This window comes from Chelonia mydas, chromosome 11, assembly GCF_015237465.2.
Source record: "Chelonia mydas isolate rCheMyd1 chromosome 11, rCheMyd1.pri.v2, whole genome shotgun sequence".
Taxonomy (NCBI): Eukaryota; Metazoa; Chordata; order Testudines; family Cheloniidae; genus Chelonia; species Chelonia mydas.
The window spans coordinates 808,281-947,509 of NC_051251.2; the positions used below are offsets into that span (position 1 = coordinate 808,281).

General features: G+C 63.4%; 1 protein-coding gene and 1 long non-coding RNA gene across 2 annotated transcripts; both read right to left on the reverse strand.

Annotated features, from left to right (window-relative positions):
• Positions 1 to 21,170: 21,170 nt before the first annotated feature.
• LOC122462276 lies at positions 21,171 to 23,506 on the reverse strand. The gene is made up of 2 exons (XR_006284746.1): positions 22,319 to 23,506; positions 21,171 to 21,994 (listed from the first exon to the last, which is right to left on the reverse strand). It is a non-coding gene; the product is annotated as an uncharacterized LOC122462276 (long non-coding RNA).
• Positions 23,507 to 24,017: 511 nt separating this feature from the next.
• On the reverse strand, positions 24,018 to 89,334 carry ASIC4 (acid sensing ion channel subunit family member 4). Its single transcript, XM_037912509.2, has 10 exons — positions 87,838 to 89,334; positions 35,516 to 35,660; positions 35,263 to 35,390; positions 34,385 to 34,544; positions 32,593 to 32,649; positions 31,963 to 32,116; positions 30,337 to 30,428; positions 29,202 to 29,281; positions 27,336 to 27,440; positions 24,018 to 25,377 (listed from the first exon to the last, which is right to left on the reverse strand). Exons 1-10 carry the CDS (start codon positions 88,411 to 88,413, stop codon positions 25,264 to 25,266), a joined length of 1,611 nt encoding a protein of 536 aa, XP_037768437.1. The 5' UTR covers positions 88,414 to 89,334; the 3' UTR covers positions 24,018 to 25,263.
• Between the last annotated feature and the right edge of the window lie 49,895 nt (positions 89,335 to 139,229).

Here is a 139,229-nt window from a genome sequence, read left to right on the forward strand (position 1 = left end):
AAATGAATCGTTCAATGTTTTGGTTTGAAATGAATTCTCATTTAGAAAACTCCTTTAATTTTATTTTTTTCAAAAGGCTTGAAATCAAAATGAAACTCATCAAAAATATTTCTGGTTGAAACAAATTTTGTTTAGTTTTTGATTTGCTGAAAAATCAAATCACGAAAGCTTATGCTCAAATAAATTGGTTAGTCTCTAAGGTGCCACAAGTACTCCTTTTCTTTTTGCAAATACAGACTAACACGGCTGTTACTCTGAAAGCTGAAAACTTTGAAATTTTTCAATTTCTGTCCAGTTCAGATTGAATTTTCTTTTTATATTTCAAAATTTCCAACACATTGATAAATCTGTTTGGGTTTTTATTGCCCAGTTCTCGTGAACTCACGTTATAGCTCAAGTGGTTGCTCTTACGTCAGATCCCATCCGCACACAAAACTTCCCTCTTCACGCGCAGTGCTGCTGTTAACTCAAGCTGGCTGGTCCATCGGGGTACAGACTAAAGCTTGAGTGAGCACAATTCATGAGCTGCTAACTTGGCCACTGTGTAATGTGGATGCAATTTTAAGAGGAACCCCTAGATACTGATCCTGGCTCTTCTTGCTGCTGGCACAAGCTGGCAGCAGGGTTGCAAATGCAAGACAACTGTCTCCTCTTGTTTATTTCTACTGTGTTCACGTAAACAGGGCGAAGATAAGAATGGCCAGACTAGGTCAGACTAATGGGCCATGTGTGATGTTATTAATATGAACTGGGACTGTATAGAACACGGTTGCAACCAAGGTCCTGTAGTACCACCAAATCTTGTATAAAGGGGGTCAAATAAGGTGCCTAAAACAAGGTTATGGTTTGCTGGTTAGGATGATGCTGTCTGGGTGCATGTATCATTTCTGTATTTAAAGTTTTATAAGTATTGGCTCTGTACTGTCTGTATTTCAAACTTGTGCTCTGCTTCTGGGGGACACCCCAGACACGTTGGTGTCAGCTCTGCCTAGCCTGCTGGACGGCCATTAAGGACCATCAGCAACACAACTGACCCTCTGAGAGAAGGCAGACACTCCTGGGGACTCAGCCACGTGTTCAGGGACCTGCCTATGGACAGGACTCTGAGGTGTTTCCAGGCCATGGGATGGGCAGCTTGTCCTTGGGACACAGAAAGCAGAGACCACATGGCAAGAGACTCTACAAAGCTGCTGCAGCTCCTCCATCTTGTCTTCAATCCTGCTTCCGACCTCTGGAGGGACTTGGCTAAAAACTGAAGCTTTGAACCAAGGACTGAAGGACCCATCCCAGCTGGGGATGTTCTCCAGAGACTGGATTTGACCCTGCCGTTTATTCCATCGCTGCTAAAAGCCTGAACCAAGAACTTGGCCATCCCTGGATGTCATTGATTCCATTTCACCAATTCTAGCTCTCGTCTGTATCTTTTTCCTTTTCTGAATAAACCTTTAGATTTTAGATGCTAAAGGATTGGCAACAGCATGATTTGTGGGTAAGAGCTGACTTGTATATTGACCTGGGTCTGGGGCTTGGTCCTTTGGGATCGAGAGAACCTTTGTTCTTTTACTGGGGTATCGGTTTTCATAACTGTTTGTCCCCATACCGAGTGGCGCTGGTGGTGATACTGGGAACCTGGAGTGTCTAAGGGAATTGCTTGTGTGACTTGTGGTTAGCCCGTGGGGTAAAACCAAAGTCTTCTCTGTTGGGCTGGTTGGGTTTGCCTTAATAGTAAAAGAACCAAGCCTTGGACTGTAACCGCCCTGCTTTAAGCAATTTGTCCTGAATTGGCACTCACAGTTGCATCCCACCAAGGGCAGCATCGTTACACCAAGGAGCCTAGTATCCTGTTTTCAGACAGTAGCCAGTGCCTGATGCTTCTAAGGGAATGAACAGAACAGGGCAATTGAGCGATCCATCCCCCGTCATCCCATCCTAGCTTCTGGAGAGAAGGAAGATCAAATGGAGTCTAAGACCCTTAGGCAGCACCCACACCCCCGAGGTACAAACCCCCATCCCCACATTCTCTCATCGCCACTGGGCTTTGGCACCCCTGCCTAGCGAATGCAGTTCAGGGGAGGGTGAGTCCCTCGATCAGAACAGCTCTGCTGCCTGTTACTCGCTCACCCAGGGTAACAACACATTATTACCCCTCACCCCAATAGCAAAGTGATTGTGATCCAGCACCAGCCACAAGTAATCATTTGGGCAAAGCAGCCCCATCATTCGGCGCACCTAGGCCAAGTGGGTGTGTCCATGCAAACAAGGTCAGTTCCGGAAGTCTCCTCGCCTAGCTCATGGCTAGATGTCAGAGGAGAGCTCGTTCAGACCCTGCTTACACCAACCCCCTCTGCCTTTTCCCCCTCCCCCCATTATCAGTTCACTGTGGGGGACACACTCTGCACAGAGTTTCACAAACAGCACCCCCCTTACACGCTGGCCCTTAGTGTCTGGACACCCTTCACTTCAGAGCCCTCCCCTTTTAAGGGTTTGCAATTCTTTTTCCTTTCTCTCAGAGGAAGGTGATTCCTGGTTACACAGAGCAGGGGCACTTTCCTCCTTTCTTAGATTTCCAAGACTGGGGTTTTCTTCTCAGTTTCAAGGTCTATCCATTAACTTCCAGGGCCCACCCCGTTGCCTCTTCCTTATGGAACCATGGATGGGAACTTGAAGTTAGTTTTCTCTAAACAGCTAGTCTGGGGGGAGCCCCTCCCTGCTGGGAGGTGCACTTGGAAAGGTGGTACAGGTGATAGAATCACAGAAGATTAGGATTGGAAGAGATCTCAGGAGGTCATCTAGTCCAACCCCCTGCTCAAAGCAGGACCAATCCTCAGCTAAATCATCCCAGCCAGGGCTTTGTGAAGCCTGGCCTTAAAAACCTCTAAGGAAGGAGATTCCACCACCTCCTTAGGGAGCCCATTCCAGAGCTTCACCACCCTCCTAGTGAAATAGTTTATCCTAATATCCAACCTAGATCTCCCTGTGACATTATTAACATGAACCGTGACTGTATCGATCATTGTTGCAACCAGGGTCCTGTGGTTGCACCAGGTCTTGTACAGAGGAGGTCCAGTGGGGTGTCTGTGGAAAGGTTGTAGTTTGCTGGTTATGCTGTCTATATGTGTGTATCATTTTTGTAGTTGAAGTTATGAATATTGGCTATGTACTTGTATCTCAATGTGTTTGATTCTAAGTAGCCTCAGTGAAGCATTTGGTCAGCTTCTTGAGCAAGGACTATTCTCAGTAAGTGCCAAATCAAGAAACACTTAACTGACAATGGACTTTGCGAGATGCCAATCCACATCTGAGCCTTCCTGGGAATGTTCAAACTAACATGTAAACAATGGCGTCGGCCTGCAAAAAGTTGAATCATTCATAGACATGTGACTTGCCCAGGTGGCTGCAAACTCCATCTTGTTGCTGTGACTTTGCACAGAAGAACAAAGGGGTTTCGGCTCACAAGAGAGAGAATATAAAAGGCCCTGGAAGCCTCTCCATTTTGTCTTCAGCTGCCTTAAGAGATGGCCTCTCCACCCCAAAGAGATGCCTGAAAGAAACTGGAACAAAGGACAGAAACTACGGGGGTGTGAGTGATTGCTGGACCCAGACTAGGAAGGAGTCCAGTCTATGAAAGAAGCTTATTGGAACATCTCAGGGGGTGAGATTTCATCTGTAATCAGTTTCTTAATGTATTAGGCTTAGACTTGCGCGGTTTGTTTTATTTTGCTTGGTAAGTTACTTTGTTCTGTCTGTTATTACTTGAAACCACTTAAATCCTACTTTTTATACTTAATAAAATCACTTTTGTTTATTAATTAACCCAGGTGGCACTATTAATACCTGGGGGAGCAAACAGCTGTGCATACCTCTCTATCAGCGTTATAGAGGGTGGACAATTTATGAGTTTACCCTGTATAAGCTTTATACAGGGTAAAACGGATTTATTTGGGGTTTGGACCCCACTGGGAGTTGGGTATCTGGGTGTTAGAGACAGGAGCACTTCTTAAGCTGTTTTCAGTGAAGCCTGCAGCTTTTGGGGGATGTGGTTCAGATCTGGGTCTGGGTTTGCAGCAGGCAACCGTGGCTGGCTCAATGAGGCAAGGCACAGAAGTCCCAAGCTGGCAGGGAAAACGGCCTCAGAGGTAGTCTCAGCACTTCAGGTGGCAGTCCCAAGGGGGTCTCTGTGACCGAACCCGTCACACTCCCCCACTGCAACTTGAGACCATTGCTCCTTGTTCTGTCATCCGCCACCAGTGAGGACAGCCGAGCTCTGTCCTCTTTGGAGGCTACTATCAAATCCCCCCTGTGATGTTATTGATATGAACTGTGATCGTATAGATCATTGTTGCAACCAAGGTACTATAGTTGCACCAAATCTTGCACAAAGGAGGTCAAGTAAGGTGTCCATGAAAAGGTTATGATTTGCTGGTTATGATTATGCTATCTCTATGCGTGTATCATTTTTATAGTTAAAGTTATAAGTATTGGCTCTCTACCTGTTTCAGATGTTGGCTCCTGGGATAACGCCCATGAAGTAATCAGCCAGATATGCTGTCACGGAGTCCCCGGGCGATGCTCTGGAACTACTCCATACGAAGCCAGGCAGGATTCTGGGGGACTCAGGCAGGACTCTGTCCCCATAACGAGTGGCACTGGTGGTGATACTGGGAAACTGGAGTGTCTAAGGGAATTGCTGTGTGACTTCTGGTTAGCCAGTGTGGTGAAACCGAAGTCCTCTCTGTCTGTGTGGTTTGGTGCCTTACTAGTAAAGGACCCCCAGCCTTGGGCTGTGACTGCCGTGCTCCAAGCAATTTGTCCTGAATTGATACTCTTAGTAGTATCCCACCAAAGCCCGCTTTGTTACACCTCCTCTCTCTTCTCTTCTGCAGACGAAATAGGCCCAGTTCCCTCAGCCTCTCCTCATAAGTCATGTGCCCCAGCCCCCTAATCCTTTTCGTTGCTCTCCGCTGGACTTAGATTTCCAAGTCTGGGGTTTTCTTCTCAGTTTCAAGGTCTTTCCATTAACTTCCAGGGGCCCCCGTTGCCTCTTCCTGGCTGGACAATGGATGGGACTTGGTGTTAGTTTTGTCTAAACAGCTGGTCTGGGGGGAGCCCCTGCCTGCTGGGAGGTGCACTGGGAATGGTGGTACAGGTCAGGAACGTAGCAGTCTCTGTACAGGGATAGACAGACTCAGCACCACCGTCCGTACAGAGCTCCTAAGGACCACCCAGCTCAGAGCATTACAAGTGTTCATAACAGACCTCACCAGACATATTTTATACCCACTAACGTTGCAGACACCAGTCAAGCCAACTGCTCCCTCCTGGGGGTTCAGAGCCCCCCTGTTCGCCCCTTGGGGTGGCTGGACCCTGCGTGTCACAGCAGGAGAACAGGGATATGTTCAGGCTGAGTTGGGCTCAGCGATGGATTTGGAAAAGTGCATTGCCTGGCATGCAGCCCATAGGCGCTGACTCCGTGGCTGGAGCACCCATGGGGAAAAATTGGTGGGTGCTCTGAACCCGCTGCAGCTCCCCGCCCCTCTGCCTCCCCTCACCTCCCCTCCGCTCCGCCTCCTCCGTGAGCACGCCACATGCCCACTTCCCCCCTCGCTCCCAGCGCTTGCCGCCATGGAACAGCTGTTTCACGTGGCTGGAAGGGAGGGGGGAAGGAGGGGGAACGCGGCGCGCTCAGGGGAGGAGGCGGGGCTGGGGCAGGGGATTTGAAGAAGGGGTCCAATGAGGCAGGGAGCGGGCAGACTTGGGGCGGGGACTTTGGGGAAGGGGTTGAAATGGGGGTGGGGCCGAGGGGGTGGGGGATGGGTGGAGTGGGGGCACGAGCCCCCACAGGCGCCGACAAAAGTTGGCGCCTATGATTCAGCCGTGAACGTGTCAGCAGCCCGAGTGGGGCACAAGCCAGCTGTGGTGTTGAGTGGCTCTTGTGGTGGCTTCCTCATGGTGAGAACAAAATAACCCCCCCACTGTGACTTACAGGAACCCCAATTGCAAGGGTGTTGCAAAGTGAGGTTACTTAGTCCCGGTCTGAAGTCTGCCTAGCAACAGGACTCAGTTTGTCCCGTGATAGTCATGGTTAAAAGTTGGTGTATACACCTAGGTTCTTCTTTTAGTTTACTTAGGGGTCTGTGACACATGGCCAGAAAGGGTTAAGCAGCTTGCAGGCTAAATGACCCAGATTCAACCCGTAGAGACATGTTAGAAAAGTATGTAAATGGTAATTAGGGCCATTCCATGCTGGATAGGCTAGAACTTTGAAATGCAAACCTGTATTGTTAGAGAATTGGAGGTGATACTAATTGTGTGTGTTTACTTCTATCTTGTTAGAGGTTAGCATGTAAACAGACAGTTCCTGTCTGTCACTGTAGCTATTGATTCAGAGATCGAAAGGGAATATTAACATTTTGATGAATCTTGGGTGAAGTAATGTCATTGTCTATATGACTCTTTAAAGTTTGTGATAAACTGCTTAATGGGTAAATTACCTTATGTTAATCCGTGGAGTTAATTACTGCTGAGGTTTGGGAAACAGAAGGTTACATTAAAGGCCTATTGTTGAGTCAAAAATTCTGCGCTGCCCAGGAACTGTATAAAGGACTCTTGGGACCTGATCCTTTCATCTCAGATCTGCTTATGCTTTATCAGGGAAGGCACTGAGCTGCAAGAAGGAGATCTCCAGTCTCATCTAGATCACCCTGGGTATGAAACACTGGACTGAATCTTTGGACTAATTCTAAGAACTCTTGGAACTGCAAAGCTCACCATCTCTACCATGAAACTGATCTCAGAACTGTACTCATGTCTGTGTGTATATTGATCTTTTAACCAATACTCACTCTCTTTTCTTTTCTTTTCTTAAAAATCATTTTTAGTTTATTAATAAGGATTGTCTGTAAGCATGTATTTGGATAAGATCTGAAATATTCCTTAACCTGGGAGGTAATGTGTCCGATTCTTTGGGATTGGTAGAACTTTTTTATATGATGAATAAGATTTTCAGTATCCTCCTCATATTTGACTGGGTTGTCTGGGTGGAAGCCCAAAGGCCGGGTTGCTTTCAAGGGAACTGTGTTTTGGCTTCTGTGTAACCAGTAAGGTATTGTGGAAGTTGTTCTGTTGTTAGCTGGGTAGATCTCAGTATTAGAATAACCACCAGCTTTGGGGACTGTCTGCCCCATTCTTTGCAGTTTGCCTAAATTGGGTAACCTCAGTGTGGTCCCCCTGGTGCACCAGTCACAGGGTCTAAAGGGAAAGGGCGCGAAGGAAGAGATTTCGTCCCAGTGAGTTCCACAGTTATCTACACGCCCCAGCTGAATCATAGAATCATAGGACTGGAAGGGACCTTGAGAGGTCGTCTAGTCCAGTGCCCTGCACTCGTGGCAGGACTAAGGATTATCTGGACCATCCCTGGCAGGTGTTTGTCAGGAAAGGAAAGGAACGCCCTAGTCCTGCAGTTGGGAGGGCCCCCAGACTCGGCAATCAGCTAGGAAGGAGGGTGAACTGTGTATCTTGCTGTTAAGTCGGATCTCACGGCCAGTCTGCCAGTAAGACTCCTGGTGCTCTGAAGGAACGGGTTTCCTAGTCCGTCAGCTACATAACTTCCGTCTCAGCCTTACGCCATTTTTGGCAACAGTGGGATAGGAAAAGCAAAACCTTCCTGCCCAGAAGTCAGCTGGTTTATTTGAAAGGGTGGGTCTGCCTGGCAGGGATGGACTCAGATCAGGGTCCATGTTTGTCTGCTGTTCATGGCACCTGGAGCCAAACACAGGAGGTTTATAATTAACAAACAAATCTTTATGTGCAGGTTGGCAAATCACATGACCACTGTGTATTCGTTCGTGCTGTGGGGCATCCGTGGAGGCCCACTCAGCCTCCTGCCGGGTGTTGCACAGACCCCGGGAGACCCGGTCCCTGTACGGGCGGTGGGTATCATAGGCCAGGGGAGGCTCAGCCTCTCCCAGAGCTTGCCACTGCCGCCGGAGCCCCGGTTGCGGGGAAGTTTTTGCTTTATTATGCCCCATGCAGGTTCCGGGGCGGCTGAGGAGGTGGTATGTGCTGCTCAGCTTCCTGGGTTCCTCAGTCACCTCCCTGGACTCCAGTCTCATGGTTGTTAGTGAGCCTGACTCACGATTTTGAGCATTTGGAGTTGGCCGTGCTGCATCCTCCGTACTAAGGTCAATGGGGCTAATTTCTAATAAATGTGAAAGGGTATAAAATACGTTACGTATCCATTTCTCTTATTCCATTTCCTTAAAGCTTAGCGGTAACTTTCATGAGGGTCCTTCTACCATTTTTAAAGACAGCAACTAAAGGATTTCTGTAAAAAGAGGTAACACAATTCCCGGTACAAAACTGAAAACAAAGAAGGCTGTCTGCTAAACATACCTAAATTTTGCAAATACAGCAATCTACGTGCATGCTCCTTTGGACTGGCCTTTTAAAAGTTTATTTGTTAAAACAGTCCTTGTTTTAACAGCGTTTAGATTTTTAAAATCTTAGGAAAGAAAAAGGGTGTAGGGGAGAAATAGCATTCTTGTCTCTGCTAACAAGTGCCCTCCACTGTTCTGCGTAAGCTGTTCTTTCTCTACAGTTAGCCTGTGTGTGGTCTGTACGAAGGGTGTCCATCTAAAGCTTTCTTTACGGTTTACAAGTAAAAGTTTTAGAGCAGTTTTCCTTTAGGCAAAACGTCAAAATCCAGCGAAGGCTGTTTTTAAAGGCTGCCGCAGTTGCGTACAAGCTGGCGTTCCGTAGCGCGCTGGTCTGTCCACTCACTGGTTTAAAGAGCTGCTGCACTTTTAAACAGGCCCACGGTCAATAGCCACGCCGCTTGGCCCGTTGTGATTGGTTCAGGAAAATGCAATTTTATGATGTGTCTACAGAACAGCTTCTGATTGGCTCAGCCAAGAGGCGTGGCTTGTCCAAGACTGGCCGTCCCGGAATTCTTGCCGTCTGACTCGTGGCCAGTGCAGGGCTGAGCTGCTGTTCTCGTCTCTCTGCCCCGTGGCCAGCGAGACAGGCCTGCTGTCCTTCCTGCTGGTTTCCAGCGCTCTCTGCAACCTCTCGCGTTATTGTCTCTCTCGTTCTGTGATGGGCTGAAAGGCTTTTGCTTTTCTCCGCTGTTCGGCAGCCTCCCTCCCTTCGTGTCGTGGCCAGCCCCAACCCCCTTTGTTATTGCTCAGACTTCACTGCTGAACTACCTACAGCCATAAAACATTTCTTTCTAAGGACCTGTTAGCCTGTGCTCGCCTGAACGCTTTATTCCTCAGTTTACTAAACATTGAGATGTGTAAAAAGCAAGTGTTCTTCTGAAAAATCTCTTGTCTTCTAACCTTTAAAATGGCTTCAACTATGACACCCCCCCGACCCCCAGCACAACTCACGTGCCCCATAAATTTTTTTTTTCAATTTTCAGTGGCTGATGGTGTCAAATTGCACCCATCCAGTATGAGTTTGGAGTGCGGGACATCAAACAAAAAGGGGGCATGGAAACCAGTCACTTGCGATGGTGCTGAATGCTACAAACATCTTAACTCCTGGTGTGTCCATGCCTAGATTCCCACCTTCTTGGGGGAAGGAGCATGGCCTGCCCCTTACACTCTCCCTCCTGCAGCCACTCACCCGTGGGCCCGTGCTCTCTGTAGGGTATGGGAGGTGGGGGGCTCTCCTGGCCCCAGAGCGGCTGCTTCTGGCCATACTCCAAGGAGCCAGGCCGTTGCTCTGCTGGGGAGCTCAGGTCTGTGCTGCCATGAGGGCTCCAGGCCCACGGGGCTGGTTTCTTCTGCTCTGTTAATTGAATTGGCTGCAGCGGGAATCCTCAGTCCAGGTGCCCGGATCCTGCACCGTGTCCATGTCCAGCAGTGGTGGAGTGTAACCATGCCTTTGTGGGGCACAACTGAGAACACCAAATTCAGGACAAACTTCTGAGAAATAGGGCAGAGACACCCCAAACCGGAGGTTACTCTCCCATGAGATATACAAAACCAGCAACGAAAGTAAGCTAGGCTGGGGGGAGCGGCAGAATCATAGAACTGGAAGGGTCGTCAAGAGGTCATCTAGTCCAGTCACCTGCACTCCTGGCAGCTAGATACGCTGGAGGGTAGGGATAGGGTCCAGAGGGACATAGACTAATTAGAGGATTGGGCCAAAAGAAATCCGATGAGGTTCAACAAGGACAAATGCAGAGTCCTGCCCTTAGGATGGAAGAATCCCATGCACCGCGACAGACTAGGGACCGAATGGCTGAGCCACAGTTCTTCAGAAAAGGACCTAAAGGTTACAGTGGATGAGAAGCTGGATATGAGTCAGCAGTGTGCCCTTGTTGCCAAGAAGGCTAACGGCATATTGGGCTGTATAAGTAGGGGCATTGCCAGCAGATCGAGGGAAGTGATTATTCCCCTCTATTCGGCACTGGTTAGGCCACATCTGGAGTATTGCGCCCAGTTTTGTTCCCCCCACTACAGAAAGGACGTGGACATACTGGAGAGAGTCCAGCAGAGGCAACGAAAACGATCAGGGGACTGGGGCACATGACTTATGAGGAGAGGCTAAGGGAACTGGGATTGTTTAGTCTGCGGAAGAGAAGAGTGTGTGTGTGTGTGGGATTTGATAGCAGCCTTCAACTACCTTAAGGAGGGTTCTAAAGAGGATGGAGCTCGGCTGTTCTCAGTGGTGGCAGAGGAGAGAACAAGGAAAAATGGTCTCAAGTTGCAGTGGGGGAGGTCTAGGTTGGATGTTAGGAAACAGTATTTCACTAGGAGGGTGGTGAAGCACTGCAATGGGTTACCTAGGGAGGTGGTAGAATCTCCTTCCTTAGAGGTTTTTAAAGCCTGGCTTGACAAAGCCCTGGCTGGGATGATTTAGTTGGGGATTGGCCCTGCTTTGAGCAGGGGGTTGGACTAGATGACCTCCTGAGGTCCCTTCCCACCCTAATCTTCTATGATTCTATGACTCTTTTTCACCACACTGGCTAACAAGAAGTCATAAAAGCAGTTTTCTCGGGTATTCCAGTCCTTGTATTACCACCAAAAACACTAGACTTAGAGATGAGTGGTTCTTTAAAACCAGTCTCTTCAAACAAAAGGTTCTTCTGATCCCAAAGGACCAGCCACACACCCAGGTCAATATACAACTCAGATCTTACCCAAAAATCACACTAAAAGAAAAGGAGTACTTGTGGCACCTTAGAGACTAACCAATTTATTTGAGCATGAGCTTTCGTGAGCTACAGCTCACTTCATCGGATGCATACTGTGGAAATTGCAGAAGACATTATTATATACACAGACACCATGAAACAATACCTCCTCCCACCCCACTCTCCTGCTGGTAATAGCTTATCTAAAGTGATCATCAAGATGGGCCATTTCCAGCACAAATCCCACTGTTGCCAATCCTTTAGTATCTAAAATCTAATGGTTTATTTGTAAGAAAGAAAGAAAGGTAAGAGTTAAAATTTGTTAAAGGAATTAAATATATACAATAAATGCAAAGTTCTTGGTTCAGGCTGTGATGTGGCACCCCACAATTCTTTATGAAAATATGCTTATGAATGTATACATGACTTAACTGGAGTATATTTTATGCTATATATGCCATGTACCATATCTCTGTAAAGGTTATGATCTACTGAATCTATTCATCCTATTTGTATGCATGTCTCATTTTGGTATTCGAAGTTATGAATATTGGCTGTGTACTTGTTTAATTTTAAGTAGTCTCAGTGAAGCAGTTGGTCAGCTTCCTGAGAAAAGACTATTCTCAGTAAGTGCCCAATCAAGAAACACTTAAGCCAACAATGAACTTGGAGATGCCAATCCACAACTGAGTTTTCCCAGGAATGTGGCCTGGCAGGTAAGGAACTCAGTCATGCATGGACATATGACTTGCCCATGTGACTCCAAAACTCCATCTTGGAGCTGAATTCTGGATAGGAGAGAGGAGGGGGCCTACACCTACAAGAGAAAGTCAATTTAAGCCCTTGGAAGACCCCTCCATTTTGTCTTCAGCTGGCTCAAGAGATAGCCTCTCCACCCCCAAAGGATACCTGAAAGAAACTGGGACAAAGGACAGTAACCACAGGGGTGTGAGTGATTGCTGGACCCAGGCTAGAAGGAGGCTAGTCTGTAAAAGAAGCTTACTGGAACATCTCTGAGGATGAGATTTCATCTGAACTCACTTTCTTACTGTATTAGGCATAAACTTGCATGTTTTATTTTATTTTGCCTGGTAATTCACTTTCTTCTGTCTGTTACTACTTGGAACCACTTAAATTCTACTTTTTGTATTTAATAAAATCACTTTTTACTTATTAATTAACGCAGAGTATGTATTAATACCGGGGGGGGGGGGAGCAAACAGCTGTGCATCTCTCTCTATCAGTGTTATAGAGGGCGGACAATTTATGAGTTTACTCTGCATAAGCTTTATACAGGGTAAAACAGATTTATTTGGGGTTTGGACCCATTGGGAGTTGGGCATCTGAGTGTTGGAGACAGGAACATTTCTTAAGCTGTTTTCAGTTAAGCCTGCAACGTTTAGGGGACATGGTTCAGACCTGGCTCTGTGTTTGCAGCAGGCAAGCGTGTCTGGCTCAAACCAGGCAGGACACTTAAATCCCAAACAGACTCAGGGCTAGTCTCAGCACATCAGGTGGCAGTTCCCCAAGGCGGTTTCTGTGACCCAACCCGACAAACAGGCTTGTAGCAGTGATGGAATAAACTGCTGGCGTGTTAAGTCTCTGGTTGCTTCCAAATCACTGGAAGGACCTCAGTCCCTTGGTTAGATGCTCCCATTAGTAGAAGTTCATAGTCTAGAGATTTGAGCAGGAAAGAGTCTGGAACAGGATAGAGGCACAGTGAAGATGTTTCCAGGGCCTTTTATATCTTCTACCATGTGGAGGAAATCCATTGTTTCAAACAAAGCCCTCAGCACAGCTAGTGGAAAATCACAGGTGAAAGATGGGAGTTTAGAATCACATGGGCAAGTCACATGTCCATGCCCGATTTCACTTAATCATTGCAGGAAGCCATTACCTACACTCCAGGCAGCATGTTTACAGGACAATCCACGCAGTGTAGATGGGCGTCTCCCATGGTCCATTGTGAGTTGTGTCCTTTCGATGGGCCACTCAATTTGAACAGTCCCTCCAAGATGTGGCTAATTACTTCATGGGCGTTACCCCAGGAGCAAACATTTGAAATCCAGGGATAGAGCCAACACTTATAACTTCAGATACAAAAATGATACATGCATCCAGATAGCATAATCATAACCAGAAAATCATAACCTTGTCATAGACATCTTACATGCGACATCTTGTACAAGATTTGTTGCAAATATATAACAATGGTTGCAACAATGATCTATATGACCATATTTTAATCAGGTAACATCAAATGGACGTCTTGTGCCAGCGCACGGCCCAGGCCTGCCCAGGCCCCAGGTAGCAGCTGTTTCATGTAGCGAACCCTGGGTGCAATGCATGGCTCACTCACAGATGGGGTGACCCTGGCAGATGAGGTGCCAGCTCTTGCCAAGGCTTTAGGCCTCAGCTGAGCACTGACAAAGTCATTGCTGGAAGCCAGACTGTGTGTTAGCATGGTTCTATGGGTATGGACTTTCTAACTATGTGTTTCGTGCTTATGAAATGCTTGTACGTGGCTGCCGGTGTCAATCTCCCGGAGAATAGCTGTATCACGGGCTGTAAGGGAAGAGTGAAGGTTTGTTTTATGACTGTCATTAATATCTGCTTTGAAACCGTGAACCCAGTCAGGAGGGATCGTCTCCTGCCCAAAGCTCAATGGGCCGTTGTGGGACACCAGGAGGCAACGACTTTGTTAATTGTCCCTTTGCACTTGTAGGCTCCAAGGAGATTACCTAGATTCCTGGGGCTCTGTCTGCTGGCAGCTCAGGGGGAGCCAAGGCAGACTCCGAGTCTGCCCGGCAACCACTAGGGAGTGAGCGGCCCTTCCCAGGGAGCTCAGGAAAGGGGAGAAGCCATTTCTGAGTGAGTCTGGAGCCAGGCAGGGCAAGGGCAGGCCTGGCTGTGTGGGGAGCTGGGGGGTCCCAGGCCTGCATGCAGGGTTCCCCCGAACACTAGCCTCTAGGGACCTGACAGCAGATCCCGCCGCTGGGCTTTTCCTTCCCCACTGATGACTCCCAGTTTGTAGAGTTTTTTGCTTGGAAACTTCCCCAGCCAGGCTGAGTTTGCCCCCAGCTCCCTAGGTGAGACCTGTCACCACGTGGCCGGCTCTGCTGTGGCGGCTAGTCCAGGGCTGGCCTGCTGGGAGTGTGTCTGGACGCTGGACTAGGAGACGACAGTTTGGAGTTTAGTCCAGTTCTGTAATCTGCACCTTGAGCCCTGCACCCCTGTGTGGTGAGGGGAAATCCTGGGCCCGACACCTCCTGATTCCTGCCTGAAGAGGCTCCCTGCCAGCAGAGATCAGCCCCTCTGCCGTGACCGAGGGGTCCAGAGTCATCTCTGAACCCGAGGATCATTCATGGAGTTTGTGAGTGCACCATCTTTCAGTTCGTCAGTCTGGGAGTTTGTTTTGGGGACCCCCTGCTCCCTGAACTGTGTCCTCAAGCCAGGGAGGAAGGGTTTGGGGATTTTATAACCTGCTGCATATTAAACCTGTGGAGGGACTGACCACCTCCTCCCACTTGTGAGTCCTTTGGGCTGTACTGAGCACAGTCAGCCACCCTGCTAAACCCCTGCAGAGAAGATATTGTGGTCATAGGTCATCAAGAGCCCCAGCAAAGTACGTGTACCAACGGGACACTGATCTTACATTTGCTACCTCAAGCTACGTGACTGGGGAAAGTCATGGGTATTAGCAGCATGGGCACTGGTGACCCTAAGAATCATGTTTGACCCTGTTATGTGTATTTGTCTCCTGTTTAATATAATTATTGTGTTGAATACATTGTGTGTGTTTGTGTTATTTCTTGGAAGTCTCCAACTATCTGGCAAGTAAGTGGGGGTTACCCTATGGTTAGAGTTTTCCTCCCAAGCTGCCCTGGTGACCCTGCCAGGAAGGAGCGAGGGGGGTGAAGGTACGGCCAAATAAATTCATAGGGAAACATAAAGAAGATACACCCTGCTGAGTGGGTGGCGGGATCCAGAAGAACCCAGCCCTGTCCATCAAAACCTGTCAGCAGATTGGCATTAAAGAAGGTAGAGAGGGGGGCGCTACACACCCTTGACGAGGCTGCATGAAAAGGCTCCTTCCTCACCTTGAATTCTGGAGGAAGGAAATAAAAACAGCTGACAAGAAAATGTTTCCTCTCTCTTCTGCCCTTTGGAGTCTCACAGGGCGGAGCTACCAAACCGAAGCAGAGCTCCCCGGGGTCAGCCTGGGTTAGCACTAAAGGACAGTCAGCGCTGACCGAGTGTCACCTTTTGGACCCACAGACTGTCACTCAGTTGTGTGTAGACGCGCCCTGCTTTGACCTGGAACAAACTCTCTCACGTCTGTTTCCTAGTTAGTAAATCCTTGGTCAGTTTCTATAGGGCTGGCTACAGGCCCTGTCTCTGGTGTGTGACCTAAGGTACAAACTGACCTGGGGCAAGTGGCTGATCGCTGAGACGGGGAGTAACCGGAAACTTTTGTGATCTTTGGTGCGTGGCACCCGGCGATCCCGAAGTCAGCTTGCTGGGTGCCGGCTGGACGGAGAGCCCACGGGACTGTCTGTGACGCTGGTCAGACTGTTGCAGGGCTTCGGGTGTTCACACCTGTTACTGGGCAGGTGAAATCTGATAGCACACACCCAGTTCGGGGCGTCTGCCCTGCTTCTTGACGCTCTGCTCTGCGGCTGCCACTCACGGTCCGGCGCCACTCCAGACAGGTGACAGTGGGCTCCCCCCGCCGCCCGTCCAGTGCCTCCTGGGTGTGTGTGGGGGTGGGGGCTGCCCCTCGTCAGGGCCGGATGCGTGGGGTGTGTGTGTGTGACGGCAGCATGTTCACGTGGCAGGAGGGCAATGGGGCTCGCTCCTCCCTGCACGCGCTCGGGGCCCACACTGAGCTCAGCACAAGGAGGGGCCCTGGCAGCTTCCCCCCCCCATTTCTTTGTCCAGACAAACCTGGCCTGGCAGCCTGGGGTCCACCGGGGCACCACCCAGGAGCCTGGCACCCACCCACATGCCCCAGGCTGGGCAGGGGCTGCTCTCCCAGTGTGGGGGGGGGGCGCTTTCTCTCCCACACAGCTGGAGCCGGCTGCCCAGGGGTGGAGCGTGGGGCGGGGAACGGGCAGGGAGCTGCTGGCTCTGGGTGGGAGCGGCTGCAGCAGCAGGTGGCTGGCACATGGGCTAAGGCGCTGATGGGCGCTGGGGCATCGGTCTCCCCCTCGCCCCATGCTCTGTGGGCACCTGGATCACACCCTGGTGCCATCGGGGTGCGGCCCTCGCGGCCGGCCCAGGTCCTTGGCAGGACACCACGCGGCACGCCCGGCTCGGGGTCTATTTGTGCCTCTTTATTACGGAGCCATTTGTACATTTATAAAACGGGGACTCACGTCTCTCACATTCAGCAGAACAATGGGGTGACTGCGCCCCTCCCCCAGGACATCGCCCCTCACAGGCTCCAGGGTTGTGTGCGTCTGTCTGTCTGTCCATCTCCCCCAGTGACAGCATGGCCGTGTGCATCTGTCTGTCCATCCCCACGGACTGCGTGACTCTATGTGTGTGTCTGTCTGTCCATCTGCCCCAGGGACTGCATGGCTGTGTACGTCTGTCTGTCCATCCCCCACAGTCCACAAGGCCGCATGCTTCTGTCTGTCCATCCCCAGGGACCACATGGCTGTGTGCTTCTGTCTGTCCACCCGTCCCCCCAGGGATCGCATGCATCTTTCTGTCTGTTTGTCCCCCAGGGGGTGCATGCCTGTTGGCATGTGTCTGTCCATCCCCAAGGACTGCGTGGCCGTGTGCGTCTGTCTGTCCATCCCCAGGGACCACGTGGCTGTGGTGTTTAGATGCTGCTTGTAATTATTAGAATTGGGAGCACTGGCTGTTGGGAGTGTGAAAGGACAGGAAACAGGAAGAACTGGGAGGAGTTGTGAGGCTGGGAGAGAGCTACAGAGGGTGCAGCAGCAGCTTGGTAAAGAGGTTTCCACTTTTTAAAATAAAGTCCTGTTGAAGCTTGTTCATACCTTGTCTGGTTGATACATTTTGGCAATGAGGATGGATCTTCTGCCTCTGAACCCACCTGCACCCTTTCTGCAAACCCCAGGTGAGCCTCCAGTTGTTTTGACTACCTGGATCCATCTGTCTGAGACTTATCTGCTTACAATCAGTGCTACAGAGATTTCTGAAGTAAGAAAGCGTGCTCTGCTAATCCACTGCCTTGGAGCAGAAGGGCAGCGTATATTTTACACTTTTTCCCTTGCAGATGATAAATATGAGACTGCACACACTGCATTAAAGAATTTTTTGATGCCAAAAGTGAATGTAGTAGCTAATCGCTACAGATTTCCCCAGCGTAAGCAGCAACCAGGGGAAACCATAATGTAGTATATTGCTTCCCTGAGGAGTCTGATTGTAATTTGTGACTTTGGGAATACGGCAGATGAGATGATTGGAGACCAGCTCATTGAGAAAACAACCATGCTTCATGTAAGAGAACACTTCTAGAACCACAACTTACACTAGAAAATGCAATAACCATTGCTTCTCAGGTTGAGTCAGCTACAGCTGAAGCCAAAATAATGAGCATGGATACAGGAGGCACAGTCCAGGCTGTGACTCCTTTGCAGAAAAGTTCACTACCACTGCAGACGCACAATTGCAAGAGGAAAACTAATGAAAAACCACCGAATTAGCAAATTCAAAATACAGTAAAAGCATGTTTTCGCTGTGGATCCCCACAACACCTTGCAAGCTACACAGGATGTCCAGCAAAAGTAGCTCAGTGCAATCATTGCAAAAAGATTAGACATTTTGCTACAGTATGTCGCAGCAGCCAGTTCAATCAACAGGTGCATGCAGTTACAATACCAGATGTTACTGTGCTGAGCATGGACAAAATCACTACTGCACGTTCCAGAACAAATAAAGTGCACGGTAAACGTTTCCGCCATACCCTCAGGCAAACCACACTCTATTCAGCTAACGTTGGACACTGGCTCAGCAGTATCTATACTACCTGATTCCCGCTATCTGCATTACTTTAGAGATGTGCCTCTTACTCAACCCAAGCTTCCCTTGGTGTGCTATTTGAAAAACCATGTTCCAGTACGTGGCTGCCTGCCAGCAATAGTTACTTTTGGCGATTGCTGTGTAACTGCAGAGTTCTACATTGTCCACAAAGGCACTGCTGTCCTTGGCAGAGATTTATTGGCTGCTTTAAATCTCAGGGTGGTTAATGGACGAATTGATCTTCCTCAGCAAAGCACTCCTGCGGAACACACACCAGTTTCAGCTGGGACCCAACACCAGGTTGAGGAGAAACTCGGCTGTGCTTATGGGTTTCTGCAAAAAGTTAAAATGCGGAGTAATGTGATGCCTGTACGACAGAAGTTGTGGCGCTTACCATTTTCAGTCAGGGAAGCTGTTTCAGAGGAACTGAGAAAACTTGTTCAAAAGGAGATTATTGAGGAGATTGACTCCTCGGAATGGGTTTCACCTGTCGTAGTGACACAGAAGAAGGGTGGAGGCATTCGCCTTTGTGTGGATTTAAGGGAACCAAATAAAGCTATTGTGATTGACAGCCACACTCTTCCTCACATAGAAAAGTATTTGCAGAACTCCGTGGAGGAAAGATGTTTTCTACTCTTGATTTGCAGAGCGCATACTACCAGGTTATGTTGCATGAAGATAGCAGAGACCTCACAGCATTTATTACACGAGGGACTATTTCATTTTAAACGTGTTCCATACGGTCTCGCTCAAGTGCCTTCCAAAAAATGATGTCATTGATTCTGAAGAATCAACATGGAGTTCAGTGCTATCTGGATGATGTTATCGTGTTTGGAAATACTTCTGAGGAGCATGACAATAACCTGCCGTTTGTACTAAACTGCATCAGCACAGCAGGCCTCCAGTTCAGTCGGTCCAAATGCAAATTTAGACAAACTGAACTCTCCTTTCTGGGGCATACAATTTCACAGACTGGACTAAAACCTGATCCAGATCATATCCTGACAATTTCAAATGCTCCTCCTCCAAGAGATTTGCAAACCTTACTTTCCTTCTTGGGTCTTACCTCCTGGTGTGCAAAATTCATTCCCAATTATACTTCTGTCATTGAATCATTACGGGAATTACTAAGGAGAAGTTCGACCTTAGCGTGGACAACGGAGGCACAAGCTAGTTTCGAAACGGTGAAAGACTTGATTATACATAGTCCATCCTGCATTGCCCACAATTGTCTGATGCTTCTGATTATGGACTTGGGGCTGTTTTCACACAACTGCGTGAGGACAACACAGAGAGGACGATTGCGTTTGCTTCAAGGACACTAAGTAATGCTGGGAGGAAATATTCTACAGTCCAAAAAGAAGCACTTGCTTGTGTCTGGGCTACTGAAAAATGAAGAACTTACCTGTGGGGCCGCACATTCAAGCTGCGCACAGACCACAGCCCTTTGACGACGTTGCTCACCACGAAAGAACTGGGAAGAGCAGGATACCGTATTGCTCGAGGGTCTGCAAGACTACTCTCTTTCAATTATGAACTGGAATATAAGCCTGGAAACCAAAATGTGGTCACTGATTGCCTTTCTCGCCTGCCTTTGCCTTCACCAGAGGGTCCACCAGAGGATGAGGATGTTGTGGTTGCACTTATTACAAGCACTCTCACTGCAGTTACAAGAGAACAATTTCAAGCTGCTTGTTCAGCGTGTCCAATTCAACAAAAACTACGGGGAATTTCTGACAAAGAGATGGCCCGGTCACCCTAAAAACCTTGACCCAGTTTTGCTGCCTTATTTTAGAGTTTCTTTGTTTGATGGCTGTGTGCTACGAGGTACACACCGGCTCCTTGGGCCAGAAGAATTACAGTCAAAACTCATACACCTGGCACACAATACTCATCAAGGAATTGTCCGAACCAAACACCGACTATGGGATCTGTATTGGTGGCCAGGGATGGACTCTCAAACTGAAGCACTCATAAAATCCTGTGTCACTTGCCAAATGCATGATAAGAGAGCAGTGACATGTACCCCTCCATTACAGCCTGTTCCTCTTCCTGAAGCTGCATGGGAAAAAGTGGCGATTGACATTGTAGGATCCTTTGATACTGCTCCAAGTGACTGTCATTATGCCATCACTTTAATAGACTGTTTCAGTAAATGGCCGGAGGTAGCGTTTACATCGCAAATCTCTTCTGCTACAGTAATTAAGTTCCTCTCTTCAGTTTTTAGCAGGGAAGGTAACCCCAAAGAACTGGTTTCAGATAATGGTAGTCAATTTACTTCCCTGGAGCTTGAAACTTTTCTAGCAGAGAGGAACATTTTACGCAGAAGGTCATCCCTATACTACCCGCAAGCCAATGGGGAAATCGAACGGTTTAACAGAAGTTTGAAAGAGAGTTTGCAAACGGCTAAACTGGAAGGGCAATTGTGGATACCCTTCACTACTGATTTCTTGCAAGCATACCAGGCTACACAACATGCCACAACGCAAAGATCACCCGCAGAGTTACTGCGTGGGAAACAGATGAATACCAAACTGAACATTGCTGGATTGTTAAAGGCACGACCTGATGTCCCAACCGAGGATGATGTGAGAAAAACAGTTGAACAGAACCAAGCAAAGTCTAAGGCTTTCACAGACAAGCGGCGGGGTGCTAAGGAACCAAAGGTTGAGTGTGGTTCCTTCGTTAGAATACGAAAACCCTGAATTTTACGCAAAGGGGACCATAAATTCACAGCTCCTCTTAAAATCATAGAGAAGAAGGGACCTTACACCTATCGACTTTCTGATGGGCGGGTATGGAATGCTTCTTATCTTGCATCTGCCTTTGCACCAAGAGGAGATTATGCCAACACCCAGTCTGCATTGGATGACTTCACTGTCGTATCCGCAGAACAAGACATTGCCCCAGAACCGGGGCTTGAGAGACGGCCTGTCAGACCCAGACGACCACCTGTCTGGACTATGTGGTATCTACAGTGTTTTCAGTGTAATATTTCTGCCAACAGTAGTGTCTTGTATCATACTTGTTCCTGTGGTTAGAACAACAGTGTTTATTGTAATTGGGAGAGTTTCTTAAGAGAGGAGGGAATGTGGAGTTTAGATGCTGCTTGTAAGGACTGGAATTGGGCGCACTGGCCGTTGGGAGTGCGAAAGGACAGGAAACAGGAAGGAGAGGGGAGGAGTTGAGAGGCTGGGAGAGAGCTACAGAGGGTGCAGCAGCAGCTTGGTAAAGAGGTTTCCACTTTGAAAATAAAGTGCTGTTGAAGCTTGTTCGTACCTTGCCTGGTTGATTCAACAGCGGCCGTGTGCGTCTGTCTGTCCATCCCCAGGGACCGTGTGGCTGTGTGTGTGGTGGGGGACACGTGTCATGCACACACCGGGGCTGTGGCATGGGGGTGTTGGGATGCTCCCGGGAGCTCAGCCTCCTGCCCTGCTTGCAGGCCTGTTGTTCCCATGCGGGGGTCTTTCCCCCGTATCCAGACACCCCCTTGCCGGGCCTGTGCTGGCAGCTCAGCTCGGACACAGCCAAATGTGTGAGCCCTGGGGGCAGCCAGGGGCACAGCACGGGCAGCCTGTGGCTGCAGGGCCCCGGGGCCTGGGCCGGCCAGGTGCCCACGTGGGCACGTGGCTGTGTCTGAGTGCGCACCCCTTTCTGGGCGCTCCTGTGAGGCCGTTCCCAGGGGTGCCCCGGGGCACATTCCCCGAGCCCCGGGACTGCGCCATGCGCGGGTTCATGGCACCGTGGGCCCACGAATCCAGGCCTCATGCAGGTCTGTCAGCGTGGCCCTGCACACAGCCGGGTGCTCTGTGTGTGCGTCCCGGGGCGCCTGTCGCCCTGTGTCTGTCTGTCCAGCCCCTCAGGGAGCGTGTGGCCATGTGTGTCTGTCTGTCCGGCCCTCCAGGGAGCATGTGGCCGAGTGTGTCTGTCTGTCCGGCCCTCCAGGGAGCATGTGGCTCCTTGTCTGTCTGTCCAGCCCCCCAGGGAGCGTGTGGCCATGTGTGTCTGTCTGTCCAGCCCCTCAGGGAGCATGTGGCCGAGTGTGTCTGTCTGTCCGGCCCTCCAGGGAGCATGTGGCTCCTTGTCTGTCTGTCCAGCCCCCCAGGGAGCGCGTGGCCGTGTGTGTCTGTCTGTCCAGCCCCCCAGGGAGCGCGTGGCCGTGTCTGTCTGTCTGTCCAGCACCCCAAGGAGCGTGTGGCCATGTCTGTCTGTCTGTCCAGCCCCTCAGGGAGCACGTGGCCCCGTGTCCATCTGTCCAGCCCCCCAGGGAGCGCGTGGCCGTGGATACGCCGGGACGGTGGCCTGAAGTTGTCGGGATGCTCCCAGGAGCTCAGTCTGTGCCCAGCCTGTGGGCTGCTCTGAGCCATGGGGGGTGGGGGGAGGAGGAGTCTACTCGGGGGAGGGGGGGCACTTCCCCCATCACGCCCCTCCCCTCCCCACTCCCTGCAGCTGGGGGTGGGGAAGGGAGCACAGGGCACCAAGCCCAATGGCTAGGCCTGGGGCTGAAAGCGAAGGGGCCGCAGGGCTAAGAGCCCCTGCAGGGGTAGGAAGGGGGCGTCCCTCCCTTGCCCAATGTTCACACGGTGACACCCCTGCCCCCCTCCCCTGCAGCCACGTCCTGGTGCCGGCCCCTTACCCCGGGAGCAGAGTCTGTAACTACAGTGCAAGGTGCTGCCCCCCCGGCCAGGACCCTGCTGCCACGGTGACCCCTCGGGGCTGGGTTCTGCCCCCCCCCCACACACCTGGTGCCCCCGAGGGGCTGTGCCCTGCCTCACCCCACCCACCCAGCAGCACCCCAGGGCCCAGCTAGCGCAGGGCAGTGGGAGCTCTGGGGTGGGAGGTTTGTCGGATGACACAGGGAGTGCGGAGACCTGAGCCCTGGGAGGGGCGAGCGGGGAAGGGCGCAGGGCTCGGGGCACAAACACCCAGGGATGGGGTGGGGATGGGCTGCGAGGGGCGCAGGGCTCAGGGCAGGGCCCAGGTCTCTGGGCACAAACACCCAGGGATGGGGTGGGGGGCGGATGGGCTGGAAGGGGCGCAGGGCTCGGGGCAGGGTGCAGGGCTCGGGTCACAAACACCCAAGGATGGGGTGAGGGGGGTGGGCTGGAAGGGGTGCAGGGCTCAGGGCAGGGCCCAGGTCTTGGGGCACAAACACCCAGGGATGAGGTACGGGGGGATGGGCTGCGAGGGGCGCAGGGCTCGGGGCACAAACACACAGTCTGGGGGGGGACAGCAGGCGCTCAGCACCCAGGAATGAGGGAGTGAGATGAAGTGGGACTGTTCTTAATGTTTCCTCTGAATATTGTGGGGGTGCCTCACTTTCCCCTAGGCAGTTCTTAAGTATCTAGGGGGTGGGGTAAGGGTGTAGGATCATTGCAGAGTCCTAGAGGGCAGGTGTGTGCAGGGGTCTGGACACAGAGAATGGCCGACACCCTGTTTCCTGGCCACTGATGGCCTGGGTCCTTCCCCCCTGCATGGTGAGAGCTAAAGGATTGGAGAACAAAGGAATCCGGTGACCTCCTGGCCCGGGAAAGGGACAAAGCCCAGAGGAGGAGGGACTGGAGGGAGTTTCAGTTTGGGGCTGGCTGGGACATGGAGTGAAGGGCAGACGTGGTTGTCTGGCTCACTGCTCCCCAAAATGGACCCAGCTGAGGGGTCCTGTTCTCTGCACCTGCAAGCTCTGTGTTAGACCATGTCCCTGTCGTCGAATAAACCTTCTGTTTTCCCGGCTGGCTGAGAGTCACGTCTGACTGCAGAGTTGGGGGGCAGGACCCTCTGGCCCCCCCCAGGACCCCGCCTGAGCGGACTCGCTGTGGGAAGCGCACGGAGGGGCAGAGGAGGCTGAATGCTCCGAGGTCAGAGCCAGGAAGGTGGAGCCGGGGGAGCTGTGTGTCCTGCAGACAGGCTGCTCCCCGAGAGGAGACTTCCCCAGAGTCCTGCCCGGCTTCACGGGGAGCAGATCCAGAGCATCGCCCGGGGACTCCGTGACAGGGGGGAAATGGGCCGGGAGGGACTGTGGGGAGCTCTGGGGGGCTGTGCCCACAGGCGGTGGCAGTGCCCAGCGAAGGGAAAAGGGGAAGTAGGTCAGGCTGTGCCCTGCCCCCCCCCCCGCACTATGGGCACTGGACCAGGGCCCGAGACCCAGCTTGCCCCCCCACCAGGGCTCAAGGTGTTTTGGGCCCCCTTCCCAGACAGCGTCAGAGCCTCTGACGGGGACCGGCCCGTGACTCCCCCGCACCCCGGTGGGCACTGCAGGAGCCAGGCGGCCCGGGGTGGCCACAGGCCCAGGAGACGTGTGTTACGGGCAGCAGTGGTAGGGGGCAGGTGCAGAGGGGCTGGGCGGGACACACCAATCCCTGGGGTGGGGCTACGTGGGGCACAGGAAGGAATGGAGATGGGGGGGCAGCAATGCCGGGGGGGGACAGAAGTGGGGTCTGTGCGTGGACTGGGCTGCATCGGGGTGGGGGTGTGGGGAGTTCGGGGGGGTGCACTGGGATGGGGGTGCAGGACGGGGCATGCGTGGGGGTAGTTGGCGCGGGGGGGGGGGTCATGCAGCCGGCTGGTGCAGCCACAGGGGACGCTTGCTGGGCGGGAGGCTCTAGGGCGGCCCAAGGCTGTTCTGAGCGAGGCCCCTTCCCCGTGGGGTGGGAGCCACTGGGCTGCAGCCCCCCCGCCCCGGGGGTGTGTGGGGGGGAGGCGTTCATCCACACTGGGGGGGGGGTTCACCTCCACAGCCAAATGCAGCATTTACACGCGGTCCCTGCCCCCCCCTCCCCCGCATGTCCCCCGGTCCCCGTGCTGGGCCCGATCCTCGGGCCGGGCTGTTTTCCGGCCGTGCCGCGTCTGTCCAGGCCGGCTGCTCCCTGGGGCAGGGCTGCGCGGCTCTGTTCTGCGCCGGGTGCTTCGTGCTGGGCCGACCCCGGCGCTGGCTGGGCGTGGGGCTGCCGTGCTGGGCCGGTCCTGGGGCCGGGCGGGAGGGGAGCGGGCAGGGGTGGCTGACGGGCTGGGGCGGGGGGGCCGGCTGGGGAGGGGATGGGCCCGGTGCCCGCCGTGCCAGGCGCTGGCGCCGTTCTTGGTGCAGCCTGTGGGGCTGGGGGGCCCTTCGCGCCCGCAGAGCTGAGCCCGGCCTAGCAGGCGAAGTCCTCGAAGACGCCTTGGTGGGCGTCGCGGTGGCGGTGGTTGGGCAGGATGCTGGTGCTGTAGGCGCCCTCGGCGTGTCGGCCCAGCGTCCCGCAGGGGCTCTGCAGGGGAAGGCACTGTCAGCACCGCAGCCGGGGTCCCCCTGCCCCCCAGGGAGCTAGGCCTGGTGCCCCCCACCCGCGAGACCCCTACCGGCTCACGAGGCCCATGGGCCGGCTCTGCTGGGCCGTACGTTCCCCCTCCCCCAGCTGACACCCTCCCCCAGGTGTTTCTGCGCCTCCTGCTGGCGAGGCCCTGCCCGTCCCTGAGAGCCCAGGGCAGGGCGAGGAGCCCGGTGCCATCCAGCCGCGGTACAGGCCCCAGGGGGCTGTCTCCGGCCCTGCCTTCGCCACACCGGCCACGTGTGTGTGGGGACGTGGTTACAGCCCAGGGCAGGGTCCGACCAGGCCCCATCAATGAGACAGGCCTCGTCGATGCAGGGGAGAAACACCCCTTGCCGTTAGCCTGGGCCTGGCTCCCCCCTCACTCCACCGGCTGGTGATTAAACGACCCCCCAGGGTCCCTGGCTGCAGCCGGGCACCGGGGCACTGGACACACCAGCCCCGTACAGAGCGACTCCGCTGGAGTTGTTTGTATCATCCATTTGCACCCAGGGCGGGGACCCCTCCCCCCAGCCCCCAGCCCCCAGCCCCCAGCCCCCAGGGCCGGGAGCCCTCTCCCCAGCCCCCTCCATCTCCCCTTGCTCGGAGGAACAGTGACGCTGTAACGCCCGTCCCAGAGCAATCGCAGCGGGATCACGATGCGGGCATCACAAGGGCACCTGCCGGACACCGGCCCTACCTGCCCAGCAGGGGGCAGCGCGGCCTGGCCACCGTGCTCCTGCGGTGACGGGGCAGCCACGGGCATCCCCCAGGGACAGTCAGCACCGGGCCTGGCACGTGCCGCTCACTAGGGGCCGGGTCCTGGTCTCCCCCACTCCCTGGGACCTGGCGTCACTCCGCGGCCGTGCACAGAGCTACCCCTGACTGACCCCAGAGCGACAGCACCGTCGGCCCCAGACCCGCCTGTCGCTCGGGCTGGGGGCCGCCGGACGAGTCGATCGCCAGCTACGGCCGCCAGCCCCTGCAGCCAGCAGAGCCCCAGGCCCCTGGGCAGGCAGCCGGCCCCTGGGCTGGTTTCCCTGGGGCCTGGGAGGGGTCCCTGGTCCCTGCTGCTGGTCGCTCAGACGCGAGCAATGAGCCTTTCCAAGGAGTCTTAATGACTTTGATTTTTGCACTAGGAGGAAATTAAACTAAATCCAGCCGGTGCTGACAGCCACAGCGGCCGAGTTCGCGACACTGGGCGAGCGATTACCAGCATCATTGCACAGTGGGTCACTCCGCGCCCGTGGCACGGCCCCGGGGCCTGGGCTCCAGCCTAGCGCCGCTAATGCACCCCAAATACAGAGGCGGGGGCTGACGCCGTGGGCCAGTCTTGGGGCCGCAGGGCCCCCTTGTAACAAGCAGCACTAGCGGGCACCAGCCCAGACAGCCAGGGCGACGGGCCGCAGCAAAGGGCAGCCGGTGGAGCCCCCGACCCGGGAGGGTCTTAGGAACGGGTGGGCCAAGGCCCTGGCGGGGACAGACTGGGGTTACCTGGTCTCGGCCCAGCGCGGGGGCAGGACTAGCTGGGCCTTTCCTTCCGAAATCCCCATGGTCTGAGATGGGGTAAAACCCAGCGTGTCTGGGGAGCGCCATGCCCAGCCCGATGGGGCCCCGGGAGGGGGGTGCCCAGCCCGATGGTGGGTCCGGGGCCATGCCCAGCCTGGCAGGGAGCCTCCTCCGTGCAGGGACCCAGCAGCGTTGATCTCAGCCCCGCGGCGCGGGGACAAGGGATGAGAACCCTCAGCGCCGCACTTACAAAATCCCCCCCTTTGTGCTTAGACTCCCCCCACCCCGCCCCGGGGGTCTCACTGGCCAGACCCCTTCCCCCCCCCAAAAGCCCCCCCCCCGCCTCACCCACCCTCCTCCCGCCCGGTGTCGCTGGCTGGGCCCGTTCACCACGCCCGGGGGCCGCGTACCTGATCGTTGTGCTCCTCCAGCCCCAGCGTGGCGATGCTGCCCGCCGGCTTCCTCAGGGGCGGCTTGGAGCGGCCCAGAGCCCGGCTCACCTTGTCCCGGATCACCTGGGCGGGCGAGAGCGTGGGGGGGGCTGCTCAGCGCACACGTGTACAGACCGCCCAGACACACGTGTACAAACACGCCCAGACACACGTGTACAGACCGCCCAGAGACACACACACACACACCCAGACACACGTGTACAGACACGCCCAGACACACGTGTACAGACCGCCCAGAGACACACCCAGACACGTGTACAGACACGCCCAGACACACGTGTACAGACATGCCCAGAGACACGTGTACAGACCACCCAGACACACGTGTACAGACCGCCCAGAGACACACCCAGACACATGTGTACAGACACGTCCAGACAGACGTGTACAGACATGCCCAGACACACGTGTACAGACCGCCCAGAGACACACCCAGACACGTGTACAGACACGCCCAGACACACGTGTACAGACCGCCCAGAGACACACACACAACCCAGACACACGTGTACAGACCGCCCAGAGACACACCCAGACACATGTGTACAGACACGTCCAGACAGACGTGTACAGACACGCCCAGACACACGTGTACAGACCGCCCAGAGACACACCCAGACACGTGTACAGACATGCCCAGACACACGTGTACAGACCGCCCAGAGACACACACACACACCCAGACACATGTGTACAGACACGCCCAGACAGACGTGTACAGCCCAGACACAAATGTACAGACACGCCCCTACACAAGCCCAGACACGCACATTCACACATACTCACTCAGGGTGGCGGGTTAGCCCCTCCTTTGCCCATCTCGGCGCTCCCCCCCCCGGCCGCCTGCTCCTTCGCCAGGCGTGACGGGGCAGGGGGGATGTGAGCCATGGGGAGATCAGTCCCCGCACCCCAGCTCAAAGAAGACTAGGGGCCTGCAGGGGGCTGTGACGAAGCGGGACTGTTCTTAATGTTTCCTCTGAATCGTGTGGGGGTGCCTCAGTTTCCCCTAGGCAGTTCTTAAGTATCTAGGGGGTGGGGTAAGGGTGTATGATCCTTGCAGAGCCCTAGAGGGCAGGTGTGTGCAGGGGTCTGGACACAGAGAATGGCCGACACCCTGTTTCCTGGCCACTGATGGCCTGGGCCCTTCCCCCCTGCAAGGTGAGAGCTAAAGGGTTGGAGAACAAAGGAATCAGGTGACCTCCTGGCCCGGGAAAGGGACAAAGCCCAGAGGAGGAGGGGCTGGAGGGGGACGCAGTTTGGGGCTGGCTGGGACATGGAGTGAAGTGCAGACGGGGTTGTCTGGCTCACTGCCCCCCCAAAACGGACCTGAGGGGTCCTGTTCTCTGCACCTACAAGCTCTGTGTTAGACCATGTTCCTGTCGTCTAATAAACCTTCTGTGTTACTGACTGGCTGAGAGTCCCGTCTGACTGTGGAGTTGGGGGGCAGGACCCTCTGGCTTCCCCAGGGCCCCCCGAGCGGACTCGCTGGGGGAAGCGCACGGAGGGGCAGAGGATGCTGAATGCTCCGAGGTCAGACCCAGGAAGGGGGAGCCGGGGGAGCTGTGTGTCCTGCAGACAGGCTGCTCCCCGAGAGGAGACTCCCCCAGAGTCCTGCCTGGCTTCATGGGGAGCAGATCCAGAGCATCGCCCGGGGACGCCGTGACAGGGGCGGTGTGGAGCCGACACCCCGGGCGGAGCCGTCCAGCCCCACCGGTGCCCAGGGCGGACACTCAGCCCCGCGCCGCAATGGGGGGCGAGAGATGGGTGCCCAGGCTCTGCTGTGCCTCCCGCAGCACCCGCACCCAGGCCCGCGCTGGCGCTCACCTCATAGACGTAGTCCAGGATCTCCAGGATGGTCAGGACACTGGCGCCGATGAACAGCCCCATCTGCCCCCCGATGTCCCCTGGCAGCAGAGAGGGAGCTGGTCACGGGGGATTGGGGGGCACGGGGGGAAGGGGCTGCCAGAGCCAGCCCGGCTCAGCCCTTCGGCCGGGACAGGACCTGGGGGCAGGGCACTGCCAGGGCGGGCACCTGACTGACTCCCCAGAGCCACTGGTGCCGGGGGGAGGAGGGGAGAGGCATGGGGGCGGGATAGTGAGAGTGGAAGGGGGCAGGAGGAGGGGGCAGTGGGGGGACCAGGGGGAGGAGGGGGGAGCCATGGTGTTGGGGAGGAGTATGGGGGGAGGGAGGAGCCGTGGGGGGGCTAGTGAGAGTGGGAGGGGCAGGAGGAGGGGGCAGTGGGAGGGTGTTGGCGGGCAGTGGGGGGGAGGAGGGGACAGTGGGAGGAGTGGGGTGGGGGGTTATTACAGCCAGTCAAATGCTGCCCCATGGCCCTGCCAGGCATCTGCCCCACGCAGGGCACCCCAGGGCCAAGCGCCCCCGTCCCTCCGTTACCGGCCGTGGGGACCCGCTGTGGCTGGGGGCTGCGGGTGTGCGGGGAACGGGACCCGTCAGCGCCCGCCCGGGGGGAGGTGAGAGGTTCCCTCGGGCTGTGTCCTGGGGCGGCTGGGGGTAGGGGCGAGGGGATGGGGAGGGGGCACCACAAACTGGGTGGGACAGCGCAGGGGGTGCCTGGGGATGGGGGCTCACGGGGTTGCGGGATGGGATGGGGGCACCCCGGGTGGGCGGGGTGGCATGGGGTGCCCGGGGATGGGGGCGCGAGGGGTGGGGGGATGGGGCGGGGCAGCACGGGAGGTGCCCGGGGACGGGGGTGCGAGGGATGGGATGGGGGCACCCCGGGTGGGCGGGGTGGCATGGGGTGCCCGGGGATGGGGGTGCGAGGGGTGGGGGGATGGGGCGGGGCAGCACGGGGGTGGTGCCCGGGGACGGGGTTGCGGGATGGGATGGGGGCACCCCGGGTGGGCGGGGTGGCATGGGGGTGCCCGGGGATGGGGGTGCGAGGGGTGGGGCAGCACGGGGGGTGCCCGGGGCCGGGGCGCGGGGGCTCCAGCGACTCACCCAGCAGCCCCGCCAGCTCGTAGGCCTTCTTCTGCTCGATGGCCTCGTAGTTCAGCGCCTCGAAGAAAATGTCCAGCACCAGGAAGTTCTCTCTGCGGGCGGGACAAACGGGAACAGGGGCTCGGCGCGGGCACAGCCTGGGGGGGGCTCGGTGCGGGCACAGTGGGTGCTGGGGGGCAGGAGGGGCACTGGGGGCAGGGTCAAGGGGGCACTGGGGGCAGTGGGCACTGGGGGGCTGCGGCAGGGGGGTGCTGTGGGGCAGGGGGGCAGGGGGCGCTGTGGGGGCCGGGGGCGCTCACCGGATGTAGGTCTCCTTGTGGTGGTACTTGCGGGCGAGGTAGTGGGGGCTGGGGCAGGAGGGCGCTGTGGGCAGGGGGCAGGGGGCGCTGTGGGGCAGGGGGCACTGTGGGGCAGGGGGGCAGGGGGCAGGGGGCGCTCACCGGATGTAGGTCTCGTTGCGGTGGTACTTGCGGGCAAGGTAGCAGGGGGCTGGGGCAGGGGGGCGCTGTGGGGCAGGGGGCAGGGGGCGCTCACCGGATGTAGGTCTCGTTGCGGTGGTACTTGCGGGCGAGGTAGTGGGGGCTGGGGTAGGGGGGCGCTGTGGGGCAGGGGGCAGGGGGCGCTGTGGGGGCGGGGGCGCTCACCGGATGTAGGTCTCGTTGCGGTGGTACTTGCGGGCGAGGTAGTGGGGGGCTGGGGTAGGGGGGCGCTGTGGGGCAGGGGGCATGGGGCGCTGTGGGGCAGGGGGTGCTGTGGGGCAGGGGGTGCTGTGGGGCAGGGGGCAGGGGGCGCTCACCGGATGTAGGTCTCGTTGCGGTGGTACTTGCGGCGAGGTAGTGGGGGTGGGGTAGGGGGGCGCTGTGGGGCAGGGGGCAGGGGCGCTGTGGGGCAGGGGGCGCTGTGGGGCAGGGGCGCTCACCGGATGTAGGTCTCGTTGCGGTGGTACTTGCGGGCGAGGTAGCGGGGGGCTGGGGCAGGGGGGCGCTGTGGGGCAGGGGGGTGCTGTGGGGCAGGGGGGCAGGGGGCGCTGTGGGGCAGGGGGCGCTCACCAGATGTAGGTGTCCTTGTGGTGGTACTTGCGGGCGAGGTAGTGGGGGGCTGGGGCAGGAGGGCGCTGTGGGGCAGGGGGGCAGGGGGCAGGGGGCGCTCACCGGATGTAGGTCTCGTTGCGGTGGTACTTGCGGCAAGGTAGCAGGGGGCTGGGGCAGGGGGGCGCTTGGGGGCAGGGGGCGGGCGCTCACCGGATGTAGGTCTCGTTGCGGTGTACTGCGGGCGAGGTAGTTGGGGGCTGGGTAGGGGGGCGCTGTGGGGCAGGGGCAGGGGGTGCTGTGGGGCAGGGGCAGGGGGCGCTCACCGGATGTAGGTCTCGTTGCGGTGGTACTTGCGAGCGAGGTAGCGGGGGGCTGGGGCAGGGGGGTGCTGTGGGGCAGGGGGGCAGGGGGCAGGGGGCGCTGTGGGGCAGGGGGCGCTCACCGGATGTAGGTCTCGTTGCGGTGGTACTTGCGGGCGAGGTAGTGGGGGGCTGGGGTAGGGGGGCGCTGTGGGGCAGGGGGGCATGGGGCGCTGTGGGGCAGGGGGCGCTGTGGGGCAGGGGGCAGGGGGCGCTGTGGGGCAGGGGGCGCTCACCGGATGTAGGTCTCGTTGCGGTGGTACTTGCGGGCGAGGTAGCGGGCCGAGCCCTTGTTGGGGATGCGCACCATGGAGATCTCCTTGCCGTAGCGGGTCAGGTTGCAGGGCGTGGGGCAGCTGCAGCGCTCCTGGGGGTCCTCCAGCGCCGCGTCTGCCCGCACACGGCAGGGCATGGGCATCGGGCCCCACGCCCCGCCCGGCCGCACCCCCCAAAGCCCCCAGCACGCTGGGCAGGGCGGGCCCCATAGCCCCATGCGCGGGGTGTTCTCCCCCCCGCCTCTCCCTGCCCCACCCCGGAGCCCTGGGTGCCAGCTGCCCCTCCCCCCTTCCTGCACTGCCAGCTGCCTCTCCCCCACCCAACGGTGCCAGCCCCTTCCTCCCCCTCCCCACAATGCCTGCTGCGCCCCTCCCCCTCCCCATGGTGCCAGCCCTCCCTCCCCCTCCCCACAATGCCCTTGCTGCCCCTCCCCCTCCCCGTGTGGTGCCAGCCCCTCCCTCCCCCTCCCCACAATGCCTGCTGCCCCTCCCCCTCCCCGTGGTGCCAGCTGCCCCCCCACCCCGCAGCGCCTGCCGTTCCCTGCTGACCCTGGGGTCCCGGGGGGAGGCGCGACGCCGGGCGGCACCTACCGAGCGTCTGGTCGGCGCATTCGATGTAGACGTTGGGCGAGCAGATGGACTCGTTCCCTGGGAGAAGGAACCCGGTCAGCGATGCCCGCGGATCCCTGCCAGCCCCGGCCTGTCCCAGAGCCGCTGCCAACCTTGGGTGCCGGGCTGCCCTCCCGACAGGGCCCCCTCCTGGGCCCCCAGGACGTCCGTTGGCCCCACAGCATCCCCTCCCCCCAGGGGGCCTCCCTTGGTCCCATGGTGCCCCCTCCCCCTGGGGTGCCCTGCTCAGCCTTGGGGTGCCCCGTCCCTCGGATGCCCCCCCCCAGCCCTGCAGCTCCTCCTCCTGCCAGGGCAAAAACCCCTCCTCCCCCAGCACCCTCCACAGGCTCCCTTCCACGGCACATGGCTGTCACGGACCCACAGGATGGGGGTCATGGCCCCAGCGTGGGGACAGGCTCTGGGAGGCCCGTCAGTGGGTCAGGCCCCCGTGGGGTCTCACTCCTGGGGGGAAGCCCCGCGGGAGAGTGGACCCCCAGGGACCGCACGGAGCTGAGAGAGAGCGTGAGTCCCGTGAGTCCCTGACACTCATTGCGCAGCTGCAGGAGGGTGGCCAGGCCAAGAGGCAGGTTCCAGGCCCAAGCGAAGCTCCAAGATTTTCCCAGAGTTACGGGGGCAGCAGCAGGGCTGTGACGACGTGGGAATGTTCTTCATGTCTTCTCTGAATACGGTGTGTGCCTCAGTTTCCCCCATGTGCTACTCAAGTATCTAAGTGACGGGTGTGACAAAGCGGGACTGTTCTTAATGTTTCCTCTGAATAGTGTGGGGGTGCCTCAGTTTCCCCTAGGCAGTTCTTAAGTATCTAGGGGGTGGGGTAAGGGTGTATGATCGTTGCAGAGCCCTAGAGGGCAGGGGTGTGCAGGGGTCTGGACACAGAGAATGGCCGACACCCTGTTTCCTGGCAACTGATGGCCTGGCCCTTCCCCCCTGCAAGGTGAGAGCTAAAGGGTTGGAGAACAAAGGAATCCGGTGACCTCCTGGCCGGGGAAAGGGACAAAGCCCAGAGGAGGAGGGGCTGGAGGGAGTTTCAGTTTGGGGCTGGCTGGGACATGGAGTGAAGGGCAGACGGGGTTGTCTGGCTCACGGCCCCCCAAAATGGACCCAGCTGAGGGGTCCTGTTCTCTGCACCTGCAAGCTCTGTGTTAGACCATGTTCCTGTCGGCTAATAAACCTTCTGTGTTACTGGCTGGCTGAGAGTCCCGTCTGACTGCGGAGTTGGGGGGCAGGACCCTCTGGCTTCCCCAGGACCCTGCCTGGGCGGACTGGCTGTGGGAAGCGCAGGGAGGGGCAGAGGCTGCTGAATGCTCCGAGGTCAGACCCAGGAAGGGGGAAGCCGGGGGAGCTGTGTGTCCTGCAGACAGGCTGCTCCCAGAGAGGAGACTTCCCCAGAGCCCTGCCTGGCTTCATGGGGAGCAGTTCCAGAGCATCGCCTGGGGACTCCGTGACAGGGTCTCACCTGGCACAGGACGGCGGCCGGGGGGGTCTCACCTGGCACAGGACAGGGACGGGGTGGGGGTGGGGTCTCACCTGGCACAGGACGGCGGCAGGGGGTGGTCTCACCTGGCACAGGGTGGGGGGCGGGGGGGTGGGGGGGGTCTCACCTGGCACAGGGCGGGGGGGCGGGGGGGTGGGGGGGGGGTCTCACCTGGCACAGGACGGGGGCAGGGTGGGGGGGTCTCACCTGGCACAGGGCGGGGGGCAGGGTGGGGGGGTCTCACCTGGCACAGGGCGGGGCGGGGGGGCGGGGGGGTCTCACCTGGCATGTGCACCATGCGACATTGGCAGCTGCTCACCACGGCCTCCTTCTCGCACTGCAGCCGGCAGGCCGCGATGCTGTAGCCCTCGTAGCCCGGTAGGATCTGCTCCCCGGGCACGCTGGCCCGGCAGCTCCCCCAGGGCTGGGGCAGGTAGGTGAGCTGCGGGTCGGAGGGGGGCGGTGAGGGCGGGGGCAGCGCAGCCGGCAGCCCCCCCGGGAGAGACCCGCCCGGGGCCGGGCGCAGGGAGGCTCCTGGCTGGAGGGAGCAGGGCCCATCGCCGGGCTCGTGCCTGGAGCGCCAGAGCCGCAGGGGGAGGGTGCAGCCCGCCCCGGGGAGGGGAGCCGCCCGCCGGCCTGGCCCCCCACAGCCTCGTAGCTACCCGGGCCCCACCTCGGCCCCCCCCAGCCAGCTCCACCCTCAGCCCCCACTCCCCGGCCAGCTCCGCCCCCTCAGCCCCACTCAGCCAGCTCTGCCCACTGCCCCACAGCCCCCCCCGGCCAGCTCCCCTCTTAGCCCCCCCAGCCAGCTCTGCCCCCTCTCGGCCTCACCCAGCCAGCCCTGCCCAGTGCCCCACATAACCCCCTCGCCAGCCTCAGTCTTCCCTCAGCTCCCCGCCCCCCCCCAGCCAGCTTCACCCCCTGTCCCTCAGCCCCCACAACCCCTCTCGACCACCGGCCAGCTCTGCCCCCCTCCCTCCAGCCCATCTGACCAACTCTGTCCCCCTCGGCCCCACCTGGCCAGCTCTGCCCCCAGAGCCTCACGTAGCTCTGCCCTCCTCTGAGCCCCCAGCCAACTCTGACCCCCACCCCCAGCCTGCCCCCGCCCAGCGCCCCGACGCCCTCGCTAACGATGAGCTCGGGGACGGGCCCAGCCTCACCCTCTGCTCCTGGCAGGACACGAAGGTCTGGAAGCCGGGGGAGACCCCGAAGCCCAGCTGGTGGATGTAGGGCGGCTCCTCCTGGCTGTGGATCTGCACCCGGATCCCGGCCTCGAACGACGTCTCATCTGCGGGAGGCAGGGAAAGGCCGGCGGGTCGGTGCTGCAGACGGCAGCCCCGGCTCCTCGCCCCCAGCCCGGGAGCGGCCCCCCGGGCCGCTGTCCGGCCCCCCAGCTCCCGCCCCCGGGCTCACTGGTCTCTCTCCAGATGGGCAGGTACTCTTCCTGCTGGACGTCCAGCATCAGCTCCAGCCCGTTGCCCCTGCCGCCCTGGCGGGCCACGCGTGGGCGCCTCCCGTCGGCGTTGAAGGTGTAGCACTTGCCGTAGCGGGTGTAGACCTGGGGAGGAGGGAGAGGGGGCGGGATTAGTGCCACTCGGGGGAGCTCAGCCAGCGGCCCTGGGGCGGGGCTCTGACCACGTCCCCACGCTCGGGACCGGGGAGACGTGGGGCTTTACAGCCACTTGGCGCTCCCCTGTCTGAGGCCGTGCCCGGCCCTGCCCGACCCAGTGTCTGCTAGAGCAGCCTCAGCACTGCACTGAGCTACGCTCTGCCCCAGGGGCCCTGACCTGTCCCCCTGTGGGCCCTGGGAGACAGAACAGCCACTGCGCGGAGCACCCGGGCCATGCCCCTGAACTGCCCCCATCGGCCCTGAGGGGCAGAGAATAGCTACTTCAGAACCCCTGCCCTCCAACCTGCTGCCCCCCGCTAGCCCCGCCCTGGGCTCCCCCCGACACACAGCTCTGCCGGGGCCCTTCGATCCTGACCCGGATACACCCTGTGATGTTACTGACATAATCTGGGACCGTATAGATCATCGTTGCAACCAAGGTCCTGTACTGGCACCAAATCCTGTATAAAGGGGGTCAAATGAGGTGTCTCAGACGAGGTGATGGCTGGCTGGTTAGGGTGATGCTGTCTGACTGTGTGTGTTTCATTTTGTAGTTGAAGTTATGAATATTGGCTCTGTACTGTCTGTATTTCAAACTTATGCTCTGCTTCTGGGGGACACCCCAGACAAGCTGGTGTCAGCTCTGCCTAGCCGGCTGGGTGGCCCATTAAGGACCATCAGCGACACAACTGACCCATTTAGAGAAGGGAGACACGCCTGGGGACTCAGCCAGGTGTTCAGGGACCTGCCTATGGACAGGACTCTGAGGTGTTTCCAGGCCATGGGATGGGCAGCTTGTCCTTGGGACACAGAAAGAGACCACACGGCAAGAGACTACACAGAGTTGCTGCAGCTCCTCCATCTTGTCTTCAGTCCTGCTTCCGACCTCTGGAGGGACTTGGCTACAAACTGAAGCTTTGAACCAAGCACTGAAGGACCCATCCCAGCTGGGGATGTTCTCCAGAGACTTGATTTGACCCTGCCATTTATTCCATCCCTGCTGCAAGCCTGAACCAAGAGCTTTGCCGTTACTGTTTGTCACTGAGTCCATTTCACCAATTCTGGCTCTCATAGAATCCTAGAATATCAGGGTCGGAAGGGACTCAGAAGTTCATCTCGCCCAACCCCCTGCTCAAAGCAGGACCAATCCCAACTAAATCATCTCTATCTTTTTCCTTTTATGGATAAACCTTTAGATTTTAGATTCTAAAGGATTGGCAACAGCGTGATTTGTGGGTGAGATCTCATTTGTACATTGACCTGGGTCTGGGGCTTGGTCCTTTGGGATCGAGGGAACCTTTGTTCTTTTACTGGGGTATTTGGTTTTCATAGATTCATAGATTCATAGATATTTAGGTCAGAAGGGACCATTATGATCATCTAGTCTGACCTCCTGCACAACGCAGGCCACAGAATTTCACCCACCACTCCTACAAAAAAAACCTCACACCTATATCTGTGCTATTGAAGTCCTCAAATTGTAGTTTAAAGACCTCAAGGAGCAGAGAATCCTCCAGCAAGTGACCCGTGCCCCATGCTACAGAGGAAGGCGAAAAACCTCCAGGGCCTTCCAATCTGCCCTGGAGGCAAATTCCTTCCCGACCCCAAATATGGGCGATCAGCTAAACCCTGAGCATATGGGCAAGATTCATCAGCCAGATACTACAGAAAATTCTTTCCCGGGTAACTTGGATCTTACCCCATCTAATAACCCATCACAGGCCATTGGCCTATTTACCATGAATATTTAATTACCAAAGCCATGTTATCCCATCATACCATCTCCTCCATAAACTTATCGAGTTTAATCTTTAAAGCAAGATAGATCTTTTGCCCCCACTACTTCCCTCGGAAGGCTATTCCAAAACTTCACTCCTCTGATGGTTAGAAACCTTCGTCTAATTTCTAATCTAAATTCCTAGTGGCCAGTTTATATCCATTTGTTCTTGTGTCCACATTGGTACTGAGTTTAAATAATTCCTCTCCCTCTCTGGTATTTATCCCTCTGATATATTTATAGAGAGCAATCCTATCTCCCCTCAACCTTCTTTTAGTTAGGCTAAACAAGCCAAGCTCCCTGAGTCTCCTTTCATAAGACAAGTTTTCCATTCCTCGGATCATCCTAGTAGCCCTTCTCTGTACCTGTTCCAGTTTGAATTCATCCTTCTTAAACATGGGAGACCAGAACTGCACACAGTACTCAGGTGAGGTCTCACCAGTGCCTTATATAACGGTACTAAGACTTCTTTATCCCTACTGGAAATACCTCTCCTGATGCATCCCAAGACGACATTAGCTTTTTTCACAGCCATATCACATTGGCAGCTCATAGTCATCCTATGATCAACCAATACTCCAAGGTCCTTTTCCTCCTCCGTTACTTCTACTTTTCATAACCATTCGTCCCCATACCGAGTGGCGCTGGTGGGGATACTGGGAACCTGGAGTGTCTGAGGGAATTGCTTGTGTGACTTGTGGTTACCCAGTGGGGCGAGACCGAAGTCCTCTCTGGCTGGCTGGTTGGGTTTGCCGTAGAGGTGGGAAAACCCCAGCCTGGGGCTGTGACTGCCCTGCGTGAAGCAGTTTGTCCTGAATTGGCCCCTCTCCGTGGGGTCCCGCCAGAACCCGCCTCGTTACACCCCCCAAAGCACCAGGCTGCAGCCAGCATCCTGCCTCCAGCTGCTAATGCGGGGAACGGGGAGTCCGGCCCCTGGTGCCCAGCCAGCCAGCGGCACGTCAGCCCCACGCGCCTCCAGTGCGGAGCCGGAGCTCACGGACCCCCGGGCTGGAGCACGGGAGCCTTGTGGGGGTCTGAGCCTGGTGCCCCCATGGAGTGCGCCCCCTGCTGCCAGCTGGCCAGGGGCTCGCACCCAGGTCCAGGGGGCCGTGCTGGGCCGTGTCCCCAGGCACCTGCTGGACCCGCAAGGGGGTACGGGAGGGTCTCCGGGACCCACTGGGGAGCGGATCTGCCCTGATCCTGTCGCTTCTGTCTGCCCTGCACCAGGCAGGTTGGTTAAGGTCCAGCCCCCCCCCACACCTCCCTGCATCACAGCCCCCGCCCCCCGTGACCCTGCACCCAGCCACACGGCCCCTCCCCCTCCCCCCCCAGCCTTCACCCCACACCCCCCCAGTCCACCCTCCCACATCCCTGCATCACAGTCCCCCACGTGAGCCTGCCTCTCAGCACATGGCCCCCGCCCCAACCCCCTCAGCCACACGGCCCCTCCCCGGCCCACCTCACTGCCCACCCCACTGGCAAAGTAACACAAGGCACCTCCCTGGCATTTGGGTGTGGCGGGCATCTCTGAGATGGCGGGGGGTGGGATGGGGAGAGACTCCAAGGCAGCAAGATCCCACGGGTCCCACCTGCTGTGGGGCAGAGCGGGGCGGGGATCTGGGAGGGGGCTCCTGCCCTCCCGTTCTCTCCAGCCCCCATAACTGCCATGTGTGAGCCACTCAAACGCCCACAGAGTCGCCCCTGCATCCCAACATGCAGAGCCAGTGACCTGCCTCGGGCCATGGCCAGCTGCACCCCCGAGCCCCCAGCCCCATCTGCGCCCATCCCGCCCCCCCCAACACGCAGCGCCATCGACCTGTCTCGGACCGCAGCCAGCCGCCCCCCCTAACCCCCAGCCCCGTCTGCGCCTGCCCCGCCCCCCACAACACGCAGAGCCAGCGCCCTGCCTTGACCCATGGCCAGCCGCCCCCCCGAGCCCCCCAGCCCCACCTGTACCCATCCCGCCCCCCCCCCCAACATGCAGAGCCAGCGACCTGCCTCGGGCCATGGCCAGCCGCCCCCCCCCGAGGCCCCCCCCGCCCCCCCCCCGCCCCCTCAACACGCAGAGCCAGGAACCTGCCTTGGGCCATGGCCAGCCGCCCCCCCCCCCGAGCCCCCCAGCCCCACCCCGCCCTCCCCAACACGCAGAGCCAGGAACCTGCCTTGGGCCAAGGCCAGCCGCCTCCCCGAGCCCCCCAGCCCTGCCCCCCCCGCATCCCAACACGCAGTGCCAGCGACCTGCCTCGCACCGCGGCCAGCCGCCCCCCCCCGGCCCCCCGGCCCCGCCTGCGCCCGCCCCCCCCCGGGCACTCACGGGGGTGAAGTGCTGCGGGCCGCAGGGCTCCCCCCGGAAGCGGCAGGCCAGCAGCATGTCCTCGATCTGGTGGCCCAGGCGGTGGAAGAGGCTGGGCATGGTGCCCTCGGAGGGGCGCGGCGGCAGGAAGCGCGAGTAGTTGGCCAGGCGGCTGAGCCAGCGGCGCTGGGCGTGGGGCAGCCCCTCCAGCAGCCCGGGCAGCAGGGCGTGGTTCTCCCCGGCCAGGCCCAGCCACTGCCCCGCCGAGTAGAGGTCGGGCTTGGTGAGCCGCGGGAAGCGCACGGGGTTGTGGTTGCAGAGGGTGACGGCCGGGAAGCGCAGACCCGCTGCCCGCTCCATGCGCACCCGGCTCTGCACCGGGCGGGACAGCAGGTAGCCCACCCGGTTGCTGGACCAGGTGCCCAGGAGGCCGAGCGAGAGCAGGAAGGCCAGGCCCCAGAGCAGGCACCGCGGGCGCGACTGCCGGTGTGAGCCCATGTGGTGCAGGCCGTGGATCTTGGTGACGCGCAGGAACCGGGCGGTGATCTGGCTGAAGGAGCCGCCCGGGGCTGGGGCCGGGGGCGCCCCCCTGGGGCAGCAGGAATGGGGCCGGGGCATCGCCACCAGCTGGGCCTGGGGTCCTCAGGCTTCAGCCAGGGGTTGATTTGCCCTGGGAGGTGCCCGGCCCCACAGCCTGCCCCGGATCTGCCCCGGAGGCACCCGGCCCTGCGGCCTGCCCCGGATCTGCCCCGGAGGCACCCGGCCCTGCGGCCTGCCCTGGATCTGCCCCGGATCTGCCCTGGAGGCACCCAGCCCTGCCTGGCTCTGCCCCGGAGGTGCCCGGCCCTGCGGCCTGCCCCAGTTTCCCTCCAGGGAGGTTCCTCTCTCCGGAGCCTGTCGTGCAGCTCCCAGTATCCAGCGCCCTGCGCGAGCTGAGCACGGCAGGCGTCTCCGGAGCTGCTCCAGTGACGGGCGAGACAAGGGGTGGGGGCTGGTGCAGACAGACGCCCTCCCCACAAGCTCCAGGCAGGAACGGAAAATTCCTGGAGCTCCCCTGGCACCGGGCTGGGTGGGTGGCGTCGTCCTGGCCCCGGCACCAGGGCGAGGGAGGCCTGGCAGGACCTGGGTGCCCAGCGGGGCAGCGACCCCAGGGGGTCCGTGTCCCAGCCCTCACAAAGCCTGCAGCAGCTGGTGGCTCCGGTGCACGTCCCGGCAGGGCTGTGTGGTCACATCCGCCGGGAGCTGTGCCCCGGGAACCCCGGCTTCTGCCCGTCCTCGGCCCCGTCACCCCAGTCCCCAGACGCAGGGTCCTGCCTGCTGCTCCTCTGAGGGGCCCCCGAGCGTCTGTGACCCTCAGACAGTGCCTGGTTCTGCTGCCTGGGCCCTGCCTCCAGTCGGGGGGCTCCCTTGGGGGGTTCCCAGTGCGGGGAGCGACAGGAGGGGCAGAGCTGGGGCAGGGGCTGCCAGGCTGCGGGAGGCTCCCCCACCCAGACTGAGCCATTCACAGGCAGCAGCAGCCCATTGCTCTGAATGCTGCAGGAACCATCCTGGCATTGCCCCCCCAGCTCCTGCCCCCCAACCCCAGGCCCCGACCTCACCCCGCCCCGGCAGCTGGGGTCCCACCATGCCAGGGGCTGGGCCGGGAGCGCCTGAGCCTGGCATGCTGACGTGGGTGCCAGTCGGCTCTTTGAAGCCTCGGGCGAGACGGTGATCAGAGCGCGGGGCCCAGTGCCAGGGGCGGGGGGAAGGAAGGGGGGGGCTGCGCTCCCCCCGTCAGCTGCTCAAAGGGAGACGCTGTCAGCACGACTCCGAAACGCAGACAGCTCGTCAGGGCGGCTTCAAAGCCGCGTCTCCGTGTTCTCGGTGCCGCCTGGCAGCCTCTGATCAGCCCCGGCCCCATGCGTGGTGAGACAGCTGGCAGCAGAGGGGCACCCTGGCGGGAGAAGTGCCCGGGCTGCAGACCCCGCGATGCCCACTTGAAACAGGCCCTGGCACGGCGCCTGGCCATGCAGCTCCCACAGGGCGGCATTGGGGGCTGGGGCCTGGCGTCTCCACGGGCCGCCCCTTCCTAAGAGCAGAGGGGCTGCCACGGCCACCATTTGAACGGTTGGTGCCCCTCCAGCCACGGCCAAGCGCCCGCTGCCACCCAGGGGCAGGGCAGCCCTGGGCACGCTCCAGCCCTCAGAAGCTGCCCGCAGCCAAATTCCCAGGAGCCTGGGAACCCAAGATGGGGTGACAAGGGGGTGTCCACAGTGCTGGGGGCCCCGCTGGCACCCAGCACCCACCTCTGCACCTGCCTCCGACGGGGCAGCGCAAAGCCTGACTGTCTCCTCTCCTTCGACCCTGCAGCATCCTCGCACCCTGTACAGCCCCCTCCCTGTACATGCCCCATGCACCGCAGCCCTGGCCCCCTGTGCACCACGACCCCCCCCCCCGGGCCCCCCCACCCTGTGCACACCCTATGCACCGCATCCCCTGCCCCCTGTGCACCCTCTGCCCCCTATGCACCCCCAATCCCCTGTGCCCTCCCCCACCGTCTGTACTTCCCCAAGGAGTCCTGTGCTCTGTTCTGCCCCACTCCCCCTAGGCACAGCACCGGGCTCCCCCCAGCTCCCCCTGCGGAGATTGGGCAGCAGGGAGGGTGCCAGCTCCTGAGTTGTCCCTGTGTGACGAGCGGGGAGGGGGGATGCTGGGAGGAGTGGTAGATACGCTGGAGGGCAGGGATAGGATACAGAGGGACCTAGACAAATTGGAGGATTGGGCCAAAGAAATCTGATGAGGTTCAATAAGGATAAGTGCAGGGTCCTGCACTTAGGACGGAAGAACCCAATGCACCGCTACAGACTAGGGACCGAATGGCTAGGCAGCAGTTCTGCGGAAAAGGACCTAGGGGTGACAGTGGACGAGAAGCTGGATATGAGTCAGCAGTGTGCCCTTGTTGCCAAGAAGGCCAATGGCATTTTGGGATGTATAAGGAGGGGCATAGCGAGCAGATCGAGGGACGTGATCGTTCCCCTCTATTCGACACTGGTGAGGCCTCATCTGGAGTACTGTGTCCAGTTTTGGGCCCCCACACTACAAGAAGGATGTGGATAAATTGGAAAGAGTCCAGCGAAGGGCAACAAAATGATTAGGGACTGGAACACATGACTTATGAGGAGAGGCTGAGGGAGCTGGGATTGTTTAGTCTGCAGAAGAGAAGAATGAGGGGGGATTTGATAGCTGCTTTCAACTACCTGAAAGGGGGTTCCAAGAGGATGGCTCTAGACTGTTCTCAATGGTAGCAGATGACAGAACGAGGAGTAATGGTCTCAAGTTGCAATGGGGGAGGTTTAGATTGGATATTAGGAAAAAACTTTTTCACTAAGAGGGTGGTGAAACACTGGAATGCGTTACCTAGGGAGGTGGTAGAATCTCCTTCCTTAGAGGTTTTTAAGGTCAGGCTTGACAAAGCCCTGGCTGGGATGATTTAACTGGGAATTGGTCCTGCTTCGAGCAGGGGGTTGGACTAGATGACCTTCTGGGGTCCCTTCCAACCCTGATATTCTATGATTCTATTCTATGATGATGCTGACCTGGGAATGTGGCAGGGGAGTTTCACCGGGGATGGGAGACCTGAGAGCCTGTCCCCTGAGCCAGGAGGGGGTTGGGGCCAGGTGACACCTCTGCCTGGGAAACTTGACAAAGGCGGCAGGAGGGAGCCTGGGGGGGGGGGGGGGTAGTGTCAGTTTGGGGCTGGGTGGAGGAACACAGGGAACCCCAGGGCTGGGGTCTGAGCTCCCTGCCCCCCAGAAGGACTTGACTGAGGGGTCCTGGGTGTCCCCACAAGCTCTGTTTTGGACTGCGTTCCTCTTGTCCAATAAACCTTCCGTTTTACTGGCTGGCTGAGAGTCTCAGTGAATCCCAGGAACGGGGGTGCAGGGCCGGACTCCCCCACACTCCGTGACACCCTGAGCCAGCGGGACAGACCAGGCTGCTCGGGGGCAGGCCAGCTGGCTCCGAGCGCTTGGCACGGGGTGGGGAGAGGTGCCTTGCACAGCTGTGGCCCCCCAGACCCAGAGCAGCCCTTCCCCACCCCCACGCCGGCACCGGGAGCCCAGTCCTGCCAGGGTGGGACTGCCCCAGGGTGCACACAGGTCCATCGGGGTCTGTGTGTCTCATGCACGCTGGGCCAGCGTGTGCCCACACCTGTCTGCATGGGGTGTGTGTGTGTGTGTGTGTACCCCCGTGCCAGTGTCTGCATGATGTGTGCACGCACTGGGTGTCTGTCTGCTTGTGTATCTGAGCACTGTATATTGTGTGGCCAAGCCTGTGTGTGTACATGGTGTCCCGGGGTCCCCGGGCGATGCTCTGGATCTGCTCCCCATGAAGCCAGTCAGGACTCTGGGGGAGTCTCCTCTCGGGAGCAGCCTGTCTGCAGGACACACAGCTCCCCCGGCTCCACCTTCCTGGCTCTGACCTCGGAGCATTCAGCATCCTCTGCCCCTCCGTGCGCTTCCCCTAGCGAGTCTGCTCAGGCGGGGTCCTGGGGAAGCCAGAGGGCCCTGCCCCCCAACTCCACAGTCAGTCGTGACTCTCAGCCAGCCAGTAAAACAGAAGGTTTATTAGACGACAGGAACATGGTCTAACACAGAGCTTGTAGGTGCAGAGAACTGGACCCCTCAGCTGGGTCCATTTTGGGGGGCCGTGAGCCAGACAACCCCGTCTGCCCTTCACTCCTGGTCCCCAGCCAGCCCCAAACTGCCTCACCCTCAAGCCCCTCCTCCTCTGGGCTTTGTCCCTTTCCCCGGCCAGGAGGTCACCGGATTCCTTTGTTCTCCAACCCTTTAGCTCTCACCTTGCAGGGGGAAGAGCTCAGGCCATCAGTGGCCAGGAAACAGGGTGTCGGCCATTCTCTGTGTCCAGACCCCTGCACACACCTGCCCTCTAGGGCTCTGCAATGATCACACACCCTTATCCCACCCCCTAGATACTTAAGAACTGCCTAGGGGAAACTGAGGCACCCCCACACTATTCAGAGGAAACATTAAGAACAGTCCCGCTTCGTCACACATGGTGAGTGTACGGGCGAGTGGAGAGCCATCCAAAATTTGGGGCACCTCTGGGTCCACCCTTCCGCCTCTTCCTCTCCCTGTTTTGACCCTTCCCGCAGGCTCCCACCGCAGCTGGCTGCTGCAGCCTGGTGAGGCTTCCTCCGGAGGGGATCTAGTGAAAACGCCTCCAGCCTGCCAGGCCTATTAGCACAACATGGAAACTGCTGAAGAGCCCTTCAAGGGGTAATGAAGCCATTTAACAGGCATTTGCCAAGGCCCAGGGACATACAGTCAGTGTCTGAATTTACCCACAAAACCAGCTGTGCATTCCTGGCACAGTCCACTCAGTCTGCAGGACCTTGGTTTAAAATTTGCTTTAAAAATATTTCATTAGTGTCTTGCTGAAGATTATAAAATCACATCTCTAAAAAACCCCTTGCATCGATTTTTAGATTCACAGTCATCTTTAGCCTTAAACGCTTGGATCTTCGGACATACAGTTTTTTAAATAAATCCTTCAAAAGACCCCCTGATCTAAAATACACATGCGAGCCCGGGCTGCCGTGGGGCACAGGGGCACCACTTTAATAATACTGCAGAGGGCCCCATAAATCCCAAGGACGCCCTGTGGGAGTGCGCCTGTGTGCTGTGTGTGTCTGTGTGTGTGTCTGTGTGTGTGTGCAGTGTCTGTGCAGTGTGCATGTGTGTGTGTGTGTGTGCGGTGTGTGTGCAGTGTGTGTGCGGTGTGTGTGCAGTGTCTGTGCGGTGTGTGTGTCTGTGTGTGTGCGGTGTGTGTGCAGTGTCTGTGCGGTGTGTGTGTCTGTGTGTGTGCGGTGTGTGTGCAGTGTTTGTGCAGTGTGTGTGTCTGTGTGTGCTGTGTGTGTGTGTACATGCACACTGACAGTTGCGATTACCCCACCAGCTCCGGGGACTCTGGCCAGGCTGGGAGGAGCTGGTCTGAGGTCCCGGGCAGAGGCTGGTGTGTTTGGAGCTGGGGCTGCCCTGGGGGTGCTGGCTGGGGGCAGAGTACGGGGAACGGGGGCAGCATCACCAGGCAGCTGGAGCTCTGTGATCACGTGGGGAGCCAAGGTTGACGTCAATTAGCATTTTGCTCTCTGGTCGGGGGGGCGGGGGTCCTCCCGCTCTGCTCTCTCCCTTGTTCCCCAGGTTGTGCTGCACTCGGGGCTCCCCACTCATCTCTGGTCGTTCCCTTCCTGCCCTGCCCCTGAGCTGGGCCCTGCCCCTTCTCACGGCATCCCCAGGCCATGCTCTGGAACTGCTCCCTACGAAGCCAGGCAGGACTCTGGGGAGCCTCCTCTCGGGGAGCAGCCTGTCTGCAGGACACACGGCTCACCCGGCTCCACCTTCCTGGGTCTGACCTCGGAGCATTCAGCCTCCTCTGCCCCTCCGGGCACTTCCCACAGCGAGTCCGCCCAGGCGGGGTGTGACGAAGTGGGACTGTTCTTAATGTTTCCTCCGAATATTGTGGGGGTGCCTCAGTTTCCCCTATGCAGTTCTTAAGTATCTAGGTGGGGGGGGTAAGGGTGTATAATCACTGCAGAGCCCTACAGGGCAGGTGTGTGCAGGGGTCTGGACACAGAGAATGGCCGACACCCTGTTTCCTGGCCACGGATGGCCTGGGCCCTTCCCCCCTGCAAGGTGAGAGCTAAAGGGTTGGAGAACAAAAGAATCCGGTGCCCTCCTGGCCCGGGAAAGGGACAAAGCCCAGAGGAGGAGGGGCTGGAGGGAGTTTCAGTTTGGGGCTGGCTGGGACATGGAGTGAAGTGCAGACGTGGTTGTCTGGCTCACTGCCCCCCAAAATGGACCCAGCTGAGGGGTCCTGTTCTCTGCAGCTACAAGCTCTGTGTTAGACCATGTTCCTGTTGTCTAATAAACCTTCTGTTTTACTGGCTGGCTGAGAGTCCCGTCTGACTGCGAAGTTGGGGGGCAGGACCCTCTGGCTTCCCCAGGAGCCCCGCCTAAGCGGACTCACTGTGGGAAGCACACGGAGGGGCAGAGGATGCTGAATGCTCCGAGGTCAGACCCAGGAAGGTGGAAGCCGGGTGAGCTGTGTGTCCTGCAGACAGGCTGCTCCCCGAGAGGAGGCTTCCCCAGAGTCCTGCCTGGCTTCATGGGGAGCAGTTCCAGAGCATCGCCCGGGCACTCCATGACACGGGGTCCTGGGGAAGCCAGAGGGTCCTGCCCCCCGACTCCGCAGTCAGACGGGACTCTCAGCCAGCCAGGAAAACAGAAGGTTTATCAGACAACAGGAACATGGTCTAACACAGAGCTTGTAGGTACAGAGAACAGGACCCCTCAGCTGGGTCCATTTTGGGGGGCAGTGAGCCAGACAACCACGTCTGCACTTCACTCCATGTCCCCAGCCAGCCCCAAACTGAAACTCCCTCCAGCCCCTCCTCCTCTGGGCTTTGTCCCTTTCCCGGGCCAGGAGGGCACCGGATTCCTTTGTTCTCCAACCCTTTTGCTCTCACCTTGCAGGGGGGAAGGGCCCAGGCCATCAGGTGCCAGGAGACAAGAGTATTGGCCATTGATGTACCCTGGCCCTTTGCTCTGCAACAATGACACCCCCTTATCCCACCACCTAGAGACTTAAGAAATGCCTAGGGGAAACTGAGGCACCCCTACAGTATTCAGAGGAAACATTAAGAACAGTCCCACTTCGTCACATGGGGAGGTGCATTAGTCCCTAAAGAATGGACAAGTCTCCCTCAGGGTCTGTCGCCGTGGGTCTCGCTGCCCAGAGCTCACAAGGTCCAGACTAAGGGAGCCTGGCCCACTGAAGGGGCCTCCCCAGAGACCATTCCAAAGGTGGGGTCATGGCCCCGATCCTGTGGCTCTGTGTCACCCCCATTTCATCCAGTTCCTTAACAACACTATTCATCCTACCCAGACAGGGCAGTGAGCCACTCACCTTTCTCCTGAGCAAACGTACCCCTTCCCCCACATTGGGCAGCCGTGCAACGTACCGGGGCCCTGGGGTGCACGCAGGGTTCCTAAGCATCCTATAGAAAGTTCCCCCATCATCCCAATCGGCACCTCCCTTTCCCGTCCGCACGAGAGAGCTGGCACAACCCCTGTTCTTACAGCTGCAGCTTCACAGCCCGCTGATCTCGTGCTGTGCCCACAGAGCCGCTGGAGTGCCCCCAACATGGGGGCAGCTACTGCTTCCCTCCCCTCCCTCCCCCACCTTCCCAGCATTGTCCGGCACGGCCGCGTCACCAGCCACCCGTGTGACAGCTGCCCTGCTGGCTCTCTCCTCCGGGTGAGGGCAATCGAACAGCCTGGGACTTTGTTTTATCCCAGTTAACAACCTGACCAATATGCCCGCTTCCCACCAACCCGCCCACGACGTGCCTGCTTCCTGCTGACCCGTCCGCGACGTGCCCGCTTCCCGTCGACCCGCCCGCGACGTGCCCGCTTCCCACCGACCCACCCACGACGTGCCCGCTTCCTGCCGACCCGTCCGTGACGTGCCCGCTTCCCACCGACCCACCCACGACGTGCCCGCTTCCCACCAACCCGCCCACAACGTGCCCGCTTCCCGTCGACCCGCCCGTGACGTGCCCGCTTCCCGCTGACCCGCACGTGATGTGCCCGCTTCCTGCCAACCTGCCCGAAACATGCCTGCTTCCCGCCGACTCGCCCACGACGTGCCCGCTTCTCGCCAACCCGTCCATGATGTGCCCGCTTCCCGCCGACCCGCCCGTGATGTGCCCGCTTCCTGCTGACCCGCCCGTGATGTGCCCGCTTCCTGCCAACCTGCCCGAAACATGCCTGCTTCCCGCCGACCCGCCCGCGACGTGCCCGCTTCCCGCCGACCCCAACCTATGTGACTCTGCTGTTGGTCCCAAGGAAAGGCTTCACGTCTGCGTTAAAGCAGGACACTCAGGGCAGCTTCGAGCGGGTCAGTCCACTGTCGCCCGGGGCTTTAGCTTGAGACGCTTTAGGAGACGATGGCTGAACGCAATGAGCCGTGCACAGCAGTTTCCCTACATGGCCTCAGGCCCGTGCGTTGCAGCACGTGAGTTTGGGGCTCTGATGAGGTGTCTCGGCGTCCCTCGATGACGGCGTCAGGCACGGACGAGCTCGGTAATGGCCCAGACACTCTTACGATGCACGGCCCCATTTCCATCAGCGCGGGAACGAGGGGCGCAGCACCCCCAGGCTTCACCGTGAGAAGTTGGCTGGTGCTGTTAGAATGAAGCAGCGTATTTCACGATTCCGGTGAAGCCCGGAGCTGTGCAAGGCCACGTGGTGTGAGCAGGAATCGCCCCTTTTCACAGGGCGTTGGGTTAACTGGCTTTCAGCCCCCCTGTAGCGAGTCCCAGCCCCACTGCCGGTCTCCGACCCGCACAGGAGGATGGCAGAGCTGGGCCCGGGCCCTGTGGCTCTCACTGACTGCTGCTAAGTGGCTGTGGGCGGCGTAGCGGGAACGTTCTGCTTCCAGCTGACGCTGGCTTCTTGGCTGAGGCTGGCACCTCGCGGGCGGGTCAGGGGGGAAGTGGGCACTGTGACGAAGCGGGACTGTTCTTAATGTTTCCTCTGAATAGTGTGGGGGTGCCTCAGTTTCCCCTAGGCAGTTCTTAAGTATCTAGGGGGTGGGGTAAGGGTGTATGATCATTGCAGAGCCCTAGAGGGCAGGTGTGTGCAGGGGTCTGGACACAGAGAATGGCCGACACCCTGTTTCCTGGCCACTGGTGGCCTGGGCCCTTCCTCTCTGCAAGGTGAGAGCTAAAGGGTTGGAGAACAAAGGAATCCGGTGACCTCCTGGCTGGGGAAAGGGACAAAGCCCAGAGAAGGAGGGGGGGCTGGAGGGAGTTTCAGTTTGGTGCTGGCTGGGGACGAGGAGTGAAGGGCAGACGTGGTTGTCTGGCTCACTGCTCCCCAAAATGGACCCGGCTGAGGGGTCCAGCTCTCTGCAGCTACAAGCTCTGTTTTAGACCATGTTCCTGTCGGCTAATAAACCTTCTGTGTTACTGGCTGGCTGAGAGTCACGTCTGACTGCGGAGTTGGGGGGCAGGACCCTCTGGCTTCCCCAGGACCCCACCTGAGCGGACTGGCTGTGGGAAGCGCAGGGAGGGGCAGAGGATGCTGAATGCTCCGAGGTCAGAGCCAGGAAGGGGGAAGCCGGGTGAGCTGTGTGTCCTGCAGACAGGCTGCTCCCCGAGAGGAGGCTTCCCCAGAGTCCTGCCTGGCTTCGTAGGGAGCAGTCCCAGAGCATCGCCGGGGGCCCCGGGACAATGGGCCTCTGCTGGGGCTCCCAGCCGATCCCCCTGTGCAGGGGGTCCAGCCCAGGCTAGCCAGACCCACAGTGCCAGGAGCATCTCACCCAGCAATGCTCGGTCTCCCCGGCAGGTGGCAGCCGACGCACACAGATCGGCTCCGGCTTTGTTAGCCATGGCGGGCGCTGAGCCTGGACCCCAACCGCGTCCGATCCATTGCCCAGCTCAGTGCAGCCTGGGGTCGCCCCACAGCCGTCCTAGGATCACCGGACACAGGCCCCCCCCGCACACCTGCTGTTACCAGACACACGTACCTCCTAGGGTTATGCCTCCCACATCTGTCCTAGGGTTCCCCCCAACACACATGCACACACCGGCCCTCGGGTTACCAGACACATGCCCTGGGGAGACCGGACGGACACGCAGGTATTTGACCAGCCTGGCTGGGTTTCATGGATTTGCCAGTTACCAGAAAAATAACGCAACCGGCTGGGTTGTTTTACGGGGCTCGAACAATTTGCATCAAACGTTTCTGTGCCCAGCTCCAGACGCTGCCGTGTCCCCGCCGCAGGCTCAGGCCGGCGCCCAGGCTCTCAGGCTTAGGGCTCCGCGCTCGGACGCGGTGCGTGGTTGCGGGGGAGGAGGGTGTGGAGTTGCCTTGGGGTGAGGGCAGGGAGGGGTCAGTTTTTTGCATTTCAGAGGTGGTGACCCTAGTGCAGCCAGACCCAGAGCCCCACACATCAGCTGCAGCCGCCCCATGCAGGGCCCAGCCACTCAAAGCCATAGCCCCCTGCACAGCCCCATTGCATGGCCTGGTCGCAGCATCCCCATCCCCACGCCCTGGGGCAGTAACTGGAGCGGGGGCAGGGCCCATCCAGCAGGCAGGGCCCCAGGGCAGCTTTCAGGGCTGTACGCTCAGGGCCCAGCAGTCCCTGGGCGCTCAGTGGCCTGGTTTCCACAGGTGCAGGCCCCCCAGGGGAGCTGGATGGGGGGAGGGATGCATGGTGCCCCCCGGAGGAGGTGGATGGGGGGAGGGATGCCCGGTGCCCCCCGGGGGAGGTGGATGGGAGTGGGATGCACAGTGCCCCCCGGGGAGGTGGATGGGGGGATGCCCCATGCCCCGTGGGACCGGCCTGGAGCTGCCCGCGCTCTCAGTCCATCGCTCTGCTGGGAGCCCATTGGTCATTGGTGCCGATTTGCCCGGCCCCTGGGCCCGTTTCCAGCTGCAGGGGAGTTTGGTGTCCCACTTTGCAGCCTGTGACGGGTCACTTAAGTCACATGGGCTTGCTCCTGCACCCTGATTGGATGGCAGAAGGGTATTTAAAAGGACAGCGTCTAGGGCGCCCCCAGCTGGGGCTGGCTGGGGATGTGGCACAGGGCAGAGAGCCTCGGCGGCGTGGGCAAGCCCTGGGGAGACCCCTTCCTGCCAGGGCCCCCAGCTCTGGGGCTGCCCCCATGGCCTTGGCAGTCCCCCCCACCCCTGGGCCGAGCAGAGCCCCAGGTGACCCCGTGGGGCTGGCTCCCTTCCCCGCTGGCACGGGGCAGAGGGCTCGTGTGCTGGCGACGCGGCTGGCCAAGGCCTGCAGCCCTGCAGAGGCAGGTGCTAGGGTGGCCAAATTTCTGATTGCGGAAAACCAAACACCCCTGCCCCACCCCTTCCACAAGGCCCGGCCCCTGGCCCGCCCCTTCTCCGAGGCCCCCACTCTCTCCATCCCCCTTCCCTCGGTCGCTTGCTCTCCCCCACCCTCGCTCACTCGCTCATTTTCACCGGGCTGGGGCAGGGGGTGGGGTGTGGGGGTGTGGTGAGGGCTCCAGCTGGGCCTGCCGGCTCTGGGGTGGGGCTGGAGATGAGGGGTTTGGGGTGCAGAAGGGGGCTCAGGGCTGGGGCAGGGGGTTGGGCTGTGGGAGGGGTTGCAGGAAGGGGTGCAGGCTCAGGGCGGGAGTTTGGGTGTGGGAGGGGGCTCAGGGCTGGGGCAGGGGCTTGGGGAGCAGGAGGAGGTTTGGGATGTGGGCTCCAGGAGGGAGTTTGGGTGCGGGAAGGGGCTGGGGTGCGGGATGCAGGCTCCAGGCAGCACTTACCTCGGCATCCGGCCCCTAGGCTCAGGGGCGGCCAGGAGGCTCTGTGCGCTGCCCCTGCCTGCGGGCACCACCCCCACAGCTCCCACTGGCCGCGGTTCCCAGCCAATGGGAGCTGCAGAGCCGGCACTCAGGGTGGGGCAGCGTGTGGCGCCCCCTGGCTGCCGAGGGACGTGCTGGCTGCTTCCGGGAGCCGTGCGGAGCCAGGGCGGGCAGGGAACCTGCCTTAGTCCAGCTGTGCTGCCAACCGGCCTTTTAACAGCCGGATTCGCGGTGCTGACCGGAGCCGCCAGGGTCCCTTTTCGACTGGGCGTTCTGGTCGAAAACCGGACGCCTGGCACCCCGAGCAGCTGCTGGCTTGTACAGTTCCTGCAATGGGCTAGCGGCACGGGGCTGCCTGCTGCCCCTACACACCCCACGCCCTCCACCCCGTACCTGTGCCGGTGTGAACCAGACACAGGTGGGATAGCAGGGGCTGGGCCAGGAGGGATGGGGGTGACCCGCCAGGTTTGGCCCAGCAGCATCCCGAACCCCCCCCGAAGGGCACAGCCCCCACACGGCCCTGGTGCCCCCGCACGGCCCTGGTGCCCCCCTTGACCACGTGTGCCCTGCAGTAGTGATGGCTGCCAGCCCAGCAGTGCGCACCCTGCTAGCACTGGCCTGTCCCTCTCCGGCCGGGTCACCCTGCGAGCGCCAGGCCCCTGTGACAGCCGCGGGCTGGACCCTTGGCAGTCGTGGGCGCTGCAGCCCCTCACTGGCGCGGGGGGGCTCCGAGCCGCTGCTTGCGAGGTCCGCTGCGGTGCTGAGCGCCGGCGGCCTGATAGCATCAGCCCCTTTCACACAAGGGTAGCTTTCGATTAGTTTCCTTTCCGCAGCGGCTGAGTTTCCCGGGCTGCCGGGCGAACGGAAATGGCATTTCAGAAATCGCAGGGCAGCGCTGACTGCAATCAGCTGGGGAGGGGGGCCAGGCCCCCCACCCGCCACTCGGCCCCCCCCAGGGCCAGACCACACAGACCTGGGTCACATGTAACCCCCCCCCGCAGCTAGGCACCCGCACCCTGGGAACCCAGGGCCCAGGCTGGCAGAGCGGGGGCTGGCGAGGGCAACCCCCAATGAGAACGGCTGGGCTGCGCGGCCACCAGGAGATGGGGCCGGGCTGAGGCCTGCTCCAGGGGCTGACAGGCGTGGGGCGGGGGGACGCTGCCCTGTCCTGGAATCGGGGCAGGGTGAGCGCTGAGACCAGGGGGGCTGCATGTCACACGCCCCGGCAGCGACCAGGCTCCGGCCTGGACTGACCCCGCTGGGACGAGTCTCCCACCCAGGGCTTGGCGCCGGGGGGCTGGAGGATGGGTGGGGGCTGCCTGGGGGCTGCGCAGGGTTTCTGACCAGCCCAGGAGAGGGGCTGTAGCCCACGGCAGGGCTCTGGCCCTGCACGCCACAGCTCCAAGACAGCCTGGGCAGCGCAGGTCCGGGAGCCCTGCCCTGGCGCCGGGGAGGGGACCCAACGGGGGCTCCGCTGTCCCGGACGGGGCCCAGCTCCACGGGACGCGGGGAGACGATCGCTTGCTGTGACCTCGGTTACGGTGTCAGGATCCCCAAGGGGCCGGGGCAGCATGGGTCAGTGGGGGAGGGGGGCTGCCACAGACATCCCAAGGGGGAGCGCGGGCTGGGCGGGGCAGCCGAATGGGGAGTGTGAAATGTGGGGAGACGACCCATGGGGAGGGGACCGTGGGCGGAGGGCTGCGCCCAGGCCTGGCTGCTGGGCCACGCAGGGACTTTGCCAGTGCCCTGTCCAGTTGGCAGCCGGCATCAAGTGGATTCTCTGGGGGGGGCCGTGTTGGGGGGGGCAGCGCTGATGGGGAGGCAGTGACGGGCTGAGGGGGCAGTGACGGGTGGGGGCAGTGGGTTGCCTGCGTGCTCCTATCCCACCCCACGACACCGTCCCTCAGCGCACGGGGTCCCTGAGCCCTTCCCCTTGGAGCTGACAGGACAGAGCCAGGAGACCTGGCACAGAGGGGAGCCGGCCGAGGGACCCCGGGGGGGGCGGAGGGGAGCCGGCCGAGGGACCCCAGGGTGGGGGGGCGGAGGGGAGCCGGCTGAGGGACCCCAGGGTGGGGGGGGGCGGAGGGGAGCCGGCCGGACCCGGCGCAGCCCCGATGGGCCGGGAAGCCCGGCTGGCCGAGCGGGGCACAGACCCGTCCGGAAGGGCTCTGCCTTTCCAGCCCGCCAAACCCGGTTCGCGACGGGCGGCACCGGGCGGGGCAGCGGCGGGAGAGGCTGCCTGTGCCGGGAGCGCGATTTTCTCCCAGCAGCTGACCCAGAAATGCGCCTGGCAGGGCCGGGCCCAGCTCCGGGCAGCTCCCGTCAGACGCGATCGTGCAGAGGGGAGAGAGCAGGGCCCGGGGGGGCAGGCGCCATGTGGGCGCAGCCCGGCCCCCGTTCTGCCCTCGCTTCCCCTCACCGCCCACAGGACCCTGAGCTCTGGGGAACCAGGAGCCGAGATCCCCGTCGCGCCGCCTGCCCGCGCCTGGCGCTCGGTGCCCAGCGCTCTGGCCCCGGCCCTGCCCGCGCCTGGCGCTCGGCGCTGCGCTCACGCGGGGGGCACCCGGTCAGGCAGGGAAACTCCCCGCCGCGGAGCCGCTCTGACCTCGGCAGGAGCCGCTGCTCGCGCGTCCCCGCTCGTCTCGCTTTGCCTCGGCAGCCCCGGGGCCTCGCTCCTGCCGCGCCGGGGGAGGGCACCAGCCCGCAGCGCTGCGGCCCCAGGGCTCGGGCGACAGACTGGGGATGCTGGGCCCCCCGCTCCGGGCCCTGTGGGGTTGGCGCTCGTCCGGGCCCAGGTGAGCGGGCTGGGGGGATGCCCGGGGAGGTGGCCGGGTGCCCTTTGCTCCTAAGCCCGGCTCCATCGCCTCCTGGGGCGGGGGGCACCCGGCCCAAGCCCCACGCTCCCAGAAAGGCCCTGGAGAGCCACAGAGCCCAGCCCGTGAGGCCTCTGCGCCCCCCCTCCCACCGGTGCCAGGGACACAGGGTCCCCCACAGCCTCACGCCAGCGCCCAGCCCCTCCCCGCCAGCACCAGCCCTGGACAGGTGCGGAGGAGTCCGGGGCCCTTCCCCAGCTCTCCATCTCGGGGTCACCCCTTTCCGACCCTGCCTGAACGCCCCGCCCACGGCCCTGAGCTGCGGGGGGGCGGGATTTCTCTGACACACCTCACCCCCCCCCCCCAGGAATGCTTGTCCTCCTCCCAGCCTGGGAGACGGGGCTCGGGATCCTGCGGGACCAGCCCAGGCTCTGCGGTTGAATTGTCAGCGCTGAGCCGGGCTCTCCTTGGTTCCGCACCTCCGGAGCCGTAGCTCTCAACCAGGGGTACAGGTACCCGGGGGTGCAACTATTCAGAGGAAACATTAAGACAGTCCCGCTTCCTCACCTCACACGTACCCCAGGGGTTCACAGGGGTCTTCCAGGGGGACATCAACTCCGCTGGAGATCCGCCGACTTTCACAGCAGGCTCCTAGGAAGCCGGGCAGGACTCTGGGGAGTCTCCTCTGGGGGAGCAGCCTGTCTGCAGGACACACAGCTCACCCAGCTTCCACCTTCCTGGGTCTGACCTCGGAGCATTCAGCCTCCTCTGCCCCTCCGTGCGCTTCCCACAGCGAGTCCGCCCAGGCGGGGTCCTGGGGGGGCCAGAGGGTCCTGCCCCCCAACTCCGCAGTCAGACGGGACTCTCAGCCAGCCAGGAAAACAGAAGATTTATTCAACGACAGGACCATGGTCTAAAACAGAGCTTGTAGGTGCAGAGAACAGGACCCCTCAGCTGGGTCCATTTTGGGGGGCCGTGAGCCAGACAACCCCGTCTGCCCTTCACTCCATGTCCCCAGCCAGCCCCAAACTGAAACTCCCTCCAGCCCCTCCTCCTCTGGGCTTTGTCCCTTTCCCGGGCCAGGAGGTCACCGGATTCCTTTGTTCTCCAGCCCTTTAGCTCTCACCTTGCAGGGGGGAAGGGCCCAGGCCATCAGTGGCCAGAAAACAGGGTGTCGGCCATTGTCTGTGTCCAGACCCCTGCACACACCTGCCCTCTAGGGCTCTGCAACGATCATACACCCTTACCCCGCCCCCTAGATACTTAAGAACTGCCTAGGGGAAACTGAGGCACCCCTACACTATTCAGAGGAAACATTAAGAACAGTCCCGCTTTGTCACACTCCCCCTCCCAGGAGAACAGACTATCTGCTGGGGGGGGGGGGGGGAAGCTTGGCAAGGCACATCAGCCAATCAGAGGGGTTTTCCTCCCGAGACTGCACCCCACAGGGACCCTTCTCTAGCCTGGAGACCCCAGCTGAGAGCCAGGGCTGCTGATGTGGGAAGGACCCTCCAGTCCACCTGAGCCACCTCTACTCCCCACCAGCTCTGCCGGTTCCCCTCACTCCCGACCCACAGCCCCCTGCTAGCCCAGCCCAGGGCTCCCCCCAACACCACAGCTCTGCCAGTGCCCCTCACTCCCGACCCGCAGCCCCCGTTATCCCAAAGCGCAGTCACTGACATTCACCGCCCGGGATATTAGATCCGTTTGGATTCAGCCATTTCGACTCATTTCAAGCCTGATTCCGCAGTAATTTTCTGACCCAGTGGCACGTTTTTGCTTCTGACACTACGCCCCCCCCCTTCCCCTCCAGTTCTGGAGTCACCCCCCAGGCAGGAGCCATGGCCACTCGGGCACCTCGGCTTGGCCTGGGGGCTTAGCTCCCGCTTTGACACCAGCTCCCACCTGCACCTGCAAGCCAGCATGCAGCCCCCACCCGCACCGGCCCTCGCACGACAGCCCCACCGTCCGCACGAGCCCCGGCAGAGGCGAGCGAGCAGCTGCCACCCCCAGGGGTGAGCCGGGGGCCGCGAGGCCGTTCCCCGTGGCGGGTGCTGCAGAGGAGAAGGCTCGCACCAAGCAGGGCTGCCCCCTCAGTACAGACGGAGCCGCCCCAGGGCACGTCTGCGTTACTGGGAACAGCCGAGCTCTGCCATGAGGCCAGTGACCAAACCGGACGTGGAGGTGAAGTGAGAGCCGGCCCCGCAGCCGGCCCTGCCAGCCCCCTGCGCTGGGCGCTGGCGCCAGGGACGGGCAGAGGAGCTGGGCCCCCCACGGCTTGAGTGCTGCACCCAGGCCAGCTCACGCCGCTCTGCAGTCCCGGCCGGAGGCCCTGGGAGACGGGTCCCGCCGTCCATCCCGCCTGCACCACCTGCTCACTCAGGTCCCAGACGGGAGCTGGGGGCAGGATTTCCCGGGGCGGGATTCAATAGGGCTCCCGCTGCTCGGGTCAGTGCAACTCTCTGCCACAAAAGCAGCTCATCTGGGTGGGAGACGCAGCCACCTTGGAAGGACAAACTCCCCCAGGGCCTAGGGACCATCCCAGTCCCCCTCCCCATGCCAGCCACCCGGCTCCACCCAGCCCCTTGGACACAACCAAAGCCTTGCACATGCGTCTCCTCTGGGGAGAGGCCGACCCACGGTGGCAGGGATTAGCCACGGCGCTTAGTGGCCGATGGGGCAGTGCCCGGGGCTCTAGTGAGGGTCTGGACACAGAGAAGGGCCGGCACCCTGTTTCCTGGACACTGTTGGCCTGGGCCCTTCCCCTCTGCAAGGTGAGAGCTAAAGGGTTGGAGAACAAAGGAATCCGGTGCCCTCCTGGCCCGGGAAAGGGACAAAGCCCAGAGGAGGGGGGCTGGAGGGAGTTTCAGTTTGGGGCTGGCTGGGGACATGGAGTGAAGGGCAGACGTGGTTGTCTGGCTCACTGCCCCCCAAAATGGACCCAGCTGAGGGGTCCGGTTCTCTGCACCTACAAGCTCTGTGTTAGACCATGTTCCTGTCATCTAATTAACTTTCTGTTTTACTGGCTGGCTGAGAGTCCCGTCTGACTGTGGAGTTGGGGGGCAGGACCCTCTGGCTTCCGCAGGACCCCGCCTGAGCAGACTCGCTGTGGGAAGCGCACGGAGGGGCAGAGGATGCTGAATGCTCCGAGGTCAGACCCAGGAAGGTGGAAGCCGGGTGAGCTTCCTGCCCTGGAGACAGTCTGCTCCCAGAGAGGAGGCTCCCCCAGAGTCCTGCCTGGCTTCATGGGGAGCAGTTCCAGAGCATCGCCTGGGGACTCCGTGACAATCGTCACCCAGCATCCCCTGCGAACGGCTGGAGAGGCGGCCGCAACACTCGGGAGGTAGCAGAAACCCGCCCCGCCCCGGCGATGCAGGACACGCACCCTGGTGAGCCAAGGCAGAGACAGTGCCCCCTGCAGCCCGGATGCGCCCAGCGAGGGCTGAGCCCCGTGGGGCTGAGCGGGGGTGACCGGTGGAGACTCATGGCACAGATCTCTCGGGGGTTGCTGGGGCTGGCACCGAACACAGAGCAAAAACCTGCTACCAGAACCTAGCGACCCCGACGGCCGCCCCGGTCCAGCCCAGCGGGCACCAAGACGCCTTCCCCCAGCAGGGATGGGAACGCAGACCGGCCTGGGGTGACAAGAATGTGGGGAAATTCACTTCCGCTCATCTGTGAGCAGCACAGCCCTCCGGGGAGCCGCTCGGAACGGCGCTGTGGGGCCGGGGGAGAAACCGACAGGCCACCGAGCCGCGAAGCCACCGCACGCCTCGTGAAAGCTTCCAGCTAAGCCAAGCCGGCTGCCGCAGGCGCATCGCGGGCGGGCTGGGCCCCAGGCATGACACGCCGGCTGCAGCCACCGCATGGAGGGTCCCAAACAGGGCGGAAATGAACTGCCCAGCCTGGAAAGCAGCCACTGGCCACAGAGCCCAGCCACCTTCGGTCCCACCAGAACCAGAGCAGTGCGCTGCCCCGGCATCCCCACCGCTACGTCCAAAGGAAACCACTGGGCTGCACAGTCAAACAGTCGAGAGTTGGGAAATGCCAGTTGGGGAAACTGAGTCAGAGATTTGCCTGAGGTTACACAGAGACTCAGAGGTCAAGGCAGAGTGAAAACTCTGGACTCCTGACTCCCAGCCCCCTGCTCGTCTGTGCTGCGTGGAAGGGGCTGGGGCCGGTGCTCTGGGAAGGGCTCGGCAGAGCCCAGCTCCCGGCAGGCCCATTAACACGTGGCTGCTGCTCGCTGGGGGCACGTTGGGGGCTGAGCAACTGACTCTGGGGTTTGGGGGCCTGGGGCAAAATCTGAACCCAAGTCCCCCCCTTCCAAACAATGACCCTGGAGATGAAAGAGTTTGGGGGGCCCTTACCTGTGGGGTGCCTCTTCATGGGGGGCTTTGCCTCCCGCCCTTCTGGTGGCCACTTCAGCTGCGACGGCCAGTCCCAGCCAGTCCCTTCTCCAGTCGGCCCCCCCTCTGCACAGCCAGGCCTCTTCTGGGGCCAGCGCCCAGCAAAACGGGCCTTCACCCCTCCTGGGCTTCTTCCCAGCCGGGCCCCCAGACCCTGGCTCGGGGCTCCCCCACTCTCGGGGCCCCACCAGCATCAAGCCTGCTCCTGCAGCTCTGCACCCTGGCCACACACAGCCCCCAAGCCCTGCCCAGCCAGACGGGCCTGGACCCAGCCCTGCCCCCTGGCCACAGCCCCCCAGGTCCCCAGGCCTCCCCGCAGCCCTGTCCAGCTGGACCCAGTTCTGCCTTCCTGGCCCAAGGCAATAAATCAATCACCTCCCAGGTGCGGATCTAATTAGCTGCTTTCCCTCAGCTCCCAGGGGCCGTGGGCCTGTGGGCTCCCTGCCCCGCCAGTGCGGGGCTGTGCCATGCGTGCGGCTGCTGGGGCCGCTCTGGGTCCCCCTCTCCCTGAGCTGCGGCCCCATGGCCAGTGGGAGCTGCACCCCGACCCCGCTGAGCCGGCGGGTCGCCTTGGGCCCGGTGAGCGGCTTCCCGCGCTGTCAGTGCTGGGGTCAGGCCTGAGCAGAACTGCAACCCCACGTGCCAGGGCACAACCCCCCTCCCCAAAACCGGCCTGGCTGCCCCTCCATCATCCGGGGGGCCCTGGACAAACTGCCCCACCACGGCCCTGGCCAGAGCCCCTGCAGCCATCGACCTCTGCAGCCGGGGGTGCCCCCGACAGTCCCGCCTGGGCCCTCGCGTGGGGCTCGCAGGCGGTGGCAGCTTTACCGTGCCCAGCGTCACACAGGAGCTGAGCTCTCCTGGGCGGTAATCGTCTGCCTCCCCCCAGGACCAGCCTCCCCCACATCCCCGCAGCCCCTGCCTCATTCACCGCGGCCTGCCAATGTCTAGCGCAAGGGAGGCAGGGGTCCTACAGAGCCTCCGCCCCAGAGCTTGAGGTGCCCCCGAGCCCTGTGCCCCCCGAGGCAGCCTGTCCTGTAGTAGTGCAGACACCCGTGGGGCTGAGGCAGGGCTGCATGTCCAGGGCTTGGCTTTGCCCCCGGAATGTTCTTCGGGAGTTGTCTGGCCTCTCCCCCCAGCACCCCATTCCTGACCCCAGAGCCGTCCCCTGCCGAGCAGGGGGGGAGGCCAGCGCTTGGCCCGTCGGCTCCCCTGGGAGCAGAGATCAGGGAGGTGGAGCGTGGGGCCGTTCGGGGCCTGACACACGCACCCAGTCCCGGAACAGAGGTGATCGCAAACGGCGCAGCCGCCCCAGCCCCACCCCACGGGGAAAGGAGGGTGACGGAGTTGGTGGCTCCTGGCACGCTGACCTGAGCCCTGTTTGCCAGATGCCCCAGACCTGTGCCCCACACGCCCCTGCCCAGGTCTCCGGCCTGCCCTCAGGGTGCCGCAGGGACGTGCTAGGAAACAGCTGGCTGTGCCAAGGGCTCGAGATCCCACTACACAGATTCCCCTCATCTCTTGTTCCTCTGGCCCTGGGAGCCGCCTGCCAGGCCCACATGTCCATCGTGCGTGTTACGTGATCGCGACATGCCTGAGCCAGCCGCATGCCCCCGCCCGGCGCTGCTCTGCCCCATCGATTCAGCATCTCAGCATGCGAGCCGGGAACAGGCCGTCGCAGCCAGCGTGGGCCTGGGCTCTCCAAGCCACCCGCCCACCCGCCGAGGGTCAGAAGTCCCCGGGGCCAAGTTCTCCCTGGATCCAGCACCGGCGTGGGCAGAGGGCAGGGTCAACGGGGCAGGTTTCCTCCCAGCCCGGGGTGCTGCGGGGCCCCCGGGCTCTGGGCAGGGCAGGCGGATGTCAATATATATTAACGGAGGGGGGTGGAGGGCCCAAGCAGGCGGGGAGGGCAGGGGCTCCAGCGGGGCATGTGAGGTCTGGGGCCTTTTCCTTTTGTAGCAGCTCTAAGAAACCGAGAGTTGCACCCTCATGTTCCCTCCAAATGACTCTGAGCAGTGTAAAGCCGGCTGTTATGGGGGCTCCTGTCCTGATAGCCCCCCGGCCCCCACTGCCACCCCCACCCCCAGAGAGGGAAACAGAGCTGAAGAGGGTTACAGAAATCGCTGATGATTGCGTCTGGCAAGGAACCACTTAGCACCAGTGTGATGCGAAATCTCCACTGGGATTGTTCTGCCTTTACCATCCCCACTTCTCTGTGGGTCTCGGGGGCCCCGGCTGGTTCGTTGATTGTTTCTGTCTGTTGCATAATTAATTTTACAAGATTTAAATCAATGACGGTGCTGGTCTGTGATTGGGTGAAGACTTGTTTCACCCGCGGTTCCGATGGGTCGAAGAATTGTTCGGTAAGACTCTGGGGAAATGCCTGGCTCCGGTGCAGCGAGGCAGGACCCTCGTTTCACTGGATAAACTGGGGTCCACGAGGAAGTTCTTGGGAACCAGCTCCAGGACACAGCCCGAGATCAGCGCTGCCGGACCTCAAGCCCTGCCAGCGACACCGGGCAGAAACTGGAGCCCCGGACAACCTGATCCTGATGGGCCAGCAGGGAAAGTCCGGCTGCTGTATTGGGAGAGGTGGGCACTGTACGCTCAGCGTGTGTTAATAACTAGAGGTTAAGGATTTACTGTGTAAGGCCCCTTCACTGGGAAAAGACCCACAAACCCGCCGAAGGTTACGCCGGGAGCCGTAGGAACTGGGTAAGGGGGAGGTTCCCAGATTAACCAGGTTACACCTTGAGCCCATGGAAGGGTGAAGGTGGGTGCCCCGGCTGCGCTCGCCTAGAGGAGGCGAACGAGGGCCCTGCTCTTGGCTAGCTCCCCCGCAGCACACAGCCTCTGGAACTCACTGCCACAAGATTTCATTATCCCAAGGGCTCGATGGGACTCACAGGGGGGTGAGGTGTTCCCGTGGCCAACGAGGCTGTCCCCGATTGTGACACAGGCTGTCTCGGCTCGGGGGGTGGGTACGGAGCCGGTCACCTCAAGGGCAGCGTCTGGCAGTGACGGGACGTCATTCCCATCGGACGCTGCTGGTGAAAGGGGCTGGTGGCTCTGGGGCCAGGTCCCTCGTGCCAGCCCCGCCCTCCTGGGCCCCGCCGTGGGGAATGGGGGCCACTACAGGCAGGTTTGCGGGGGGGGGGGCGGCACGGCCAGGGCACTGCTGTGAGGCAGTTTGCAGCGTTGCGATCCCTGGGACGGCCCTGGCTGGGCGGCGCGGGGGCGGCTGTCGGGGCAGAGCTGGCCCCGCACCCAGAGGGCCTGAGTCACCGTTCCTGGCAGGCCGCGGCCTGGGGAGGGCTCTGGCGCCCGGCCCGGAGGAGCTGCGCTCGCCCCCAAAGGGTTAACAAGCAATTTCCTCCGCTGACAGCTCTGAGCGGGTCCTGCCGGAGACAGAGGGGGAAGCGGGGAGATAAAAAGGCCGCAGAGTTGGCACCGGCTGCTTAATCCCAGCCTTTAATCCGCCGGGCGCGGGCGCCTTATCTCCCCGGCCTTCTGCCGCATGCAGCTCATCCCCCTCCCGGCACCGCGCGGCCCACTGCGCCCCGCAGCCCTGGGCCGGCTCCCCCTCGCTGCCTGCACGCGCGCGCGCACACGCTCAGACACACGCAGGGCTCGGCCCCTCCGGCGGGGGGCAATGCACACGCACACACTCACACACACACACTCAGACACACGCAGGGCTCGGCCCCTCCGGCAGGGGGCAATGCACACGCGCACACACACACAGACACACACAGACACACACAGGGCTCAGCCCCTCCGGCAGGGGGCAATGCACACGCGCACACACACACAGACACACACACACTCAGACACACGCAGGGCTCGGCCCCTCCGGCAGGGGGCAATGCACACGCACACACTCACACACACACACTCAGACACACGCAGGGCTCGGCCCCTCTGGCAGGGGGCAGTGCGCACGCACACACACTCACACACACACGCGCACACACACACACAGGGCTCGGCCCCTCCGGCAGGGGGCAATGCACATGCGCGCACACACACATACACACTCAGACACACACAGGGCTCAGCCCCTCCGGCAGGGGGCAATGCACGCGCACGCACACACACTCAGACACACGCAGGGCTCGGCCCTTCCGGCAGGGGGCAATGCACACACACACGCACACACACAAACACTCAGACACACACAGGGCTCGGCCCCTCCGGGAGGGGGCAATGCACGCGCACACACGCACACACTCACACACACACACACACTCAGACACACGCAGGGCTCGGCCCCTCCGGGAGGGGGCAATGCACACGCACACACGCACACACGCACACACACACACACTCAGACACACGCAGGGCTCGGCCCCTCCGGCAGGGGCAATGCACACGCGTGCGCACACACACACACACGCAGGGCTCGGCCCCTCCGGCAGGGGCAATGCACACGCACACACACACACACACACACAGTGGGTGGCAGCAGGCAGGGCAGGGGCAGGGCGGGCAGGGGCAGCGTGGGGGGCGTGGGGCAGGGCGGGCAGGAAGTGCTCCCTGGCACCAGGAGCAGCCGCGCCTGTGGCCCTGGCAGCCCCTCTGGGCCGTGGGCGCAGCGGCTGGTGGCGGCTCCCATCTGCGCGGGCCTTGGCAGCTCGGCTCCCGTCACAGCCTGGCGGGTTTACGGGGCGCCCTGCGGGGAGGGGGCCTGCGCTGAGAGCGGCTCCATGCCAGGACTGGGGGGGGGAGGGGCGTCCCAGTGCCCCGGGGGGGCCGTGGCGGGTAGCTCAGTCTCAGGGCCCCCTGCCGTGCCCCTTCCCTGCTGGGACACAGGGGCAGGGGGTGACCCCACAGCCCCAGAGACGTCAGCGTGGGGCAGCCGGGAGTAGAGCCAGCCCCCGTCTGAGGGCGGGATGGGGGCAGGGATCCCCTGGGGGGCAGGAGCCGGGGAGGGGCTATGTGCTACCAGCACCGGGGATCGACCGAGGGGCCCCCCCAGACTAATCGCCCCCACGGAGGAGCCACCACCCCGGCAGACCCGGGCCATGCGACGGAGGAGACTCCCGTGGCAGGGCCCCGTGAGACCCACTCAAGCCAGGCACTCCAATGCCACGGGGACGGGTGCGGCCCAGGAACCTGCGACTGACCCCGGGGTGGGGGGGCTCCCCACTGCACTGGGCTCCTGGGGGCAGGGGGAGATGAAGACACCGGAAGGGGGCAGGTGTGAACCCCAAACAGTGGCCTGCGGAGTCTGGGGTTGGCGTGTGGTGGGACCCCGAGTCCCCCACACCGTGACACACGGACCGGCCAGCACGCTGTCTGCGTCAGCTGGAGTGCCCTGCGGGAGGACCTGGTGTGCACACGCACGGCTCGCACACACAGGTGTGCACACACCTCACTCACTGTGCGCACACACGCACGGCACGCACGCATACACCACACACACATGAAACGCACACACAGGCGTGCACACACCTCGCACACACGCACGCACACACAGGTGTGCACACACCTCACACACTGTGCGCACACACGCACGGCACGCACGCATACACCACACACACATGAAACGCACACACAGGCGTGCACACACCTCGCACACACGCACGCACACACAGGTGTGCACACACCTCACACACTGTGCACACACACGCACGGCACGCACGCATATACACACTCACACTGCGCACCCCCCCCCATGCCTGTGCGCCGGGTCCCTGCTCCCCCTCAGAGCAGATCTGTCTCCAACCCGACCGTAGCGTGTGGCGGGAGGGGGGTTCCCTGCCCGGGGGCGCTGGCTGAGGGGCCCTGGCATTTCCCAGGCCCCCCGATATTCTCAGGGGCTGCCAGTGGGGCTCTGCCAGACCAGACCAGCAGCTCCTTGGGGCCCAGCCCCACCGCGGCTCTGTGTGGGGAGGGGGCCAGGCAGCCACAGCCAGCCCGACGGGCCCATGGATCATCTCCCCACGGCCAATATCTGCCAGGCGCGGGAGCTGGGGAGGCTGCAAAAGTGGCTGGTGGGGGGAGGGGCAGCTGGCGTTTCCCCTGCCCCGGCTGGGGGACTTGGGGGGCGGGGGGCTCCCTGCATGGGCAGAGGCGGGTCCCGTGCTTGACTGAGAGGCGGAACCGGGCCAGGGGAGCCCGTCTCACTCAGCCCAGCCCCCTGCATCCAGGGTGTCTCCGACCAGACCCTGCCCCACGGCCCCGGCGCTGCCCGCGCCGGAGACTTGCCTGGGTCCCTGCTCGTGAACGTGCCCCACAGCAGGACGCCCCCCCTGAGGGGAAAGCAAATCCCCCAGGCTTCCCCCCAGGGCCGTGAAATCTCCCCCCCGCGGGCAGAGAGCTCCCGAGCAGGGGTCATGGCCAGGGCCGTGTGGTGAGCCCTGGCATGGGCCAGCAGAGACCGGCGCTGCCGGGGGGCAGCCGGACGCAGGCCATGTGAGACGGGATCCCCCATGGACTGACTAGCACATGCGTGTGCGCTCACACCCACACGGACACGCCCAGCCAGCACACGTGTGGCTGCCTGTCACCTGCACACAAGCAGACACAATCGCACACCAATACCCCCGCCTCCCCCAGCGACAACACCCCCCCGCCACATGGCCAGCAACCCCCCTCCCCCCCGTATCCGGCCCCATCTGCCCTGTGCACGTCCCCCCACGGCTGGGCCCTTCCCTTACTGCGCTCTTCCATCTAGCCCCACACGTCTGGGGCAGAACAGCCCCCCACGCTGGCCCCTGCTGTGGGTACCGCCCCTGGAGAAACACCCCCAGCTGTCGGTACCGCCCCAATCTCCCCAGCTGTACGTACTGCCCCAAACCACCCCCCCGGCTGTCGCTACCACTCCGAACCCTGCCCCGGCTGTCGGTACTGTCCTGATCCCCCCCACCCCGGCTGTGTGAACTGCCCCAAACCACCACCCCCCAGCTGTGGGTACCACCCCGAACCTCCCCAGGTGTTGGTACCACCCCAAACCACCCATCCCCCCCGGCTGTCGGTACCGCCCCAATCTTCCCCCGGCTGTCGGTACCACCCTGAACCCCCCCCGGCTGTCGGTACTGCCCCGATTCCCCGCAGCTGTTGGTACCTCCCCGATCCCCCCCATCCCCGGCTGTCGGTACTGTCCCGAACCACCCCACCCCGGCTGTCGGTACCACCCTGATCCCCCCCCCCGGCTGTCAGTACTGCCCCAATCTCCCCCCGGCTGTCGGTACCACCCTGATTCCCCCCCCCCCATGGCTGTCGGTACTGTCCCGAACCATCCACCCCCCCCGGCTGTCGGTACCGCCCCGATCCCCCCGTATCTCCCAGCTCTGGGCTGCCCGGCCAGTCTCCGTGGCAGGTTTCTCCCCGAGCCAGGGCTCTGGCAGGAGCCAGCGCGTTATCAGGCTGGGGAGTTAATTAAGGCCGTGTCAGGCGATAAGGAACCGATGTCGGGGGAGCGGCGCGGCGGGCGGAGGGGGAGGCGCGGGGGCCTGAAAACACCCTGTGAAGAGCATCGCACCGCGGTGCACCCAGCTGCGAGCACGGGGCTGGAGCGGCTGCCGGGCTGCGGCTGGGCCAGGGCATTTCTGCGCAGCCCCCCAGGGCTGGGCCGAGCCGCCCCGTCCACACGGGCATGGGGGGGGCTGAGCTGGGGCTCCCCACCCTGCGTCCAGGCCCCGACAGGAGGGTCACAGCCGAGCCCTGCTCCGACCTGCCGCGTGGCCAAGGAGCGGTGCCCCGGGAGTGCGGAGGGAGCATCGGCCCTCGCCCGACGGCCCTGCTCCGCCCAGCCCAGCCGTGGGTGCAGGGGGCCGCGGGCGAAGGGCCGAAGGGGCGAAGCAGAGGACACCCCACGCCCCGGAGCCCGTTGGGCCGCTGGCCCGGGCCCTGCCACGTCTCCGAGGCGCCTGCCCTGCGGCTCCTCCCCGCGCTGCCGCCCAGCCCCGGCACCGACAGGCGGCAGTGGGCCCAGACGGGCCTGGCCAGGACGGCCGATAACTCCCCCTGCCCCCCGCGGCACGGCATGGCGGGGGGGGGGTGTCGCCCTGAGAACAATCAGGCTAGCGAGACAAAGGCTCTCGCTCGTAATTAGCGCATGTCGTTGTGGCCGATCGCTGATTAATGGAGAGGGACCCGAGCGCCACCACAAACAGCCGCTCCCTGGTCTAGCCAGAGATCCGGCGTCTCCTTCCCCACCAGCTCCTGCCGCACCCTGGCCACTCGCCGGCCCAGCACCGGGGCCCAGCAGCAACGGGCAGCGTGGCGGGGGGCAGGGGTCGGGGGGCAGCGTGTCTGGGGGGCAGCGTGGCCGGGGGCAGGGGTCGGGGGGCAGCGTGTCTGGGGGGCAGCGTGGCCGGGGGCAGGGGTCGGGGGGCAGCGTGTCTGGGGGGCAGCGTAGCCGGGGGCAGGGGGTCGGGGGGGGGGTGACGTAGCAGGGAGGGGGAGTGTTGACCTGGGAATGTGGCAGGGGAGTTTCACTGGGGATGGGAGACCTGAGAGCCTGTCACCTGAGCCAGGAGGGGGAGGGGAGGTGACACCTCTGCCCGGGAAACTGGACAAAGGCGGCAGGAGGGAGCCTGCTGGGGGGGGGGTGGGTTTAGTTTCAGTTTGGGGCTGGGTGGAGGAACGCAGGGAACCCCAGGGCTGGGGTCTGAGCTCCCTGCTCCCCTAGAAGGACTTGACTGAGGGGTCCTGGTTGTACCCACAAGCTCTGTTTTGGACTGTGTTCCTGTTGTCCAATAAACCTTCTGTTTTACTGGCTGGCTGAGAGTCTCAGTGAATCCCAGGAAGAGGGGTGCAGGGCCTGGACTCCCCCACACTCCGTGACAACTGGTGGCAGCGGTGGGATGTACTGCACCGATGTGACGAAGTGGGACTGTTCTTAATGTTTCCTCCGAATATTGTGGGGGTGCCTCAGTTTCCCCTATGCAGTTCTTAAGTATCTAGGGGGTGGGAGAAGGGTGTATGATCATTGCAGAGCCCTAGAGGGCAGGTGTGTGCAGGGGTCTGGACACAGAGAATGGCCGACACCCTGTTTCCTGGCAACTGATGGCCTGGGCCCTTCCCCCCTGCAAGGTGAGAGCTAAAGGGTTGGAGAACAAAGGGATCAGGTGACCTCCCGGCCCGGGAAAGGAACAAAGCCCAGAGGAGGAGGGGCTGGAGGGAGTCTCAGTTTGGGGCTGGCTGGGACATGGAGTGAAGGGCAGACGTGGTTGTCTGGCTCACTGCCCCCCAAAATGGACCCAGCCGAGGGGTCCCGTTCTCTGCACCTACAAGCTCTGTTTTAGACCATGTTCCTGTCATCTAATAAACCTTCTGTTTTACTGTCTGGCTGAGAGTCACGTCTGACTGCGAAGTTGGGGTGCAGGACCCTCTGGCTTCCCCAGGAGCCCCGCCTAAGCGGACTCGCTGTGGGAAGCGCAGGGAGGGGCAGAGGATGCTGAATGCTCCGAGGTCAGACCCAGGAAGGTGGAGCCGGATGAGCTGTGTGTCCTGAAGACAGGCTGCTCACAGAGAGGAGACTTCCCCAGAGTCCTGCCTGGCTTCATGGGGAGCAGTTCCAGAGTATCGCCCATTGGACTCCGTGACAACCCCGTGAACGGCGCTTCCTGCAGCAAGTGACTGGGGAACAGTAAAACGAAGGGGGATTGACGGGGACCAGGCATGCTGAAGATTCAGAGAGAGACGGTTTCAGGGGGCGGTTAACCCCTGGGAGTGTGTGACCAGAGAGAAGGACTTTTGCAGTAACAGGGTCCCCCGGGGGATTGCAGCGAGCGGTCCCAGGGGCGGAGGAGTCTGCAGCTCGACCCTGGCAAAGAGGTGGTGACCTCAAGAAGGACTGGCACACGAGGGGTTTTTCCTGGAAACCGTGGAAAGCTGCCCGGCCTGCGAGTGGCCAGCCGGGAGATGTACGCTAAACGCCTTAAGAGCGACCTGGTGGAGCTGTGCAGGCAGAGGGGGCTGCGCATCGGGAGGTCCACCAAGGAACAGCTGATTGCCCAGCTGGAGGAGAGGGATCGCTTGGATGACCCGATCCCTGTCCCTGAGGGAAGCCGCCCGGCGGACGCAGCGTGGGCCCTGGGGCCTGACCAGGCTGGGAGGGGTCAGACTGCTGCCGAGGACATCCCGAGACCCTTCCTACCTATGCCTGGGGGAGGGGTTGGGGGAAGCCCGGTGAATACCAAGGGCACCCTGACCCCGGCAGCCAGCAGGGGATCCTCCCGGCGGAGCTCCCCATCCCTGGAGCGGATGCGGCTGGAATGGGAGAGGGAGAGGAAAATGAGGGAGCTGGAGGATCATGAAAAACAACGTCAACGTGAGGAGAAGCAACGTCAGCATGAGCAGGAGAAGAAGGAGAAACAGAGGCAGCATGAACTGGAGCTGGCCAGGCTGAGGAGCAGTGGGGCCCCGGCTGCGGTGAGTGAGGGGGGACCCCAGACTGCAAGGAGCTTTGATAAGTGCTTCCTGGCCCAGCGGAAGGAGGGGGAGGACATAGACAGCTTCCTGACGGCCTTTGAGAACGCCTGCGAGATGCACGGGGTTGACGCTGCAGACAGGCTCCAGTTTCTCACCCCCAGTCCAATGGGCTGGTGGAGAGGTTCAACGGGACGCTAAAGATGATGCTGAAAACCTTTATGAACCAGCACCCGCAGGACTGGGACAAGTACTTACCTCACCTGCTGTTCGCATACAGGGAGGTGCCACAGGAGTCTACCGGATTTTCGCCTTTCGAACTGTTATATGGAAGGAGGGTGAGGGGCCCCCTGGACCTGATGAGAGACGAGTGGGAGGGGAAGGCCACTCCCGATGGAGAGTCAGTGGTGGAGTATGTCCTGACCTTCCGAGAGAGACTGGCTGAACTCATGGGCCTGGCCAGGGAGAATCTGGCCAGAGCCCAGAGGAAGCAGAAGGTCTGGTATGACCGCACGGCGCGGGCCCGTGCCTACGCCACCGGGGATCAGGTGATGGTTCTCATCCCCGTGAGAAAGAACAAACTACAGGCCGCCTGGGAGGGCCCTTTCAAGGTTGTCAAGCAGCTCAATGAGGTAAACTATGTGGTGGAGCTGTCGAACCGGGCGCACCACCGCCGGGTGTACCATGTGAATATGATGAAGCCATATTATGCCAGGGGGAATGTGGTGTTGGCCGTGTGTGGACAGTGGGAGGAGGAGGGAGATGACCCTTTAGTAGATCTATTCCCTGGGACCAGAGCTGGTTCCCCCCTGGAAACAATTCCCCTCTCGGATCAGCTCACCCCTGCCCAGCAAGCTGAGGTCAGGGGGGTGCTGCATCCGTACCGACAGCTGTTTTCCAACCAGCCTGGACGCACTAATCTGACTGTCCACCGGGTGCAGACAGGGTCGCACCCGCCGATAAGATGCTCCCCCTTCCGAGTCACAGGGAAAACTGCTCAGGACCTGGAAAGAGAGGTCAGGGACATGCTGGCTTTGGGGGTGATCCAGCCATCGGCCAGCCCTTGGGCCTCGCCGGTGGTGCTGGTCCCCAAAAAGGACGGGTGGGTCCGGTTCTGTGTGGACTATCGGAAGCTCAATGCCATCACTGTATCGGATGCCTACCCCATGCCCAGGCCTGAGGAGCTCCTAGACAAGCTGGGAGAAGCTCGGTACCTCACCACCATGGACCTTACAAAGGGCTACTGGCAAGTGCCGCTGGATGCAGATGCCCGGCTGAAATCGGCCTTTATCACCCCTCTGGGGCTCTATGAGTTCCTGACCCTGCCTTTCGGCCTCAAGGGAGCACCGGCCACCTTCCAGCGCCTGGTGGACCAGCTCCTGAGGGGGATGGAGAGTTTTGCCGTGGCGTATATTGACGACATCTGTGTCTTTAGCCAGACCTGGGAGGACCACGTGTCCCAGGTTAGACAAGTGCTGGACCGACTCCAGGGGGCTGGGCTGACTGTCAAAGCGGAGAAGTGCAAGGTGGGGATGGCGACCCCAACCCGCCCCATGGTCTGACCCAGCCCGTTCACACCGGGCTCGCCAGACACGGGGCACGGAGAGGGAGGGAGGCGTGTGGCAGTGGGCCAGGAGCTTGCCCCACACAGACACAGATGCCGAAGGGACTGGCCCTGGGCTAAGCTGGATCCAGCCCCCCCAGCTCCCTGAGACGAGCCCGCCCCAGCTCGGAGCACCCTGCCCGCGGGGACGTTCCAGCCCCAAGTTGGGGGGCCCGGTGGTTCCAGACCGTCTCCGGGCAGGGCCTGGTGGAGCCGGCAGGCAGAGGTGCAGCCCTGGGAGAGGCCCGCTCTGTGCCCTGGAGCCGGTCAGACTGGCCACCTGCCCATCGCCGCGTCCGTGGGGAAGGCCACGTGGCCCCAGGCCGCCCCAGCCCCTGGACAGGGCGCACAAGGGACAGGGCACAGGCCCCTGGCAGCCTGGCACGGCCCTGGCAGCTGGCCTGTGCCTAGAACAGCCTTGCTCGCACAGAGCCGGCCGCCAGGCATGCCAGCGAGCAGGACAGCGCGTACATGGCCCCCGAGCCACGGCCCTGCCGTCCGGTGAGACGGCCCCTGCGGCCTCTGGCTGGAGCTGCTGCGGTTTGGGCACAGGGCCCCCGTCCCACCCTGCGGGCTGGCCCCAAACTTCCTGACATTTCACCCATGAGCCCTGTCGGGGCCAGATGCCCCCTGCCCCCCCAGCGCCATCCCCAGGGCGGACCCCCCATGCTCCATGCCCCCCCCGGGGTTGTCCCTGGCTGCGGCTGGTGGCTGAGGGCGCAGGGGCCGCAGTGCTGATTACTGCTCCCCAGATGAGACGCACCGAGCTCAATCAGCTGCCCTCAGCAAGCGGCGCTGGGAATTAAAGTGCTAATGAACCGCGGGCTGGAGGGCCGGGGAGGCTGGTGATTAATCAGGGGCCTGGCTCTGACAGGCCTCGCGCCCGGTGCGTCCCTCCCCAAGGAGCCGGGGGAGCCCCCCAGGGCCCTGGCCTGCAGCCTGCAGGAGCAGGGACCACGCTGGGCCCAAGTCACGCCCCCCGCCCGGCTGCCCCGTGTCTCACCGGCCTGGCCCACCCCTCCTGGCGGTGCCACAAGCTGGCTGGAGGGGCAGCTCCTCCTGCCCCAGACCCGCTTCCAGCTCACCCAGCTCAGGAGCTGAACCGAGACGTCCCCCCCGAGTAACCAGGGAGCTGAGCCTGAATGAGGCCCCCGGGGATGGCCTCGGGCAGCCGGGGGGCGGAGGGGTACAGGCAGCCCAGGTGGTACAGGCAGCTGGGAGGGGGGTACAGACAGCCGGAGGGGTACAGGCAGCCCAGGTGGTACAGGCAGCTGGGAGGGGGGTACAGGCAGCCGGGGGCGTACAGACAGCTGTGGGGGGGGTACAGGCAGCCAGGGGAGGTACAGAGAGCCGGGGGGGGTACAGGCAGCCGGGGGGGGTACAGGCAGCTGGGAGAGAAGTACAGACAGCTGGGAGGGGGGTACAGGCAGCCGGGGGGGGGGGGGGGGGGGGTTGGGGCAGGCCCGTGCCCACGCCGCGTTGTTAGCAGGGAGTAACGGGCGCAGGTTCGGTCGAACAGGGGGAACTTTGAGCCCCGTGCGCGTCCCTGCCCCGTGCAGCCCAGCCAGCTCCCCAGGTCCCTGGGCCCTGCCGGTACCGGACCCTGCCGGGAACATGGGCCCTCGGGCTCCAGGCCGGCTGACTGCGCTGCAAGCCGCTGGAGATGGAAATCTCCGTCCCCCCAGGCCTGCTCCGGCTCGGCGTCTCCCGGCGGGGGGCAGGGGCTGGGCTGCGCGGGGTGGAGCCGGGTGACGTCCGAGGCAAAGCAGGGACCCAGAACCGTCTGGGAGCCCGAGGGAGGAGCGGGGCGAAGGGTCGTGGGGGACAGCGACGGGGCATTAAACCGCGCACCCCCGAGGGGGCTGAACGTGACCCGCGGCCACCCCAGGAACGGACCTGGGCATCGCTGCCAAAGATCAGGGAAGCCCACCCCCCAGCTGGCATCAGAAGAGCAAACGGGCCCAAACGGGCCCAAAGCCTCCCCCTACGTCCTGGGGCGGGCGCGTCCGCACACCGGGCGCTGCCCAGCCACACGGGCTCAGGGACGGGTGAGGGGCCTGGCTAAACTCGCCCCTGCAGAGAGCTGGGAAAGCCGGAGCCGGGTCCCTTAGCGAGCGTCTCCCCCAGGACGAACCATCCTTGGCCCAATTAATTATACAGATTGTGGCAGGGCCTATCCCCCACCCCCCACCTGCAGCTAGTGGGGGCAGGGTGAGGCCTAATGGGGGCAGACGAGCTCGGGCTGCAGCTGCGGGCGTTACCCCTGCCCGGGGGCACCAGGCTCCATGGGCCAGGGCGTCGGGCGGGGTGGGTCAGGGGTCTCGTTGTGCAGGGCGAGGGAAGGGACCTACTGCTGCTCCAGCCAGTTCTCAGCGCCTGGCTGGGGACTCCTGCCCTGGGACGGCTCCTGGGGGGAGCAGGGGTCAAAGCCAGGCGAGTGGCTCAGTCCGGGGGGAGCCCTCAGGTCTGGGCCGCGCAGAGTCCCATGAGCTGGTCTGAGGGTCCCTGCTGGCCTCCAGTGCTGAGAGTCCGGGAACCCCCGACGGGCTGAGCTTTGCCACCGGCCCTGCCCAGACACCTGTGGTGCAGCCGGGGCTGTTCCCGTTCCCACGAGCAAAGCCTGAGGTCTCCCCCATGCACGAGAGTGCAGCGCTCCCCCCCCCCGCCGAGCCCCCCCCCCCCCCCAGCTCACACCGAACCCATCAGCTGCCAATAACACTCCCTAGCTCTGACGGAAAGCGTGGGGGGGGCGTGATCCTGGCTCTCTCAGCCCCACCCCGGCTAGCGCGGCCGTTGTCACGGAGTCCCCGGGCAATGCTCTGGATCTGCTCCCCATGAAGCCAGGCAGGGCTCTGGGGAGTCTCCTCTCAGGGAGCAGCCTGTCTGCAGGACACACAGCTCCCCCGGCTCCACCTTCCTGGGTCTGACCTCGGAGCATTCAGCCTCCTCTGCCCCTCCGTGCGCTTCCCACAGCGAGTCCGCTCAGGCGGGGTCCTGGGGAAGCCAGAAGGTCCTTGTGACGAAGCGGGACTGTTCTTAATGTTTCCTCTGAATAGTGTGGGGGGTGCCTCAGTTTCCCCTATGCAGTTCTTAAGTATCTAGGGGGTGGGGTAAGGGTGTGTGATCATTGCAGAGCCCTAGAGGGCAGGTGTGTGCAGGGGTCTGGACACAGAGAATGGCCGACACCCTGTTTCCTGGCAACTGATGGCCTGGGCCCTTCCCCCCTGCAAGGTGAGAGCTAAAGGGTTGGAGAACAAAGGAATCAGGCGACCTTCTGGCCCAGGAAAGGGACAAAGCCCAGAGGAGGAGGGGCTGGAGGGGGAGTCAGTTTGGGGCTGGCTGGGACATGGAGTGAAGGGCAGACGTGGTTGTCTGGCTCACTGCCCCCCAAAATGGACCTAGCCGAGGGGTCCCGTTCTCTGCACCTGCAAGCTCTGTTTTAGACCATGTTCCTGTCTTCTAATAAACCCTCTGTTTTACTGTCTGGCTGAGAGTCACGTCTGACTGCGGAGTTGGGGGCAGGACCCTCTGGCTTCCCCAGGACCCCGGCTGAGCGGACTCGCTGTGGGAAGCGCACGGAGGGGCAGAGGATGCTGAATGCTCCGGGGTCAGACCCAGGAAGGGGGAAGCCGGGTGAGCTGTGTGTCCTGCAGACAGGCTGCTCCCCAAGAGGAGACTTCCCCAGAGTCCTGACCGGCTTCGTAGGGAGCAGTTCCAGAGCATCGTCCAGGGACTCCGTGACAGTCCTGACCCCCAACTCCGCAGTCAGATGGGACTCTCAGCCAGCCAGTAAAACAGAAGGTTGGTTAGACGACAGGAACATGGTCTAACACAGAGCTTGTAGGTGCAGAGAACAGGACCCTAGGGAGGTGGTGGAATCTCCTTCCTTAGACGTTTTTAAGGTTAGGCTTGACAAAGCCCTGGCTGGGATGATTTAATTGGGGATTGGTCCTGCTTTGTGCAGGGGGTTGGACTAGTACCTCCTGAGGTCCCTTCCAACCCTGATATTCTATGATTCTAGGATTCTATGACCCCCCAGCTGGGTCCATTCTGGGGGGCAGTGAACCAGACAACCCCATCTGTACTTCACTCCATGTCCCAGCCAGCCCCAAACTGAAACTCCCTCCAGCCCCTCCTCCTCTGGGCTTTGTCCCTTTCCCAGGGCCAGGAGGTCACCGGATCCCTTTGTTTTCCAACCCTTTAGCTCTCACCTTGCAGGGGGGAAGGGCCCAGGCCATCAGTGGCCAGGAAACAGGGTGTCGGCCATTCTCTGTGTCCAGACCCCTGCACACACCTGCCCTCTAGGGCTCTGCAATGATCCTACACCCTTACCCCACCCCCTAGATACTTAAGAACTGCATACGGGAAACTGAGGCACCCCCACACTATTCAGAGGAAACATTAAGAACAGTCCCGCTTTGTCACAGCCATGTAGCTGGTGCTGTGGCCCAAAGTGGGCACTGGGCCATCGGGCTCCCTCTGTCTCCAGCCACTTCTCAGCCCGGGCAAGCGCCTGCTCTGTGCACTCCAGGCCCCCTGCACTAGACGCTGCCACACCACCCCGCGACTGGAAGCACCTTGCCCAGTTCTCCCCCATGTCGCCCCACGGCCGGCTCAGCACGGCAGCTCCACGCTGCAGCCAGCTCCTGAAGCCAGCTGCAGCAGGCCCCGGGCAGCCCTTGGCAGGATGCCGCTGAACAAGCAAAGCCTTTCCCGGCAACTTGCCCATAATTCACAGACCTTAAACTTCTCCCAGGCTTCCTGGGCCCTGCAGCCCAGTGATGCCGCCCAAGGAGAGCCCTGTGTGCGCTGGGCAGTGAGCGAGTGCAGGGCGCTGCCCCCCAGAGCTGGGCACAGCTGCACTGGGAGTCTGCACACACCACTTGGCGTGAGGCGCTGGCACAAGGGAAGCAGCCCAGGGCAGGCAGTGGCACAGCCCGGCCAGTGGCTGAGCACCATTGAGCCAAGAGAGGGAGCCACACTCAGGACCCTGAGCGAGCCCGGCCAGAGGGGAGGGGACCATGCGCCATGGGGCTCCAGCGGAGTGGGGAGGCACCATGGGGGTCCCAACATTCTCTTTCTGCCAGTCCCCAGAATGTTCTCCAGGGGTCCAAGGCCTATTGACAACCCATACAAATGGTCCAGCCAGCTCCTCGGCCAGCTCCTTTGGAACTCTTGGGTGCCTATTCTCCGGCCCTGCTTGTCAAGCTGTCTGGAGGGGCTCATAAAGGGAAACCCCAACCTCAGGACTGACTGCGAAGAAAAAGGACATACCCCAAACTGGCTGTGAGTTCAGGATTCGGATTCCACCCACTGAGTACCCAGTGTGAACTCTCCAGCACTACACCAGCCTTACCACGGAGTCCCAGGCAGTCCCCTTGGTGCACTGGTCTGCCTCACCGCCCAGGGGAGCAGCCTCTGGGACAGATGGGCCCAGACACCAACAATCCAACGTTCAGGTTTCTCCCCATCAGCTGCACCTCAGCTCTGCTCAGACAGCCCTGGGACCCGTGCCCGGGGGTTACGGACTGAGACAGGAACCGAGCGAGCTATTTACCAGGTGGAAGCAGGTAAACGGCCCCAGCTGAGCTCCAGGCCAGGTTCCAGAGGTGACAGACGCTGCTGGGATACGCCAGCTAACCCAGGCCATGCTGCTGGGGGTCCCTGCCCCATGCTGCAGAAAGCTGCAGTCCCTTCTCGGGGCCCCACCGGAGCCCTGGCGTCACAGACAGGACCCAGCCTTGGCCGAGCAGTAACGCGCCAGCTCTGAGCTAGGCCCCGGTCAGCACGTGCCTGGCTGGTGCGGGTGCACAGAGCCCACCAATCTGTCGGGCGCCCGGCGGGCCAGCACAGCCGACCCCGGGAGATACGGAGGGGTGACAGGATAACGGATGAGGATGCTTCGTTCGAACTAGCAGGTACAAGACACGAGGCTGGTAACTAACGCCGGGAACGTGACACACGACTTGTTTGTGTCAGTGTCCAAATGGAGAAGCCGTGGGGGGCGCGTCTTGGCCGGGGCTGAGCCGGCCCCTTGTCACGGGCACTCGCGTCCAGACCAGCCAGGCACCACGTCCTGCCGGGGACTCGTGTTCCCTCCCGCGAATTCACGCTGCTGGGCCCAGCCCTCTGCACGGCACCTGCTCCCGCCACCGTTACTGAGGACGGAGAGAAACGTGTCAGAGACCCTCCGAGCCCGGGGCGCAGCCGTTCTCAGCGAGATCGATGCCCGGCGCCTCCGCCCCCGGTTTCAAAGGGCTAACCCCAGCAGCATCTGCTTGCCCCCCTGCAGCGGTGCCAGAGCGGCACCCTCGCCGGAAGACGTGAGGCAGCCGTGCGCGGCAGGGCACGGTGCCAGAGAGCGCCGCTCGCCCGCTGCCCTACGCTTGTGGCTGGGGCCATGTGTGGGGCAGAGGGGCTCCCGGACCTGCCAGTATCTCAGAGTGGCTCCACGCTAGGAACTTCCCTTCCTTCCTCGCGGCCGGGCCGGGCACCGCTGCCCCATGGGAAGGGCTGTGCGGGCAAGTCCCGGGCCTGCAGCGGGGCGGCCCCTCCCGCAAGGGAGTGATGGGTGACGCGGCTGGGTCACAGGCTCACCACGAGACGTGCCCGGCACCCATCCTGTCGCCCCCTAGTGGCCTCTGCTCTTAACACCCCGGTGCCCAACGGCTGGGCGGGCGGCCCTCGGGCGTGGCTGCTGCCAGCACTAACCGACCCCCAGGATGCGGCAAACAAGCAATTGCCACATGACGTGCAGAGGGCACAACCGTGCAGCCAGGGAGACGGGCGCAGCCCTGCCAATGCCCCTCAATCCCGACCCGCAGCCTCCGGCTATCCCAGCCCTGAACTCCCCCCTCTGCGCTGCTCATGCCCCTGACCCTCAACCCACCCCCCAGCCCCATCCTGGCTCCTCCAGCCTGGCCCACGCTAGCTTGACCCAAGGCCGTTCCTGTGCTGCCCGCGCCCGGTGGCTCTCGGCAGCACCGCGGCCGATTCCTCAGTGGGAAAGGGGGAAATCCGGCTTCAAACAATTATTGTTTTTTCCACCTGACTGGCTGCAAACTTGTTAATTTTTTTTTAATGGGTGAGAAGTGTAGACGGCAGCTGCCTGGGAAATGAGTCGCCGAGCGAACCGTGGGTCCCTGGCTGGCTTTCAGCTCTCCCGCGGCTCCCTTGCGCACGCTGCCGTCTATAAATAACGCCCCGTCTCTGCAATGGCAGAACGGCAGCGCTGGCTACAGGCGTCGGACATAAAATCGTCCCTCTTTATGGCTCCCAACCATTCGCGTCATTTAGCGCAGCTCCGTAAACCTTCTGTTCTCCGCACGCCGCCGTGGTGCTAACAACTCCCGACGGCGTGTGCCAAGCTCCCAGCACCGTGCCCAGGGACCCCGGCACCGAGCGACGGCTTCCCTGCCCCCCGCCGAGCAACAGACGCCCCCCTCGCTCCCTCCGAGCACCATCGCCTGGCACGCAGCTCCCCTGCTCCCACCCGGGATCCTGGCACGAGCCCTGCCGCATCCCTCCTGCGGTACCAGAGCAGCCAAGACCATCAGGCACCGAGATACGCCCCCCCGTGTCACCCCAGGGCTGCCTGGCCCCCCTCGGCACGATGGAGCCCCCCAGGATCCCCTGCACCAACCCCGCTACCGGCCAGCACAGCCGCAGGCGCTGCCCGGCACGGCCCTGGCACAGCACTCGGGGGGGTGTCTGGCCCCAGGCTCGCCGGGACCCAGCCAGGAGACTCTGAAGGGAACCAGGCAGGAGACTGTAAGCAAGCAACTGCTGCTCTTGTCCCAGCCTCTCCCAGCAGGGGGCGCTGTGGGGAGCGGGGCAGGAGCGCTGGCTGTGGGGGGAACTCGCGGCTACTCCAGTCCCAGCCTCTCCCAGCCGGGGGCGCTGTGGGGCACAGGAGGTGGCATGGTGGGGGGGGGCAGTGGGGGTGCTGGGGGGTTCTGGGCTAGGGAGACCCTGGCTGGAAGGTGGCTGCCCCGTGGTCCCGGCTGGATGGGCACTCGGTGCCCCGGGGATTGGACGACGCTGCCCAGCACTGCTGCAATGCACGGGCCAAGGGGAGCTGCAGAGGGGCAGGGGGACTGCGGGTCAGGCTGGGGGCCGGGGGTGCACAGCTCCTGACCATGGCCCCAGGCTCTGTTTCATGAATAGCAAAGTCCCTCATTTGCTTTCGAAAGCCTGTCCCAGCTCGCCAGGCCCGGTGCTCGGGGAGGACCCCTCAGCGCGCCAGCCCCACTCGGTCTCACTCTGGCACCGGGGAAGCCGCATGGCTTCACCGCCTCTTTGGCCTGAACCTCGGAGCCTTCAGCCCCCGCTCCATGCCACGAGCTCCCGGCAGCGAGTCTGGCTGAGCGGGGCACCCGAGGGAGCCGTGCAGCCCCCAGGGCAGGGCACAGGCTGGCAGGCGGGTTTGTCCTTGGTTAGCAGTTAGTCGGTTAGTGCTAGCAGTCACAGTCTGGTTCCCCAGAGCCCCAGCCCGGCGGGGCGACCCCCTGGTTCCCGCTCTGTCCCTCTGGCCTCTGTTCAACCCCCGGCCACCGGCCAGCCCCACCTGCCCCTCCTCAGCCCTCTGTTCGGGCTGGTCAGGCCTGGCTGGCTCCCTGCGGGGTGGGACGCCCAGTGGTGTTAGTTGCTAGGTACCAAATGTCCCGGTGATTGGCTCTGCCATTGCCTGCACAGGCCCTCCATTGAGCAGGCCCCAAGCCCCAGACAGCTGGGCACCGTTCGCACCTGTGTCCCAGAGCACCCGGTCTCCTCCCGCTGCCTCCTGAACCAGCAGCATGTGGGGAAACTGAGGCCCACACAGTATTCACACAAAATATTTACAGAAAATTCCCACCCCAACACACAGCCACTGCTGCTCCAGGCCAGGGTGGGGGGTGAGGGGGGGCAGGGCGGATGGCGAGGCAGGGCAGGTAGTGGGGCCGAGGTAGGGGGAGGGCCAGGGGTGAGGCCAGGGCGGGGCAAGGTGCGAGGCTGGGGTGAGGGCGGGTCTAGCCCCTTGGCTAAGGCTGCTCCTGGCTCGGGGCCTCCGGCTTTTCCACCTGCCCATTCACACCAAGCTTCCCGCTGACCCCCCTCCGCCCCACGGTGACCCCGCTGACCCCCCCCCCACAGGAGGGCGAAGGCAGAGCCCCACCCCCACCCCATGGTGCAGCCAATCACTTTGACCCATGTGAGCCCCACCCATGCCGCAGCCAATCACATTGTCCCATGGCAAACCCTCTGCCCCTCCTGCCCCCCCCACGCACACCCCAACCAATCACGTTATCCCGCAGCGCGACGCCCCTGCACTATGGCCAATCAGAGAGCTCTGCAGGGGGCCACCCACATGGCACGCCGCCAATCACAGCGTCCTGAGCTAGCCCCCTCCCTGTCTGCCAGCCCCACAGGGTCCATCCTGTAGGGCGCGAGGGGGTCCGGCTCGGGGGGCGGGACCATGGGGCAGAATGGGGAGGCCGGGCCCCAGGGGCGCCGTTCGCCCCAGCGTGGCAGGGGGCGGAGCTAACCAAACAGGCCCCGCCCCCACGGCGAATGGGGCGAGCCAGATGCACCAGCCGCCCCCCAGCGCCTGCCCCGGCCCAGGCCCCACGGCAGCTCCCGCCCCTGCAGCTCCGCGACCCGGCGGCCTCCCGGGCCAGCTCGGTAAGAGCCTGACACGAAATTACCCAGATCCGCCGAAGAGCTTTAAAGTCAATTCATTCCACGTAATTAGGACGGGGGCGTTCAGCTCCCGCGATCGGATCTCGTCACCGCCAGCCCCGCTGTTCCACTGCCCCCCGGCAGGGCCCTGGGCTCCCCCAATCACAGCCCTGCCGGCGCCCCCCACTCCCGACCCACAGCCCCAGCCCTGGGCTCTCCCAAACACAGCCCTGCCGGTGCCCCCCACTCCCGACCCGCAGCCCCCTGCCCTGGGCTCTCCCAAACACAGCCCTGCCGGCAACCCCCAATCCCGACCCGCAGCCCCCTGCCCTGGGCTCCCCCAAACGCAGCCCTGCCGGCAACCCCCAATCCCGACCCGCAGCCCCCTGCCCTGGGCTCCCCCAAACGCAGCCCTGCCGGCACCCCCCAATCCCGACCCGCAGCCCCCTGCCCTGGGCTCCCCCAAACGCAGCCCTGCCGGCGCCCCCCAATCCCGACCCGCAGCCCCCTGCCCTGGGCTCCCCCAAACGCAGCCCTGCCGGCGCCCCCCACTCCCGACCCGCAGCCCCCTGCCCTGGGCTCCCCCAAACGCAGCCCTGCCGGCGCCCCCCACTCCCGACCCGCAGCCCCCTGCCCTGGGCTCCCCCAAACGCAGCCCTGCCGGCACCCCCCACTCCCGACCCGCAGCCCCAGCCCTGGGCTCCCCCAAACGCAGCCCTGCCGGCACCCCCCACTCCCGACCCGCAGCCCCAGCCCTGGGCTCCCCCAAACGCAGCCCTGCCGGCACCCCCCACTCCCGACCCGCAGCCCCAGCCCTGGGCTCCCCCAAACGCAGCCCTGCCGGCGCCCCCCACTCCCGACCCCCAGCCCCCTGCCGTCCAGCTTTAGGCTGTTGTAGCGATTTTTGAGGCTGCAGCCAGTTGCTGCTCCTGTCCCCGCCCAGGTGCTGTGGGGCTGGTGTTGCCAGCACTGTGGCAGGACCACGATGCCCCCGGCCTGACCCTTGTGCCCGGGCGCTCACTGCCTGGGCAGCCCTACGGTGGGGGGGGTGTCGGGGACCCAGGGGCTCAGCCACCCCTGCCCCGTGCCAGCCCAGGCCCGAGGGGAGACAGAGACCTGGCCGGCACCCCCCCAGAATGGGCGCTTGGCCTGGGCCCCTCGGAGCTGCTGCCGCTGGAGCCCCCGCCCCGGAGCCCCCGGCTATTAGCGACCGGCGGGGGGCAGGCGGCGAGGGGCGAGAACCCGGCTCCCTGGGCGAGGGCTAACCGGGCAGCTCTGCCAGCCCAGCCAGGGGCAGCGCGGACCCAGCTTCGGCTCCCCCCAGGCTGGGTCAGGTGGGGGGCCCCAGGCTGGCACAGGCCTATTGCCAGCGCCGGGGCTGGCTCCGTGCAGCTGCTCCCCGTGGAGGCCAAAGCGCCAGGCAGGCCAGGCACGCAGCGCCGGTCGCGTAGTCCCGGCAGCCCCCGAGAGCTGCGGCCCTTGTGTGCAGCCCGGGGCTTGTCCCTGCGCCGGCCAGCGCCCCGCTGGCCCCTGCGCGGGGAGGGGAGCCAGGGGTCTGCAGCCCAGCCACGTCCCCAGTAAAAATAGCCGGGAAATGTGACATTTGTGGCACGTGGCTCTGGCGGAAAGGTCAGCGAGAGGCCCTGCGGTGGGGGCGCCGCGGATTAGCCGGGGGAGTTAAACGGCACCTTTGTCAGAGCCAGGAACGAACACGCAGGAAATATGGGGAGGGGGGAGGCCCCAGCCCACGGCTGAACTGGGCCCCTGGCACCGCAGAACGGACCCCCCCCCCTCTGCCCCCTCCCCCCAGCCCCGGTGGGCACCGGTGCGCGCAGCATGGCAAAGCTGCCCATCGCCGTGGGCTCCAGCAAGCAGCCGGGGGTCTCCGGGGTGGGGGGCTGCTCAGAGCGTCGGCCCCGGGATGGCAGCCGCTGAGCAGGGGTTTCCCGATTGACCCACGGAGGGCGAGCTCGGGGCTCTGCCAGCTGGCTCGGGGCTCCGGCAGGTGGCACCTTGGCTTGCAGCTGCGGCCGTCCCGCCACGCCAGGGCGCTGCCCCCGCCTGCCCCTCGGCAGGACCCACAGGGCCGGCGCAGGGTCGTGCTGCGTCAGCAGAGCAGGGACCCTACGTCCCCGCAGCCCGTTCCGGTCGTGCCCAGGGACCCTGAGTCCTGCCAGCTCCCCACGGCCTCCCCACTGCACAGAGCGGGAGGGATTCATAGAATCACAGAATATCAGCGTTGGAAGGGACCTCAGGAGGTCATCTAGTCCCACCCCCTGCTCAAAGCAGGACCAGCCCCAACTAAATCATCCCAGCCAGGGCTTTGTCAAGCCGGGCCTTAAAAACCTCTAAGGATGGAGATTCCACCACCTCCCTAGGGAACCCATTCCAGTGTTTCACCACCCTCCTAGTGAAAGTTTTTCCTAATATCCAACCCAAACCTTCCCCACTGCAACTTGAGACCATTGCTCCTTGTTCTCTCATCTGCCACCACTGAGAACAGTCTAGATCCATCCTCTTTGGAACCCCCTTTCAGGTAGTTGAAAGCAGCTATCAAATCCCCCCTCATTCTTCTCTTCCGCAGACTAAACAATCCCAGTTCCCTCAGCCTCTCCTCATAAGTCATGTGCTCCAGACCCCTAATCGTTTTTGTTGCCCTTCGCTGGACTCTCTCCAAATTATCCACATCCTTCTTGTAGTGTGGGGCCCAAAACTGGACACAGTACTCCAGATGAGGCCTCACCAGTGTCGAATAGAGGGGAACGATCACGTCCCTCGATCTGCTGGCAATGCCCCTACTTATACAGCCCAAAATGCCATTGGCCTTCTTGGCAACAAGGGCACACTGTTGACTCATATCCAGCTTCTCGTCCACTGTAACCCCTAGGTCCTTTTCCGCAGAACTGCTGCCTAGCCATTTGGTCCCTAGTCTGTAGCGGTGCATGGGATTCTTCCGTCCTAAGTGCAGGACTCTGCACTTGTCCTTGTTGAACCTCATCAGGTTTCTTTTGGCCCAACCCTCTAATTTGTCTAGGTCCCTCTGTATCCTATCCCTACCCTCCAGCGTATCTACCTTTCCTCCCAGTTTAGTGTCATCTGCAAACTTGCTGAGGGTGCAATCCACACCATCCTCCAGATCATTTATGAAGATATTGAACAAAACCGGCCCCAGGACCGACCCTTGGGGCGCTCCGCTAGATACCGGCTGCCAACTAGACGTGGGGCCATTGATCACCACCCATTGAGTCCGACGATCTAGCCAGCTTTCTATGCCCCTTACAGTCCATTCATCTAGCCCATACTTCTTTTACTTGCTGGCAAGAATACTGTGGGAGACCGTGTCAAAAGCTTTGCTAAAGTCAAGGAACAACACGTCCACTGCTTTCCCCTCATCCACAGAGCCAGTTATTTCATCATAGAAGGCGATTAGATTAGTCAGGCATGACTTGTCCTTGGTGAATCCATGCTGACTGTTCCTGATCACTTTCCTCTCGTGTAAGTGCTTCAGGATTGATTCCTTGAGGACCTGCTCCATGATTTTTCCAGGGACTGAGGTGAGGCTGACTGGCCTGTAGTTCCCAGGATCCTCCTTCTTCCCTTTTTTAAAGATGGGCACTACATTAGCCCAGCGTCACACAGGGACGACCCTCGATCTGCCAGATGGGTGCCCCATGCCTCCGTCCACCAGCATCCTCATACAGCGCTGCCGGTGCCCCTCACTCCCAACCCACAGCCCCCCTGCTAGCCCCCCAGCTCTGCCAGTGCCCCTCACTCCCGATCCGCAGCCCCCTGCTAGCCCCCAGCTCTGCCGGTGCTCCTCACTCCTGACCCGTAGCCCCCGCTGTCCCCTGCATTTCCATAGGCCTGGACCCGGTCCCTGGCTCTGTCTGCTCAGTTTCTTCTCTTGCTGCCTGATCCTGGAGGCTTCGCCCCCCACCCCGGCCGGCTAGAGCAGCGCAGACTTGCCGGGCCCTGGGGACTCCCCCGGCACTGACCTGGCGGCTCAGGGCCGAGCCCAGCGCCTCGAAGGCCCCTGCCCGGTGCGGCCAGTCTGTGCCAGGCTCCGGGGATCCTGCCAGCTGCGGTGGAAGCGCTGCCAGCTCTCGGCAGCCTCCCCGGGGCCGGGTTCGTGGGGCCGGAGCCGAGACAAAAGGCTTTTGACAGGGATTTCGCTTTTCAGAACAGCCGCCACCCTGAGCGGGCGAGGGAGCGAGCGATCGCCCCTGGCAGGTGCATGGGGTGACAGCAGCCGGGCTGGGGGCTCCTCCATCCTTCCCCACCTGCCCCTGCCCAGGCTGGTCCTGCAGGCTCCAGGCGCTGCTGGGGCCATGAGCGGTGCCAGCCCCCGGGGAGGGGCTCGGAGCGGTGGGCAGGGAGCAGAGATCGATAGACCGGACCCTGACCTGGCTGCCCAGTGCCCACTCACAGCCTGGCGACCAGCCAGGGGCTAAACCGGCCCCTGCCAGCCTCAGGGAGCGACCCCTCCCCAGCGTGTCCCCACCCTTGCTGCATGCCGCAGGGCCTGGCCCCGCTGTGCCCTGACCCGGACACGCTCGGGCCCCTGCGCTGGGCTGGGGCAGGACTGGGCCCCGGGCCCCAGATCAGGCCGGCCGGGGCAGCCCAGCGCCCCACCAGCTGCTGCCAAGGACTAGCCCAGGAAACCTCCCGCTGGAGCATGACGACGATTTCCAGCCCCACGGGCCCCCTGCTCCCGCCACCCCAGGCCCCACCGGAGACACGGGCCCCCCAGCTGCCCACGCCAAGGCTGGGAAGAGCTGCCAGGCAGGGCGGGGGGCAGCGCAGGCAAGGGTGGGGGCCCGGGGCCTGGCCTGCTGCCCGGGCCCCTGCGTCTCTCCCACACCGGAGCGCAGGGGGACCCGCAGTCCAGCCGCAGGGAACCTGGCTGCGGCTCCGCGCCCCCCCCACAGGAGATTTACAGCCCGCCCGGCTTTACGACTTGGAAGCTGCTTACGCCGGGGATTTTCCCCCGTGCCGGCCCATAAAGAACCCGGCCGGTGACGGGCTGGAGGCTGATTTCCAGCTCACTGCCTGCAGCACGGGGTCCTGGCGGGTATTTCGCATGCCCAGCGCCCGGGCACAGAGAGGGGCAGCCCTGCCCCCCCAGGAGAGCACACAGGGCCAGAGCCCGGCCAGCCCGCCAGCCCCACGGCTGCCCCACAGCTCCTGGCCAGAGCGCTGCTCCAATCCACCTCCCCCAGGCGTCCTCCCGCTGGGACGTGCTCACACCAGGTCCCACGGCTGAGAACCCAGGAGTCCTGTGCCTACCCCGGCACACGCCGGGGGAGGGGAGCAGCGCCTGGCTCTTCCCCCCAGCATGTCCCTCCCCCCGGCACCAGCCCCACACCTCCAGTGGGCCCCCAACCCCCACCCCACGGCACTGCCCGTCCCTCCCCACGGCACCCTGCTTAGAAACGGCCCCACACAGCAACCCCGCCACCCCACACTGCCATCAGCAGGGCCCAGGGCTTTGTCCCCAGGGAGCCTGGGGTCTGCCTCGAAGGGCTCAGTGCCCCAGCAGGACCCAAGTGACCCAGCGCTTAGCCAAGCCCTCCAGCGACGGGCATCGCCACCTCACACTGGCAGCCCCACAGCCAGCCCCCAGGCCCACCCCTCCTCCCTCTGGCCCCCTAGCCCCCCAGCTATTCTACTCCAGACCCTCGGCCTTCGATCCCACCTCAGCAGGCTCAGCCCAGGGACCCCCCCACCCACACACCTTGGAGGGGGCAGTGAGGAGCCAGGCGTCCGCGCCCCCCAGCCCCTCCGGCGGCCAGGGCACAGAGAGGGGATCAGAGTGCAGGGCTCCTGGCTCCCAGCCCTGTGCTCATGCCTGTGCCCAACAGCGAGACCGGCCATTCCCCCCTGTGCCCACCGCGGGCACCCAGCAGGGAAAGGGGCAGCATCCTGCACTCCCCCTGCCCTCCACAGGCCCCCTCCCCGGAGCCCCCCTCTCCTCTCCCTCTCTCCCCCACCTTCCTCGGGGTGCCCCCGCTCCACAGAGGTGGGATCTCCACTGGGCCAGCTCTGGCCTCGTGTTGCTGGCTGAGACCCGCTGCCATGCCCCCGGTGCCCGCAGCTCCCCTCCCCGAGCCGGGCGCGGGCTGCGGCTGGCAGCGCTGCTCCGGGAGCGCGGAATCAGGCCGCGTGGCAGCCGCAGGAGGGAAGCGGCTCATTTCCAGAGTCATTACGGGCGGCAAAGGTCCCACCAGGCTTTCCGCCCGCTCAGCACATTGATTTCCCCAAAGCACAGCGGGGATTTGGGGCTTCAGGCTCCAGAGCGGAGCCGGGGCCCGCGCTAGCGCTGCCCGGCTGGGAGCCTCGCTGCCTGGACCAGCACCTGGAGGGCGGCCCGGGCCCCGGGCCCCGGACCCCGGCGTGGAAGGGGCCAGCCCAGGGCCGTGCAGGCTGCCAGGGGGGACGGAGGCACACTGGGAGCAGCAGCTGCTTGGGCGCTCCGAGCACACATGACCCTGGCACCCCGGGGGTGTCTTTCCTCGCGAACCCCCTGCCAGCCCCGGTGCGGGGGGCTCTCTCCCAGCACAGCAAGAAACGGCAACTTCCCAAGGCGTCCAGTGACCCCTCGGCTCTCCCCCGGCCCCAGCTCTGCAAGTCCCTCCATCGGGGGGCCCCAGAGCCCGGCCCCCAGCGTGGCTCAGCCCCCTGGACAGAGCTCTGGCGCTCGGGGAACTTGGAGGGAAACTCCACCAGACACGGCTGGAGCAGCAGGAGGCCGGGCGGGCGCCAGGGGGCCGGGCGGGCGCCCGCGGCCGGCGGGGACTCACCACGGTGAAGTTCTGGGAGGAGCACTTCTCGCCGCTGAAGTTGCAGCTCTGGAGCATGTCGTCGAGCTGGTGGCCGGTGCGGTTCAGGATGTCGGCCATGTCCGGGTCGGGGTAGAGCAGGTCGGCCGCCCTGTGCCCCTCGCGGTCCTTGGGGGGCAGCCCGGTCATGTTGGCCAGGTGGAAGATGTCGGCGTCGGAGAGCGCGGAGTGGCGGAAGCGGTTGATGTTGCAGATGGTCACGGCCGGGAAGAGCATCTCGCGGGCGGCCTCCTCGTCCAGCGCCGCGAGGTGCGGGCGCTCCAGGTACAGCAGCGCCGAGCGGGCGGCCTGGGACAGGAGGAAGGCCAGCGAGAGCAGGAAGGCGAAGGCCCACAGTGTCTGCCGCACACCCAGGCGCCCCGACCCGCAGATGTGGCAAAGGCCGTGCAGGGTGCAGGTGCCAGCGAAGGCGGCCAGGTCGCGGGTGCGCCGGCGGCTTGGCTCCTCGATCAGGCTCTCCTTGTCCCCTTCCTCTTCCTCCTCCTGCTTCTCATCCTCCTCGGCAAATTTAATTTTACACACGATCTCAATTGGCATCTGCCCAGAGCGGCCGGCGCGCCCACCGTGCCCAGCCAGCGAGCTAGCCCCCAGCGTGGGGACCCGGCCAGAGCCGGGGACTGGCACGGGGGAGCCTCCTCTGTGGCAGGACACCTCAGCCGCCGAGCGAGAGCGGGGCGATGCCAAGGGAAGCGCAGCCCTTCTCCGGCGCTCCCAGCCGCTGCTTCCCTCTTGTCTCACGAGTCGATCGTCTCCTTGTGCCTTCGCTTATCAGCACAAATACAGCTGTCAAATAACCCGGCCTCTGCCTCCCTGCGCTGGCGAAGACCCGGCAGAGACAGGCAGCGGGTAGGCAGCATGTGCTAATACAATCCAGGGAACACTTAATCATTCAAGACATGTCACCGGCATTTCCCCGTGCAGCCCGGCGCGTGAGCAGAGGCGGCGGGCAGGGACCGGAGCCCCCCGGGCAGGGGGCCGCGCCGAACCGAGCCCCGCCAGCCCCGGCCAGCTCCAAAGTGCTGCTCCAGCCACTTGTTAGAACAGCTCGGCCGCGGCAAAGTGATGCCAAGGGGAGCAGAGAGCGCGGCCGCTCGCTGGCAGCTCCGCTCGCCCGCCGGGGCCTGGCACCCCTGCCACGACTTCCTGCCCCAGGAGAGGAGCAGCCACCGCGGCTGGAGCGGGGACTGGGAGCCGGAGGCAGCCTGCAGCCAGCCAGCCGAGCAGCCCCTCCTAATCCCCCGGCCGTGGATCCTCCTGGACGTTAACCGCCTCCCTGCCGCGCGGCTCCTGCTCCCAAAGTTGGGAGCTGCAAACCCTCCGGCTCCTGGCGCCCGTGAGGCCGTGCCGGCCGTGCCCTCGCCGCGGGCCACCCGCCTCCTCCCTCGCCGGCTGCGCGATCAGGGCGAGGAGGGGAGAGGAAGCCGGCAGGAGGAGCTGCCCCGATCGATGGCGCTCCCCGCGGAACAAGCCGCGGGAAAAGTGAAAAGGGTTATTGATCCGTGCGAAGCAGCAGCTGTCAGGGATTAGGGCTCCCTCCCCTTCCCGGGAATTAATGCCGCGCGGAGCGGAGCCTGAGCCGGCTGCAGCTCTGCATGGGCCAGCGGTTCCCGCGGCTCCGGGCTGGCCAGGCTCCTGCAATCGCGGCTCGCCAAGTTCCTGCCCCCCCGCCCGCAAGGGGGCCAGGGAACCCCAGGAAACGCCGCCGGGCCTGGCGACGGGCCCCGGAGCAACGCACCACCGGGCTCGGGCCGGCTCAGCCAGCGTGGCCGGGGGTCTCACCGGGCCCAGAGCCATGGGGCACTGGGCAGCTCCAGCCTTTGGCCCAGGGGCAGGGGGCGCGGCAGGGCCCCGCACCCACCGACGGCCCCCGCCCGTCTCAGGGCCGGGGCTGCCCAAGAGGAGGCAGGAAGCCACCGTCTGGGCCAGAGCGGAGCAGGGCCCCGAATCTGGGCACGGGGGCAGGGGCTGCGCTCGCCCCACCAGGCTGCCCCCAGACGCCCACAGGCCGGGCCAAAGCCAGCCCGGCAAACGCCACAGAAACCTGCACCCATCCTGAGGGCCTGCACAGGCCCCAGGAGCCAGCCCCACACTGCAGCCCCACACCGCTCGCCGTCCTCCTCTGCACAGACCCCCCCGCCCCCCGCTCCCCCCGGCCAGCCCCACACCGCTCGCCATCCTCCTCTGCACAGACCCCCCTGGCCAGCCCCACACCGCTCGCCATCCTCCTCTGCACAGACCCACCTGCCCCCCGCTCCCCCCGGCCAGCCCCACACCGCTCGCCATCCTCCTCTGCACAGACCCCCCTGGCCAGCCCCACACCGCTCGCCATCCTCCTCTGCACAGACCCCCCCCGCCCCCCCCAGCCAGCCCCACACCGCTCGCCGTCCTCCTCTGCACAGACCCCCCTGCCCCCCCAGCCAGCCCCACACCACTCGCCGTCCTCCTCTGCACAGACCCCCCCGCCCCCCCCAGCCAGCCCGACACCGCTCGCTGTCCTCCTCTGCACAGACCCCCCTGCCCCCCCAGCCAGCCCCACACTGCTCACCGTCCTGCTCTGCACAGACCCCCACGGCCAGCCCCACACTGCTGACCATCCTCCTCTGCACAGACCCCCCTGCCCCCCACTCCCCCCAGCCAGCCCCACACCGCTCGCCGTCCTCCTCTGCACAGACCCCCGACACACACCCCCCACGGCCAGCCCCACACCGCTCATTCTCCTGCTCTGTACAGACCCCCCCCAGCTCTGGTGGTACCCCCCCCCCCCGCCACTGCCCGCTGCACAGGGACCTCCCAGGTCAGCCCCCCGCCCCACACTCTCCACAGACCTCCCTGCCAGAGGTTGCTGCCCCTGCACATAGCTCTGCTTCTAACCCCACAGCTGGTCTTGGCAGAGTCCCCGCACCCTGCACTGCAGGACACCCCCATGGCCCAGGTCTGCAGCCCACATGGCCCAGGTCTGCAGGCCCAGGGCACGATGCTCCTGCCCCAGAGCTGGGCGATTGGCAGGGCGCCGACCAAGTGCTGAGTGTTCGGGGTGAGCAGGGGCAGCCCCCTCATCCTGCACCCCCGGGAACATCCCCCTTGCTAGGGCACCCCCTTGGCAGCCGCCCCCCCTCCCCGGGCACCGGGTCAGAGCCACTCTCATGCCACGCCCGATGCCACCAGCAAAGCTCCAAACCCGGCTGGGGCGGGCGCCCGGCCCCTGCCTCCGCGCAGGCCAATGGAGCCGGGCCGGCAGCCTCCTGCAGAGTGCACGCACTGAGCCCAGCACCCCGCTCCGGGCACCCCACACACGCTGGCCGGGCCCAGCATCAGTCTCTCTTCAGCCTCCCACCGACAGCCCCACAAACAAATGGCCCTTTAACACCCCACTCCCAGCTGCTGGCCTGGCTCAGCGACCCCCAGTCCAGAGGGGCATTCCTGGGATCTCACTGCCCAGCCCAGGCATGCCTCCAGTGATGCCCTCCCGTCACTGTGGCACAGGGGGCCCTCCCCTGCCCCTCCGGCTGCACCGGGCCACCAGCGACCCCCAACTCCCCAGGGCAGCACCAAACCCCCAGCAAGAAAAATAGGAGTATTTATGGCATGGTACATCACAGCTGCCCCCTCCCCTGCACCTGCTCAGCGAGTGCTCTTCAGGTGAGGGTGACCCCCAGGGTCAGGCCAGGCCAAGCCCAGCTCTGTGCCCATTACTCCCCCAGCCAGGCTACCAGCCTCCACCACCCTGCCCCAGGGCAAAGCGACTTGTGATCCAACCCCAGGCACATTGACCATTTGGGCCAAGTGGCCCATCATGCCGTGTGCCTCAGCAAAGGGGGCGGGTCTATGCAAATAAGGTCAGTTTATTCAACCCTTGTGACAGCTGTTTGGGGCCCAAGCAATGGCTAGGTGCTTGTGCCTAGAGTGGGGGAGAGGGGCTGGAACGGCAGCTGCCCCCCTTGGCTTCTGGGGTCAGGCACTGCACCCCCGAGACCTTCACGCTCCGACGGGGCAGGGGCTGGCCCTGCCTTGCTCCCCCGACAACAATCGGTCTCCTGGAGCCCAGGCCATGGTCGAGGGAGGGGCAAGTTTGCTGCACAGATGTGACTCTCAGCCAGCCGGGGAAACAGGTTTATTAGGTGATAGGGAACATGGTCTAAACCAGAGCTTGTAGGTGCAGAGAACAGGACCCCTCAGCTGGGTCCATTTTGGGGGGCAGTGAGCCAGACAACCACGTCTGCCCTTCACTCCATGTCCCAGCCAGCCCCAGACTGAAACTCCCTCCAGCCCCCGCTCCTCTGGGCTTTGTCCCTTTCCCAGGCCAGGAGGTCACCGGATTCCTTTGTTCTCCAGCCCTTTAGCTCTCACCTTGCAGGGGGAAGGCCCAGGCCATCAGTCGTCAGGAGACAGAGTGTCGGCCATTTATGGACCCTGGCCCTTTGCTCTGCAACAATCACGCCCCCTTATCCCACCTCCCCTAGAGACTTAAGAAATGCCTAGGGGAAACTGAGGCACCCCTACGGTATTCACAGGAAACATTAAGAACAGCCCCGCTTCGTCACAACTAGAGACTGGCCTGGCACAGTGCAGCGCCCCGTGGAGGGCCAGGCGCTGGCCCGGGGCCCTGACCCAGCGCGGACGACGGGCCGGCCTGGCCGTCGTACCCGGCTGTCTCTGACTGGTCAGGATAGCTGCTGCCACCTCAGATGGGCAGAGTTTGTTGCCCTGCAATCCCAGCAGCCTGCCCAGTGCCCCTCCCTGTTCACTTCCCTGCCCCGGGCGTCAGCCCGTGCCCACTCCAGGCTCCCTTCTGAGCACCCCCGGGGCCAAGGCTTCCCCCAGCCAGCTTCGCCCACCCCCGAGCCACAGAGACTGAGCGGCTCTGGGAGCCCTTCGGCCAAGGGCTGCCCGGGACAGAGCCAGCTAGTGGGTGAGCGCGTCGGACCGACTCAGCCCCCTGCAGGGGTGGGTGCTGCCCAATGCAAGGCCCTGCGCTTCCCCCCTGCCCGCCAGGACCTCTCCCGTCCCTCGCGGGGCCTTCCCCTCCTGCTGCCCAGGCTGTGCGGAGCCTGGCCCCAAGCGGGCTGCACCCCGGGAGCAGGGACAGGCCGGGCTAGAGCCGGCCAGGCTGGCAGGCTGCCCGGCTGGGAGGACGCGGGGCTCAGGGCAGGAGGCGGGGGCCTGGCTGAGCCAGCCGGTGCGGGCAGCACGTCCCCGCAGTGACGCTGCCCCTGGGCAGACTCGGTCCTGGGCCTTGCCACGTGCGCGCGTGGCCCTCGAGGGGGCAGCCGCCGGCCCCAGCGTCGAGTGGCAGCTCCGCGCGCTCCACGGAGGGGCTGGCCGCGCCGCGAGCCCATGGGCCGGGAGCCGGGCGCTCGTTAATTCTGATCGATTTGAAGGGACGCGGCTGCGGCGCTCACTCCGCCTCGTGCCCAGCAGACGCCCAGCCCGGACACAAGCGTGTGTGGCAGGCCCGGCCCCGGGCGCTGGCTGGCGTCTCCTCGTTAGCGCAGGCAGGTCAGGGACGTGGGACTGCCCAGTGGGGTGGGGGGCTCTGGAAGGGGCTGCCTGGCTGAACGTCAGGTGATTGCTCCCCGCCCCCTCCGGTGCTGCACGGCGTGAGACACGGGCGCGACCGCTGGGGCAGGCCCGGAGCCAGCCTGGCAGCGGTGCTGAGACACCCAGGACAGCGTGGCGGGGCCGGGCAGCGAGGGGGCGGGACGCTGCAGGGGAAAGCGCTCCGAGGGGGGACCCCAGAGCTGGTTGGGGGGCAGGGAGCCGGACGCAGGCAGACAGGATTGGAACCAGCTGCCCCATGCACGACCAGGCGGTGCGGCACGGGCAGGGGCAGCCCCAGCCTGGCTCGCCAGCCTCTGACCGTCTCAGGGCCTCCCGCCGTGGTGACGCGGCACAGGACCCTGCCACGGCCGCCCGCGGTGCAGAGCTTTAGGGAGGAATTCCCCTGCGCCCCTGAGCTCCCCGGTGCGGGAGCAGAGCAGTGGGGCCAGGCCGTGCAGCGACGGTGCCGGCCTCTCAGGCGAGGGGCCCAGCGCGGTGGCGGTTCGTTCCCCCCCCAGCCCGCGCAGCTCTGGGCGGGCTCAGCTGCAGAGCGCTCGCTGGCGCACGGCGCTGGGCACTCGCTGGCAAAGCTGCCCGAGAGTCTGCCACGCTGGCAGGGGCAGGGCCGGTCCATCAGCCTGGTGCTGTCTCTGCAGAGCGCCTCCGGCCGGCAGCGCAAACCCCCCCCCGGCTCCTCCGCGGGCCACCTGCCTGCTGGCTCATAAAACTTTAAAGCTAAGGGGCCATTCACCACAGGAAGGCTACGGCAGCTGCCCAGGCGCGTCCCGGGACGGCTCCGGCGTGGACGCCGCAGTGAGCCCCGGGGCAGGGCCGCGGCTCGGAGTGGGGCTGGTGGAGCAGGGCTCTGCTCGCTGGCCCTGGCCTGCTCCTCCGGGTCTCTGTGCGTCGGTGGGGGACGCAAGTGTGATTAATGCTCCTGCTAGCTCGCTCCCGGGCCCTGCTACCACAGCTCTGCAAAGGTCACCTGCCCGCTGCCGGCCCAGCCCGGGCTGCCATCCTGTCAGCTCTCATAAGCCAGGGAGGCCGGCCTGGCCAGCGCGGGGCAGGGAGCCCTCCGAGGGGCAGGGAGGCGGGGAGCCGGAGTCTATGCAGCCAAGCTGCAGCAGCTGATTTGCTGGGGGAGGCTGATCCTGCCGGTACAGCCTGGTCCTGAGCCACCGCGTGGGGCCTGCTCCCACCTCCCCCAGGGGACAGGGCTCCCCATGCAGCCCCCACCCCAGAGAGCAGCCTGGGGAGTGGGGAGCTGAGCCTGGGGGGAGCAGCCGGGCTGCTGAGAACAACGCCCACCGTGTGCACACAGACACACACAGAGACAGGCACACGCACACACGCGCACACAGACAGACACACAGGCACACGCACACACACACACACACATACACAGAGACAGGCAGACACACACACACATATGCACTGACAGGCTGTGACGAAGCGGAACTGTTCTTAATGTTTCCTCTGAATATTGTGGGGATGCCTCAGTTTCCCCTAGGCAGTTCTTAAGTATCTAGGTGGGGGGATAAGGGTGTTTGATCATTGCAGAGCCCTGGAGGGCAGGTGTGTGCAGGGGTCTGGACACAGAGAATGGCCGACACCCTGTTTCCTGGCCACTGATGGCCTGGGCCCTTCCCCCTGCAAGGTGAGAGCTAAAGGGTTGGAGAACAAAGGAATCCGGTGCCCTCCTGGCCCAGGACAGGGACAAAGCCCAGAGGAGGAGGGGCTGGAGGGAGTTTCAGTTTGGGGCTGGCTGGGGACATGGAGTGAAGGGCAGACGGGGTTGTCTGGCTCACTGCCCCCAAAATGGACCCAGCTGAGGGGTCCAGTTCTCTGCACCAACAAGCTCTGTGTTAGACCATGGTCCTGTCGGCTAATAAACCTTCTGTTTTACTGGCTGGCTGAGAGTCCTGTCTGACTGCAGAGTTGGGGGGCAGGACCCTCTGGCTTCCCCAGGAGCCCCGGCTGAGCGGACTCGCTGGGGGAAGCGCACGGAGGGTCAGACCCAGGAAGGTGGAGCCGGGGGAGCTGTGTGTCCTGCAGACAGGCTGCTCCCTGAGAGGAGACTTCCCCAGAGTCCTGCCTGGCTTCATGGGGAGCAGTCCCAGAGCATCGCCCGGGGACTCCATGACACCCCCCTCAGCCCAGCACATCCCAGTCTCCCCTGCACCCAGGGGGGCTCTACCTGCCCCCTCCCTCCAGCACAGAGCCCCCCTGCTTCCCAGCTGGGGAGCTGAGATCCCCGGCCCCAAGCACCCCCCCACCCCGTCCATTGTCTTCTCTCCAGGGAAACAGGGTCGTAAACAGGGTCGCCTGGGCCCCCTCTCCCCGCTTCCGTCCTCTTCTGTCCTCTGGCCCCTCTGGCTGGACCCGGCTGGTCCGGTCACCGGGGTCCCCTCTTCTCAGCCCATTGTCCTTCCGCTGGCCAGACCCGGCTGTGCCTCCCGGTCCCTAGTCGCTGGGGTCTCCGTTCTCCAGGCCATTGGCCGGGGTCCCAAGTTCCCTCGCCGGTCCTGTGTCCCAACAAACTCCTTCTCCCATTCCCTCATTAAACCCGTAACACCCAGGGAAACTGAGGCCCACCCCCTCTGCATGCAAACCATTGAAAAACAAGGAAAAAACAAGAAAATCCCCCCACAGGTCCCCCACTGCACAGTCCAATATTCTGGGTGCAGCCCCCCCCACCCTCCGCCAGGCTGCTGGGGGCTCCCACGGACCAGAATAGGCGACGGGTGTGCAGAAGGTGGGAATTTGTGCAATATTTGTAGGAAAACCGTCTGTGACTCAGTTTCCCCACTCGGTATGGCTCCCCATTGCAGGGAAGAGGGTAATGTTGGCCTGTCTGGCCAGGGCCCGGTTACCAGACCAAGAGGGGACTGGAACAAACACACAACTGGAGGGCAGCCCCAGTGACTGGCAGCCAAGGGGTGGGCACCGCGGGGCTGGGCGCTTCGCTCTGCTGCTTCCCCGGGCAGGAAGACGCAGGGCAGAGGGAGTGGGCGGCCATGGTCCAGTGGGGCGGTTGCTCTGCTGTAAGTCTGGCGTTGCCAGGCTGAGCCAGGCTCCCCATCCGGCTGCCTGAGGCTGCCTGAAATCCTCTGGCCTGGCTGGCTGGAGCTCGCGGGGGCTGCAGCCCCAAGGGCCGGTCTAGGGTGGGGGGCTGCAGGGCTTCCCCATGTGAAAAGCTAGGCCCGGGGGCTGAAGACGAACAGGGGCTCCCACAGGGACAGTGCCAAGGCTGGGGCAGCAAACCCTGGAGATCCAGGCCTGCAGCACGGGCCTGGCACCACCACCCTCCCCTGCCCCTAGCACCTGGGAGAAGGGAGAAGCCAGGCCCGGGCCAGGGTCTCCCTGAGATGGGGGGAGCCGGGAATGGAATCCAGGACTTCTAGCTCCCAGGCCGGTGCTCCAGCCTCAGGAGCCCCCTCTGCCCGGCATCCCCTCCCCCCCACTGAGTGTGGGGACCCCGGCCAGACCCCCGGCTTCCCCAGAGCAGCCCTCCCACTCCCCCGGGGCCCCACGCTGACCACCCTGGCGCATGGGCACCCGTCAGCTCAGAGCCTGCCCTGCCGCGGGCACCAGGCGCTGAACCCGCCGCGGGCGCTGGGCATGGCACAGGCAGGCCCCCGGCATGCCACAGACGCCTCTGGACACAAAGGAACCAGGCAGCTGCTAAACCTGCTGCACTGGGGGAGCCGGGGGCCCCCGCGCCCCTCACTTCTCTCTGGGCAGGGTGGAGCGCGGGCAGCAGGGCCGAGGAGCCAGGGCAGAGCCCGGTGCGGCCCCGCGGCGCCCCGAAGCAGCCGTCCTGGCAGAGTGCTGGCTGGCACGCGGGGCCCCTTCGTTCATTCGCACTTGTCCCAGCCCATTAGCGCGGCTGCCTGCCACCGGAGAAGGGAAAATTGATGCTAAACGGGACATCAATTTATCACGGAGCACGTCACGCGCCACGCGGCTCTGCCAGGGAGCAGCCGGACGCGCGGCACCAGCCAAGCGACACCTGTAATTAACAGTCCTCAGCCAACGCCCCCGGGCCGCAGGTACTGGCCCCTCTGAGCCCGAGCCGTCGCCCCGGTCCTGCCCCAGCCCCTGCCAGCCGCCCCATCGACCCCCAGCCCCCTGTTCTGCTCTTAGCCCACCCCAGCCCCCCAGATTCTGCTCCCAGGAGTGACACAGCAGGGAGGGGGGAGCGTTGACCTGGGAATGTGGCAGGGGAGTTTCACTGGGGACGGGAGACCTGAGAGCCTGTTACCTGAGCCAGGAGGGGGTTGGGGCCAGGTAACACCTCTGCCCGGGAAACTGGACAAAGGCTGCAGGAGGGAGCCTGCTGGGGGGGTTTAGTTTCAGTTTGGGGCTGGGTGGAGGAACACAGGGAACCCCAGGGCTGGGGTCTAAGCTCCCTGCTCCCCCAAAAGGACTTGACTGAGGGGTCCTGGGTGTACCCACAAGCTCTGTTTTGGACTGTGTTCCTGGTGTCCAATAAACCTTCCGTTTTACTGGCTGGCTGAGAGGCTCAGTGAATCCCAGGACGAGGGGTGCAGGGCCGGGAGTCCCCCACGCTCCGTGACACCAGGTTCTGCTCCCAGGCCCTCCCAGCCCCCCAGGGTTCTGCCCCCAGCTCCTCCCAGCCGCCCCATCTACCCTCAGCCCCCTGTTCTGCCCAGCAGGGCTTGTCACGGGATCTGCCCCCTCTGCTGCCCCTCACCCCGGGCCTGGGCCCGTGCTCCAGCCATGCCAGGCTGCACCAGTTTCCAGCGCCACTTCCCAGGGCTCCTGCCTCCTTCCCAGCCAGCCCGGAGCCCCTCAGGCCACAGGCTGTGCCCAGAGCTGGGCACTGGGCTCCGTGCCCGCAGCCCCCTCCTCGGCCCACAGCCGGGCAGTGCAGAGAGCCGGTCCCAGCCCCGCGGGGCCGATCGCCCCAGGCCTCACCCAGCTCCCGCGCCCCGGAGCGGCAGGCGGCTCTCGCACCACACTGCACAGACGGGAGCTGAGGCCAGAGGCCGAGGGCATCGCCCAGCGTCGCCAGAGCCAGGACTCGAGCCCGGGGCCCGCACGTTCCCTCCTGCGCCCGAGCCAGGGACGCGCTGACGCAGCTCCTGGGCATGGCCTGCTGGGAGTAGCCCTGCGCAGCGTGGCCCTTGCCACCGGCAGGCTGGGCCGGGGCACAGCTGGGCGTCCACGCAGGCAGGACCACGCTGGCAGCCTGGGGACGGCGCCTGCTCCCGGAGAGGCCCACGTGCTTTGGCACCCGACGCCTGCGGCCACGGGGTGCTGGGAGGCCACCCCCTCCCTAGTGCCCACGGGAGGCACCCGCTCCCCAGCGTGTGCCAGGGTCAGTGCAGAGCGACAGGGGCCATGGGGGTCCGATGGCCAGGCCTCACGCAGGCCGTACAGTGGTGGGATTGGCCCTTGCACCCCAGTGGGCCATGGGGCAAGTCCCAGCCAGTCCCCTGGCGGGCAGGCGCTGCCCGGGCTGGGCCGGCTGGGAGCAGGGGCCCGGCCCAGCTGGCTGCCCGCCAGGGCTGTTTGGCGCTGGGAAGTGAAATCCAGCGAGCTGGAAGTGCGGCCGGCCGGGGAGCGAGGGGCGCCGGTAATTGGATGCATGTTTCTCCCAATGAGTTTGTATCATTTTATGTAAATCTGACATTTCCCGGCGCTCTGCAGTGAGCGCCAAGCGCGGCTCCTGCCCGCGGCACCGGCCAGCCCTGCCCAGCCGCGGTGCGGCTGCTTTAAGAGCTTTGCTGCTGTGCCCCCCCCAGGCCCCCCCCAATCTTTGTCAGGGGCTTGTCCAGCCCCGGCCGCTCTCCTGAAGTAGAAAGTTCTCCCCAGACACGAACCTGCACCTCCCTGGCTGCCGATCCAGCCCCTGGCTCCTGTCCTGCCCTCAGGGTGTGTCTGGGCTCCCGGGCTGGTGGACCGGCTCGCTGGAGCCTGGCTCTGGGACCCTGCAAGCGGGGAGGGGGCAGCCTGAGCCTCACCATCAGCCACACGGCAGGTTTTAGCCCCGGGAGCCTGAGTCCGCTGCTCCAGGCCAGTGGCCCTAGCCGCGGTGGGCATGGAGAGCAATCACCGCCCCCCTTGTACCTGTCAAGGCTGATTCCCCCCTCTGGCACTTCGAGTGCACACGGTGGGGGCCCGCAAGCATTTTAAAACTTAATGCTGGCCACTCCAGGCTGGTATTAAACTCCCAAGGTTACAGCTTCTCTCTGACCTTGGATGGGTAGATGCTGCCACCCGCCAAACGCAGAACCCCTCTGAGAGCCCAGGAAGCCGCCCTTGGGAATTGTGACGGAGTGGGGAGTATTAACCTGGTAACGGTGCGTGGGAGTTTTACGAGTTTACTGTCTTCTGCTAACATGGGGCGTGCCTCAGTTTCCCTGGGGTGCTGCACCAATACGAGATGGGGTGGGAAAGAAGGGGGTGACTTCACTGAGGGACGACACTGGACCGCCACAGGTAAAGGCTGGCAGCGGCCCTTCGTAACCTGAGCCCAGGAGGGGGGTTGGGGCCAGGTGACACCTTGTGCCTGGGAAACTGGCAAATCTGGAGGAGGGGCCGGGGAGGGGGTGGCTGGGGAGATGGGGGGAGGCCCAGAACCTGGGTCTGGGATCCCCACCCCCCAAGAGGGACCCGGCTGAGGGGTCCTGTTCTCTGTACGTACAAGCTCTGGTTTAGACCCCGTTCCTGTCGTCCAATAAACCTCCTGTGTTACTGGCTGGCTGAGAGTCACGGAGAATCCCAGGAAGTGGGGGGTGCAGGACCCTGACTGCCCCACGCTGTGTGACAGGAATTGCTTCCTGTGGGGGACCCTCAAGCCCTTTCACCCCCCTTCTGGGGAAGAGCTGAGAAAGAAAACCAGAGGAAATCAGCTGTTGCCACCAGCTAATTAAACTGCACGTGCACAGACCTCTTAGGACACAAAAACCAACCCTGGTGTCACGGAGTGTGGGGGAGTCTGGGCCCTGCACCCCTCTTCCTGGGATTCACCGGGACTCTCAGCCAGCCAGTAAAACGGACGCTTTATTGGACGACAGGAACACAGTCCAAAACAGAGCTTGTGGGTACAACCAGGACCCCTCAGTCAAGTCCTTCTGGGGGAGCAGGGAGCTTAGACCCCAGCCCTGGGGTTCCCTGTGTTCCTCCACCCAGCCCCAAACTGAAACTAAACCCACCCAGCAGGCTCCCTCCTGCAGCCTTTGTCCAGTTTCCCGGGCAGAGGTGTTACCTCCCCCTCCCCCTCCCGGCTCAGGTAACAGGCTCTCGGGTCTCCCCTCCCCAGTGAAACCCCCCTGCCACATTCCCAGGTCAACACTCCCCCCTCCCCGCTGCGTCACACCCGGTCTTAAAAACGGTAAATTTTCATTAAAAAAAGAAAGAAAATACATCTGGAAATTCAGACTGTTGCTAGATTAAAAAAACAACAACAACTCCAAGGATTAAGCCCCAAGAATCGCTCTCTTGAGGTCCCACTTAAGGGTTACAAGCAAAACAAAAGCACCTGGGGTCAGCACAGAGGAGTCCACGAGCCACGAAGCAATGAGAGACAAACCTCCTCGCGTCTCCCTGGACATTTCCTGATCCGCTTACATCTCGGGGTTCAGATGAGGAGTTTCTAGGGATGACACCGAGGACTTTTCATACCCGGCCCAAGCTTCTCACAGCACAGCTCGGCCCTGCCCCTCTCCAGCGCCAGAGGGAAGGGGTCTTTTCTCCATTTTAAAAGGTTCTCGCCTTCCCGTTGGCTCTTTGGGCCAGGGGCCGCTCCCTTCCCTTTACCTGTGCATGGCAGAGAGACGTTTAGCACTTTCCAGGTAGAGAACAGCGACTGGCTGGCTGGGTGTCCAGAAAAGGGAGCCCCCCCCCCATTTATCACAGCACCGAACAGCCCCTCGCAGCTGGGAGCCAGTTCTCGGTCGGGCTCCAGAGCGAACGCGCGGCTGCCCTCACAGCTCAGGGTTTAAACCTTGGAGCAGGTTCGTTGCTCTGACTCCTCTGGACTCTCCAGTTTGTTCCCATCTTTCCGGAAGTGCCGCACCCAGACCCGGGCCAGGCCCTGCCCCGGGGGCCGCTCCGGTGCCCAGCCAGGGACCTGCCGTGAACACCCCCCAGCATGAGCTCAGCTTGTCACAGCTGTCGGCGCCTCGTCGGTCCGCGACTCAGACCCCAGGCCCTGCCCCGCGGCGCCGCCCGCAGCCAGCGACTCCCCAGTTCCTAGGTGTGCGCCGGGGGCTTGGCTCGGTTCCATTTTGGCCAGGCCCCCCGGCCGTGCAGGCTGGGTTGGGTTCTGATCCAGTCGGGCTCTCGGCGCCGAACACAAGGCCTAGTATGGCCCAAAGAGCCGGGCTGCGGCTTGGCCCAAACCTGCTCCCAGTCCGTGTGCGAGGGGCATCTCTGCCCGGCCCTTCCCAGGGCTCAGCGCTCACTGCCCCAAGCCCGGCCAAGGAGCAGGGCCAGGTGTGGGCACATGGGTACATCACCCTGCTTCTCCCCCACAGCAACCGCCCCTGCCAGCCGCCTGCCCAGCTCTCCCCAGACCCTGCCAGGGGGCAGTGCCCTAGGACCCGGCCCTACCACGGGCTGTGCGGGGTGGGTGTGTCACGGAGTCCCCGGGCGATGCTCTGGAGCTGCTCCCCATGAAGCCAGGCAGGACTCTGGGGAGTCTCCTCTCAGGGAGCAGCCTGTCTGCAGGACACACAGCTCACCCGGCTCCACCTTCCTGGGTCTGACCTCTGAGCATTCAGTCTCCTCTGCCCCTCCGTGCGCTTCCCACAGCGAGTCCGCCCAGGCGGGGTCCTGGGGAAGCCAGAGGGTCCTGCCCCCCAACTCCACAGTCAGACGGGACTCTCAGCCAGCCAGTAATACAGAAGGTTTATTAGACGACAGGAACATGGTCTAAAACAGAGCTTGTAGGTGCAGAGAACAGGACCCCTCAGCTGGGTCCATGTTGGGGGGCAGTGAGCCAGACAACCACGTCTGCCCTTCACTCCATGTCCCAGCCAGCCCCAAACTGAAACTCCCTCCAGCCCCTCCTCCTCTGGGCTTTGTCCCTTTCCCGGGCCAGGAGGGCACCGGATTCCTTTGTTCTCCAACCCTTTAGCTCTCACCTTGCAGGGGGGAAGGGCCCAGGCCATCAGTGGCCAGGAAACAGGGTGTCGGCCATTCTCTGTGTCCAGACCCCTGCACACACCTGCCCTCTAGGGCTCTGCAATGATCATACACCCTTACCCCGCCCCCTAGATACTTAAGAACTGCCTAGGGGAAACTGAGGCCCCCCCCCCACTATTCAGAGGAAACATTAAGAACAGTCCCACTTCGTCACAGGGTGGCAATACCCGACCCCGCCAGGGGGCAGTGCCCTAGGACACGGACACGCCACGGGCTGCACGGGGTGGGTGGCGATGCCTGAGCCCACCAGGGGGCAGTGCCCTAGGACACGGCCATGCCACGGGCTGCACGGGGTGGGTGGCGATGCCCGACCCCACCAGGGGGGCAGTGCCAGAGGACATGGCCGTGCCAGGGGCTATGTGGGTGCCCGGCACTGCCCATTCCCCAGCCATGTTGCCATCTGGCTGCCTTCCCATCCCAGCTCTGGTGCTGTTCCTTCCTCCTGGCGCTCGCCAGGCTCCGGCTCCTGGCGCTGGCAGGCAGCTCTCGGGAGCTGGATGCTGCTATTTAAAGCCCCATTGTCGGCGCCCGGCCCCCGGCTGGCACATCCCGCTCTCGCTCGCTGCATGCGCGGCCTGGCAGGGAGGCGGCTAATGCCAAGCGAGCACAAAACTGCCTCCTCTTTGTCCTGCTCACAAAGCGACTGCCCCCCCGCCCCCGCGTGCCCAGCTGGCTATTCATAGCTCTGCTGCCCCCGCGGCACGCTGGGAACCACCTCCAAACCCCGGGGGATCCCAGCCCCCAGACACAGAGCCCGGGGCCGCCAGGCGGGGGCACCGGGATGCTCAACAAGGGCAGCGCGTGTGGTTGGCGCTGGCCACGCCACCCACCTTCCCCTGCGGGGCTCTGCGACCTGGGGCAGGGGCCGGGGCAGCCCAGCTCCACCCCAGAGGAGGCCGCACTGCAGGGCGGAGAGAAACATGAGCGATTCCACCCCACCCCCGCCTGCCCCCACGCGCTGTCTGGGCCCATGGGATGCCCAGCTCTGGGCAGTGCACCTCGCCCCATTTCCCTGCCCAGGGCAGCTCCGCTGGTGGGTGCAAACCCAGCCCAGCCCAGCCCCCTCAGCCCCAGGGCGGCACGGTGTGGCAGGCAACCCGGAGCCCAGCTGGAAGGACAGCCCAGCCCCACCGGGCTCCTGCCCCCACCCGGCAGCCGGAGCTCAGTGAGTCCAGGGGCAGACGGGTGCACCCTGATCGTCGTCCGACCCCCGTCATGCCGGCCCAGGGACCCCCGCTGACCCAGGCAGGTCCCGGAGACCCCAGGCTGGCTTGAGAGGCTGGCAGGGCCAGAGAGTCCGCCTGGCCCGGGGCAGCTGCTCCGGGGGGTAACAACGGCCCAGGGGGAACCGTGTGGCGGTGCACGGGGGGATTCCGGCCCCTCTAAGCCGAGGCCTGGCGGTGCTGGGCAAATCCCTCGCCAGCGAGCAAGGAGCCCAAGGCGGGAATATTTCATGGCTGGCGCAGGGCGGGAATCCGGCTCCATTTGTCTCTGACTCGCCGCACGAGCTGCCTGCACATCCGCGGCCTCCAGCCGCAGCTGCCACATCGCACAGCCCAGCGTGAGGCTCCCCTAGCCGGGGAGGGGCCCCGCGGCCCGGCCCAGCGCTCGGAGCCGGCAGGGGCAGCCCCGGCCCATCGCACGGGGCAGGCGAGTGCCGTTAACCCCGACACCGCCCCGGGCAGAGCTTGCAGCCCCTGGCCCGGCTCACGGCTCGTGAGCGGCCGCAGGATGGAGCGGGGCGCGGGGAGGAGTTTCCAGCCTTCCCCGTCTTCATTTCCCCAGCCCCAGCCCTGCCTCGGAGCCCGATGGCATCGAAACCAGGGCTCGCCTGGGCGCCGGGTGGCACCCGCGCTGCTGGGACAGAGGTGACTGGGCCAGGACGGCAACACGGGCTCGCACAAACCCCCTGAACGCACCCACGCCTCTGCGCACACGCACGCACACGCACAAACCCCCTGAGCGCACACACGCCTCTGCACACACACACGCACAAACCCCCTGAGCGCACACACGTCTCTGTGCACACACACACGCACAAACCCCCTGAGCGCACACACGCCTCTGCGCACACACACGCACACGCACATACCCCCTGAGCGCACACACGTCTCTGTGCACACACACCCGCACACGCACAAACCCCCTGAGCGCACACACGCCTCTGTGCACACACACACGCACAAACCCCCTGAGCGCACACACGCCTCTGCACACACACACGCACACACACACGCACAAACCCCCTGAGCGCACACACGCCTCCGCACACACACACGCACACACACAAACCCCCTGAGCGCACACACGCCTCTGCACACACACACGCGCACACACACGCACAAACCCCCTGAGCGCACACACGCCTCCGCACACACACACACACACGCACAAACCCCCTGAGTGCACACACGCCTCTGCACACACACCCGCACACGCACAAACCCCCTGAGCGCACACACACCTCTGCACACACACACGCACACATACCGGCACAAACCCCCTGAGCGCACACACGCCTCTGTGCACACACACCCGCACACGCACAAACCCCCTGAGTGCACACACGCCTCTGCACACACACCCGCACACACACCCGCACAAACCCCCTGAGCGCACACACGCCTCTGTGCACACACACACACACACGCACAAACCCCCTGAGCACACACACACCTCTGCACACACACACACAGTGCCTGCACCCCATCTCTGCCTAGGCACCCCGCCATGCAGTACCCCCCCACCCCCATGTATTCAGGCCTAACACCTCCCCCCCCGCAGCACCTCCCCCCAGAGTGCTCGCAACACACACAAGCCAGACACCCCCTCAGCACATCCATTTACACACGTTGCTGTTAGTGACCGAGACACTGGACACACCCCTCCGCTTGCTTGTGTGTGTATGTGCGTGTGCAACTGTTGGTGTGTGCATGTGTGTGCGTGCACCTGTGTGTGTGTGTGTGTGTGTTGCCGCTTCGCACCTGTTGTGTTTGTGGACCTGTGTGTGTGTCCAGGCAGGGAGGGGCAGATCTATGCGGTGACTGATCAGTATTTCAGCCACCATTGCGGGGGCACCCAAGGGTGGCCAGGCAGGAGCAAGTGCATATTTGGGAAAAGGTGTGTTTAGTTGTGTGTCTGTGTGTCTCTGTCTGCCTGTGTGTGTCTGTGTCTCTGTCTGTGTGTTTCTCTGTGTGTGTGTGTGTCTCTCTCTCTCTCTCTGTGTCTCTGTCTCCGTATGTGTGTGTGTGTCTCTGTGTCTGTTTGTGTGTCTCTGTGTGTCTCTGTCTCTGTGTGTGTCTCTGTCTCTGTGTGTGTGTGTGTCGGTGTCTGTGTCTCTGTGTGTGTGTGTGCGGGGTGGGGGGGGGGGGATGTTGCTGGAGCCGGGTTGGTCCCAGGCTGCCAGGCACCTGGTGGGGGAGGGAACAGGTTTATTGGACCCTGTCGCGAAGGGACGACTCACCCACGCGGCGCCTCCTGCTGGTCGTCTGGGAGTTAGCTCCTTTCCAGCCCGGAGCGCCTGCCGCTGGCCCTGTGTCCCTCCCGGACCCGGTGCCCCTTTACCTCGGGGCTCTGCCCCTGCAGCACCCCCACATGCTGGGTCTCCCCTCCCAGGGGAACCCCCACCCCTCTAACCCACCTTGCCTCAGTGGCTCCTGCCAGTCGTCAGCTAGCCCCCGCTCACCGGGGCAGGCTGCCGTGAGTCACGGCCGCGCACCACCGGCCAGGGGTTGGACCAGCTGCCTCTGCCTGTCCCCGGGCTGCCCCTCCGCAGCCCCAGGACCTCCGTAGGCCTTCGGCAAGGCCTGCAGCCTGGGGGTTCACCTGGCTGGAGCCCCCCAGCTCCCTTGCCCCATTCCCCAGCCCTGCTCCACTTCGGGTTTCTCCCTCCCAGCGCCTGGCCCCCAGCCCTCCTCTCAGGGCCAGCTGGGCCCGGATCGAGCTGGCCACACCTGCGTCAGCTTAGCCCAGCCGCAGCCCTCGCCAGGGCTGCCTTGAACCCCGTTCTGCGGGAGTGTGTGCCCCTGTGTGCCTGTGTGTGCCCCTGTGTGCCCCGTGTGCCTGTGTGTGTCCATGTGCCTGTGTGTGCCCCTGTGCGCCCATGTGTGTCTGTGTGCCTGTGTGTGCCTGTGTGTGCCCCCGTGCCCATGTGTGTCTATGTGTCCATGTGCTGGTGTGTGCCTGTGTGTGCCCCTGTGTGCCCGTGTGCCTGTGTGTGCCCATGCGTGCCCGTGTGTGTCTGTGTGTGTCTGTGTGCCTGTGTGTGCCCCTGTGTGTCCCCATGTGTGTCTGTGTACCCGTGTGTGCCTGAGTGTGTCTGTGTGTCTGTGTGCTGGTGTGTGCCCCTGTGTGTCTGTGTGCCTTTGTGTTTGTGTGTGCCTGTGTGTGCCCCTGTGTGCCTGCGTGTGTCCATGTGCCTGTGTGTGCCCCTATGTACCCCATGCCTGTGTGTGCCCATGCGTGCCTGTGTGTGTCTATGTGTCCATGTGCTGGTGTGTGCCTGTGTGTGCCCCTGTGTGTCCATGTGCCCATGTGTGCCCAGGTGTGTCTGTGTGCCCCTGTCTGTGTGTGTCTGTGTGTGCCCGTGTGTGCCCGTGTGCTGAGCAGAGGCCGTGGTGCCGCTCCGCCTGTGAGGGCTGCCCACGGTCAGGTCTCCGGCAGCTGGGCACGGCCCCGTGGGCTGCTCGGTGCCGCCCGGGGAAGCCGGCAGCGGGCCGTGGGTTTTGAAATACAGCCCCTGTCAATCCGTGGTTCTCAATCACGTCCCGGGAGGCTGGCTGGGGCGTGACAGTGCCAAGCAGGGGCGGGCGGGCGGCACTAATGGGAATTGTGACGGGATTATGCACGAGGTCATTGAGGACACAGTGGGGAGCCTGGTGTGCAGGGGCCGGATCACACACGCCCCTTCCCCACACGCTGGCCAGGCTGGCAGAGAATTCGACAGCAGGCGAGGAGCCAGAGGAGACTTCGATGGCGCCAGGAGCACAGCGGGGCTCCTCTCACTGCCCTGCCCGTGCCCAGCCCAATAGGGGGTCCCCAGGGCCAGCACGGGGAGTGGGGGGCTGCCAGGGGCGGAGAGCATCGGCGCAGAGAACAAGATTCCAGCCCACGAGGGATCCCAGAGCCCCCGCCCGGGCAGAGCCCCCATCCCGGAGCCCCCGACCAGACCAGGCAGATCCCTCTGCAAGCTGGCTGGTGTGTTGGGGCCCTTGGCTCAGCCCCACCCAGGATGCTGGCCCCTCTTCCCACGCCAAAGGCAGCTGGCTGCAGCCCCCGGGAAGGGCGCCCCGGGTGCCGTCTGGAACGGAGACGCACGCGCAGCCCGGGGCCCTGGCAGAGCAGAGCGGGGCGGGTTCTTGGCTGCGCCAGGCTGCGTTAGCCCAGGAGCCATCTCCTGCTGCAGGACGGGCTCTGTAATCAGCGGGGACAGGCCCATTTCTGTGCACGGCCCATGAATATTTATGCAATTTGTGCAGAACTGCCAGAGCCGTGGCACCAAGCGGCTGTTCGAGGTCAGCCAAGCCCCCCGGCTCCCCACAGAGCCCCGCACACGCACTGGGGACTGGATCCCAGGCCAGCCCCTCCCGCCTGGCACAGAATCCCTGCCGGGGCGGCGAGGAGGGCCCTATGGCGGGGGGGAGGAGTGCCCTCGGAGACAGGGGGGCAGGACTTGGAGGGGGCTTGGGACCGGACTTGAGGGAGAGAGAGGCCGAGGTTTGGGGGCAGTTCCCCCAAGGACAGTGCATCTGGGTGACTTGGGGCTGGGGGGCGAGTTCCCGAGCGGGCCCCCGGCCAGCAGCACGTTCCCGCCACGCCCTCAGGGGCAGATCCTCCTTTAACTCTCTGCCGGCCCTGCAGCCGCCTGGCTCTGCAGCCCCGGCCCCACGCGCTCCCGCGGGCACTGCCCGTGCGGGCCCATGGTGGGGCCCTCGCCCCGGGGACGCAGGCCCAGACCCCAGCAGCGGGGTCGCGTCGCGGAGAGTAACGGCCGCGCTGGCTGCAGCAACGGGTCCCTGCAGCCCCGAGAGCGTCGCGGAGCTGGAAACGCCGGCCTGCAACCCGCCAGCTCCGCAGCACGGGGGCGGGGGCAGGGGGGCAGGCGGGGTGTGGGGCAGGCAGGGGCCCGGGCAGGGTGTGGGGCAGGCGGGGGCCCGGGCGGGGTGTGGGGCAGGCGGGGGCAGGCTGGGCCCTGGGCGGGGTGTGGAGCAGGCGGGGGCAGGCGGGGGCCCGGGCGGGGTGTGGGGCAGGCGGGGGCAGGCGGGGGCAGGCGGGGTGTGGGGCAGGCGGGGGCCTGGGCAGGGTATGGGGCAGGCAGGGGCAGGTGGGGGCCCAGGCGGGGTGTGGGGCAGGCTGGGCCCCGGGCGGGGTGTGGGGCAGGCGGGGGCAGGCGGGGGCCCGGGCGGGGTGTGGGGCAGGCGGGGGCAGGGCGGGGTGTGGGGCAGGCAGGGGCCTGGGCAGGGTATGGGGCAGGCAGGGGCAGGTGGGGGCCCAGGCGGGGTGTGGGGCAGGCGGGGGCCTGGGCAGGGTATGGGGCAGGTGGGGGCAGGCGGGGGCCCTGGCGGGGTGTGGGGCAGGCGGGGGCAGGGCGGGGTGTGGGGCAGGCCGGGCCAGGGCGGGGCAGAAGTAACTGCACAGCGGGGAAGGAGCCGCTGACCGCGGAGCCTGGCTGCCTCCCGCGGCACGGACAGAGGTGGGCGCGAACGCCCACGCGGTGACAGCCCCAGCTGGGCCGGGCCCTGGTGTCAAGGGGCCCAAAGCTGTCGGCCGAGGGCCCAGGCTGCGGAGGGCTGGGGGGAGGGATCAGAGCTGGGGCTCAGGGACACCCCCAGAATCAAAGGAGCCAGCGTCCCCGAGGGAGCCTGGCAGCAGCTGGCTTGGCATGAACGGGCCCGTGCCAGGAGCAGGGTGGGGTGCAGGGCCCTTGACCCCGCCAGGGTCAGGACAAGGTGCGGAGGGGCCGGTGCCCAGGAGTAGGGCGGGGTGCAGGGCCCGGGGCCCCGCCAGGGTCAGGGCAAGGTGCGGAGGGGCCCGTGCCAGGAGCAGGGTGGGGTGCAGGGCCCGGGACCCCACCAGGGTCAGGACAAGGTGCGGAGGGGCCGGTGCCCAGGAGCAGGGCGGGGTGTGGGGCCCGGGGCCCCGTCAGGGTCAGGGCAAGTCGCGGAGGGGCCGGTGCCCAGGAGCAGGGTGGGGTGCGGGGCCTGGGGCCCCGCCAGGGTCAGGACAAGGTGCGGAGGGGCCGGTGCCCAGGAGCAGGGCGGGGTGTGGGGCCCGGGGCCCTGTCAGGGTCAGGGCAAGTCGCGGAGGGGCCGGTGCCCAGGAGCAGGGCGGGGCCCCGAGCCCGGCCAGGGTCAGGGCAAGGCGCGGAGGGGCCGGTGCCCAGGAGCAGGGCGGGGCATGGGGCACGGGGTCCCGCCAGGATCAGGGCAAGGCGCGGAGGGGCCGGTGCCCAGCGGCCCCAGCCTGGCCATGTGGAGTGTGGCTAGGAGGCCAGCACGTGGGGCCAGGGGCTCGGGCCACGCCTGCGCGGGCAGGACAGGCTGGGACCCATCTCTCTAAAGGGACTTCCACGGCCCAGCCACCGTCTGTCTGTCTGTCTGGGGGCCGACCGCGGGCGGGTCGCTCCCCCAGGCTTTGGGCAGCCCCGAGAGCCCCCACGGGTGAGTGTCCAGGAGTGGGAGCAGGACACCGAGCCCTGCCGGCTCAGAGAGCCCCGGCCTGGTGCAAACGGGCTGCCCCGGCCCTACCCAAGCAGTGCCCGGCTCCCAGACACACCAGCTGCCCATTGTGCCCGGGATTCTGGGGAAACGTGATCCCCGGGGTGTGGGAGGGACTGGGAGCCCCTCGGCTCACCCCACTCCCCCTGCTGCCCCCCAGCTCCCCGCCTGGCATGGGCATGGCACCCGCTGCGTGGAGACGCTCCTGCCTGGCATGGGGCAGGTGGGGCTGCCACGGGCCCGCGGGTGAAGGGGCCCGTTCTGGGCCGGGGGCCGGAGCTGGCGAGCGGCGGGCGGGTGCAGGTGAGGTTTGCAGTGACGGGAACAACACATGATTAATCACGCGAGCAGCCCGGCCGGGCGGCCTCATGAATATTCAGTGCCGGGCTCCGCGCTAAATCTCGTGGAAATGTCAGGGCCCATTAGCCAGCTCGGGGGGCTGGACGCAGCTCCCTGCTGCAGCCCTGCCCCCGCCTGGGATCCGGAGCGCGGGGGCAGCCGGAGCCACGCAGGGCTTCCTGGAGCGCTGCCAAAGGGCTGCACGAGCACGGGGCCAGGGGCCTGATGGCGAGGCCTGGGGTGTGAACCCCCCTGACACCCCCAGCCTAGGGCCTGAGCCCCCAGAGCATCCACATCCCTGGGTACCCCGAGCAGGCCCAGCCCGGGCAGCAGCAGCAGGAAAAGTATCGTTCACAGACGTTAAGGGCAGAATGGACCCCCCTGCCCCCCCCCGGCAGTTCCTGCAACAGGCCCAGAGCCATGGGGGGGCCAGAGCGGCGCTGTCCGGGGGGCTGTGGTACCTCTCCGTCCATGGAAGGGGTTTTCCCTGCCCCCGCTGCCTGCCCTGGGTGCTCTCAGCACAGGGCATGGGGCACCCGCCGGGAGTCACAGGATCACAGCCCAAAACAGAGCTTGTAGGTACAGAAACCTGGACCCCTCAGTCAGGTCCCTCTTGGGGGCCAGGGAGCCCAGATCCCCATCTGAGCCTCCCTCCATTTCCCCAGCCAGCTCCAAACTGAAACTCTCCTGCCCCTCGTCCGGCCTTTGTCCGTTTCCCGGGCCAGGAGGTCAGCTGGCAACAAAAATGATGAGGGGTCTGGAAGACATGACTTATGAGGAGAGGCTGAGGGAACTGGGATTGTTTAGTCTACGGAAGAGAAGAACGAGGGGGGATTTGATAGCTGCTTTCAACTACCTGAAAGGGGGTTCCAAAGAGGATGGTTCTAGACTATTCTCAGTGGTAGCAGATGACAGAACGAGGAGTAATGGTCTCAAGTTGCAGTGCGGAAGGTTTAGATTGGATATTAGGAAAAACTTTTTCACGAGAGGGTGGTGAAACACTGGAATGCGTTACCTAGGGAGGTGGTGGAATCTCCTTCCTTGGAAGTTTTTAAGGTCAGGCTTGACAAAGCCCTGGCTGGGAAGATGTAGTTGGGGATTGGTCCTGCTTTGAGCAGGGGATTGAACTAGATACCTCCTGAGGTCCCTTCCAACCCTGATATTCTATGATTCTTTGATTCTATGATTCTGGTCTCTCTGTTCTCCAACCCCTTCAGTCGGCCCCTTTGCAGGGCGGGGCCCAGGCCATCAGTGGCCAGGGGACAGGGTGTCGGCCATTCTCTGTGCAGAATCACACTGGCCCTCTAGGGCTCTGCCACAATCACACCCCCTGATCCCCCCACCTGGATACTTAAGAAAGGCATAGGGGAAACTGAGGCACCCACACAGTACCCAGAGAGAACATTAAGAACAGTCCTGCTTCGTCACACCCACCCTGCGCCTCCCGGGGACCGGATTCGTTGCTTCCCCTCCCGGCCCCCGCGTCTGCCTGGAGACCCTGCGTGGGCTCAGCCCTTGGGGCAACCCCGCAGCCGCTTGAGGTGCTGGGTCCCCGGCCACGAGCTGGCGCTGGCAGGGAGCTGCTGGCCCTGGGCGAGTGTTGGCTCAGCCGGGGCAGTGCCCAGCAATTACACCGAGATCTTTAAGCTCTTAATCCTTGTGACGAAGTGGGACTGTTCTTAATGTTTCCTCCGAATATTGTGGGGGTGCCTCAGTTTCCCCTATGCAGTTCTTAAGTCTCTAGGGGGTGGGGTAAGGGTGTATGATCATTGCAGAGCCCTAGAGGGCAGGTGTGTGCAGGGGTCTGGACACAGAGAATGGCCGACACCCTGTTTCCTGGCAACTGATGGCCTGGGCCCTTCCCCCCTGCAAGGTGAGAGCTAAAGGGTTGGAGAACAAAGGAATCAGGCGACCTTCTGGCCCGGGAAAGGAACAAAGCCCAGAGGAGGAGGGGCTGGAGGGAGTTTCAGTTTGGGGCTGGCTGGGACATGGAGTGAAGTGCAGACGTGGTTGTCTGGCTCACTGCCCCCCCCCCCCAAAATGGACCCAGCTGAGGGGTCCTGTTCTCTGCACCTGCAAGCTCTGTGTTAGACCATGTTCCTGTCGTCTAATAAACCTCCGTTTGACTGGCTGGCTGAGAGTCACGTCTGACTGCGAAGTTGGGGGGCAGGACCCTCTGGCTTCCCCAGGAGCCCCGCCTGGGTGGACTCGCTGTGGGAAGCACACGGAGGGGCAGACGATGCTGAATGCTCCGAGGTCAGATCCAGGAAGGTGGAAGCTGTGTGAGCTGTGTGTCCTGGAGACAGGCTGCTCACAGAAAGGCGACTGCCCCAGAGTCCTGACTGGCTTCATGGGGAGCAGTTCCAGAGCATCGCCCAGGGACTCCATGACAACTGGTGGCAGCGGTGGGATGTACTGCACCCCGTGGATGGTGCTTCCTGCAGTAAGTGACTGGGGAGCAGTAAAACGAAGGGGGATTGACGGGGACCAGGCGTGCTGAAGATTCAGAGAGAGACGGTTTCAGGGGGCGGTTAACCCCTGGGAGTGTGTGACCAGAGAGAAGGACTTTTGCAGTAACAGGGTCCCCCGGGGGATTGCAGCGAGCGGTCCCAGGGGCGGAGGAGTCTGCAGCTCGACCCTGGCAAAGAAGTGGTGACCTCGAGAAGGGCTGGCACACTAGGGGTTCTCCCTGGAAACCGTGGGGAGCTGAGAGCACACAGGCCTGTGAGTCCCAACAACTTGGGAAGAGCGGAGTGATGGCCTGTCACTGTCTCCTTAAGAAGGACATTGTAACCCGGTGCAAAAAGAGAGGGTTGAGCACTGGAAAGTTCACCAAAGCACAGTTCATCGTGCAGCTGGAGGAGGATGACCGCTCTAAGGGACAGATTCCTGACCCAAATGGGGCGATAGCAGGATCTGGGAGCAGCTGGAGTGGGAGCCAAGCATCGCCAAGACTCCTGTCCCTGACTAGACGAGGGTCTTCACGATCGGGTTCCCCATCCGGGCATCGGAGATGCATGGGTTGGAGCTGAGTCCGAGAGAGCAAGCGGACTGTGAGAGACAGCGAGAGCCCGAGCAAGAGCTGCAGAAGCAGCAGCAGCATGAACTGGCGGTGGGGGAGCGGAGAGGCATAGGGGACCTCCCAGGGGTGAGTGGGGATAGACCCCGGGGGGCCAGTTCCGCAGGGAACCTCGAGACTAAATTGCTGCCCCTGGTTAAGGAGTGGGGGGATGTGGATGCCCACCTTACTGCCTTTGAGCAGGCTGGAGATCTGAACCAGGGGGACCCTGCGGAAAAGCCCCGGTGTCTAGCTCCCTTGCTGGGTCCCAAGGCCGTAGACTCCGTCAGCCAGATGGGTGGGGAGGTGGACAGGCTCCCACTCCTGGTCCCAACCTATATGTCTGTGTGGACTTTCCTGGGGCCAGGCCCCTCGGACCCCCAGTGGGAGCGGAAGGTGATGGCCAGCTTGTCGGGGAGAAGACCCAATCCCACTTTGACCCCCTGGGGTTTTGGGGTGGCCAAAGGGCACGGGTCGCAGAAACCTTCCCACATGCGGCCTGCGAGTGCTATCGACCACCCCCGACCTAAGGGAGGGCGTGAAACTGGAAGGGCCTGGTGTAACTCCTACCAAGGACTGGGAGAGATGCTGGGGCATCCATGGGAACGTTGGTGGCTTCGAACTTCCCCAGGTCACCGGGTAAAGTGACCCCGCTCAGTTCGATCTCGAAGGGGGGAGAGATGTGACGAAGTGGGACTGTTCTTAATGTTTCCTCCGAATATTGTGGGGGTGCCTCAGTTTCCCCTATGCAGTTCTTAAGTATCTAGGGGGTGGGGTAAGGGTGTATGATCATTGCAGAGCCCTAGAGAGCAGGTGTGTGCAGGGGTCTGGACACAGAGAATGGCCGACACCCTGTTTCCTGGCCACTGATGGCCTGGGCCCTTCCCCCCTGCAAGGTGAGAGCTAAAGGGTTGGAGAACAAAGGAATCAGGTGACCTTCTGGCCCGGGAAAGGGACAAAGCCCAGAGGAGGAGGGGCTGGAGGGAGTTTCAGTTTGGGGCTGGCTGGGACATGGAGTGAAGTGCAGACGTGGTTGTCTGGCTCACTGCCCCCCCCCCCCCCCAAAATGGACCCAGCTGAGGGGTCCTGTTCTCTGCACCTGCAAGCTCTGTGTTAGACCATGTTCCTGTCGTCTAATAAACCTCTGTTTTACTGGCTGGCTGAGAGTCACGTCTGACTGCGAAGTTGGGGGGCACGACCCTCTGGCTTCCCCAGGAGCCCCGCCTGGGTGGACTCGCTGTGGGAAGCACACGGAGGGGCAGAGGATGCTGAATGCTCCGAGGTCAGACCCAGGAAGGTGGAAGCTGGGTGAGCTGTGTGTCCTGAAGACAGGCTGCTCACAGAAAGGCGACTGCCCCAGAGTCCTGACGGGCTTCATGGGGAGCAGTTCCAGAGCATCGCACAGGGACTCTGTGACAATCCTACTGAAGATTATCCCAAGGTCAGGGCGCCCGGCGCTGGCCAGGCAGGGAACCAGCCGGGAGCCAGGGCAAAGCTGGCAGCAGGGCCAAGGCACCTCCCCTGGGCCCCGTGCCAACGCTACGGCCTCAGCCCCTGGTGCCAGCCCAGCCCACCCCAGGGGCATGCCGGACGTCGGCTGCCCCTGCAGAGCCCGTCCCCCACATCACTCAGCGTGTGCCCGGCTGCTGGGAGCCCCCCACAAGCCACCCCTCCCCAGCACCCTGCCGAGGGCAGCACCTGGGTCCAGAGCAGCTGGGTGAAGGGCCCCCCTAAGCGAGAGGCAGGTGTCCCGGACGCACAGGACCCGAGGGGTCTCGCTCTCCCTCCAGGGGAAGCCATGCAGCTTCATCGCCTCCTGCGGCCGGACCTCTGGGCCTGGAGCCCCCTGCTCCCCCCCGTGAGCTCCGGGCAGTGAGTCCCCCTGAGACAGACCCCGGCCGGTGTGACCGGGCTGTCAGTGCGCCCCTCCTCTCCCGTGGGGCACAGCCCCAGCCAGGGGACCCGCCTGCGTCACACCAGCCTCGGGGACTGCAGCGCACCCGCCCACACCCCACTGGTGACGTTTGCAGGGTGGGGCAGTGGGGCAATGCAGGGGGCAGGACCTGGCCCCGGCGCCGTCTGCTCCAAGGGGCGCAAGCCAACACCGTGCGGTGTCATACGGCCAACCGTCTCCCCTCCATGGCCAGGCCACAGCCGCACCCCAGGTGGGGGCTCCCCGGGGAGCAGGGTCTCTGTGACCCACCCGGGGCGCAGCGGCTAATCCGCTGGGTGTCCGCTCTCAAGGGCTTTCACCCGAACGCCTTTTCCCAGCCCGGTGACTCGCTTTGTGGCTGTTCCCTGCACTCGCTCCAGGCGGCACCGCCCTGGAACGTGGGCCCCAGGGTGGGCCGCAGGCCCCGGCTCATCGCGTACATGGAAAATCCCACCCTGCGCCCACTCGCTTCTCCTGCCCGTGAGCCCAAGGGTCGCCTGGGGGCTCCTGCTTTGGGGTCCCTCTGTTCCCCAAACCCTCTTCAGTCCCTGCCCTCCAGGGTCCCGCGCCAGAGACACCCCTTCTCCGGGACCATGACACTGTGGCCACCCCGGGACGGCTGCTGAGCGCGGGAGGCAGGATCCCCCCAGGCACTGGGCCCAGGCCGCAGGCAAGGGGAAAGCCAGATCAGCCCACTCACGGCTCCCACAACACCCGGCTCCAGCACCCCCACCCTCCGCTGGCTCCTCAGGGACAACCACATAGACACACCCGTTGCCCTCACACACGCTCCAGCCACTCACCCACCCACCCGGCGAGAGCCACCCAGCCACTCACCTTCCACCCAGCCACCCAGCCACTCACCCACCCACCCGGCGAGAGCCACCCACCCACTCACCTTCCACCCAGCCACCCAGCCACTCACCCACCCACCCGGCGAGAGCCACTCACCCACTCACCTTCCACCCAGCCACCCAGACACACGCCACCCACCCGGCGAGAGCCACCCACCCACTCACCCACCCACCCAGCGAGAGCCACCCACCCACTCACCTTCCACCCAGCCACCCAGCCACTCACCCACCCACCCGGCGAGAGCCACCCAGCCACTCACCTTCCACCCAGCCACTCACCCACCCACCCGGCGAGAGCCACCCACCCAGCGAGCCACTCACCCAGAGAGCCACCCACCTGTCCACCCACCCAGAGAGACACCCACCCACTCACCCAGCGACCCACCCACCTGCCCACCCAGCCCCCCATGCACCCAGCCACCCAGAGAGCCACCCACCACTCACCTTCCACCCAGCCACCCAGCCACTCACCCACCCACCCGGCGAGAGCCACCCACCCAGCGAGCCACTCACCCAGAGAGCCACCCACCTGTCCACCCACCCAGAGAGACACCCACCCACTCACCCAGCGACCCACCCACCTGCCCACCCAGCCCCCCATGCACCCAGCCACCCAGAGAGCCACCCACCACTCACCTTCCACCCAGCCACCCAGCCACTCACCCACCCACCCGGCGAGAGCCACCCACCCAGCGAGCCACTCACCCAGAGAGCCACCCACCTGTCCACCCACCCAGAGAGACACCCACCCACTCACCCAGCAACCCACCCAGCCCCCCATTCACCCAGCCACCCAGTGAGCCACCCACCACTCACCTTCCACCCACCCACCCAGACACATGCCACCCACATGCCACCCACACAGTGAGCCACTCACCCAGAGACCCACCCACTCACCTTCCACCCAGCCACCCAGCGAACCGCCCACCCACTCATCCAGTGACCCACCCACCTGCCCACCCAGCCCCCCATGCACCCAGACACCCAGTGAGCCACCCACCCAGAGAGACACCCACCCACTCACCCAGCGACCCACCCACCTGCCCACCCAGCCCCCCATGCACCCAGCCACCCAGAGAGCCACCCACCCACTCACCTTCCACCCAGCCACCCAGACACACGCCACCCCCCCAGCGAGAGCCACTCACCCAGAGAGCCACCCACCTGTCCACCCACCCAGAGAGACACCCACCCACTCACCCAGCGACCCACCCACCTGCCCACCCAGCCCCCCATTCACCCAGCCACCCAGTGAGCCACCCACCACTCACCTTCCACCCACCCACCCAGACACACGCCACCCACATGCCACCCACCCAGTGAGCCACTCACCCAGAGACCCACCCACTCACCTTCCACCCAGCCACCCAGCGAACCGCCCACCCACTCATCCAGTGACCCACCCACCTGCCCACCCAGCCACCCATGCACCCAGACACCCAGTGAGCCACCCACCCACTCACCCGCCCACCCAGAGAGCCACCCACACCCCCTCACACACTCACTCACCCAGCCCGCAGCAGACCCTCCCCGCACCTGCCAACTCTCCACTATACGCTAATGGGTCTCTTTCCGGTAGAGACGGGGAAGGTAGAGACGCTTTATTATGATTGTTATAATTGAAGGGAAAGAGGAATAGCAATTGGTATTTCACAGATAGATAGATAGATAGATGGGGTGTATGGGGTTAGATGGATAGACAAATAGATGGAGGGAGTGTATGGGGATAGATAGATGGAGGGATAGATGGAGGGAGGGAGGGATGGAGGGAAGGACCGGGTGCATGGGGATGGATAGATAGATGGGAGTGTATGGGATGGATGGATGGAGGGAGGGAGGGAGGGATGGAGGGGGTGTATGGGGATGGATAGATGGAGGGATGGAGGGGGATGGATAGATAGATGGGGGGTGTATGGGGATGGATAGATGGAGGGATGGAGGGGGATGGATAGATAGATGGGGGGTGTATGGGGATGGATAGATGGAGGGATAGATGGAGGGAAGGAGGGATGGAGGGAAGGACCGGGTGCATGGGGATGGATAGATAGATGGGAGTGTATGGGATGGATGGATGGATGGAGGGAGGGATGGAGGGGGTGTATGGGGATGGATAGATGGAGGGATGGACGGGGATGGATAGATAGATGGGAGTGTATGGGATGGATGGATGGAGGGAGGGAGGGATGGAGGGGGTGTATGGGGATGGATAGATGGAGGGATGGATGGGGATGGATAGATAGATGGGGGGTGTATGGGATGGAGGGAGGGAGGGAGGGGGATGGATAGATAGATGGGGGGGTGTATAGGATGGATGGAGGGAGGGAGGGAGGGAGGGAGGGGGATGGATAGATAGATGGGGGGTGTATGGGATAGACGGGTGGATGGATGGATGGGTGGAGGGGGTGGAGGGGGTGAGCTGGATAGACAGACAGACAGATAGATTTATAACCCCCTTTGAATCGCTCCCTCTGGAGCTCCGCTGTCACCTTGTCTCTTCTCAGGCTTCTCGGAGCCCCCGGGGACGCGGTGTCAGCGTGAGAGCAGGTTATTAATAAATGAGGAGGGGGCTGGAATTCATTTGACTCTAAAGTAGCTGAGATACTGAACTGCGCTTTTCAAATGTGCTTTTAATAAGAAAGAAAAGACAAGAAGTTTGAACAATTAGGGAGTAATGAGGAGCTTAAAAACCAGCTCGGGAGAGCAGCTCAGGGTTTACAGCACTTTGGAAATGGGATGCTAATGCGAAGTGCATTTCTGCACGCGCGCGCCCCTCGTGCTGATGGAACGCAAACCGTGGAAAGTTTGGACAGGCACCGGGAGGCGGCCAGGGAACGCGGAGGACTGGGGAGGGACCAGAGGGCTGGAGAAAGCAGGTGCGGTTCTGGGATCAGCGAAGGCCGGAGGAGCGGTGCCGGCCGATTGTCCAGGAAGTCCAACGTCTGTGCCCCGTAAGAGCAGAGCAAAGCAGGGGCTTGGCGTGCGCAGGCGCCTGCAGGAAGCAGCCCAACGGGGAGCACCGGGGTGCAGGGCGAGCAGGACGGGTGATGCTGTGGGCAGAGGGACGCACCCTGGTGCAGGCTCCATCAGTCCCCCCGCTCAGCCCCGCGGGTCAGGAGGGGGGTTTGTTCACACCAGGTTCCTGCGGCCCGTCCCCTGCACTGGGAATGAAGGGGGCAGGCAAACACGACTGGGGCCTTTTCATAGGAACAGGGGCGCTGCGGGAGGGAGGGGCTGGAGGAACAGCCCCTAGTGGCGATGGGGAGCCCCCCAAAACCCCACACGCCAATGGGCCCCTGCTCCCCCATGCGCCCGGCTGTGTAACTAGCACAGGCAGGTGGAGACGGCACCTGGCGTCCCCCGCCACTCGCCCCACCCCACCTAGACAGACGGACACTCCTTCGGGGACACAGCACAGGGGAGGGGCCCAGTCCCTGGCCCTCCCTGCACAGAGATCCTCGCAGTGGCCAGGGTTGGGGACCTGTGGGGCCCGGGGCCCAATCCGGCAGGGTGCCACCTTCCTCTGGGCAGCGCGGGTGTGGCAGGCTGTCCTGGGCTGGGGGAGGGCAGCGCTCGGAGCTGGGAGCATTTATGGCCACTTTGCCCGGGGCTGAATGACAATGGGCGGGGGCAGCTTCTATGCATGGAAACAACCCATGAGGCGAGGGCAGAGCAGGGCCAGGCCGGGCCAAGGGGCCCTGTATTTAGACTGGTCCGTCCCACATCCCCCAGTGCCAGTGCCCCATGGGTGCCTCATCTGGGCTGACGGGAGAGCCGGCTGTGTATCCGGGCAGGGAAGCTGGGGGATGCTGCCCCACCCTGCGATGTGGCAGGGGGCAGAGAGACTGGCGGGGGGGCTCTCTGGTCCCCCGGGCTCGGCTTGGGGATCAGCCTTGCTCCCCACATAGGCCCAGGCTGGGGTCCCCTCCATGTTCATGCTGCCCCGCTCTGCCCTGCCGGCCCCATGCCCCGGAGCAGACGGCTTGTCCGTCCGTCTCAGGGCCCCGACACCCCTGAGCCACGGCGGCAGGCGGGAGCCGGGAGCCGGGCTGCCTGGGAAAGCTAAGGCGGGCGGAATAACGGGCGGCGACCCTTTAAGGAGCTGGCGTCCGGCCTGGCGTTACGGCTCCGGGGCTGCAATTCCCCAGCGGGCGTTCGGGAGCAAACCAACCCCCGGCAAATCAAAGCAATAAATCGCTGCCTGGTGCGGCACCCCCGCCCCCCCGCGGGCCCCCGGCCTGATTTCCCAGGTGAGCCCCGCTCCGGCACGAAGCAATCAGCTCCTCTTTCGCCACGCGGCAGGCTGATTTATCCCCGCGCTGCCGCGCCGGCGAGGGCAGGGACCGGGATGATGCATGGGCAGGGGCAGGGGCGGGGGCAGAGGGCGGGGGGCCCTGCTGCACGCGCCGGCCACCGCTCCTTCGTCAGCTCATTTTAATATGTGACAAATCAAAGCTACGGTGGCGAGTGGCGGCCGCCCTGGGGAGATTTATGGGGGTTCAGGGCTGACGGCTGCTCCCGGCTGGCGCGGGCCCCGGCGCTCAGAGCCCCCCCGGGTCGGTCAATCCAGCCCCGGGACCTGGCTCCTGAGTGAGGCACCCTCCCGCCCCGGTGCCCCAGCTGCCGGGCACGGTGCAGCCAGGGCGCCAGGGCAAGAGAGTTTAACCCTTTCGCTCCCACGGAGCTTCATCCAGGCCAGGCCAGCAGGCGCTGCTCGGGGGCGGTGGGGAGGAGGCAGGGCTCACCCGGCGCGGGGGGGACGGACACCTGGCTGCAGCGAAGGGCGGGGAGCCGGGTCCTGCTCGACAGAGAGCGACCACGTAACCACAGGCGAGTCCCTTCCCATCAGCAGCACCGGGCCAGTGCCGACCCGGCCCCAGGGCCACGGCACCGGGGAGCCAATGTCTGAGACCCTTGGAGATTCGCGCCTGGAGGTACCAGAGACAGGCCGGGGGCTGGCGAACCCTTGGGATTCTTCCGTCCTCTCCGGCCCTGTCGACTCCTGGAGCTCCCGGGTCACACCTGCTTCCCCCCCGGACTCATCCTCCAGAATCTGTGACCTCGCCACTGTCCCCATGTACCCGAGTCCCCACCGTGGGGCACTGCCAGCCCCCGATCCCCCAGCGAGGGCCACTGCCAGCCCCCAGCCCCTAGCGTAGGGCCCTGTCAGTCCCCCAGCCCCCAGCATAAGGCACTGCCAGCCCCCCCACCCCCCAGTGTGGGGCTGTGACAAAGTGGGGGAGTTTCTTGTTTTTCTTTGTTTCCTATGGGGGATTTTCTTGGTTTTCCTATGGGTTGCATGCAGAGGGGGTGGGACTCAGTTTCCCTGGGGGTTACGGGTTTAACGAGGGGATGGGAGAGGGAGTTTGTTGGGACACAGGACCGGCGAGGGAACTTGGGACCCCGGCCAATGGCGTGGAGAACGGAGACCCCAGCGATTGGGGACCGGGAGGCCCAGCTCAGGAGGCCCAGCCGGGTCTGGCCAGCGGGAGGACAATGGGCTGAGAAGAGGGGACCCCGGTGACCGGACCAGCCGGGTCCAGCCAGAGGGGCCAGAGCACAGAAGCGGGGAGAGGGGGCCCAGGTGACCCTGTTTACGACCCTGTTTACTGGAGAGAAGACAATGGACCGGGGAGGAGCTGTTGGGGGAGATGATATGGGATGATCGGCTGGAGGGAGGCGGTGGCTGGACTGGGGAGAGAGCAGCCAGGGGGCTGGGTTCAGACACTCAATAAACCCTCCTGTGTTACACCAGCTGAGAGTGGCTCTGGTCTAGAGAACAGGGCGGGGTGGGGGGGGATTATTCCCTCTGGGAGTGAAGGCCCCAGGGGTCCAGAGCGAGGGGGCCCACGGCAGAGAGAGGCGGGCTAAGGCTCAGAGAGGTGCGGCTCCACGAGGTGGAGGGGCTTAACCCGAGAGAGAGAGTGGCCCCCCGAGAAGGGCTGTCGCACTGAAGGGGGTTTTCCCCAGGGACCATACGGGCCAAGAGTAGACATGACCTGGGAATCCATGATGGACACTGCCAGCCTCCTAGTCCCCAGCGTGGGGCACTGCCAGGCCCCCATTCACCAGTGAAGGGCACTGCCAAACCCCCAGACCCCAGCATAGGGCGCTGCCAGCCCCCATCTCATCTGTCAGCCCTGCCCCTTAGTCTGTGGTTATTGGTATGGACACGGGTGTCGAACTAGCCGTCCCCCACCCTGGGGGTCTCCAGTGCCAGGGTGCCCCTCCCCTCATGCTGGGTTCCTGGTGGCTCAAGGCTGGTGCATTTATCCGCCGGTGTCGGGGGCCCGCAAGCAAAGGCTGGTCACAGCGAATTCCCAGCCCCACTGGGCGGCACAGACCTAATTGTAAACTGGACTCACTGCCCCCAGGCCCGCCATAGCACCTGGTGCTGGGCAAGCCCAGCTGGGTCCCATTCAGCCACTCCTGTCCTCCCAGATCCCATGCCCCATGAATCCTGGACCCCCGCCACACTGATCCCACGCCCCATGGATCCTGCCCCCCCCGATCCCATGCCCCACAGATCCTGGACCCAAGCCTCATGCCCCATGGTTCCTGGACCCCTGCCCCACTGATCCCACAGCCTATCTCTGTGCAGTTCCAGCTCAGATCCCAGACATATTCTAACCCCACGGATCCCACGACCCATGGATCCTGCCCCCCAGCCCATGCCCCATGGATCCTGGCCCGCTGCCACACTGATCCCATGTCCCATGGATCCTGCCCCCCTCCCCCGTGCCCATCCCTGCATAGACAGCACAGTGGGACATTTGCTCTGCCTGCTGTATCCCTGGCCCCCCGGGGTCACGCCCCGCCCGTCGGTGCTGGGGCGGAGGAGAGCGCCTGCCCTGTGCCCACACTGTACGGCCCTGAGCCAGGATTCGGATTCCCGAGTCCTGTACCAAACCGAGCCCACCACAGCCTGGGGCCAGGTGCCCCCACCCAGCTGCTCAGCCTGGCGGGGCCTGGAGCCGACGCCAACCCACCCCTGCCCGCAGAGCTGTCAGGGCGTGTCTGCTCTGGCCACGCTCCATGGGGCACTGTCTTGCTGGGCTGCCCTTGCATCCAGCACCCAAGGGTGCCCTGCTGACGGGAGAGAGACATCTGCCCACTGCACATGGGCCTGGGAGCTGGGTATCGCCCCTCCCCTGCCGGGTACAGGTCATCCTCTGTGCCCCAGTGTGACGGAGCAGGGAGTGGGGTGGATTGACCTGGGAATGTCTCAGGGGAGTTTTACTGGGACTGTTGGCACTGGTGATGGGATTGCGGGGGGGATTCACTGGAGGGACGATACCTGAGCCTGTCACCCGAGCCAGGAGGGGGGTTGGGGCCAGGTGACTCCTTTTGCCCTGAAACTGGACAAAGGCTGGAGGAGGAGCCGGGGGGAGGTTGGGTGAGTTGGCTGGAGGGGGTTTTGAGTTGGGAGTGGACTGGGGAAATGGAGGGTACCCCAAGGCTGGGGTCTAAGCTCCCTGCCCCCCAGAAGGACCTGTCTGAGGGGTCCTGGTTGTTCCCACAAGCTCTGTTTGGACTGTGTTCCTGTCGTCCAATAAACCTTCCGTTTTACTGGCTGGCTGAGAGTCCTGGGGAACTGCAGGAAGAGGTGGGAGCAGGGCCCTGACTCCCCCACACTCCGTGACAACTGGTGGCAGAGGTGGGATCTACTGCACCCCGTGGATGGCGCTTCCTGCAGTAAGTGACTGGGGAGCAGTAAAACGAAGGAGGAGTGACGGGGACTAGGCGTGCTGAAGGCTCAGAGAGGAGCGGTTTCGGGGGGTGGTTAGCCCCTGGGAGTGTGTGACCAGTGAGAAGGACTATGCAGTAATGGGGTCCCCCTGGGGACTGCGGTGAGCAGACTCAGGAGCAGAGGAGTCTGCGGCTTGGCCCTGGGAGAGAGGTGGTGACCTGGAGAAGGGCTGGCACCCTAGGGGTTCCTCCTGCAACCCGTGGGGAGCGGCGAGCACACAGGCCTGCGAGTGGCCAGCAGGGAGATGTATGCGAAGCGCCTTAAGAGCGACCTGGTGGAGCTGTGCAGGCAGAGGGGGCTGCGCATTGGGGGGTCCACCAAGGAACAGCTGATTGCCCAGCTGGAGGAGGAGGATCACTCAGATGCACCGATCCCTGTCTCTGAGGGGAGCAGCCCGGCAGATGCATGGGGGGCACCAGTGTCTGTCCCACCTGGGAGTGGTCAGATGGCTGACGAGGGCATCCCGAGACCCCTCCTACCTATGCCTAGGGGAAGGGCTGGGAGAAGCCCAGAAAATACCGAGGGCACCCTGTCCCCCGCAGCCAGCGAGGGATCCTCCCGGCGGAGCTCCCCATCCCTGGAGCTGCGGCGTCTGGAATGGGAGAGGGACATAAAACTGAAAGAGCTGGAGTTGAAACTGCAGGAACTGGTGGAGAAAGAGAAGCAGAGGTGTGACGAAGTGGGACTGTTCTTAATGTTTCCTCCGAATAGTGTGGGGGTGCCTCAGTTTCCCCTATGCAGTTCTTAAGTCTCTAGGGGGTGGGATAAGGGTGTATGATCATTGCAGAGCCCTAGAGGGCAGGTGTGTGCAGGAGTCTGGACACAGATAATGGCCAACACCCTGTTTCCTGGCAACTGATGGCCTGAGCTCTTCCCCCCTGCAAGGTGAGAGCTAAAGGGTTGGAGAACAAAGGAATCAGGTGACCTCCTGGCCCGGGAAAGGAACAAAGCCCAGAGGAGGAGGGGCTGGAGGGAGTTTCAGTTGGGGGCTGGCTGGGACATGGAGTGAAGGGCAGACGTGGTTGTCTGGCTCACTGCCCCCCCCCCAAAATGGACCCAGCTGAGGGGTCCTGTTCTCTGCACCTGCAAGCTCTGTTTTAGACCATGTTCCTGTCATCTAATAAACCTTCTGTTTTACTGGCTGGCTGAGAGTCAAGTCTGACTGCGGAGTTGGGGTGCAGGACCCTCTGACTTCCCCAGGAGCCCCGCCTGAGCGGACTCGCTGTGGGAAGCGCACGGAAGGGCAGAGGATGCTGAATGCTCCGAGGTCAGACCCAGGAAGGTGGAAGCCGGGTGAGCTGTGTGTCCTGCAGACCGGCTGCTCACAGAAAGGCGACTGCCCCAGAGTCCTGACTGGCTTCATGGGGAGCAGTTCCAGAGCATCGCCCAGGGACTCCGTGACAAGAGGCAGCATGAAGAGAGACAGAGACAGCATGAGCTGGAGTTGGCCCGGGTGAGGAGCAGTGGGGCCCCGGCTGTGGTGAGTGCGGGGGGACCCAGGACAGCATGGAGATTTGATAAGTGTGTCCTGGCCCAGCGGAAGGAGGGGGAGGACATAGATAGCTTCCTGACGGCCTTTGAGAATGCCTGCGAGCTGCACAGGGTTGACCCTGCCGACAGACTCCGGTTTCTCACCCTGTTACTGGACCCCAAAGCCGTGGAGGTGTACAGCCGAATGAAAGGGCCGGAGGCAGGGGACTACGAACTGTTCAAAAGGGCCCTGCTCCATGAGTTTGGGCTGACCCCCGAGATGTACCAGAAAAGTTTCTGGAGTCAGCATAAAACCCCTGGTTTCAGAGTAGCAGCTGTGTTAGTCTGTATCCGCAAAAAGAAAAGGAGTACTTGTGGCACCTTAGAGACTAACACATTTATTTGAGCATAAGCTTTCGTGAGCTACAGCTGAATGCATCCGATGAAGTGAGCTGTAGCTCACGAAAGCTTATGCTCAAATAAATGTGTTAGTCTCTAAGGTGCCACAAGTCCTCCTTTTCTTTTTTCATAAAATCCCTGAGGTCACATATCTAGAACTGGCCCTCCGGATGCAGGGATATGCCCACAAGTGGGCAGATGGGGCCCAGATGAAGGAGGACCTGCTTGACCTGATCGTACTGGAGCAGCTGTATGAACAGTGCCCTTCCGACCTGAGGCTGTGGCTGGTGGACAAAAAGCTCGCGAACCCCCAGCACGCAGGGCAGCTGGCCGACGAGTTTGTGAACAGTCGGTCAGGGGGTAGCCGGGAGGAATCCCAAAAGAACAGGCCCCCCCCGATGCAGAGAGAGAGTCACCATGGGGCCTCCCAGCGGGGAAATAGGGAGAACCCCCTCCCAAGGGGAACGCCTGGCGTCGGGCCCCTCCGACCCGCTCGAGGGGACCAACGTGACCTGAGCTGCTATCACTGTGGCCAGAGAGGCCACGTACGGGCCCAGTGCCCCGGGCTCAGGGACAAACTGAGCAGACCCAACCTACCCAGGGTTAACTGGGTAGGGACTCAGCTGGACGAGGGGCAGGCGACCCAGGAAAGGGGGGCTACCAGCTTACCACCTGCTCAGGAGGGAAGAGTACCCCCGGACAGCCCCGCCAGAGGGCCGGATGCTCCGGACTCAGGGTGCTCCGTTTACAGGGTGGGTGCGGGGCTGTCCCTCCGGAGAGAGTGCCTTGTTCCCCTGGAGGTGGATGGGAGGAAGGTCAATGGATACTGGGATACGGGCACGGAGGTGACGCTGGCCCGGCCAGAGGTGGTGGCCCCAGATCGGGTGGTGCCCAACACCTACCTGACCCTGACGGGGGTGGGCGGCACCCCATTCAAGGTGCCCGTGGCAAGAGTACACCTGAAATGGGGGGCCAAGGAGGGCCCCAAGGATGTGGGGGTACACCACCATTTGCCCACTGAAGTTTTGATGGGGGGAGACCTAGAGGACTGGCCAAGCGACCCCCAGACCGCCCTGGTTGTGACCCGTAGCCAGAGCCGGCGAGGGGCACTGCGACCTGACCCTGGGGAGGGTACCACACCGGAGGCGCAGGACCCTACCCTGGTGGGGAGGGAGCGCCGAGGGGCACGGCTCAGAGAGGCTGAGGCCTCAGACCTGGCCACGGAGGGGGAACCGGGCCCCATCCCTTCCCCAGCCGCTGAGTTCCAGGCCGAGTTGAGGAAAGATCCCTCCTTGCGGAGGCTCAGGGACCTGGCCGACCTCAGTGTGGGACGGACCATGAGGAGAGGCTGCCAGGAGAGGTTCCTGTGGGAGAAGGGGTTCCTGTACCGAGAATGGGCTCCCCCAGGGGAAGGGGAGTCCTGTGGGATCAGGAGGCAGCTGGTGGTCCCCCAGAAGTATCGCCGCAAGCTCCTGTACCTGGCCCATGACATCCCCCTCGCAGGGCACCAGGGAATCCGGCGCACCCGGCAGAGGTTGCTACAGAACTTTTACTGGCCCGGGGTGTGACGAAGTGGGACTGTTCTTAATGTTCCCTCTGAATAGTGTGGGGGTGCCTCAGTTTCCCCTAGGCAGTTCTTAAGTATATAGGGGGTGGGAGAAGGGTATATGATCATTGCAGAGCCCTAGAGGGCAGGTGTGTGCAGGGGTCTGGACACAGAGAATGGCCGACACCCTGTTTCCTGGCCACTGATGGCCTGGGCCCTTCCCCCCTGCACCCTTCTCACCTGCATGGTGAGAGCTAAAGGGTTGGAGAACAAAGGAATCAGGTGCCCCCCTGGCCCTGGAAAGGAACAAAGCCCAGAGGAGGAGGGGCTGGGGGGGTTTTCAGTTTGGGGCTGGCTGGGACATGGAGTGAAGGGCAGACGTGGTTGTCTGGCTCACTGCCCCCCAAAATGGACCCGGCTGAGGGGTCCTGTTCTCTGCACCTGCAAGCTCTGTTTTAGACCATGTTCCTGTCGTCTAATAAACCTCTGTTTTACTGGCTGGCTGAGAGTCACGTCTGACTGCGAAGTTGGGGGGCAGGACCCTCTGGCTTCCCCAGGACCTGGCCTGGGCGGACTCACTGGGGGAAGTGCAGGGAGGGGCAGAGGATGCTGAATGCTCCGAGGTCAGAGCCAGGAAGGTGGAAGCCGGGTGAGCTGTGTGTCCTGCAGACAGGCTGCTTACAGAAAGGCGACTGCCCCAGAGTCCTGACTGGCTTCATGGGGAGCAGTTCCAGAGCATCGCCCGGGGACTCTGTGACATGGGGTCTTTACCACGGTCCGGCAGTATTGCCGATCCTGCGACCCCTGTCAGAGGGTGGGGAAGGCCCGGGACAAGGGGAAACGCCTTTGAGACCTTTGCCCATCATAGAGGAGCCTTTCCAGAAGGTGGCCATGGACATCGTGGTGCCTCTCAGCAAGACGACCCGGTCGGGGAAGAAATACTTTCTGGTGGTGGTAGATTTTGCCACCCGCTACCCCGAGGCAGTGCCCTTAGCTTCCATTGAAGCAGACACCGTGGCAGATGCGCTCCTGACCATTTTCAGCCGAGTGGGGTTCCCCAAGGAAGTCTTGACAGACCAAGGCTCCAACTTCATGTCGGCCCTGCTCCGGTGCTTGTGGGAGAAATGTGGGGTCCGGCACGACTGGGCCTCAGCGTATCACCCCCAGTCCAATGGGCTGGTGGAGAGGTTTAACGGGACGCTAAAGATGATGCTGAAAACCTTTATGAACCAGCACCCGCAGGATTGGGACAAGTACTTACCTCACCTGCTGTTCGCGTACAGGGAGGTGCCCCAGGAGTCTACCGGATTTTCGCCTTTCGAACTGTTATATGGAAGGAAGGTGAGGGGCCCCCTGGACCTGATGAGAGACGAGTGGGAGGGGAAGGCCACTCCCGATGGAGAGTCAGTGGTGGAGTATGTCCTGACCTTCCGAGAGAGACTGGCTGAACTCATGGGCCTGGCCAGGGAGAATCTGGCCAGAGCCCAGAGGAAGCAGAAGGTCTGGTATGACCGCACGGCGCGGGCCCGGGCCTACGCCACCGGGGATCAGGTGATGGTTCTCATCCCCGTGAGAAAGAACAAACTACAGGCCGCCTGGGAGGGCCCGTTCAAGGTTGTCAAGCAGCTCAATGAGGTAAACTATGTGGTGGAGCTGTCGAACCGGGCGCACCACCGCCGGGTGTACCATGTGAATATGATGAAGCCATATTATGCCAGGGGGAATGTGGTGTTGGCCGTGTGTGGACAGTGGGAGGAGGAGGGAGATGACCCTTTAGTAGATCTATTCCCTGGGACCAGAGCTGGTTCCCCCCTAGAAACAATTCCCCTCTCGGATCACCACCATGGACCTTACAAAGGGCTACTGGCAAGTGCCGCTGGATGCAGACGCCCGGCTGAAATCGGCCTTTATCACCCCTCTGGGGCTCTACGAGTTCCTGACCCTGCCTTTCGGCCTCAGCGGAGCGCCGGCCACATTCCAGCGCCTGGTGGACCAGCTCCTGAGGGGGATGGAGAGTTTTGCCGTGGCGTATATTGACGACATCTGTGTCTTTAGCCAGACCTGGGAGGACCACGTGTCCCAGGTTAGACAAGTGCTGGACCGACTCCAGGGGGCTGGGCTGACTGTAAAAGCAGAGAAGTGCAAGGTGGGGATGGCTGAAGTATCTTACCTGGGCCATCAGGTGGGGAGCGGCCGCCTAAAGCCGGAACCGGCCAAGGTGGAGGTGATCAGAGACTGGCCCGCTCCCCACACCAAAAAGCAGGTCCAAGCCTTTATTGGGATGGCAGGATACTACCGAAGATTTGTGCCCCACTTTAGCGCCATAGCCACCCCCATCACTGAGCTATGCAAGAAGGGGAAGCCAGACAAGGTGGTCTGGACCGAGCAGTGCCAGGAGGCTTTCCGGGCGCTGAAGGAGGCTCTGGTCAGTGGCCCAGTTCTGGCAAACCCAGACTTTGACAAGCCCTTTGTGGTGTTCACCGACGCCTCCGACACGGGACTGGGGGCGGTGTTAATGCAGGAGGATGAAAAAGGGGAGAGACACCCCATCGTGTACCTGAGCAAGAAGTTGCTACCCCGGGAGCAACACTACGTGGCCATCGAGAAGGAGTGCCTGGCCATGGTGTGGGCCCTCAAGAAACTAGAGCCCTATCTCTTCGGGCGACACTTCACCGTCTACACCGACCACTCTCCCCTGACCTGGCTGCACCAGATGAAAGGAGCCAACGCCAAACTCCTGAGATGGAGCCTGCTCCTGCAGGATTACGACATGGACGTGGTCCACGTGAAGGGAAGTGCCAACCTGATAGCGGATGCGCTGTCCCGGAGAGGGGGCCCCGAACTTCCCCAGGTCACTGGTCAGAGTGACCCCGCTCAGTTCAGTCTCGAAGGGGGGAGAGATGTGACGATGTGAAGCAGCAGGGAGGGGGGTGGATTGACCTGGGGATGTGCTCTGGGGAGTTTTACTGGGAGTATCGGCATTGGGGAGGGGATAGCGGGGTGGGGGGGGAGGAGCTTCACTGGAGGGAGGAGACCTGAGCCTGTCACCTGAGCTGGGAGGGGGTTGGGGCCAGGTGACTCCTTTTGCTTGGGGAAGCTGGACAAAGGCTGGAGGAGGAGCCGGGGGGCGGGGGGGGCTGGGTGAGTCGGATGGAGGGGTTTTGAGTTGGGAGTGGACTGGGGAAATCGAGGGAACCCCAAGGCTGGGGTCTAAGCTCCCTGCCCCCCAGAAGAACCTGTCTGAGGGGTCCTGATTGTAGCAACAAGCTCTGTGTTATACCATGTTCCTGTCATCCCATAAACCTTCCGCTTTACTGGCTGGCTGAGAGTCCCAAGGAATCGCAGGAAGAGGGGTGCAGGGCCCAGACTCCCCCACACGCCATGACTCCACCTTGAACCTGGGGGGAGAAACCCAGCTCCTCCAAGGAACCCCTGCCCCAGCCAGCCGCAGAGCCCCCAGACCCAAGCACCACCTGGGCCTGGCGACAGCCTTAACTCTGCCCTTGCAGGCTCCCCAGCCCAGCCTTGACTCTCTGCTGCCCGGCACCAGGCCGTGACGAAACGGGAGGGATTTTTCTTCACTTTTTGCGTGAATAGTATTTGTGCCTCAGTTTCCCCTGCACACAATGCCCAGGTGGTGGGACAAGGGGTGTGATTTTTGCTGAGACCCTAGTGGGCAGGTGAAGGTGCCTCTAGCTGCTGGCGCGGAGAACGGCCGAAACGCTTCGGGACCTGGCAAGTGATGGCCGGGGGCTCCTGGCCCTGGGGTGTGGCCCTGAGGGGAGACGCTGCCCCAGAGCCCTGGCTGGCGTCACTCCACGCAGGGACTCCGGGGCACGTGGCGCCCGGCTCCGCGGCTCAGAGGGGTGAAAAGGGAGCAGGCTGCGCGAGGTAGGTGGGGAATCCCCCATCGCCGCAGCTCCCGCCTCGCAGGGAGGAGGATTTCCTGCGCCCCGGGATGTGTCCGCGCGGAAGGGGGCCGCGGAGCCCCTGCAGCGCGGTACCTGCTGACCAGCCCTCGGCGGGGGCACAGCTCAGGGCACGGCCCCCCAGGCACAGAAGGAAACGGCTGGACCAACATTCCCACATTCGTCACACGGGGCCCGGCCTGGCCTGGCCTGGTGCTGTGTCGGGGTGTCGGGGCGCAGCGTATCGGGGTGCAGGTGGCTGTGCTGGGGTGTTTCCGCAGCCTGCTCCAAACTGAAACCCCCTCCAGCCGTCTGCCCGAGCCTCCCCCGGGGGCTCCTCCTCCAGCCTTTGTCCAGCTTCCCGGGCCAAAGGTGTCACCTCGCCCCAAGCCCCTTCCTGGGCTCAGGTTACAGGCTCAGGTATCATCCCTCCAGTGAAGCCCCCCCCCACCCCCTGCCCCCTGATATCCCCAATGGAGACAGTCCCAGTAAAACTCCCCCGCAGCATCCCCAGGTCAATCCTCCCCACTCCCTGATCCCTCACTGCAGGCGGCGGGGCCGGGGCATTGGGGTGGTGCGGTGTCGAGGCGCGGGGGGCTGGGGGGTGTCGGGGTGATGCGGTGTCGGGGGGCGGCTGGCGGGGCTGTGGGCGTCAGGGTGGTGCGGTGTTGGGGTGCAAGTGGCAGGGTTGGGGGTGTCGGGGAGCTGGGAGTGTTGGGGGCAGGGGGCGGGGTGTGGGGGGTGTCGGGGTGGTGCGGTGTTGGGGTGCAAGTGGCAGGGTTGGGGGTGTCGGGGAGCTGGGAGTGTTGGGGGCGGAGGGCAGGGCGTGGGGGGCATCGGGGTGGTGCGGTGTTGGGGTTAAAGTGGCAGGGTTGGGGGTGTCGGGGAGCTGGGAGTGTTGGGGGCGGGGCGTGGGGGGTGTCGGGGTGGTGCAGTGTCGGGGCGTGGGGGGCGGGGCTGGGGGTGTCGGGGCGCGGGGGTCTGGGGGCATCGGGGTGGTGCGGTGTCGGGGGGCGGCTGGCTGGGCTGGGGGCATCGGGGTGGTGCGGTGTTGGGGTGCAAGTGGCAGGGTTGGGGGTGTCGGGGAGCTGGGAGTGTTGGGGGCGGGGGGCGGGGCGGGGGGGTGTCGGGGTGGTGCAGTGTCGGGGCGTGAGGGGTGGGGCTGGGGGTGTCGGGGCGCGGGGGTCTGGGGGCGTCGGGGTGGTGCGGTGTCAGGGGGCAGGCAGCGGGGCTGGTGCTTAGGGATGCAAGCAGCCGTATCGGGGTGCAGCGCGTGGGCGCAGGCGGGCGGGGTGCCAGGGTGGGGGGCCAGCAGCCCCGGCTGGCAGCCCGGAGATAAGCTCCTGTCTCAGGCTCCCTGCCCGCGGAGGGAGGCAGATTTATGGCTCCCAGCTGCGATTTGCTGCAGCTCCAGCCCTGGGTATCGATCGCTGCTCAGCCCCCCCCAGCAAGGCAAACAAACCAGCGCTGCTTAACCCCCACAGGACCAGGGAAAGGGGGGGCTCCCTTCGGGCGGCCTAGGGACAGGTTCAGGGAGCAAGGCCCCCCCTGGGCTGCAGTGGGTCCAATGGCCCTGACCAGGCTGGGGCTGGGTCAGGCCAGGATCGGTGCCTTGGGCACAGGAGATCCCCCCCCCAGCCCTGGGCTCCCCACACAGCTCTGCCAATGCCCCTCCCCCTCTGCTGGTTGGCTCAACCCTGGCGGTTTGGGGGGCTCAACCCTGCTCCCCCCTCTTCAGCTCCCCACCATTGCCTGCATTCCCTGCAGCCCCCATGGAACAGAAACCCTAATGACCCCCAACCTGTGCCAAGCGGCTGGGCCTGGGGCCTCCCGGCAGCCCTGGCCAGGGGGAGTGCAGGGCGGCACACGCAGGCTGGCACACAGGCCGGCACACGCAGGCCGACACACACAGGCCGACACACACAGGCTGGCTCACGCAGGCTGGCACACAGGCTGGCACACGCAGGCCGGCACACGCAGGCCGGCACACACAGGCCGGCACATGCAGGCCGGCACACGCAGGCCGGCACACGCAGGCTGGCACATGCAGGCCAGCACACGCAGGCCGGCCCATGCAGGCCGATGCACACAGGCCGGCACACGCAGGCTGACGCACACAGGCCGGCACACGCAGGCTGGCACACACAGGCCGACACACGCAGGCCGATGCACACAGGCCGGCACACGCAGGCTGGCACACGCAGGCCGATGCACACAGGCCGGCACACACAGGCTGGCACACGCAGGCCGACGCACAGAGGCCGGCACACGCAGGCTGGCGCACGCTGGCCGATGCACACAGGCCGGCACACGCAGGCCGGCGCACGCTGGCCGTCACACGCTGGCCGTCACATGCAGGCTGGCACACGCAGGCCGACGCACACAGGCCGGCACACGCAGGCTGGCGCACGCAGGCCGATGCACACAGGCCGGCACACGCAGGCCGGCGCACGCAGGCCGACACACGCAGATCGATGCACACAGGCCGGCACACACAGGCTGGCGCACGCAGGCCGATGCACACAGGCTGGCACACGCAGGCTGGCACACAGGCCGGCACACACAGGCTGGCACACAGGCCGGCACACGCAGACCGATGCACACAGGCCGATGCACACAGGCTGGCACACGCAGGCCGATGCACACAGGCTGGCACACGCAGGTTGGCACACAGGCCGGCACACGCAGGCTGGCACATGCAGGCTGGCACACGCAGGCTGCCGTACACAGGCCGGCACACGCAGGCCGACGCACAGAGGCCGACACACGCAGGCCGGCACACGCAGGCTGGCACACGCAGGCTGGCGCACGCAGGCCGGCACACACAGGCCGGCGCACACAGGCCGGCAGACACAGGCTGGCACACGCAGGCCGGCGCACACAGGCCGGCACACACAGGCCGGCGCACACAGGCCGGCACACGCAGGCTGGCACACGCAGGCTGGCACGTTCAGGCCGGCACACGCAGGCCGGCACACTCAGGCTGGCACACGCAGGCTGGCACACGCAGGCCGGCGCACGCAGGCCGGTGCACGCAGGCTGGCGCACGCAGGCCGGCACACGCAGGCCGGCACACAGCTTTGGCAGCTGGCTGGCAGCGTCTGCAACGATTCTCAGTGCCAGGCGATGTCAGTGGCAAACTCAGAACGAGGGGCCTGCTCTGGTCCGGCACAAGCAGCCCCCTCTGAGGGGACCGGGACAGGGCCTGCAGGTGGCTCGGGGGACGCGGGCTGGGGGAGGGGGGGGGGTTGGGGGAAGGGGGCTCTGGGGCTTGCGGGGGAGGAGGGAGTTCCTGGGGTGGCGGGCTGTCACGAAGTCCCTGGGCGATGCTCTGGATCTGCTCCCCATGAAGCCAGACAGGACTCTGGGGAAGTCTCCTCTCGGGGAGCAGCCTGTCTGCAGGACACACAGCTCACCCGGCTCCCCCTTCCTGGGTCTGACCTCGGAGCATTCAGCCTCCTCTGCCCCTCCGTGCGCTTCCCACAGCGAGTCCGCCCAGGCGGGGTCCTGGGGGGGCCAGAGGGTCCTGCCCCCCAACTCCGCAGTCAGACGGGACTCTCAGCCAGCCAGTAACACAGAAGGTTTATTAGACGACAGGAACGTGGTCTAACACAGAGCTTGTAGGTGCAGAGAACAGGACCCCTCAGCTGGGTCCATTTTGGGGGGCAGTGAGCCAGACAACCACGTCTGCCCTTCACTCCATGTCCCAGCCAGCCCCAAACTGAAACTCCCCCCAGCCCCTCCTCCTCTGGGCTTTGTTCCTTTCCAGGGCCAGGGGGGCACCTGATTCCTTTGTTCTCCAACCCTTTAGCTCTCACCATGCAGGTGAGAAGGGTGCAGGGGGGAAGGGCCCAGGCCATCAGTGGCCAGGAAACAGGGTGTCGGCCATTCTCTGTGTCCAGACCCCTGCACACACCTGCCCTCTAGGGCTCTGCAATGATCATACCCCCTTATCCCACCCCCTAGAGACTTAAGAACTGCCTAGGGGAAACTGAGGCACTCCCACACTATTCAGAGGAAACATTAAGAACAGTCCCGCTTTGTCACATCAGGCACCTGGGGGAGGGGGGACAGGGGCTGTGGGCAGCTCTGGGTGGACAGGGGCTGCAGGGGGGAATGGAGAGGGGGTTCTGGGGGGACAGGGGCTCTGGGGCTTGCAGGTGGTTCTGGGGGGAGGGGGGCTCTGGGGGCTGGGAGGGGGCTACAGGGGTGTCTGGGGAGGGGTCAGGGGCTGCGGGGGGCTCTGGGGGAAGGGGGCTCCAGGCGGCTGGGGGGGGCTGACTCTGGGGGCTGCGGGCGGATTTGCAGGGTTATGTGATGTGTGAAATGAAGAGTTTCCTGCCCAGTACTGGGGGTGGGGGGCGAGGGTGCAGAATACTGAGCAGGGCAGGGCTGAGGGAGTCTCTGGGGGTGTCACAGCTGGGGGGGTGCCACGGGGTAGGGGCAGGGGGTCTGTGGGGGTGTCACAGCTGGGGGTGCCGTGGGGGAGGGGCAGGGGGTTCTGTGGGGGTGTCACAGCTGGGGGGTGCTGGGGGGAGGGGAGGCGGCGCAGCGGCAGGACACCCATGGCCTTTGAAGGTCCTCGAGGCCTCCCCCGCCCGCCGTAGTCCCTGTTGGGGGTAACCAGCCCCCTGCCCCCCCCCCCCCCCCCCCCCCCCGGGATTCCCGCTGCTCCGCAGGAGATAATTAAATCCCCGATTGCAGCAGGTTCCGCACCCCCTGCCGGGCGGAATCGCAATCAGCCTGAAGAGCCCCCCCCCACTGCTCCGCCCCCCCACTGCTCAGCCCCTGCCCCCCCGCACTGCTCTGCCCCCCCACTGCTCAGCCCCCCCACTGCTCAGCCCCCGTCTGCGCCCCCACTAACACCCACCCAGGCTGTCTTCTCTGAGCAGGGCAGTGGGGCTAGTGCCCCATGGGGATGTGGGGCAAGGCTGTGAGCCCTGGGGGTCCCCTACCCCTGGCCCCGTGCTGCGGCTGCCCCCTACCCACAGGGGGAGGGGAGGCTCCTACCGGCCCCTGGCCCTGGGACACCTCCAGGGGACGCCTGATGCTGGCAGGGCTGAGCCCTTGGGGGGCCCAAGTGCCCGGCCCCTGTGGCAGGGAGGTGTGACAAAGTGGGACTGTTCTTAATGTTTCCTCTGAATAGTGTGGGGGTGCCTCAGTTTCCCCTAGGCAGTTCTTAAGTATCTAGGGGGTGGGATAAGGGTGTATGATCACTGCAGAGCCCTAGAGGGCAGGTGTGTGCAGGGGTCTGGACACAGAGGATGGCCGACACCCTGTTTCCTGGCCACTGATGGCCTGGCCCTTCCCCCCTGCAAGGTGAGAGCTAAAGGGTTGGAGAACAAAGGAATCCAGTGACCTCCTGGCCCGGGAAAGGGACAAAGCCCAGAGGAGGAGGGGCTGGGGGGAGTTTCAGTTTGGGGCTGGCTGGGGACATGGAGTGAAGGGCAGACGTGGTTGTCTGGCTCACTGCCCCCCAAAATGGACCCAGCTGAGGGGTCCTGTTCTCTGCACCAACAAGCTCTGTGTTAGACCATGTTCCTGTCACCTAATAAACCTTCTGTTTCCCCGGCTGGCTGAGAGTCCCGTCTGACTGCGGAGTTGGGGGGCAGGACCCTCTGGCCCCCCCAGGACCCCACCTGGGCGGACTCGCTGGGGGAAGCCCACGGAGGGGCAGAGGAGGCTGAATGCTCCGAGGTCGGACCCAGGAAGGGGGAAGCCGGGTGAGCTGTGTGTCCTGCAGACAGGCTGCTCCCCGAGAGGAGACTTCCCCAGAGTCCTGCCTGGCTTCATGGGGAGCAGATCCAGAGCATCGCCCGGGGACCCCGGGACAGGAGTCCCACAGGCCAGCCAGCGCCCCATGGGGGCGGGGACCCGTGGAAAAGCCAGCTGCAGCCCCGGGAACTGAGCAGCCTCCTGGCGCGGGCGGGAGGAGGGGAGGCCAGGCTTAAAATAGCCGGGCAGCTGGGAGGCGGAGGGCACAGGGCTTCCTGCCAGCCGCCTCCTCGCCTGCTGGGCTGGCCGGCTGGGCCTCATCCTGCCCGGGGCAGGGCGCAGACAGTGCCGCATTGGGTCCAGCGCCAGCCCCGCTCAGCCATGCAACGCCCCTCCCCAGCCCAGCACCGGGCAGAGGGGCTGACCCAGCCTGCCTGGATGGAGACCCCCACACCTTCCCCCTGCAGCCCCCCGCTGCCCTCATAGGCTCTGCCACAGGGACCCTCCGGGCACCGCCCTGGACGCTGGAGCATCCTGCCCTGTGTTCTCCAGGCCGGCTGGGCGCTGGGGTTAGCTGCTGCCAGGCGGTGCCCGGCTCCGTACCCGGCCTGAGCCCCCAGATCTTCTCCCTGCCCAGGCATGCGGCCCAGCCAGGGGTGGGCAGCTCACAGGTCGCAGAGCACCCAGCGCGGGACGGGGACCCCACCTGCAACTGAGAGCAGGGCCAACGGGGAGCCAGGGCAGCCCCTGCCGGTCGCCGACACGCCCACCCTGCTGCCCACGCTGGGGGTCACTGGCATCGCCCTGCACTGAGATGGGGCACGAGGCTGACACCCGGAGCCAGCCAGGTCTGGGCAGTGGGAGGACAAAGGGCTGAGGAGAGAGGAGGCCAGGGGGCCTGTTTGCCTGGACCGAGGACACAGGACAGAGGGGGGCTGTTGGGAGAGGGGATTTAGGGGGCTCGGCTGGAGGGAGGGGGCTGCTGGACTGGGACAAGGAGCAGCCGGAGCCCATGGGGACGGGGACTGACCCTGATGGACGTTGCTGAGACTGGCCAGGCCCCAGGCCTGAGACATGCCTGTGCTGGGTTCAGAGATTCGATAAACCCCCCTGTTTTACAACACTGGCCGAGTCAGGGCCGGCTAGAGATCGGGGGAACGGGACATTGCTCCCTCGGGGGTGGAGGCCCCGGGGCCCAGAGCGAGGGGACTCCCTGAGGGGCCCACGGCAGAGACAGGCGTGCAAAGGCTCAGAGAGCTGTGGCTCCAGGAGGCGGAGGGGCTGGACCCCCGAGAGAGAGCAGCCCCCCGAGAATGGGATCGCAGTGAAGGAGGCACCCCCCAGGGGCCGCACGGGGCACAGAGAGCCCGAGCCCTGGGAGTCCTGGGAGTGACACCTGCCAGCCCAGCCCCCGCTCCCCCGGAGCCCCCACCCAGCCGCTCCCTGAGCGCCACCGACTCCTTCACTTCCCGCTCGGTGCCGAGCAAGTGTGAAAAATTCTCCCCCCGCCGCACACGTTCCCGCCGGGGCTGGAGCAGAGACAGCAGCGCTCGCCTCTCCGGTGCCCGGCGTCCTGCGCCCCGGCTCGCTGGGGCCGGGCACGCACCCCTGTGTCACGGAGTCCCCGGGCGATGCTCTGGATCTGCTCCCCATGAAGCCAGGCAGGACTCTGGGGAAGTCTCCTCTCGGGGAGCAGCCTGTCTGCAGGACACACAGCTCCCCCGGCTCCACCTTCCTGGGTCTGACCTCGGAGCATTCAGCCTCCTCTGCCCCTCCGTGCGCTTCCCACAGCGAGTCTGCTCAGGCGGGGTCCTGGGGGGGCCAGAGGGTCCTGCCCCCCAACTCCGCAGTCAGACGGGACTCTCAGCCAGCCAGTAACACAGAAGGTTTATTAGACGACAGGAACATGGTCTAACACAGAGCTTGTAGGTGCAGAGAACAGGACCCCTCAGCC

What these genes read in the sequence shown, in the direction of transcription:
- ASIC4 (XM_037912509.2), bottom strand. Translation starts at nt 88,413, where the DNA reads ATGCCAATTGAGATCGTGTGTAAAATTAAATTTGCCGAGGAGGATGAG. An exon ending in TGTCCTGCCAGGAGCAGAGG is followed by an intron (nt 34,545 to 35,262) that starts GTGAGGCTGGGC and finishes TCCGACCCGCAG; the next exon opens with CTCACCTACCTGCCCCAGCC. An exon ending in TCGCATGGTGCACATGCCAG is followed by an intron (nt 32,650 to 34,384) that starts GTGAGACCCCCC and finishes TCCTTCTCCCAG; the next exon opens with GGAACGAGTCCATCTGCTCG.